Genomic DNA, 143,309 nt, shown 5'->3' on the forward strand with positions numbered 1-143,309 from the left:
GCACGGAGCTTAGACCACGATGAGCCTCTCGCGTACGGGCTTGTCATCAACCTGCCGCACAAGCAGCCTGGGAAACGCCCAAACACTTCCCCAGCTCCAGGGAGGAAGGCAACAACCATTTTGTTACTATTTTTTTAAAGCGTAGGCAAAGCACGCCTAAGCAAGAAAGCAGCCGATGCCTGTGTGCGCATCCTTCCGCCGGGCCACGACGCGTCTGTCACCGGGTGAGAAACCCCGCTCTGCCCCCGCTGGCCCGCGCGCGGGGGGCCTCTCCGAAGCCACGTTACACACACAGACTTCCCCATCTAACATTCATAGAATCACAGAATATCTCAAGTTGGAAGGGACCCACGAAGATCATCGAGTCCAACTCCCTGCTCCTCGCAGGACTACCTGAAACTAAACCGTATGACTAGGAGCGTCGTCCAGACGCTGAAGAAGTTGCTGAACTTCTTTGAATTCTCTTTCAACCTTTTTCCTCCCCAAAATAAATCTTCAGCCACTAAGAAAATGTTCTGTTTTGCTGTTATTTTCAGCATTTTATAGATGGACTATTTAAAACAGACTACTCAAGGACCACTACATTTCATAGGAAACAACCTTTTTTTTTCTCTTTTTGTTGTTGTTCTCTTTGTGTGTGTTCCTCTGTTCACTGACAATTATCAGTTAGTGATTTTTGAGTTTTACAAACAGCCAAGCACTAAAACATTTAGAAGCGATCTTCTCTTTATCTGATTTCTGTCACTGCAGATGGCTCAAATCTGTATTTCCCAGTGTCTCTCTGAGGATACCTGTAAGCAATGGATTTCCCTGAACCCGTGTTTATCCACAGATCATAACAATTTGATTTCAAAACTTCTTGGGAATTACCTTTACCAAGGTTATTCACTGCCACAGGAGATCCAATTCCCTTGGAGACCAAATAAAATTAGAGAGGCTGAGGAGAAAAGACCACTTTCCGAGACCGTTGCCTTTCCTCCGCGCAGTTTTCGGGCGGCCCTGCTCTGCCTGCGTAGAGCTGCGCGACCCCGCTGCAGCCCGTTTGCCACCGCGCCCTGGGACTGCGGCGATTCACAAACCCGGGACCGCTGCAGCCCTCGCCGTGCCGCGACGGCGGAGAGCCGGAGCAGCGCCGGTGCCTTGGCAGGGAAACGTGCGCAATGATTTCAAACCGTAAAGTTGAAGCGTTCAGATGTTCCGTGAACTCAGGCTCAGCCCATTTTACTGTTATTCATGCCTTTAATTTTTTGCTGGAGAGGCTGGAAGCTGTGATGCCGTCAGCAGCTAGCAGAGGCTTGCTCAGCTCTGCTCTCCTCGGAGCCGGGGAAAGCGGGGAGGAGAAGGCAGGAGAAACAAGCCCACATGTTGCAAGCAAACGGGTTGCTCACCCCGGGGACTGCCTGAACTGGGCCAGAGAAGGGAGCTGCTCTCAGGCGTTTGCAGAGGTCGGTGCCTGCTTTTCCTCAAATCGTGACAGGCAGTATGACGACGCACTCCTAACTGCTAGCGGTCACCTGCAACCAAGTGTCAAAGGCTTCGTGTTTAATTGAGGAGCTACCAATGGCTTCTTGCGCGGCCGGGCAGGAGCTCAGGGCGCGCCTGGCCGGTGTGCGGCGGCCGTGGGGGAGTCGGGGCAGTGGGACCCTTCCCCGCCTCCTCAGCGGCAGCGCCCACAGAGGTCAGTGCCGCGCTGGGCACCCGCTTCCCACAACGCCTTTCTCCGGCAGCAGCAGCAACGGTAGCGGGCTCGTTTCCCTCGGTGTGCGAGCAACTGCGCGTTACCAGGGTTTTACTTCTGTTGAAGACAGAAGAAGGGCCTCACTGGAGATGGGCGTCCGTGGGACATTTGGGCCAGCTGCTGTGGGATTCCCCAGAGAAGGCCTCTCTGTCCTGTGCCAACGTGCAGCCTGGGGAAGCTGGGAGGCTGGGGAAGCTGGGATGCTGGGGAAGGTGGGATGCTGGGGAAGGTGGGATGCTGGGGAAGGCTGGAGGTTGGGGAAGGCGGGATGCTGGGGAAGGCCAGAGGTTGGGGAAGGCGGGATGCCGGGGACGGCGGGAGGCCGGGGATGGCGGGAGGCTGGGGAAGGTGGGATGCCGGGGAAGGCCAGAGGTTGGGGAAGGTGAGATGCTGGGGAAGGTGGGAGGTTGGGGAAGGCAGGAGGCCAGGGAAGGCCAGAGGTTGGGGAAGGTGGGATGCTGGGGAAGGCGGGATGCCGGGGAAGGTGGGATGCCGGGGACGGCGGGAGGCCGGGGACGGCGGGAGGCTGGGGAAGGTGGGATGCCGGGGAAGGCCAGAGGTTGGGGAAGGTGAGATGCTGGGGAAGGTGGGAGGTTGGGGAAGGCAGGAGGCCAGGGAAGGCCAGAGGTTGGGGAAGGTGGGATGCTGGGGATGGCGGGAGGCCGGGGATGGCGGGAGGCCGGGGAAGGTGGGATGCCGGGGATGGCGGGATGCCGGGGACGGCGGGAGGCCGGGGATGGCGGGAGGCCGGGGATGGCGGGAGGCCGGGGACGGCGGGAGGCCGGCCGAGGCGCCGTGCCCAGCCCGGGGGTCGCTCCGCCGTGCCGCCCGCCTCGCCCCTCGACGCCCGGTCCTCCGGCGCCTCTCCCCAGCCCCGGGACCCGGCGGGCAGCCGCCCTTCGGCCAAAGGCGGGGAGACGCCTCCCCGCGGCAGAGGAAGCCCCGCGACGCCGCTGAACAACCCCAGCACCGCGCGGTGCCGGCGCGCCGCTTCCCCCGAGCACACGGCAAGCGCCCCCCCACCGCGGGCGCTGCCCCGGCGGCTGCGCGGCCCCGCTTACCGCCGGCCCCCCGGGGCGGCCCCGGCGCGGCCCCCGCCCCGTCCCCGCTGCCCCCGCCCCCGGCCGGGCGGAGCCTGCCGGCGGCGCCCCGCCGCGAACTGGAGTTTCACTCGGCGGCGGCGCCGGTGCGGAGCGGAGCGAGGGGCGGCCGGGCGGGCTCCGCCGCGCCCCGGGCCATGCAGGATGCTGCCGCCTCCCGCAGCCAAGCGGCCGCCGCCCCTGCTCTGGGCCTCCCCCGCCGCCGAGCCCCCGGCGCCCCCCTGGGCCTGGGTGGTCCCGGCGGCCGCGGGGCTCCTCAGGGTCGGCGGAGCCGCCGCCGGGGCTCCCCCGCCGCCGCCGCCGCTGCTGCTGCCGGCGCCGCCGCCGCCCGCGCCCCCCGCCGCCGCCCTGCTGCGGGCCGCCCCGGGCTGGCGCCTCCCCTGCGAGCCGCTCCTGCCGCTGCTCGCCGCCGCCGACCCCCCCGCCGCCGCGCTGCTCCGCGGGCAGGTGAGCGCGGCTGCGGCCCGGGGGGGCGGGGGGGGGGGCAGAAGTTTCCCGTCGCCGCTGTCCGGAGCCCGTCGCCAGCCCCGGGGACGGAGCCTCGGGCCGCCGCCCGCCGGCGGAGGGAGGGGGCGGCGGAGGGGCGGGCGCCGCCGGGGCGGGCGAGGGCCGGCGGGGCTCGGCCGGGCTCCCGGCCCCGCTCCCGGCCCCGCTCGTCTCCGTCGGCCGGCAGACGGCGGCTGCGGGATGCGGTTTCTGCAGGCGGGGACCGGGAGGGAAGGGGCGCGCCGGCAGCGCTCGCACAGCCCTCTGTGGGGTCAGGGGTGGGGGTTTCTTGAATATTGGTAACGGCTAAAGTTTGAGTCGTGTCGGTTGAACCAGTCTGCTCGGTGCTTTCCCTGCTCAGTATTCCAGTTCTTTATTGCTGTCGAAAGGCTGCCCGAAACCGTAACGCGTTTCGGCCGGAGCGTTTGTCCTGTCACAGAGGAGATGTCGGAAGCTGTGCTCGTAGTTTTGCCTTCTCTTTGTATTTTTTTTACAAGGAAGAAGTAAAAATGAAGCAGAGATGTGAGCGCTGTAGTATCCGCTCGATTTCACGTGAAGGTTTCCAGCCTTTTCGAGCACGAGCGTCTCTTGTGGTTTGGGAGCGGAGTGAGTGGGAGGGAGAAAATAGGTAGCGCTGGGTCTAATGAAACAGTAACATCAATTATTCCCCAGCGTGAGACCACTTAAATAAACTGCAGAGGTGGTTTTACTGTGGCAACCCATTTGCCAAACGAATTTAAGTTAAGAGAAAATGCGTTTCCGACATTTCCTTTGGTTCTCGTTCGCCTCAAGACGAATTTTAAAAACACTTTCTAGCGATGTTTTTGTTTTGTGTGTGAGCTGCTGTTTAAGCAGAGAAAAACCAAGCTTCCCTGGCGAGTGGCAGCCGTTAGCCAGGTACTGCTTTACTGCCGGGCTACTGATTTATGGCTTTCTAAAGCAGTTTATAATGCCAGTGCCATGTGTCACTCGCCACGTAATGCCTAAACCACCACACATGGCTGTTGGACCGAAGAGAAATTTTCTGTACTCATCTTTTATATAATTAGGAAATCAGGAAAAGCATCGGTTTGCTCAGGGTAAAATCCCTTTTGTTAACTTTTCTTCCTGTTTTGTTTTTCCCCCCCCCCAAGTGGATCTTTGGAGCTCATTCTCCAGTCATAGGATTTTCACCTTCTTCGAGCGTGGAATTTGTTCCTGTTTTTCCACCTGTGTACGCATCTACGGTTCCGCCTCATGCTGGGAAAAACTGGATTGATAAAAGGCTACCGAACTGCAAAGTAAGTCTGAGCTTGGTATGTTGAAGTATTTTTAAGGCTAAAATATGTAAAGTATATGAGCTGAACAACGTTCCGGGTTTTGTGAATTGCGAAGGCGTGCGGAAGGTCAGCAATGTGTCAGGCAACACCCCGCGGAGGAGGAAAGTTGTAAGGGATGGGTAGTGGAGGAGGCTACGTCAGCGGTTGTACGTCTTCACTTCTCTGAAGTTATAGAAGACTAAAATATCTTTAATATTGATCTTTATTACATTGAGTGTTGAACAGGAGAATGTTCTAGTTTTACTATAGGATGTGATTACGAGAGTTTTCCATTTTCCCTTTCTTCTTGGCGCTTCCACCGTTTCTCCCCCAAAGGGCTGCCGCGGTGCAGCGCTGGCGTCGCCGCGAGCGCCGCTACGTCCCAGCGCCAGGGCGTCACTCGCGGTCCTGCGCCCTCGTCCCACCCCCGGTTACCTGCACCTGTACTTGTGACTTTATTATCAGAATTGTGACTTGATCCTGTTTCCCTCCCTCGCCCCCATCTCTCCTACCTAGAAGGCGGCTGAAGCCTCCGAGTTGCAGATGGGCTTGCTGCGGAGTAACTGTGTCTGGGGCACAGTTGCCTTCCGCTATTCTTTTCTTTTTGTGGTGCTGCATCAGCTGATTAGTCGTGTTAAAGGCCAGTTAATTTTTCGATGGTCAGCGAAACTCGGCCTGCAATGTTTATGGAGCAGAAATCAATCTATTTTTGCAAGGTTGTCCCTGACCTGAGATACTATCTGTATTGCAATATTGAGTTAAAGATACTTTATTCTTGCTTTTATTGCTGAGTTTTGCGTCTGAAACCTTGACATTCTTTTTTTTATTTATGTCGGACAGATATACTTGAATAATGCGTTTGCTCTGGATTCAGCGTGGATACATCCTGAGGAATCAAGACTCTTCCAGGGAAATGAGAAACCTCTGTTAATGACCAATCAAGTAGCTATGGCTATAGCCAGGCCAGCTGCCGCCTCCAGGCCTCTTCCCACAGTGGTGTTGGCCCCCCAGCTGATACCAGGTCAGTAGGACATAAATAATTAAGCACTTAAATTTTTTTTTTTTAAATGCACTTCCCAGAGATGCATGAGCCATTCTCTAAAGTAAGGGTTTCATTCTCTTCAGCTGCAAATCTCTTGCTTGATCTGAACCTTGATGGCAAAGTGTCTTTCATCCTCTAAATTACTTTTAAAGAAAGAGAAGGCCATGTGTAATTACAGAAGATGGTAGCAGATTATTGCATAACTGGTTGTCGACTTCTGGAAAGAAGGGGCCAGCCACTCCCAACATACGTGGTTTATTTTCAAAGCAATTGCCAACCCAGTTCATGTATAATTCTCCTGCTGGCTGCTAACTTTAGGAATTTGGTGTGGTCTGTGTGGACAGCTATCAGTAGAGAAGAGCAATTGATCCGTCATCTCATTCAGGCTCGGTTATGCACAGTGATAGTTGTGAAGTCAATTCCATTAATTTGCATAACTCAGGTGTGTCACAGCTGTGAACGGGAGAGCTGAGCTTTATACTTGGAAAAGAGCAGAAAATACATTGCAGTAAAGCTGAATCTCTCTGTTTTGGTGCTACAGTAGTAACTTAAAATAGCGGTTGTTTCATAGAAAAGGTTAAGAAGTAAATTGCTACTGATGTTTAAACCCCTAACATATATTCTTAAATTCAGAATTAGGATATTCTTCATGGCTTGCTGTCAGTTGTTTTTCTTTCTTAGATCGAAGGTAATGTCCGTTCGGTTGACAGCAGAGCCCCTCTCACCTTGGTCCTTGCCCTACAGAGGGCTTCTTGTTTTGCAGCCGTACAGCACGCAGGAAGTTTTCTTCTATTTTGCCAGTAACGCAGAGCTTCAGCGAGAGCGTGCTGGAAGGGATCCTTACTGTTTGGGTTCATTTGCCAGACTGATTAATTAGCAGGGAATATTGTTCTGTATTGAAACATGTTGAACCACTCAAATCGGCTCCGTGTTTTGATGTTTTAGCAATCCGTTGCAGTAAGCTGCCTTCTCCTCCTGCCAGAGACGCGCGATGCTCAACTGGAGCGCGGCTCGGCAGCGCTGGGAGGTGCGACCGCCGCGGGCGGAGCCCCGGTACATCGCTGCGCTCCCGCCGGGATGCCGTGGGGAGCAGTCCAGCTGTGCTCCCAGACCGGAGGCACTGCTCGAAGCGGGTTTTTAGGACAGGCGTGATGGTAAGGGAGGTGTTCTGTGCAGGGCAGCGACAGCCCTTTGTTTGTTTCTGCATCTTTAAAATATTTCTGTATTTTATACAAACATATTTTATCACATACAACATTTCAGACATAACGAAAGAGCATACCTGGCAGCGGGTTAGGGGTGCGTGCCTGGCAGAACAGGAGCGTTCCCAGCCTGATGCCACATGGTCTGTGAGTAGCACAGAGGACAGAAGATTTTCCTCCCCCTGGACAACATATGCCCACTCAAGCCCGTTTGCCCAGGAGACCTTCAGGTGGATCCAGCTCTTCCTCTGGCAGCGCGCTGAGCTTGGCTGCCGCCTCTTCAGAAACCTCCTGAGCTCCCGTTCGGGTGGGAGAGGTGCAGGGAGGAGCACCAAGGCCCCCAAGCATCTTTCTAAATCTTCCCATCCCTCTTTAAAATCTCATTTCTGATTGATGCAGTCAGTGCTAGTCCAATAACATCCCCGGCCATGTGTGAACTCCAGAGGTTGTGCAGAGAAGCGTGCGCGGCGATGTCATCGCTGCAGGATGGCACTGTCCGTGCCCTACAGCCGCAATCGGAAGCTGCTGCTAGGAAGTGTTATGGTAGTACTTGAAGTATTTCCTATGTAATCTTTACACTTAATATGAAGAGTAATAAAAATACTGAGAGCAAATTGCTTAGTTAAGTGGTTTTAAACTGAGAAGCTAATAAGCTTTTTGCAGGCTATGCAGCTGTATTCATTTTGAAAGCCTGTCTTATGGCAGGTTTGCCTTCCACAGTTATCGGTAATGATATAATTGTTTTCTCAATGTATCAGCAATGTCACAAAGATAAAGGAATGAGGTATTGGAGTTTGGCGAATGGTAATGCACATAATTTAACAGCTGCGAGCTCCAGCTACTAGAAGGTGTTGTTTTCTGTAAGAAAAGGAAGCCGCTATTATTCTCGCGCATATTGTGAAACATGAATTTATGTACTTACCATTTTGTATGTCTAAAGAGAATAGTGACGTTTTATTTTCCCACCTAGGAATGATAGCTTGTTTTATGTCTGCTGGATACTGCATTTTTTGTGAGGCAGGTACCATCTAGATATTCTTGCAGAGAAAGGATTAGTATTTTTGCCTCCTGCGTTGTGCTCCCTGCCGCGTGGATGAAGCCGTGGCGGGTTTGGTCCCGAGCCAGGTGTGCCCGTGGGGCATCTCTGCGTTCTGCACATCCCCCTGCAGCCGGTGGCCGCTGGAGTGGGGTGAGGGAGCGCCGGCAGGACCCCGTGGTGGCACCCGTTAGGGGAAAGCTGTAGCCCTTCGGCACGTGATGTTCAGTGCTTTTACTACTACCCATGCTGTTAAAGCGGTTTTAAATGTTTCAAGGTACGTTCTTGCAGTCTGGCATTCCTGGCTCTCAAGAGCATCGCCGACAGCGGTTCCTTACAAAGGGTGTGTTCTTATTGGCGTGTTCAAGAAGGTTCTCCCAGGAAACCCTGGAGATCAAGCCCTTCATCCAGCCTCCTGCGAGGGAGGGATCAGGAGATGGAGGCGTGTTGTCATCTCTTCAAGAAGAGAAGTTCCCCAGAAGTGCTTCACGGGCCGCCGGTGGGAGAGCGCCGAGCAGAGCCCATGGCCATGGCTGGGCGGCGGGGGGAGCGCGGGAAGCATCCCGACCGAGGTGATGAGAAATGCAGTGATTTCATTATGCTGAGATGCTGGCTTTCAGCTTATAGCCCTTGAAATCCCTCTTTGCCGTCTGCTTGCTGAAGGGTGAGTTTGAAATGCAAGGTTAGCGAGTCGATGTCTCCTGTAATTGCGTGCACAGTCCCGTATCGCACAGGCTCCGGTGTTTGCAGGGACTGAAAGCTTGCTGGCTCTCCAGGAGACGCCAGTGCGATGCTAAACCCAACAGTGTGGGGGGGTTTAGACCCAGTAATAGAATGGTTGTTAACTGGGCTCCTTAATGAAGACCGTCATGTTCTGCAGCTCATTTCAGGGTATCGTGCCTTGAGCAGATCCATCTACATACAGACTCGGGAATTCTGTAGGGAGACCCTCAGCCTGCGATAAGGACTTCCCATCCGCGCCTGAACCAAGTCCTGGCCCCAACCAGTGCTGCAAGCGCATAGAAACGAAGGTTGCTTCGGTAAAGCTTGCCAACGGCAACTGAATAAATGCCCTCAAGAGTTTCTCGGGCTTGAGGCCGTGGGCAGTTGCTCAGGAGGAATTTGGAGGCTTGCATAACCTTGAAAATGGAGTGTCTGTAGGTACAGGAGCTTCGGCTGGGTTGTTGGGTGAATGGAGCCTGGACGCTGCCTTCTGCGCTTCTACTCAGAGCAAAGGAAAATGTAACGTTTGAACGTCTGTTTCCATTTTAAAGCACTTGACAGACCTCAAATGGATTTTTTTTTTTTTTTTTTTTTTTTTAAAATGCACACTTCAATAGAAATTGCATTTTCTTACTGATCTGGAGTGTGGTACTGGCCCTGGTACTATGGGTGTCTTCAGTAATGGCTGTGAAGGTGGATGCAGAAGAATGCATTCTGGCGGACACGTTGCGTTCTCGGAGGTCTCCTTCGGGGAGCCTTGTCAGAGCCACGAGTGCTGGGAGGAGACGCTGAAGAGGTGAAAGGCTTTTAATGGTTTTCATCCTTAACAAAATGCTCAGGGTATGTTTTTCATTTGTAATAGAGGCAGTCTAACCTGGAATGAAGACTTTCAGTGTTTTTCAGTGTTGGTCTCCTTGAAGGAAAATAGTTGTCTTAAACCAGATATTTTCTTTTTTTTTTTTTTTTGTGGAATGATTTTTTCAATAGAAAATACTTTCTGCTAAGTCAAAGCTTCATTGCTGCCTCTACATTCCCACAGTGTCCCTTTGCTCAATAGCAATCTTGTTCATTCATCTATTGGTGTTGAAATCAGAAATGCCCGAATGGAGAGTTCCTGTATGTTCTTTCACCACATGGCTTTAGCATTACTGATCCCCTGTAGATTAAAATTTTGATCCTTCCTGTTAGTGTCCTTTTTTCTTTCTTTTCATCCCGCTGACTTTTACAGAACTGAGCCGGTATTTTTCATAGCAAGTATCAGCACTAGAATTTCTGTGCATATACACATATACGTACAGATATGGTTTTCTAGGTAATTTCAGTTAAGTTCCAGATGTTACAAATCTATGAAGAAATGTGCTTGGGTTGTATTAAATTTGGGTTCCATTTTCTCATGTTTTTTAACAGTTTTGAAATACATGACAAAGGACCTCCAACCTCCTGTATTTCCTAACACAAGCTTTATATTTGAAGCACATATGTATATATAAGTAGTCAGGTTTTGGGCCTCTCAAATTGGATTCTCTTCTGTTTAATGTGCGTGCGCTAGTGCTCCCTGTTTGTAAAACAAGAATAGCACTGCAGGAACCTGAATATCCCTGAAATGCCATGAAAACCCTCTTTATTTGTGGAGCATTCAGGCACTGCAGAGACGAACACTTCATTAAGTCTCTGGGAATGCTTGACTTTAATCACAGCCTTTACAAAGGTTTTGTTTTGCTTATTAACTGTGTGCTTTTTGGGTGCTTTTTCTGTTATCTATGCAAATCAAGTGCAAACTTCAGCACAGTTAAGATTTTTTTTTTTTTTCCCCCACTTAAATTATAGGAATGAAACTACATGTGTTTATGGGAAAGGCTTGTCGTTCTGACCCTTCCATAATATTGTCCTACCTGGCCCCAAGACCTCATTATAAAGAAACGCAGATCTTTCAGTGGCTTGCAGAGGCTGTTCTTGTTTGTGAGGAGCCAGGTATTTTTATTTATTGCATGTGAGCAAAAAAGGGAGCTGTTAGTGGTGCTGTTACTGGCAGACTCGTGCAATAGCTGGAGTTTACAAATGGAAAAGACAGTAAGCTTTTTTCCCTCCCTTTGGGCTACAGAAGATAGGGATATCAATATGTTTTCCTTTGCATTGGGATAAATATGCTATTTAAGTCAATCCATTGCTTCACTGTATTGATTGATAAATGCTGCTTCAGTCGCTCGGCAGCGGACATTTCAGACCACGTGCGATTTAGGGAGCGGGGCCAGCAGGTTCTCGGTCATCTGCCTTCTGCGAGCATCAATACCGGTGCTATAAATTTATGTGCTATAGGTCTTCCAAGTATTTGTGCTTGATAAAAAGGCAAAGTTCCTTGCAAGAGGCATGGGAAGCTCCCGTTAAAATCATCACTGATACCCTGCGTTAGATACTCAAACAGCGTGGTGTTGTGTAGGGGTGGGCTCAGTTTAAATAACGCTTCCCATTTCCTCCTCCTTTTAGAAATGCTTTTATTTTATGGAAAGTACCCGACTGGAATGACTCTGTCTGCTGAAGCGTATTGGTCCCGTTGACTTTGTAGTACCAGGAAATATCTTTTAAATGGTAGAGAGCAGAGGAGCAAGGAGAACAGCTGGTGCTTGATCCGAAGGGCTGGTAGTAAACAGCCTTCAATCCTATTGAGGAATAAAACAATAATAAAAGTAACTTATCTTCCCAGTTGCTATCCATTTATGGGAAATTATCTAAAAAAAAATTAAATAAATCCAAATATTCACAAAACGGCTACAGGTATCAAGTTTACCTCTGACTCGCTAAAATTGGACCTCCTCCTTTTTTGTGTTTTGAGGTTTTATTTTTTGTTGTGTGTGTGTTTTTTTTTTTTTTTTTTTTTAAAACCTCTTTTCACTTGGCATCTCGCATCTGATCTTCCACCAGTGTGAGTGACAATTTACTGAGAAAGTTGAGAATTCAAGCTTTAAGTTCAAGGAGCGTGTGCCCCACTCGTCTGCTCGGAGGGAGCCAAACCAAACCAGCATCCCCATGAATGTACTGAAGCCAGTATATTTATGTGTATCTATATGTAGTATAAATATTTATATTATTAAAAAAATCCGTGTCTTCAAACTTAACACTTTTATAATCAGTAGCCTTGTAATCCTAGCTATCAATCATTTTTTACAAGTAATAATTTTTATCAGCTCTGCAAATGGCCCAACATGTAGGGTTTTCAGAAATACCAGTTTGTAACTGATGGCTGAAATACTTTTGAGAAAATGTTTTTCTCTCTGCGTCCTGCTGTTCCCGGGCCCAGGGCAGCCGGTTGCAGGGGTTTCCCTTGCCGAGGCCAGGGCAGGCGGCAGGGAAACCCAAAGGGGACAGGGATACAGGCAGTCAGGGTGTTAGGGGTCAGTTTGTTTAGAAATAAAAATAAGGAGCTTGCGTATTGCTTTAAAAAGAAGGGAGAATGGTGTACATCCTTCTGTGGGTGAGGTTTAGGACCTCAGCATTACTAACTTCTATTAACTCTGGGGTCGAAGTATTTAACTTCTATTGAATTGAATTGGTGTTTAATTTTATATGACTTCCATGTTTAAATCGAAACCCTTCAAAATATTTTTTTTTATTTTAAATATACATGGAAAACATTTCAGATCCCTTAAGGAAACTACTCAATACTTGGAGTGTTTTTTTTTTTTTTCCTGGTAGCTTTGAGTCCTGGCGTCCTTTTCCCATGCTAAACCACCACAGCTAGCATGGGAAGGAGCATGGAAACAGGAGGTTTGGTGGTTGGAAAGCTTTGACGGAAACCGAGCGCTGTGTGGTTGCACATGCTTGGTGTGCGCTTACCTGGATGGAGACAGATCAGCACACTGCAGTGGAAATCCGTTTGTGTTATAATTGTGTCTCTGGGCTATTGCGGGCCAAAAAGAGGCGGCAGCCGGGTCAGTGTCTGCGTTGGGGTCCTTCGGTCCTCACCCGATGGAGGGCCTCCTAATGCAGAAGAGCTCTTACAGGGCCTTCGGGCACTTGCAGTAGCTCATGGGCTGAAAGGATAAGCAAAACCCAGCGATTCATTGGATCATTAAAAAAGTTACAAGGAACATTATACTCCTGTGTATTAATACTTTCTTCTCCAAGACGAAAAGTTCAAAAGGTCTTTAACCTGCTTTAAATTTTTTTCTCTCTTATTTTTTTAATGCGGATCTTTTGGGAACAATATTCATAACCCTTTGGTAAAGGTGTTTTCCTGTAGGCAAAACTGAAGACAAAGACTGAAAGACTGTAATAATCAAGTGCAATTTAAAACTCGTTACATTGTTTGTACAGTAAGTTTTCATAATACCGATAACTTCTTTACCCAAAAGGGAAGGTCTTGAATTACCCTTTTTGGGTAAGAGTGGATCTTCATGTTGCACAACTGTTAGTACTTACTTTTGTCTTGTTAAATAAATTTCTGTTCTTTTGTGTGTTTTTGCTTCAAGGAGGAAAATCTCATGGTTTCAATTTGTAATGTGTTAGCCAATGTCGGTAGCCAAAAGGCAGTTTGGTGGGCTCTGGTTGGGAGTGCAGGGCGGGCACTGGTGCAGAGCAGGGGAGCGGAGGAGTTTGGTGGGTCTTGGCCAGGACGTTGGGCGCGCTCCGTGCTGGACACGATGCGGCTGGTGGGTCCCCGCGGCGTCGGCCGTTATAGCGCTGGGGGTCTCCTTCCTCCGGGGCAGGCGTTGGAGGCTACTTGAGGGCAGCGTGTCGTGCTGTGTGATTTAGCGTGTGCAACAGGACCACGACGTCTGTCTGTCCGTTGGCTTTGCGTACCTGTGTGGGGAGGCTCACAGCCTGCTCTCGGTGTCCTGAAAAGCCTGGGAGGGAAACGCTGGCTTTGGGCAGTGGAGGCCGTGCTGTGGTGTCGAGCCGTGTGCTGGCCAGCGACGGCAGCGTGGCCCAGGCTGGTTTGTCCCACGCCAGGAGTGGCACCTGGAAGTTCAGTGATGTAGCCAGCAGGAACAGGTCTGAAATGAAATGAAAATGGCTCTTCTAGATCAGGAAATTGGGTACCATTCACAAACTCAGGTAGGTGATGCTGTGCTAGAAGAGAAGGCACAACAGAAACAGCTCCTCTTCTGCACCTGTATCTGTAGACCCTTCTCCACACGGACGTTAGCGGGTAGATACTTGGCGATCACGTGTCATCTGTTGCGATGGCTTTGCCGCCTGGTTCCAGTGCCTTCACCGCATGTCACCACCATCGGTTAATTATCTCTGAATAATCTCTTCATTGCTGCTTCAACTGCTCTCTGCTCTTCAGTTGCTTCACATCAAAATGTGCCCCCGTCTCGGGTGTCTCCCCCTAACCTGTTTGCTTGAGAAGAGCCGAGCTGGAGGGCTGGGGAAGGACATTGAAATGGGGTTTGGATCTCAGCAGACAAGTATTGCCTTACTACCCAGGATGTAGCATGACTTGGCAAAAACGGATTTGAGGGAACCACCGTTGCTTGGAAAAGATTTGCCGTTTTTTTCCCCTCAAGGGTATATCGATGATAGTATTTTACTACTATTTTCAAGGCATTTGACTCTTGAAATTCATGTAAATGTAGGGTGAATAATGATGATTCTAAAAAAACCCTTTCAAGAAGTTTTTGGAAATACAGCAAATTCTGGTTTGTCTCTACTCTGCAGCTACGCTGAGTGCAGATGAAAGTCCCTAGCTCTCAACAAGTCAGGTCCTGGGCCAGCTTCCAGTTGCTTTGGCAAATCATATGTTATGTTAGAGTTTGGTAGATTGCTGAGATGATGGTTCAGTTGAGTGCGAAGCAAGAGAGTGGGCTTGATGCCCCCCAGACACCCTGTCTGTGCTCTCCTCTCAAGTATTAACAATTATAGGGGTAGTCCTTTCTTCGCGGAATTATTTAGCAGGAGAGAGGGAGAGAGAACTTCATCAAAGGCGGGGAAAGCACCAAAACTTCTCTTTCAGCTGACTGATGAAACTTTAATAAGGGAATTGATGAAACTTTAATAAGGAAACCCTGCTTCAAGAGCGTTACTCATCTGTGCTGGCGGAAGACTGGCTATCCAAGCAACGAAGGCTTACATTGTGTTGCTGCTTTCCTGGGCTTTTTGGGGAAGCTGCATCTTCTTCTCCAAAATAAAAGAATTAAATGGGAAGTGAACAACCTTTCTGCTCTTGTGCCCTGTAAGAAACCAGTAGAAAAGTAATTTTTCTAGACAATGTTAGTTTTCATAAGAGTTACAGAAGATGTTTTGTGGGTTTTTCCCAACTACCAACAGCTGGAATTAGGAATGAGTGCAGGCTCTTGGAGGCCAGGTGTTTAACCTGGTGCTCTGTTCTAGTCCTCAGGTGAATAAACAATAAACTTATATTAATCACTTGGATTAGTTGACTACTGATTTTTTTTTTTTAAATTTCCATTGTGACTCTGGCAGAATAATCTGTTTTTCATCTATCTGTGGTTGAATGATCAAAACTTTATTATTTGTGGGGTTTTTTTTGCCTGTGTGCCTGTTAATTAGTGCATATGCAGGTGTTGCAAGTGAATTCTTGGCATTGACAAATACAGTAGAAATAATAGAAGGGTTTTTTGTGATGCTTACTGAAAATATTTGACTTCTGTTTTGCTAATGCAGAGCTTATTTTGTTGGCAAATAATTGTTTATAAAGAGTTAGGAGCAAAGCTGCCAGAAGTTAGTATAATAGATAGCCTCAGGAGCCCCAATTAGCTGCAACCAAAGCAGGTTCCTTTCCAGAAACCACTGACCCACTCTTTCCCCAGCGCCAGCTGCGAGCAAAACAGCATTTGGCGTCTGAAAGTCAAAACTCTTTAGGTGTCTGAAGCCAGAGCAGGGTGGAAAAGCCTGGATGAGGCGCCTGGGCCACGTAGCTATGCAGGAACGCCGTCTTAACCGGGCTCCCTGGGCTGCCCTTGGCTCACCCAGAGCGGCGGTGGGGCAGAGGGGCTGCAGCGGCCGCGCTGCCCGTGGTCGTGGCCGATTCCCCGCTTTCCTTGCGGAGGTGCACGTACAAAAAGAAATCCTACAAACTCCTGGAACGACTGAAGTGAGGAGTCTGATCCAATAGTGATTTTTTTGCAGAGATACAGTTGGCTCTTGCTGCCTGAAGGATTTCTGCATGAACTGAAAACATTTGCTAAATGACATAATAAGCTAATGATTGCTTAATTTTTGAATACATAGCTTAGTGTAGAGAGAGTAACAGCTGGTGTTTGTCAAATTAGGTTTTCTCCTTAAGATTTTTACTACTCATTTTCTTGTTTATTTAACATATTTAGCCAAGATTGAGCTCTGAAGGTCTTCCCCCCGAGCTTATTAGACTTCAAGGTAAATGTTGCATCTTCTAAAGTGCGTTTGAGCCTAGATTTGGTGGGCTGCTTCTGAGCTCCCGTGTGAAACCATTGGAAGTTTTCAGGACGAAGGATACTAGTGCGGAAAACTTGTAAACCTCAGGTATCGGCATGCGTGCTACAGGAGAGCAGACGGGCAGACAACTAACGTTGGGTAGTCAATAGAGCAAGTAACACACACATTCAGATTTGAAATTGGACAGCTTCTGTTTAGGAGAAGTCAGAATAAGGGTGGTTGTGCATCGTTATGAAGCTGTAGGAGCTGAAGAAAATGCCGACCAATGCGTTCAAATATTTGACTTTTTTAGTGAGGTTTTTTCATTTGAATTTAACGGTTTATATATGACTCACTACTGTCTTGTCCCTCTAGGTTATAATGGTATGTTCACATATATGGGGTTTTTAATACCTAAAAATGCACCAACCACAAGCTAGGACTTAATAACAATTAGGAAAGGGCCTTTGAGAGTCCTTAGAAAATATATAATATATTCAAAATGTAGTGTCTCACTAAGGGGGACATGCAAACAGCAGAGGCCAGATGGGAAATGTTGCAGACTTTTGTTCCATCTCGTGTTGAAATTCAGAGTGCTGAAAACATATAATCTTAGGTAAATCCACTGGTTTCCAGTTACAGATAAAATCTGTTGCATCTCGCTCTTCTACAGGGGGTTGCCAGAATAGCCTTAAACCGGTCGGCGGCAATCAGACCCTGGCGCTGGCCGCCGCGGCCACCACCGCGATGGTGTCGGTGGAGCCTGAAGCCCCCCAGGGACCTTCGGTGCCAAGCATCCAGCCCTGCCACGTGCTGACCTTCTCCCCTATCAAAATCCCAGTCTTGGCTTCGCCTTTTCCAGGTAAGGTTGCTCCCGGTGGCACTAACGCGCAGCTTTTTGTTTGCTTTGCAACAGAGGGGGGCTTCTGAGCATGAGTTTTGCTGTTGGTATGCCTTGGTAAATTAAATACTCAGGGGATCTAGGTGGTGTTACTGTAATCCAGAAATAAAGTTATTTTTTCTGGTGCTGCTTCGAAGCGTTCTCTGAAATGGTGTGTTAAAAGTGAGTTCAAAACTCCATCTACATTTGCAACGTTTGTGTACGCTGTGACGTTTGCAGGCAGTAAACGACGTGAGCTGCATCCTCGGTCATCTCGGTGCCTTCTGCGAGAAAACGTGCTCGTAGTGCACCGAGGCTTTGCAGCAGGTCCTCAGGTTGCAGTGTTGGCAGTTGAAAGGTATCTGCTGGCATATGGTAATGTTTGATGAAGACTTAAGTAGATTGTTTGGGTGTTTATAATTATGAAATATGCCGGCAGAATCTAGCCATGGGTTTGTGTTTTTTTTCTGATGGGTTTCGATGTGGTTGCTTGCTGGAAAACGGGCTCTTTTCTTAGCACGGCTGTGCATAACAGCTTTCTGAACACGGCAGCTGGGGACGCGCCGTGGCAGCCCTGGCACACCGTGGAAGTCTGACTGAGTTAAAGTCTTTGGGATAATTTTTGAAACTGTTCTTTGAATGCTTAAGGCTATATTTTAGAAATGTTATGTACCAATCAAGTTAAAAATTTAAATTAGGGTGCATTTTCCATCTTTTTGGTACTTGAAGTGTAACACAGCAAGACACAGTGAGATTGAATTTCACAGAAGGTATGCGGTTATGATTTTTGGTGTTCAGATGAAATCTTTTTATGAGAAATGTATCTCAGTAATTAGTGTTCCTGTTGAGCAGTCATTAGAATCACCCGGATAAATGCCTGCCAGGCGTACGGCAGTGTTTTTGTGTTTAGGGAGTCTGAAGAGCAAAGTGACCCACAGGAATAAAGGTACGAGTCTTTCGGGCTTCGTCGAGAAAGGACGGTGCTGAAATGGGAACAGAAAGCAGGGTTAATCGCTGCTACAGGGCGGGGGGTGGTGCTTCCCACGGAGCATCGTCTGACCCACGGAAACCCTTTTACCGGTTTGTAAGTGAGCATCTTAGAGGAGAATCCAAAGGGGAAAAAAAATCATTCTGTATCTGTGCTGCAAGCCAGAATTATGTGCCAGATGTGTTCTTCCCTGAATTGAGGTGCTCGGGCGATCTGGGAAGGAGCCGGCGCAGGACTTTTGATTTACAGCTGCGGAGGCGAGCTCTGCGTGAAGTGTGTTAGGCACGATCGAATATTATAATGCCGGGAAGCGCTGCCACTTCAATAACTGGCACAGCTCTGCGATGATAAACATGTCAGGCCATGATAATCGTTGCTTTCCTCTCGAATGCGTGTATGATAGGCTATCGAATATCACGCTTTGAGTGCCCGAGCAATCATCCTGTTATCAGTCATTCACAGTAAACCACACACTTCTGGGTGTTCTCTCCTACAGAATATATAGTAGCTGTTTAGAAAAGAAAGCTTGGAAATGCCCCGTCCATGTACAATAAACTTGAGATTCAGCTAACCGTTTTTCTCTATTAATCACCATCTCTGGGGGGAAGGCTAGTGCCTTTGCAAAGGCTTACATAAAACATTTTTATGAAATTCCTTTTTATTGTGCTGGCGGAGGAGAGGACTCGGGGGTGCTGGGTTTAGATTGTCTTTGTCACCACCGGGTCGATGAACGGCCTCCCCGGCTGGCGCGGGGCTGGCTGCGGTGGGACGGAGCCCTGGTCCGCCCCGGGGCCGGGACCGCTCTGCCGCTGGGCTGGCGTCCTGGGCTGGCCTCCGCTGGCCACGGCCGTAGCCACCTGGTAACGCAGGGCTGCGGGTTTCTGTAAGAGCTAAGGAAGGAGCCAGGCGTTGGGTAGGCGCGAGTGAAACGGGGGAAGAAGCACCTGCAGAAGCTTCAAACCCAGCCCTGAAACCCAGGCTGCCCCTGCTCCGCGCTGCCGAAACGCGGCGGGCGAGGTGCTGCGGCTGGGCTCAGCCCGGCTCGTGGGAAGCCCGGTCAGCTGGCCAAAGGCAGCTCTCCGCTGTCGCAAGCAAAGGTCTCTGTTGCCGTGTAAGTTAATGGCCAGGAAAGCATCAAGAAAGTGTAATCTAATGTACAGATAATCCCGAGCGCGGAGCATGCTTTATAACCCTGTCGGCCTCTTGGTTAAAAACATCCGTGCGTTGGCGTTTATTAAAGATGACTTACTGTTTTCAAAGAGAAATACGTCCTGGAGATAGCATTATCTGTGGAGCCTGGGGGCAGCTGTGTTTTTCTTGATCCATGTGTGATTTATAAAGTATCATGGTAATTAATGAACTTCCCATGTTCTCCTTGTCTAAAGTTTATGCAGGCAATGTTCACATAATAGGAATGAAGTTAGGGAACAAAAGATTAAATTATTTCTTAAATCTCCAGGTATATTGGTGCCTATAAGACTGAATGTCGTATGCTTAGTTCTACACTGTTAATTGGTTATACTGGAGATCGGTGTTATAATACCACCTTGTGCAGTACTAATTTCTAATCACAGCAGTTTGTTCAATCAATAATCTTGTAATTGAATATTTACTTTTAAGGAGGCCTTTTAATATGATTAGTTTTGCAGCCTTACAGTTTGGCTGTGTTACTTTCTGCCAGCCTAATTAGTAAACTTGGTGAGTTAGTAAGAAATAGCACGTTAGTGAACCGAGGTGGGCTGTTGGGGAGGTATGGGGAGGTATGGTAGCCGGCCGGGTGAGGGTCCAGGCGTTTTTCCAGCCGTGCAGAGGGAATTTCTTGGAGCTTCCTTGAAGCAAATTGCCACATCCCATGGATTAAGGAGAACTCAAAGTCTGCAGAACGCGGTGGTAATTTTTACAAGTTCATTTTAATACAATTTATTTTACATTTTGTAAAAGAAAATCAGAGGTAGAGCTATAATAGAGTACAGGATATTTGGGGAATATCAGCCCTGCCCTGTGCGGGGTGCTGTGAAGGATCCTGCTGGGTCTTTGGCCCTGGGGATGAGCAGACGAGGGTGGGATGCGCTGGTCTCTTGGCTCTGCGATGGGAGAAGCTTCTGTCATCATTTTTGCTGTTGGGTATCAGTTTGGCACCGTGCTGATCTTAGAAACTTTTAACAATGAAATAAATTTGTGGAAAAGAAGAAACATAAAATACCTTATATTTAAGGTTGAGGAAATTATTTGTCTCTACATGAAGTAGTCTGTGATCTTCTCAGGAGCTACGGTTGCGTGTTACAGCGTCATGCAAAACAAATGCAGCCAAGGCTCTGACCACCAGTGAACAATCAAAAAAAAAAAAACCAACCAAAAAACCTCAAAACCCCAGAGAGAGACAACTTTCTCACCCCCAGAAGTTCATACTCAGGTGTTTGTGTATCCCCCTGGCTTTAGGTTGAGGGCTCAGCGCCTCTGTACTGAGGCTGGATGCCAGCTCCGAGCACAGCATCCCCGGCCGGACCAGATGTTGTCAACATCAGCTGTCCTGGGGTCAGCGGGCTGGGAACGTTTCTGCTCTCTAGCCGTAAGAGGTCTCCTTTGGCCCGAGAGCCCACCGTAGCCACGGTCCCTCCTAGTATAGGACGTGAGTTTTCTGCTCTTAATGCTTCTGGACTTGACATTTAAACTGTTAATATCCATTAGAATCAGAAACCCAATTGAATTTCACTATGATGGGCTCATTTGAATAAATTGATATTAAAAACTCTTGTCTTGGTGCTGCGGGGGTTGAAATGCAATACCAGTGTCGTTCTCGGTTTGGGTTTGTTTACTGCTCACACCGTTGACAGCAGTCGTTTCTGGTCTATAAAAGATGGTTTCTGCCGTTGCCCTGATTCGGAGCTGTGTAAACGCGTCGTGCAGTTTGTGTCAGAGTAGGTAGCCTTCTGGAAGTGAGGAGTCGGAGTGGTGGTGTAAGCAGAAAAGGAGGGAGCAGAGTGTTGCGTCTCTCCTTCCCCAGTCCTACCGGCGCTCTGAAAAAGCTTGACTTTGGTGAAAGTGCATGGAGAAGGTGTGTATTGGAGTTTGTTGTTGGGTGTGGGTTTGTTTTCTTTTTGATTTGGTAATATTAGATAGAGCAAATGTGTTTTTCTTGGCCACCTGAAAGGCACGTTATCCCTCGCTGCCCTTCAAAAACCACATCGCTGGTCAGGTTCCTCATGGACTGGGGTGTGAGAAGGCCAGCAAGTGCCTGGTGTCCTGACTCCAGCTCAGGGAAATCTGCTTTGCTGCGGACTTGAATGGCCATAGGGTCACATCCACAAATAGGGAGTGGGTGTTTGGTAAGACTGAAAAATCTTGAAATCCTTGTACGTGGTGTTACAGAAGGATAAAGCTAAATGCAGACCGAATGTCCTGTGGAAGGCTAACGGTGCCTGGAAACAGTGAGGCTCCGGGATATTACAGAAAAAAAGTCGAAATAAAAAATGAAATAAAAATTAAAATAGAATGTAAAGTCAAAAGTCTATGCCTACCTATGGCAGCCGATGGTGCTGGCTCCTCTAGCTGTGTCCCAAGACGATGTAATGGGAGGTCTCGGGGGTCTGGGCTTGTGTTTCCAACAACTGGAAGAAAGTGATCTCCTTCTGCTCTCTGCTTTCTAGACTGGTTTGGTTTGGTTAGCCATTTCTCATTTGGCTTAAAAAAAAAGAGTGGCTTGATTAGTTTCTGAAGGAATGTCATACTTGAAATTTTTGCAGATGAAAACTGATGCCCCTTGGAGTTGATTTCCAGATTTTCTCCTCTTCAGCTATTCCTGTCTCAAAACTGCTGATCTCAAACCATTCAAGACCAGTCCTGTGGTGAGCAGTTTTGTAATACAGTGGTGGGGTATTTGTACAATTGTCAGATACATTATTGTTTTCTGTCTGCCAGAATGTAGGATTCCGTCTTAATTCATTGTAGCATTTTCCCTCAAACTCTGAGCGTGCTGCGTTGATGCCATTCTTGTTTACAAAAGTCCCTTTTTTCCCCTGATATTTTTTAAACAACACTAAACGTTTCAATTTTCCTTTGTTGACAGGGTCTTTGATGTGCTTGTTTTCTGTTATTGAGGTTTCATTGGGTTGAACACGGTGCCTGGTATCATTCCCGTGCGGTGAGCTCTGCTTCTAGCACGCTGAAACGCCGAGCGGTGGTGGCAGCCCCTCGGAGAACTTGGCCAGAGCAGTTTTCTTAGTTTTAAGCTGCTAAGAAAGAAGATCTATGCGGTGTCTTCCATACAGTATGTAGAGCAATGCCAGATAAAATGCTGATTTAGCCATCTCCTAATGACGAATATCATGAACATGATGACTAGACTCCCTTCTGAAAGTGGTTATTATTAGGGGCTCCTGCAATGATAAAATCAATTCTTTGGCACCACTTTCCCTTTCCTTTAAACACTGTTGAGCCTCCAGCGGTGGGTTTTGAGGGTGGGCTGTGCTGTGGTCAGCCAGCGCTGGCCCTTGGAGAGAGGGGTGTTCAGGACGGTGGCGTGTAACCTCCAATGCTTCACGCTGCAATGATCATCCAGCAGCTTCTGGAGGATAAGATGTAGTTATTTTACCTTATGTTTTATCTCTGATGACTTGAGACGAGCCTCAACCAAGCTGGAGATACAATATCAATCCTGTTAGCTAAACAAACGTGAAAATGTTGGCAGCTGAGTCATTCCTAAGCTGTTCTGAAACATCCTTGTATATCTAATGTCGCCATGCGAATGCTCTCTTTAACGGGCTTCAATCCTTAGTGTCTGGTGGAAAAAAACCCCGAATTTTCAATACTAGCAAATACCCTTATCCCGGGGGGGGGGGGGGGGGGGGGGGCGGGGGAAATCACCCTTAAGCAGAGGGGAGCCAGCTGGGTGAATCTGAGATTGGTACATGGCAGCCTTGGTACCTGACACCGTGACCTTCGGGGTGCAACTTTTGCTTTCTGAAAGTTTTAACTGAAATCATTATTTGCTAGTATTGAACAATTCAACTGAAATAATTTAAAAACTTAAAGTTTTGCATCCCAAAAGGTGTTGGACCTTTTCTAGCTCTTTTGTTAAATGATCCTTTTGCTCATCCTTTACCTAGAGAACCTTGTGATTTCAGTTAAACTGTTTGCAAGCAACACTTTGAAAAAATCCACGTTTTTTTAATACCTCTAGTCTCCATCAGTTGGGATTGAGAGAGGATGTAAAAGCTCATAAGCAACAGCAGTAGGAAGAGATGGAAAGGGGAGTGGAGCCTGGAGGTCATTGGTGATGCAGGGGTGGGCCTGGAGCACGGGCACGGTCACGCGCGGAGCATCGCCCCGTGCCTCCCCCAGCCTGGGGAAGCACCACTTGCGGTTCCGTTCTCCCTCGAAATGGGTTTTGTTCCCAGGGTCCGTGCTGGGGGCAGCCTTGGCCTGGGGACCGTGCGTGGGAACATTCACTGGAATAAAACTCAAGTGCCTGGGGATGGAGCTGTTCAGAAGGTGAAACGGGTCTCAGCACGATATTTCTTCAACTGGTTTCACATCAGTGAGTTAAAATGGAGAAGGTTCCAGCAATGCTGTTGGAGCTCCATGTTGGATTATTCACTCCTTTTTTTTCTTCTTTTTTTCATCTACTGGTGGTTCTGCTCATACGTGTACCAGGCAAAGTGTTCCTTTAAATATTTAATGTCAGCCTTGCTGTTAACTTAGTTTTTGTGCAGATTTAACATAGAGACTAAATAGGAACTTGTGGAGATGCAGCTAGTCGGTGATCTGGGCTGCATCTTCATGCTTATTTGCTCTGCTGGTGAAGAGAAAACTTAATTTTCCAGCACTATCAAGCCAAGTCTTTGAAGAGGACTCTGTCTAAATAAAAAACAAAATGCAATAAACTTTGGGAACGTAAACAGTTATGTGGAGTAATTGAGGTATGGGATATCTGGTAGTCTCTAATACCACTTTTATGGCTACTGTATTAAGAATTGGGATATTTATTTTCTTACCCTCACATACGATTTCTTAATTATTCGAGTGAAAAAGGTAAGATATGAGTCTGTGGTTATGGACTCTGTAAATTAGCAGTGAGTACAAATATTAAAAAAGGCACCATCTGCCATATAAGCCATTTGCCACCTGTTCCCTTGCTTTCAGAATTATTTAATTGTTTAAATTTAATGTTTTAGCCTGCCACAGAACAGCTGGGAAGTGACTAAGTATTTTTCCTATCAGTACCTTAACGGCCGAGCAACATTATATGTTAAAAACAGCTCTTAGTGCCAGCGTTTTTCTACATGCTCTTTCATGTGTCTCTCAGCTTGCTTCATTAGCAAATTCTGCTGATACAAAACACATTTTCATAACAACAATTACTCAATTATTTTTATGGTGGTTTTTGCTGTGGAAGTGAAGCTGTTTCTTCCGAACAGAAGTGATGGCTGTTTCGGAGGGGTCGCAGCGCTTAGTGAGGGTCTGCGCCCGTCGGGGGAAAGGCAGCATGACAGCGGGCTTACTCCTCCAAAACCCTTAAGCTCAGCCTAACATTTACTATAGTTATATTATATATATACATGTGTGTATATATATATAAAAAAATATAAAATATACTTCCTTCCCTCCCCAGTTTCTTAGTGCCGTCGTAGGTGAGATTGAATGATAAGGCAAGATACATTTGTCTGTAAGAAATATTTTTTCTGGGAAAATGAATTGAAGATATTAAGGAGTCAGGTTAGACATCTCTAGCACCTTCCAGTTGCCCGGAGGTTTGTTCTGCTCATCTCCTCCCGGCGCCCAGCCGCTGGGGTTGGGGTGCTCCAGCAAGCTGCGGGGCTGAGGAAATTGGTCCAACCTCTGCGGAAACTACAAAGGCTTTTCTTTCTTTTCTTAACAAAATGAATTAAAAAATGTAATCCAGTGAGGAAACGCTTGGAAAGCTTGTGCAGTTCCGGGCGTTCGGATTGTTTCTCCCTGCTCTGCAGGCCCGGGTGCGCTCCGCAGGGCTCTGTTTCCCCGGGTACTCATTCCCATCCTTAAGATGATTTACTCAGTGGTAATTTTCCTTGAGCATTTGTTATTGAAGATAGCCTAGCCATTGTGCATACCGGAATTCCTAGATCTTAGGTGAGCAAGAAATAATGATTTTGCAAAATCAAATGAGCAATTCCAAATATTCCAACCAGAAATGTGATGTTCTTCTACTCGGGAAGCTCTTTCTTTCCCCTTCCCGGGTGTCCTACGTGTCTCGCAGTAAAACAGGTTTGATTTGAATACTGAGTAGTTCTAACAAGCTTGTTGTAAATGATCTGCCCAGCTTTAATGCTGTGTAACGAAGCAAGCAAATGAATGTTTATAGTTATTAAAGTGATAACTTCCTACTCCAGTTAATATTCAGCATAAAATTACTTTTCTGTTTCATATCTGTGTTGGCACATGCAGGGGAAGGCATGCACGTACAGAGGGCTTCTGAGCTAAAATAATGCCAGCGATCACATTTAAATGAGTATCAATTTTCTCCTCGCGTTGGACAGTAAATCTCTGCTGGAGACTGTAAGTGCTCAGCTGCCCAATTAAGACTCTCTAAGAAACGGGGTGATGGTTCCTAAGATGGTTCTTATTGCTCATGTGAAAAATCGGCCGTTTCTTTGGGTTACCAAGGCAAACGTTGCATGAGAAGGAGAGGCAGAGTGGTATCAGGCAGAACTTTTTGATATTGCAAATTTTTTACACCATCCCCATTGAAAAATAAAGTAAATCATGGAGCATTTATTGATGCAGATGTGTGGATGGACTAAACTGGCTTTATGGGTCATGATGCAGTTAGTCTCTACAAATAGATGGTGATTTCCAAGGCATTAAGATGATGTCTGTCTGAGCCTGTCTTATGTATCTGTCGGAAAAGACATCGCTAATCCTCCTTTTCCTGGAATATCATTGATGTGACTGACTAGAAGTAGAAGGGAAGATCTTCTGGCGGGATAAAAATACGCTTGCAGAGAGAATGTACTGCTGCGGTACTTCATCTTACCTCTTGCAAGAATCCTGCAGCCGAGCTGGTACCAGTTACAAATGAGTCCCGCTTCATTTATGCCATGTTCTTGGGTAAACAGCTATTTTTCTCTAGCGTGAACCAGAAGAAACTGGCTCAGTGTCTCGAATGTAATATCAAGATATTGACAATAGCAAAAACTTAATTAAATATTTCGCATAGTAGTTAGAAAAGACAAACAACCCAAATCCTTTCATTCATGCCCAGCTGTTTGCTTGGTAAATGTCACAAAAGTCAGACTTCATTTACTATATGTTGAACTGCTTGTTAAAACAAGTAGTAGGTTGGTTTCTTCAAAAAATGCTGGTGTACTACTGTAGAGAGAGTTTAAATCAGATTCCACATGTTAGTAATAGCATTTACACTGTTAAAATACCTGCGGGGCAGTTTTTCCCCATTCAAGAGACAAGCAAGTGGTGCAGACCTCGGCAGTTATTGCTGCTGATACTTGGAAGATTAATACTAATACAGCAGTTCACGATTTTCCCTGCGGAAAGCAAAGGCGCTTTGAGGAACTTGGTTTGAATTGGTCACGTTTTGCTCCTTCCCCAGCAGGACGGGCCTCCTGCGCCGCGGTGGGACACAGGGCCGCCAGCCCCCCGTGCCACGGCAGGCGGGGAGTCCGCTAAAAGCAGGCTATGTATCGCTTTTCTTCCTCTTTTATGCTTTGCGATTATTTGGCCAGCCTGATAATATTTTAATCTGTCTCAGGAGTTCTGAAGTCCTGCCTTGGCGGGATGTGGATGCCCTAGCTCTCTCCTGATCTCACGCCTAAGATGAGGGGCTGTGATGGGGGCAGGACTGGTGGGATCTCTGCAGGTCTTACTCGCGGCTTTGCAGGCTGCATTCTTGCCACCTGTGGCAAACGGGACCCCTGGGGATCCATAGGGGAAAGGTCTCCTTTTCCTTATGGCTCCCGAGATGCTGACCTGCCCACCAGTGTTCCTGACGCGTGGTCCCTAGGCTGGGGGCAAGTTCGCGTGTTGGTGCATGTGTTTCACACCCTTGCTCAAGCATTTCATTTCAAATCAGTTCAGCTCCTCCTCGTTAGCTACAAGAGACATCATTTCCCCCCGGAAGACTTTGCAACAAGGGATTCTCCTGCTTCGTGTCTTTTCTGTTGCTGGCTCAAATTTAGTTCAGATTTCTGTAGCTTAAAACAGAGTCTTAGCTAAACTTGATATATTGTAAGTGGAGCAGAAGTCTTAGAAGAAAAAACCAAATTGACTGAAAGGAAGAAATAAGCCTTGCAAGGATAACGTAATAGTTTCAAGAAGAGCGTCATTAGATTGCCCCCCTGCAGAAGATGAACGGACGAGAATTACTGTTTGCGATCGCGAGGTTTAAATCAGAGCTGAAGGAACACATTGTGTTGGTGGCTGCTGTTGTTGTTTCCTTAAATTTATTTATGCAATTAAACCATTAAGAACTTTGCATGCATTGCCAAGGCTTAATACAGTTACGATGTAATGTTGCTGCAATGCAAAATAATTCAAGGTACGATGATGCAAAACCATCTTTTCTCAACTGCTTATTGGTACCCACCAGAAATATTGCGGAGATTTTGAGAGCAGTACAAAGGAGCAAATTTTGCTAAGGTCCATGTAAAAGATGGAAAGATGCAACAGGAGTGACGCTACTTTGTGTCTTGCACTAGAGAAAATTTTAAGTATGCTATCAGTGAGAAGACAAACGCGTTCTTTTTTTAAAATTATTTTTCATAATATGTTCAGCCAACTTTATTCTATTTTTCAGATTTTTCTTTTGGGGGGGCTTATTTTGATATTGTAAAATGAAGCTGTAGCGTGGGTTTCAACCAACACGTTCTCAATGTTTGACGGACTTGGCGGTACCGAGTCAGCTCGGTATGTCCTGTCAGCTTAGTGCAACACCAAGGTCCGATGGAGGAAGAAATCCTGTGCTCTCAGTGGTTTGATCTCTTGTAGAATTTGCATCCCCAGAATCTTGTACCTTCTGGTAGAAAATGGTCAGGATGGTGTGTTAGATAGGAAATAATGTCACGGCATTCCTTGGAATAAAATGGATTCTCGAAAGGCTAACAGTTTGTTAATTTTCTCCTAAACAGTTTGCCTGATGCAATTGTGAACTGAGTAAACTCCGTGCCACGAAAGCGTCCCTCAGATAATTTAAGAACGCTGTTACATTTGATCTTGGAAATCAGAAATAATACAGAAAAACCTGTTTGGAAGCTTTATTCTAAAGAAACCTAATGTAAATATAAGTTTCAGGGAACCACAGCAGTTACGTGCTGTTGCCCGTGAGCAGCTCCAAGCAGACGGGGGGGGTCTGTGAGGCTGGGGGCTCGGGGTGGTTCCCTGGGAAGGACCTGCCGGCCTTCTGCTGGTGGCTTTGGTCCTCCAGCCCCAGGGACACGCGGGCGGCTGGCATGCCCCGAGGGAGGACACAGGGGATGGGAGCGTTTGTAGTAGTGGTGGTGGTGTCTTCATTTATCCAGTAAAACAGCTATGCCTGTTCAACCTCTTAGATGGTGGGAAACAAATTTATAGCAATTTTCATGGTATTTTTAACCAGTTATGGTTAGGAGTCAGTGGATGTTTTCTGGTTGACTTCATGTGTTTCTCAATCAGGCCCCACTATATAAGTGTAAATAAATTTAACGAAGTAAAATGAATCTTAGTTCGTTGGCCAGAATATAAATAAGGAAAATTAATTAAATTCTACAATTTTAAGTGTGCCATAGTTGCTTCCCTAGAGTAGCTAAATAGAATTTCATTGATTTTATTGCAAATTTAGCTCTGTTTACTGCATGCAAAGCGCGATGATGATGTTTCTGCAAACGAGGCAGGAGGGCTGGCCGCCCCCAGGGGCGGGCGGGCGCCGGGCTGACCCTCGCCTTGTGCGGGGGGCGAACGCGGGGGCTCTGGATGAAGGGCGTTCTCCGAGCCGCAAGCCCCGGCACCAGCGTGGAGGAGGCTCTGCCTGGTGCCGTGCCTGAAGCTCCTCCGGACACCGGCCCTGCGGCAGTGATGTGCGGTCCTGTGCAAGGTCCTGCACATGGGTTGGGGCAATCCCAAGCACAAACACAGGCTGGGCGGAGAATGGATTGAGAGCAGCCCTGAGGAGAAGGACTTGGGGGTGCTGGTTGAGGAGAAGCTCAACGTGACCTGGCAATGTGCGTTTGCAGCCCGGAAAGCCAGCCGTACCCTGGGCTGCATCCAAAGCAGCCTGGCCAGCGGGGCGAGGGAGGGGATTCTGCCCCTCTGCTCCGCTCTCGTGGGGCCCCACCTGGAGCCCTGTGTCCAGCTCTGGGGCCCCCAACATAGGAAGGACATGGACCTGTTGGAATGAGTCCAGAGGAGGGCCACGAAGATGATCAGTGGGCTGGAGCACCTCTCCCGTGCAAACAGGCTGAGAGAGTTGGGGTTGTTCAGCCTGGAGAAGAGAAGGCTCCGGGGAGACCCTAGAGCAGCCTTCAGTACCTGAAGGGGCCTACAAGAAAGCTGGAGAGGGACTTTACAAGGGCACATGGTGATAGGACAAGGGGTAATGGCTTTAAACTGAAAGAGGGGAGATGTAGATTGGATATAAGGGAGAAATTCTTCCCTATGAGGGCGGTGAGGCACTGGCACAGGCTGCCCAGAGAAGCTGTGGCTGCCCCATCCCTGGCAGTGCTCAAGGCCAGGTTGGATGGGGCTTTGAGCACCCTGGTCTGGTGGTGGGTGTCCCTGCCCATGGCAGGGGGCTGGAACCAGGTGATCTTTAGGGTCCTTCCAACCCCAACGTCTGTTTCTGTGTGAGGTGAAGGCAGATGATGTCGTATCACAAAAATCTAGAGTAGGGTACAGTGGTGAGAACTGTTTAGCTAAAGGTTTACCGAAGCAGCCGTGCTGTTTGGCTTGAGGAGCTGGCAGCCAATAGCCCAAAGCAGAGAGCCCGTCTGTCTTGGGTTTGTTTTGGAGAATGGATAAAGCTGCAGAGAAAAGTCTGACCGGACTCCCACGGTTCCAGGAGAGAAAAACCCTCCTGCCAGCCCTGTGTTGTGTCGGCTTCCCACCGTGATTTCAAGAACCAGTTATTTTTTTAAATCTCGGCCCAGATACCATCATAAAAATTGTGCAAGAATTGAAAAAAAGAGAGAATCTCATTGCTGGTTACTACTTTACTGGTTTCAAAATTCCAAACCTAATTTATAACACAAATCCTCCTAGAAATAAGCATTTGAAGATTTTACTCCAAAGTACAAAGGATTAGTTCATGCAGAAATAATTGCTCTGATAGGACGGAGAGAAAGTGGAAGTTGCGAAGGTTTGATACTGCATAATTTAGTGTATTCTCTCAGAATTACATCCTATTAAACGAAGAGATTGAAATTTTATGCTGGAGTTAGTTTTCATAAGGCTGGAAATAAATCATAAAAGTTTTGCAAATGGGGCCATATTAAGGAGCAGCGAGAAGCGTTGCGGGAGATGAAAGGTGTGGGGTGATCATCGTCGTCCCCTTCCCAACCCCGGCGTGGGCAAGTGTTTCCCAGCCCCTGGCTCCCGCGGGCACGGGACGGGCACGCCGCAGCCCTCCTCCCTGTTTGCTGGTGCCTCCCCGTGCACCCTCCGCTTGGGAAACCACCGCCTTGGAGACTCGGTTACCTGTGAAATGTGCCGAGCTGCACTTGGGTTTGGGGGCTTACGTCCTTATTTGCCAATTTTATATGATGGATTGCGTGAATTCAAAATAATTCAAATAATAATAATTCAAAAAGAACCTCGCATCTGATACTGGCCGTCACGTTCCTGGGTTCGGGAGGTCCCCCTGCGCCGGGAGGTCACCCCGGTTAGGTGCTACTGCCCTGAGAAACTTGCTGAAAATGTAATATTAACTTTTCTTGCCGTTTGAGGGGACTGCGTTACGCTCTGTAACGCAACAGGAGCCAGCGGTGCCTAAAGTGATCTCGGTGGAGTTTTAGACGTGCGTCTCTAGAAACACATACGAGCCACTGCTCGAAAAACACAGCGGCGCAAATGCCGCTCCTCTGAGCCATCAGTTACGTCTCATTTGTGTTGTGCTGAAGAGTAAAATAGTCATGCCGCACTGTGCCCTTTGTAAAAGGGAATGAAGAAGTAGTAATCTTTAAAATGAGAATCCAGAAAAATTTCAATTATTGGTTCTTTAATACCAATTTTAATAATTACGTTATTTTAAATATAAATCAATAATTCCAATGTTGCGAACGTGCTGGTTTAGTTCTGGATCTGTAAGATGCGATGGCAGAATAAAGAAGAGGTTTTAGTGTTCTGCCTGCTTACAGGTGGCCCTTGTGTGGGGGCCCGGTAGAGAGGACTAGCGATGAAAATGAAGCACAGGAGAGAAATATATATTTTATTTTAAAATAAAAGGGTAAACAATTTTTTTTTAAGTGAGCAGAAGAGCTTGGTTTCACTTCACACATTGCTTATTTTGATGGTAAATCTAGAGGATGATTTAATTCCATGGGCTTTGTAAATCACACAGACTAAGCATCCGGATTTCATTCGCTTCTAACAAACGAGCGGTCTGACCTTCTGCGCAGTATTGCACAAATCCAGCTCCCGCTTTTGTTGTGCCGGGCAGGTGCACTCTGTTTACTGTAGGCAAAGATGATTTTGCTGGGGGAACGGTAGTGTTTGAAATTTTTTTTCTGAATTAGCATCTTGTTTGCTTTCCAGAGGATCATATTCGCTGGGCTGCTTGGCTTAGAAGGCTGTAGTTGCTTTGGAAAGGATAAAGATAGCTGTCCTTTCCCTGTTTGCTGCAGGAGGACTCGGTACCGTTGTGTACGTCTCCTCTGTCAGCATATGCTACTGGCCGTGTGCCACCAAGGTGGGTTACAGGAATTAATTTAATTATTAAGTGGTGGTGAGCTCATACTGCTTGTGGAAATGTGAATGAACATCGGTCCCACCACCCGGTGAAGCGGTGAAGTCTGTTTAATCCTGCTTGGTCCCCACCTGCAGGTCGCAGGTGCTGAGATGTCCAGGCTCTTCCTCCTGGTTTCTGGTGGCACGCGGTGGGCTCTGTCCTGCGGGGCAGGTTTTGTCCCTGGTGGGTAGAGCATTTCCCTTTTTATTTTCCCCCTTCCCTTCTGTCTTTTCTTGCGCCTTTTCCCTCTCCTGCCTCGCAGCCCCGGTCAGCTAGAAAGCTTTCAGTGCTTTTTGTTTTCATACTGAATCCCACTGTCTCAAACATCGCCATCATCATCATCTGATAATGGGATCCAGCTCTTAGGTGCCTCATTTTTTGGGACGCTTCTGGCAAGATTTCTTTTTAGTTTGTAATACCACCTTGATACTTTTTTCTCAGTGTAGTATTTTGAAAATCAGGGGAATATTCAACCAGAAACGTATTAATGTAAGAAGAACAGCAGATGTGAGATACAGTCTCTGGGACGGTAAATGGCACGAGTTTATCCCGGGAACTGCATGACACGGTGCGTTCCAGCTCTGCTGCTGAAGTAGTGCCATCTCCCACGATGCCAAAATAATTCAGTAACTCACAGCAACTTGTCATCATTCAGAATAATCTGGAGAAGTGTTCCTTACAGAATTGTTTGTTTGTGGTTTCCAGTATATTTTTTGGTGTCTGTTGCTATCCTGTCCCCCTTCCCACAAAACAGGCTAGAGGAGAAGCAGTCCCCGAAGGCACTCTGGCTTTCCCTGGGTACCCAGTGTAGGGAAGGGTCTCACGGGTCAGCTTAAACAGTGTCGGTGCAGGGAAAAAAAGGAGAAAAAGTGAGTAAAGGTAACTTTTTCTGTACTGTGCGTCACTGTATTGCCCGTGTGTGTGTATGCATACCTATATAAATGCACACAGCTGGGCCGGGCGATGGAGGTGCTGCTGGGGATGGTGCGAGGGATGGTGCCTGGCAGCTCGCTCTGGCACCGGCACCTTCCCTGGCTCTTCCCGGCCACCGTTGCCGGCCGGGAGCAGGAATCGCACGGTGCAAGGCAGGGAGCAAAAACTTGAGCCTGATTTTCTTTGTTGACTAGAATTGAGACAAATATTTGTTTTTCTTTTTAACAGTTAATCTATGAGCAGTGGTGTTTTCACATTAATTTTCATGAACAGGCTCATGGGAGGAATTTCGCTGGGCTCCCTCCTCCTGACCATCAGTATTGCAGAGGCTCAATCCAGCCTGAACACGGTGGTGCTGAAATTCAGTGGCTTGAGTGGTGCTTTTGGAGAAGCCCGCTCAGGTTGCTGGTGTAAAATACATGAGATTCCTCTCATCTGATACTTCGGCTTTTTTTTTTTTTTTTCCTTTTTTCTTTTCTATGGAATTGCCTCCCTCTCTTATCAAAGTAGGCGGAATTAGGTGGAAAAGTATACTCGCTTCTAATGCTACTGCTTTTGAAAGAAGGACTACACCTTTGGTTTAACACGGCAAAATGACCAAGTCGGAGCCAGGGCGGTGGGGGGGTTTGCCAGGGGTTGCCGGTGGGGACAGCCCCCTCCCGGGAAGGGGGAGAGCCGGAGCTCCCGCCCCGGGTGTCTGCAGTCCGGGATGACTGAGGTGGGCTCCGGGAGTTAATTAATGAGAGCAAACGCAGGGAATCTAATTTCACACTTGATGTATGCAGCTGTTAGGAAGCTCACTGTAAGCAGTGCCGAAGATCTCTGTTACTAAATATATCAAGATCTTTCCTGGCGTTGAAATCTCAGGGGCGTCTCTTGGTTCCCTCCTGTGGCTGCCCGACCCGTAAAACTGCAGGAAAACATGAAAGATTAGAGACGGGGAGTTCCACCTTTATGACTTCAGGTAGGGAACCAGTGTTTGATGGCTCAGAAGCTGGGTATCTTCTGGGTTGTACTAGTCATCTTTAAAAATAAAAAGGGTGAGAAAAAACTTCTGGACGGGATTTGTATATTCAGTCTTCTAAAGTTATGGAATCTGAGCCCAAGCAAAGTGTTTCAAGCATTGGGTTAGCAGAAGTCCAGGCAGCTGAGCGGTTACACGGGGACACTGGCTGGGACGCTGGGGATTTGCATCATTTGCTTTTCTGACTATGCAGCTTACAGTGGTGTTTAATAGTCTTGTTATTTCTGTTATTAAATATGTCGCTTTTAATACCGTTATTATGGTTCTTGCTTTTACGGCTATTGTGATGAGAAATCTCATTAAAAGTTGTGAAACGGTTTGTGTTAACTTCTGGTCACAGAGCTCTCGTTTAAATTGGGACTTCTTTTCCAATTAAACGCCGGCGTCAGGAGGCAGCTGACGTCCCGCCCCGAGGGGATTCATTGCTGCTGCGGTACCGAGGGCGAAGGCAGCGCCAGGGCAGGGCTGGGGCGCCGTCGGGGCCGGGCGAGGGTGGCTGGACCTGAGGAACCGCTTCTCCCCAAAGAGGCTGCGGGAGCATCCTCGCTCCCCGGCGGAGGCGGAGTGGGCGGCCGGTTCTTCTGTCATCGCTTTCCCCCGCCCTCAGGTCCGGGAGGGTTTCTTTGCTTGTTTTATAACCGGTGGTATTGACAAGCATCAATAATATGGTATACGTGGCTAGCCATGGCACTTCAGCTGTTAGCTTTTAAGCGGTTTTGACTAGTTTTGACTTCAAAATGGCTTCAAAACCAAAGTGACTTTCCTTGTTTCTCTGCTCATCTGTTGGAAATTGCAAAAAACCCAGGGTGTTGAAGGAAGAGAAAGTAGAAAACTCTTACCCCAGCTCGGCTCAGTGGCAGAAGGTGCTCATTGACACTTAGTACTTGTTCTGCAGATTTACAGAGATACTTGCTGACTTTCTATCTGCACATCTTCAGTTCCCACTCCAGTGAGCAATTTACTTCATCATTTACTTGTCCCTAAAGTGGTTATGTCAATGCATACTGAAATGAAAGCTTAAAATTATACTGCAGAAACAAAAGTGCAGCTCCTGCTTGCGCTGCGGAGGGTGCAGGACTCGGTGCGCTCGGCTCCGTGCCGGCAGGGATTTTGCATTTGCTGTTGGAGAAAGAAAATTTTGAGAAAGCCCGTAGGACTTTCTCTATAGAGCATTGGATGTAACGAGGGAGGAGGACGGCTGTCAGTGGCTCACCTGCAGGGCGACGTGCACAGAGGCAGGGGCTGGTGGGACAGGACCAGATTGCAGCAGGCGGTGGTGGAGGATGGAAGGAAACCATTTCACGTGAGGAAAACGTTTGAGGAGCAAGGTCATGGGGAGCTGTGAGGGAAAGGGCTGAAACCCACCTTTCTTCCAGCCTACAAACAAGAATGAGCTGTAGGTTCCTCTCTTGACCCAAAGATGTCCAAATTTACTTTGAGTTTTGCAGAAGTGTTTGGGGCTCTGTTTAATTATTTTAATGTTCTGGGCAGGGCCAGCTGCCCGTGGCACTCCCAGATGTCCCTGATGCCTTCTGTCGATGGTTTGCCATCTTCACTTCTAGACGGTTTTCTCCAGCTATCTAGTTAGCGCATGCGCTGGCATTTTCCCAAGGGCATGGCATAGCCAGCTTTTGATTTTCAGCAGTCCTGCGTCTCATGAAGTTATATCCTCACCTCGTTTTCTAGAGCAGCTTTTCTGCCAGGCTGCTGTGCTGCCATCTCTGTCCGTCTGGTCGCTTCTGCCACCCAGACCTGTCCTACAGAGGAGAATTTGATGTCGTTCATCAGATCATGGCTTCTGTTTGACAAAATAATTCTGAGAAGAAGAAACAAAATATGTCTCAGCTTTCTCTTTGGTATTGGTCTTTACCCAGCTTCTGTTTCCTACTAGCGGCAAAGTAATGGAAATTCAAACCTGGCCGGGGGTGAGGGTGCCCTGGGCATCCAGCTCTGCTGCTTGGTGGGCTGCTTAGGTGGCTGTGGAATTTTTGAACCTTTTATACCGCCAGGCTTTCTGGAAAATTCATTTTAGTTGCATAAATTGACTTAAAGGGGTAGTTGGAAAGTTCAGAAAACTTCCTGATGCAGCTTTCCTGAAAAGCCAGATTCTGCCTTGAGATGTCCAGTTCCTGCTCTGGGATTTCTGTGGGAGTTTTGGCATTCGACTGAATGAGCATCGCTTGGGTTTGTGGTTGCTGCTGCGGCATTAGGTGTGACGGACAAGGGTGAAGATGCAGCGATGAGCCCCGGTCAGGAGTTTGGAGTTGGCTGTGAGCGTGTGGATCACGCCTGGGTCACGGACCGATGCACCTACTCGAGCACGTGTAGTCCCTGCTCTTTTTCAGCGTTTTTAAAGTCAACATCAGGTGTATTTGCACTGCTAATTGTTCCCTGCGCTGGCCTCATTGGAGCTGGAGATGTTTTTACTGCTCTAAGTACAGTTCAGTGCAGTTTGTGGCGATGCTGAGAGCGCTTGGCATCTGTTGAGGAAAAGCCAAGGAGTTGTCCATGGAGCCGGTGCGGCGTCGAGCGGCCGCGAGTGGAGCCCAGGGAAACGCTGGTTTCAGAGCTGTGGCCTGACCGGTGTCGGAGGGGTCCAGCAAAACCCTTCTGGCGTGCAGCCCCTGTGCTGGGAGGAGCTGGGGGGCTGCCCGGCCGCGGTGCTCCCTGCATGGAGGGGAGGGGGCTCAGCCGGCACCCCGGGCTGGGCACCCCGGGCTGGGCACCCCGGGCTGGGCACCCCGGGCTGGGCAGCGTCTGCCCGCACCACCCTCCCTCTTGTTTTGCTGTCGTGCACCTGTGTGCGCGGTTTCTTTTTATTAAAAGTGACCAATTTTATCTCTGGTTAAGCAGCTGTTTATGTCCCACGTAGTTTGGGGTTGCATTTCCTGGAGACTCTATCAGTAATGTTTTTGTAGGGTTTATGTTGAAAGAATTATTTTTCCTTTTTTTTTCTTTTTTTTTTTTTTTAAGGAAAGTCATGGCAGCAGATTACGGAATTGCCTGTGTATGCATCAGTGAGTGCCCAGTTACCTTAAATGCTGTCACCGTCTGTCTGTCCGCACGTTGTATGGTTATCCTGTCAGGCTCGGGGGTGACAGGGAATCCAAGCCGGAGAACACCAACAATTTGCTAAATATGTCTCATCACAAAAGTAAAGTGGCTGATCTTGCTCTCCTTCCCTCAAATTATTATTTTTGTGTGTGAGTCTGCAATATATACTTGATATCAATACAGATCATTTTGAAGGAAAAAATTTCTGGTGTAAGCTTTAGTAGAAGCGAAGTAATTTAAAACCATGCCAGTCTAGCACAGATTGTAATCTAATATTTGTAGCCATGTTGTCGTTGTGATTTGTATCTTGTAAATATCTGCCTGCATGAAACGAGATGAAATCATATTTTCTCTTCGTTCTTAAAAATCAATTGTCCTGTTAAAATCATACTGAATGAAAATTACACGTTGCAGAGCAGTATCATAACTTGCAATCATGTAGGGCTGTCTGACCGTTTTTCTGGTGTGTGTATGGATGTGAAGACAGTCATCTCCGTCCTTCCTTTATAAAGGACAAGGGATGTGGGTTAAGGACGCGTGGGCACGGCGCGGTGCCGCGGTGGGTCTGGGGGACGGCATGGCACGTCTCCAGCCGCCCGCGCCGGGTGAGCAGGGACCCAGCACACACCAGAGCCAAGATACATCTTCAGAGACAGGCCTTGAGCTTTCTGCTACTCAAAACGCGGTTCCAGCGGCTGCTTGTGGAATAACAGTTTGTACAGAGCTGGCAGTGGAGAACCTGCTGTTGGAGTACAGGAAGAAATGCAATGCAAGGACGTTGGAAATGGGAACCCAAACTGAGACTCTCTAACTTCTCCTAGTGTCCTGAACCCCAACGTGTCTACTGCAGAACTAGCAAACGTTTTAAAAAGAGGAGGTGTAGGAGGAATAAATGGTACCAAACCCGTCTGTGCATCAGTGCGTGGGGCTTAAGAGCATCCCGAGGTGGAAGACTTTGTCCGGGAGCCTCCTGCATGGGAAGGGCCATTGGTCTGTCCACCTGGGCTGGGTCGGTCCATGCTGGCGTCTTGCCCTCAAGCGAGTCATCCAGAAATGCTGTGCAAATCCTGGCTTCGGAAGGATGACACCGAGCTTGCCGTTCCGAAGCGGCGATGTGAAGGCAGCAGTTTTGTTTTTCCAAAAGCTCTTTAGCTAAATTTAAGACCCAAGTTTAAAACAAGACAGTAATGAAGATGCAGGAGGAGAGTGCTATATGATCTTGCCTGGGCTCTATAGAAGTAATTGCCATATTATCGGGATTTGGCTCTGCTCCAAAAGATATCTCACTTAATTATCTGAAACTAATAGTGACACACAGCTTGCCAATTATTTGACATGATAATTTATTTTTGATTTTATCTTTAAGGGAATGAGGGATCATCTCACATAAAAATACAAAACCCATAAACTCGGAAATGTTGGGGTTTTTTTTAAGTATTACCAGTTTCTCTCAGCAAGTCGTCATACTCTTTTTCTATTAAATTTAGTGTATTTCTTGAAGAAAACAAACCCTGATTCAGCTTAGATATAACCCTGTGCTTCCTGGACAGTGAAAATACGGCTAGAAAATATCAAAATGCTCCGAGGATTTTCCTTCCAACAACTACGACAGGAGAAGCACTGAGTTGCTTCCTAAGTTGCTAGCGAGCATTTAACGCTGACGTGGTTTAGCTGCTGCAGATGGGCGGCCCCCGTTGCAGCAAGGTCCGATCCTGCAGCCTGGCTCGGGGCGGGTCTGATTCCCCACGACCCCAGTGCCTGGGCCAGGCTCCCGATAGGAAGGAACAGTTTCCTTTCTTCAGCTTCACGTGAAGGTGGAGAAAAAGGTTGAATTTGGGGTGGGATGTACGAGCCGTAGAGAGGCTGGAGGAGCGGAGGGGGTAGGCGATGGCGGTGGCGGCAGCGGTGAGCTGCTGCGGCGTGGCTGGCGCGGCCAGAGAAGGCAGAGCAGCCCTGGTGCGTGCCTGCGCTTTCTGGCTGCCGGAGACTTAAATAACAGGCTGTCTCGTGATTTAGCCGCAATAGCACGCACTGTTACTCAGCCTTCACTGTTTGTGTTTGCGGGCCGTGTCAATTGTACAAGCACAATGTGCAATTCTGCACCCAAAAAATTGAATTTCAATTCTGAATTTCAATTCTGAATTTCTGAATTTCAATTCTCTTCATTTCTGATGCATGGAGCACTGCTAAATGTACAGTCCTGCCTTTGCCATGAAGTGCCGGGTCCTGCACTTTGGTCACAACAACCCCAGGCACCGCTGCAGGCGTGGGGAGGAGCGGCTGGGAGCTGCCCGGGGGAAAGGGCCTGGGGGTGCTGGTCGACAGCCGCTGGACACGAGCCAGCAGGGTGCCCAGGTGGCCAAGAGGGCCCATGGCATCCTGGCTTGTGTCAGGAACAGTGTGGCCAGCAGGAGCAGGGCAGGGATGGTGCCCCTGCGCTGGGCACTGGTGAGGCCGCCCCTCGAATGCTGTGCTCAGCGCTGGGCCCCGCACCCCAAGGCGGCCATGGAGGGGCTGGAGCGTGGCCAGAGCAGGGCAGCGAGGCTGGGGCAGGGGCTGGAGCACAAGGCTGGGGAGGAGCGGCTGGGGGAGCTGGGGGGGCTCAGCCTGGAGAAGAGGAGGCTGAGGGGAGCCCTCATCGCTCTCTGCAACGGCCTGAAAGGAGGCTGGAGCCGGGGGGGTCGGTCTCTGCTCCCCAGGAACAAGCGATGGGACGAGAGGGAACGGCCTCAAGCTGCGCCAGGGCAGGGTTGGGTTGGGTATGGGGAAAAACTTCTTCCCCCAAAGGGCTGTCAGGGCCTGGCCCAGGCTGCCCAGGGCAGGGGCTGAGTCCCCATCCCTGGGGGAATTTAAAGAACGGATAGATGTGATACTCGAGGACATGGTATAGATGGACTTGGCAGTGTTAGGTTAACGATTGGACTTGATGATCTTAAGGGTCTTTTCCAACCTTGACGATTCTATGGTTCTATGATGTGTGTGTGTTTCATTTCTCCCTTTGGTTTTGGGAAACAAACAAACAAACAGAAAAAAACCAAAACCAACCAAACAAACCCAACAACAGCAACTTCTGTGAGGTTGTAACTAGCTCGTGTTCTGATTTCTGTGCTTAGCCAGACCTGAGAATCACTGACAACAAAGGAAGCTAGTGAGGAAAAAAGGGTGGCAAAGAAATTTGTTTTCTTAGGATCCCTAATGTCTCTTTAATGAACTGTAATATCATGCATCATTTTAAGCACACATTTTGCATATTTTTAAAGTGCATTTTTGCAGAAGAAAACTGCAGCTGTTGCCCATACCTCCCAGCTGATCCGGATCTGGTGCAATGTTCTGGTTCCTTTAAAATTTCACGATAAAAAAAATGTTTCTAGGCCAGAACAGCTATTGTTTGTGTAGCTGGCAGAAAATCAGAAGCATAACACTCCAGTAAGTTTGCATTACTATGGATTGGTTTGGCTCAAGAAGGATCCCTTTTTTCTAGTTCTTTTTGGCACCTTGGAAGGTGCCCTGTTGCATTTGTTTTCTGTTGCTGATTCGTTTCTCCAAACAGCTGTTTAAGGAGCAAGGACTTTGGTCTGAGGAGAGCGGCTGCGGCGCAGTAGCGAGGAAGCCAGCACATTTCCTAGGCATTGCCTGTTCTGGGGGTCTCTGTCTCTTAGGTTTTATTTTGCATCTAAGTGTTGATTCCATTAAGGTTTGTGAGAAATTCATACAGGAGGGGTCAAGACTGGAAATAAGCCCCTTGGCTTTATGCAGCGATCATGAGCAGGTGCTAGAGGAGAGCATCTCTCACTGACGGAGCTGTAGGTGTTGTCCTCCACCGCTGGAAAAACCTTATCACTAGGCACCCAGCACTCTGAGCTCGCTGTCTTGCATCAGAAGAGGTGTTCCAAGCTAAAATTGTAGGAAAAGAAAAGTTTTTCAACTTTACTGGAATATTAGGCACTTCACAAATAGCAGAAGCTATTTGCTTGTAGTGGGTGAATAAACATATAAAACAGATTCGTTTTGTTTGCCCCAGCCCCGTACACCTCAGACACCAGCAGCCGCTCCAGATGAGTTCTGGGCAGCGGTTTGAGAGCTGCCCAAGAGCAGCGCCTCTGTGCTTCAGCGTCCGCACCGCTGGTGCTGCTGGAGGCGGTGGCTGCAGGACCGTCCAGCCCCGGCGGTGACTGCGCGCGGCGCTGCTCCCGCACGGCGCTGCTCCTGCACGGCGCTGCTCGCACAGCCCGGCGCGGGCGGCTGGGCTCCAGCCCTACTCCCTAGTACCAAAATCACCATCTCTAGCACAGAAACGTGTGTCAAGCCATATTATGAGCCAATGTTTTCTTTTTTTTTTTTTAAGCATCCCTTTCCCAGAAGAAAGAGCTGGAGGAAAGGGGAGGTTGAAGTCTTTGCTTGTTTGCTAGGTGTGTCCGAAAATGCTTCAGCACCCTAAAGCTTAATGCCGTGTAGTAGATTTATGTCTAAGGGAGATTGTCGCATGAGAAGCTTCTTCACAAGCGAGATGAAATGTGAAACAGCAGTCCTGTCACAAAATCCCATGAGGAATGAGGTTTTTCAAGGAAACCCGAATTAGCGTGCGGGAGGATGTAAGAGCTGGAGAGTCGATGTTAATTTTAACCACAGTGATGGCACGGGCCTGTCAGCTCTGTTTGCCAAGGTAAGACAAAGGTGGGCTGCTTTTTTATGGTGCTGAAGTACTTCATCTCTATAGAAATAGAGAGTCAATAACTGGTATGAGATTATTTTCTGATCTTAGGAAGGCTGAAGACTTACTCAGAGACCCTGAAAGGTCACCGTCCTGTCAATGGATCTACTGTGCAGATGGCCGGGTCTCCACTGGGTGACTTCTGGGACCTGCCAGTCGCAGACCCCCAAACCAAAACAAAATCCAAATATGAAAAATATTACTGAACTTTCTTGTGGGATGTGGGGAGGAATCATAGCGTGTGTCAGAGCTGCTGCCTGGTCATTGGAAAGCGGCGGAGGACTTGGGCAGATTCCTGAGTTGAAATGCTGCCACAGTAGAGGATTGAGTTGCAAGAACTAAACAAAAAGAAATAGTTTGTTTTGTGAGCCACCATAGTAAATACACACATTTGTACTCAGCCTAAGTGAGGATGTTTATTTCAAAACAAACAGATATTTATTTTCACTACTTTAACTGTACTTTGAGAGCTGCATCTATCTTCTCAAGCACCTTTTTCAGGCATCACAGCCCTTTCCTATGTGGATTATCAGGAAAATTCCCCCTGCGAGCGTTGAGCAGAAGGAGCGGGACCGCGCTGCCCGTGCTGCTGTCTCCCCTCCCTCTGCGCACGCCTCTCCCGCTGCTCGGGGCACAGCTGCTGTGTACGTGATCCCTGAAACCGCCTCATTCCATGCAGGACTACTAATAACGTAGAGGAAAATATTTTCTAATAATCTGTTTTTTATGCAGAATGCACTTGCCAGCCTGGCATTCACAAACATAACAGAGGATCATTGTAATGAAATGTAAATATTTTCCAAACACAGGGCCTTTTCTGCCGGGAGCCTGCTGCTGTCGGTGAGGCACACCCCGGCACGCCGCTCAAACAGCCGGGTCGGTCGCTCGGGGCTGCTCTTCGAGTGCCGGGGCTCTGTGCCTGCTGGCCGGTGGCACAGCCGGCGGCACGGCTGGTGGCACGGCCGGCGGCACGGCCGGCGGCACGGCTGGCAGCGGGCACCGGCGGGGAGCTCGGCCGGGATGTGTCGGGAGCATCGCTCGCTGCAGCGAATCCCCGGGAATGAAATCCGGGCAGAGTCCTCGCAGCTAAGCCCAAACAGCCCTTGATTCCTCGGTGATAAAGGACGATAAACCAAGGCTTTCCAAAAGCAAGGTAATTCATTGGCAGTTGGAGGAGATCACTTGCGCTTGATTGCTGAGACAGCTGTGTCCATAGGCCAGCAGGCATGCACGGAGATGGGCAATTACCTCCTTAAGTAATTCTCTGACCTAATGAGGGCTAGCTTCCTATGGATTTATGCCTTCTGGTATTTAAATAAGTGCAAACTTCAATTGGAGCTTTTTTGACATTCAGAGCGCTTTCCTTTCTGGTGGATGCTGGGGCACTTGAGAAATGGCAGGTTTTGCCTGTCGCCTTCTTTTAGTCCGAGCACTCGCAGCATCTCTCTCCTCCTCCCTGCCTTGCCGGTCACGAATACGGAGGTGTTCCTTCAGTCTTTGAGATGTTAACCTTTCTTTTCGGGTTTGTACAAGAGCTACTAGGCGTTTCGAAGGTATGTGTGGAGGAACGCAGGTATGTTTGGGCAAATATCCCCTAAAAAAGAAGGTATGATGAAAAAACTTTGCTTCTGTAGGAGCCAGGTTAAGGAGCCTGGAGCCGTGCAGGGGCAGCTGCAGGGGGATGAGAGCTCATCACTGAGCAGCTCATTACTGCCCTTCCCAAAGTTTAGTGGCGAGCGAGGGGTGAAGGGCTTTGGGCTGATGCTGTTGGCATATTTCTGTGCCTGCTTTTTAAAAGGTATCTTCAGTCTGCGTTTCTGTTCAAAGCTCTATATACTTGTCTATAGAATAGCCACGTACGCCGTAAGTCGGGCTGTAAAGGGCACGGGAGCGGGACAGCCGGCCGAGGCACCCTCCGTCGCGCTGCGCCGTCGGCGTCGCCTCCCGCCCGCTCCGGGGCAGGGATGCGAGGGATGCGGAGCGCTTCGGGGGTGCTGCTGGGGAGCAGCTGCCTGCCGCGCTTACCTTCTGAAGCCCTTCCGAGTCAAACAATTGTAATGAAGCAGTTTGAATTTCTTTATTTCATATTAATGAAATTATTATACTTGATACCATATTCACTGAATTCTGGTGTAAAGGTGCAAAAATGGGTGTCTGCTTTAGAAAAGACTGGTGATAGTTCTCCATGTTGTCTTTCTGCCGTAGACTTACATATGCGTGCATGCGTGTGTGTGTGTATCTATCTGTAGTTATGTGTGTCATGCTACTCTTTTTCATTTTACTGAAGAGTGAAAGTCCTATACTAATTTTCTGATCTCCTTATAGGGCAACTTATTAATCTGATGGAATAGCAATGAGGTGGCTAAGCTTCTACACTATCCATTTTTAACAAAAAAAAAAAAAAAATTCTGTGTCAAAATCCATAAGCCAGCCAATACCTTCTCTAGTTTGCTGTGATGCCCTCGAGTCCCCGTGTCTGTGCCAGGTGGTACCGTAACCTGCTGAGAGCTCTTCCTTTCTGGAATCATACATTCATTTTGGTATCACCCTTCAATCTCATTGCCGTTCCTCTATTTTCCATCCCAGGTCATTGAATATATTATTTTTGCTACTTTCCAGTACAGTAGCAAAATAGATCTTCAATAGCAATTCCTTTTTTTTTTTTTTTTAAATTTAAAAATAGGAAAACTCAAACAAAAATAAAACCACAGGAAACTTGGACAAAGAACTGCAAAGCAATCAGGGTAATTCTGCCAACAGCAATCATGCTGCCAAAATTTAAAGTATTGTTTCTATTTGGATAGGAAACGATCAAAGTCCTGGTTGATGAATTCCTTCTCCTTTTCTCTCGCCGCCTCCCCGGCGGTCCGCGGGCCGTGCAGCTCGCCGGCCTCGGCCGGGGCACGGCTGGCGTGGGAGTCGGGCGCCCTGGGGATGTGCTGCTTCGCCCCTGCCCTGCGGGTGGAACAGCCTGTCGCTCGTAAGGCCTGCTGATGCTTCAGGGGGTTATTTTACGTAAAGACTTGCCTAGACATCCGTATAAAGGATCTTAAGAACGGCTGGTTTTATCCTGATCCCCTTGAAGAAGGTGCAGTGCTGTCTGCTGGGACTGGAGCGGCTCTCCCACGGGGTGCCTTCTGCACGTACTCGCGGTATGGCTTGTCTCTAAAGACTGTCATGGAAACTGTCCCTTTTAATGACAGATCTGTATACATTTGCTGCTGAAAAACAGGCTGTATGAGGCAGTTTTATGATCCGTGCCCAGAAAGGTCCTTGTGCTAACTGGCTTTGCAGGTGTTGCTCCTCACCAGCAGCCCTCCCTTTCTGGGTTAGTTGTGAACCAGTAGATGTTGGGCTCGGCTTTGGCTTCGCGTTCAGTTCCATTCACTGGAACAAGCAAAAGCTGCTCGCAGGGCGGCCCCGTTAACGCGGCCCCGTTAACGCTCGTATTGCATGAGGGGGAAGGGAGCACCGAGGGCGAATCCTGCACCATTGCACCCCGCCAGTCTGGCTGTGGCTCACCTGGGGTCTGTGGAAAATGGGCTTTTAAACTCCTGGTGTAAGTGCTGTTCATACACGGCCTGTCCTTCTCAGCAAACAAGCAAACAAATCCCGTTTGCATCTCATGGTTAAATTCGCTTCAGTTCCTCTCTGGTTTCCAGCTGAGAAGCCAAGGGGCCATCAGCACGTTCCAGGTGAGGGAGCGCTCGGCGTGGTGCGCGGGGATGCACCATCAATTGTCGTCGCCCTGTCTAACTACTTTCATGGAAGATGCCAGGGAAAATGATAAACAGGGATTGCCGTTTCCCCCCTACCCAGCTTCTGTTTTTTTTGAGGTGGCTGTGGTCACTGCGCCTTCCTATGCAGCATTACGATGTGTTGCCACGTGCTGGAGACTTTCTCCAGTAACCCAGCCCCGGAGGGGAGGAAGGGAGGGAGGCAGGCTAGGTTTGCTCGGCTGGCCTCGGACTTTTTGCTGGTTCGGTCTGGGGTGGCGGGAGGACAGGGCAGGCTTTGCTGCGCCCTTTAGCAGCTGGACAGGGGCTGTGCCAGCCGTGCTGAGGGCGGCTCTTGCAAGGATTCCCCCAGCAGCACCTTTGCAGGCCGGTGAGGGCAGCCTCTGCTCAAAATATGCAACGTCTGAAGCAGAAGGAAGAAGATAATCAGATTCGGAAAGTGCTGAATATTTTTAATAAACGTATCTGGGCCTTTCAAAGAAACAGAGGAAGGAAAAGAGAATTCAGCAAAGGTGGCTTCTAGGCAGCCTCAGCTTTAGCCTTAAGGAAAAACGTGGTGTGACCTTGAGGAGAAGGCAGAAGCAGAGCTGAGGGGCTGAACGTAGCTGGAGGAGTCTGCATGGTTTGCAAAAATTGATATTTTTTTTTTTTGCTGCTGTACAGTTCCTCCTCTGTTCGAGCAAAGAGACTTCTCTTGTCCTTTGCAAGTAAGCAGTATTGCCCCAAATTACCTACTCATGACAGTTGTTGCTTCTAAAGGAAGCAAGTCCCTGGGCCTTGATCTTCACCAACTTCTGGGGTCATAAAATGAGAACAGCAGTAATAAAAGTAAATTGGTGTGTTTCTGTGTCTGACTCTGTTACTGGCTATTAGACACAGTGACTGAAATTATTAATTTCATTGCTCTCCTCTTTTCAATAGTAAACTGCGTGTTTATGTTTCAGGAATTTGTACAAACTCATCCTCGCTGCCGCTGCGAGCAGCTCGGCCGGGCCAAGAGGAGCAAAGCGGGGTCCTCACGGGGAACGCGGGATGACAAGGGCCCGCATCACCGCGTGCTGGCGATGTCATTCGCCTGGGCGAGCGCCCTTGGGGCTGGGAACAGGCAAATTCCTCCAAAGTAATATTTCAGTAATGAAGGAATTGGACCAGATACGGATTTATTCTGTTTCCTTATTACCGAACCATCCTGCAATGGGCTCTTCTGCCTGTGACCTTCCTCGCCAGCAGAAAGACCGCGTTTCTCTGCTGGGTTTGGTGTATGTCGGGTAGCGGGTTCCTTCTGATGCTTCTTGCTCAACCTGCGCCGTCCTAGTTACGCAGTTCTTTAGGTTATTATCTTCTTTTTCAAGATTTTTGAACTTTACCCCTGTCTCTTTCTCTCAATTCAAGTCCAAATCCCGCAGGAGACATTAGAGAAACAACAGAAATGAGCTAAATGTGAAAAGTTGTCAATGATTTTTATAAGCAAGCTGTGGTTTCCCTGCAGCGTTGCGCATTGGATTTTCATTCCCAGTACTTAGCCCCAAAGTACCGAGCTCCCCGCGGCAGCAGCTGGGTATTACATGCATTTCTCAAAGCCGACAAGGGCTGTGCGGAGTGCCCAGTATCAAATCCCTCCCAGACTTAATGGCTCGAGCTCAGCGCCTCAGACAGCGGGGAGTGTTTGGTAAAACTGGTCAGCCACCGTAGCGGCGAGGTGATGTAGGCGCTGCGCTGGGCGCGGACGCCTTTCCCTCCGTCTCGGTGTCCGTGCCGCGGTGGCCGTGTCTGCACGGGAGGGCGGCATCGTCCGGCTGCGGGGTGAGGCTGGCACGTGCCTGCCCGGCAGCGCGGACCTGCTCCTGGGCTGCTGCCGAGGGACTGACGGCTGCGTGGCCTCACTCACCTGCTCTTCAATTTTCTGCTCCTTTCAGCAGTTTCCAGGAATTTGGGTAAGATGCCTTCACAGTTTAATGCTTTTCTTTAAGCCAGTTTTGTAATTTGTCACTGTTGCAATAGTTTGATTATTTTTGAATGAGCCATACATATATATCTCTCTCTACCTACGTACAACCTTGATTCCTGTTTGTTGATGACCCTTTGGCTGCACAGTGCTCAGGGCAGTGCCAGAAGGACGCTTAGGCAACCTCGTGCCCTTCAGCTGGAGCAGGACGAAGGGCAGGGTGGGAGAGGAGGTGACGGAGGTCTGTAAGGTCACGGGAGAAGCGGGGAGCGTGAGCCAGGGTCAGCCTCTCACAGAGACACAGAGGTGTCAGATGTTAAACAAACAAGACATAGATATTTGGAACTCCTTCCTAAAGAGTTTGGTCAATGCAAAAGCCTCTGGTTTTATCTTGATGGGTGCAAAAGAGACATTTGTGGACAAAAAAAGCCCATTAAGGTTTATTCAATTCTTTGAGCCATGGGTATTTGAAGCGTTGGAAGAGTATCCTATTGAAATACTATGTTATCTCTGCTTTTTTCTTACACATTTTCCCTGTCTATCGCTACCTCCTTGCTCCATTCCTACACTCTTCCCGCAGCATTTGCAGTTAGCTGTGCCTGGGAGCAGGGTGCTGGTCGGGACGGACCTTTGCTCCGGTGCAGCGCGTCCCTCTTACGCTTAACGTTCTTATGGATACAGCACTGCAACACGTTTTCGTGTCTGTGGCTTAAGGCCGCCTTTCAAACCCGGGGTCTGCATGCAGTCGACAGGAGCTAGCCGTCTGAGCACGCCCAGTGCGCTCCTGGCTATTTTTCAGGTATGCTCCAGGGTTGTTTCTTTGGTTTGTTATATTTTCTCTTAATCTGATGTTATGTCCCATTCGATTCTTAATAGCAGCTCCATCCTTTGTTGTGCGTAGGTTTTAGTCAGAGAAATCCACAGCACCCAGGAAGATTTTGAATAAAATTCTGACCCTTGGAAAACAAGGGAGGGTTTGATGTGCTCAGTGCCAGACTTTCTCCTCTCGTCTCTGATACGGGTTTGACAGCACTGTGTTCATCTGTTCATCTGGGTTGGTACGCAGTCAGGATTATTATCAATAACAAATAAGGAACTGATGGCAAGCTTCTGAGCAATGTGCTCGGCTGCCAGAACTGCTGCTTTCTGTAGGTACTCACCGCAAAAGGAACAGCAGCTATAGCTGCCGCTGTGAGGAAAGCTCTTCTGAGTGTTTAGATTCAATATTAGCATTTTATTTCATATTTATAGGTTGTCTCCTGCTTTAGGCTTTGCTGGGGTTGGTTGGATTTTGTTCGATTTTCCCATGCAGAATTGAAATTCTTCTAAATAGTATCAAAAGGGCTAAGCCCAAAGCCTGCCTTACACCAGCATTGCTCTGCGGGTCCCTCTGGAAGTGTTAAGGTAAAGCCTTTCCCGAGCAGAGCCAGGCCACTGAATATTTAATACTCTTTGTTAATACATTCTCATTACATTTCAATTTGGATGTAAAAGAGAATCATTGCAGCTCACATTTGACTTAGAAATAAGCATATCTTGGAGTACCTGCTGGGCTTCTTATTGAGTGTGGGATTTTCAGTGTTGCATCAGTGACTTGGAAGTCAACAAAATTATACTGTAATGGGTTTTCTACTCTTTGGTCATGGGCACACTTTTGAAAATTACATTCTTGGGCTTTATACCACTGAAAATTTTTCCTGTCTTTAGAAACCAGAGGTTTCTAAAGGTCTGTCTGTACACAGCAGAATGTAATGAATATACATGCAAACAAGCAAGAATAAAACTTCTGACAAAGCAGAAGAATTAAAACACCGGTGTTCCGGGAACAAAACAAGGTGCTAGAATAGATTAAAGTATGAAAGGAAAGGATGCAAAATTCCCATCTTCCCATGCCTGAGACCGGCCGCCCCGGCTGGAAGCTGCCGTCGCCGAGGCGGCTGGTATTCGTACGGCTTCCAGCCTCTGCGGTGCCGCCAGCGCTGCAGACTGAAGGGGGTAACTCCAGGCTGCTGTCGGCTCGGGAGAGGGCTCCCTGGTGCTCGTGCCGTGCCCGCCCGTGCCCTGTAACCGCCGTGCGAGCGCCTGGGCTGGCGGCGTAGAGCGCGCCCGCAGGAACACGACCGATAGGTGCTGCCGTGCGGTAGAGTGTATGCACTCATGAGCGATGTGCAAGAGGGCTAAAATGTATTTTCCATTTGTTGTCTTGTTTCTGAGCTATTTAAGGTGTGAATGAGCATTAAATATTTCTGTCCTCTTCCCAAGGCTCTTGCTGTCTTTCCCTTGACGCCAGTGGGCTCTGACGAGAGCTTTTCAGTAACAAGAAACACCTCTGTGTAATCTCCATCTCTCGGCAGCAAAAAGGCACAGTGATTTTTCTTGTTTTATCTTTAAGTCAGTGAACTTTATGATGGGTGCCATTTGGACAGTAGTCTCCAGCAGAAAAATAAGTTATCTGATTTAAAGATGGTTTTTAAATGACAAATACATTAATGGTGCATCTTGATTTTATTAAAATATCATAGAATTAATTTGAAATGCACCCAGGCAATGACACTTTTGTGTTTAAAAGCCGGTTTGTGATAAGACTGAGGGGCGTTGCACATCCCTGCTTTGCTGTGGCTTCCTGCTGCGAGATCTCCCGGGGCAGGACTGCTTGCTCGCCTTCTGCTCCAGCCCGGTGCTGCTCGCTAGCAAATACTGTGCCCGGGAGTTTCCTCATTCCTGAAGTTCAGCCGCTGGGTTGGTAACGGGGCTGGGGAGCAGTACCGACGGCCGGGGAGGTTCCCGGAGCTGCCGCGGCATCCCCGTCCCTCCCAGACCACCTCCTCCTGCGGCCGCAGGGACCGGTGGGTGCAGGGCGGGCTGGGCGCGTTCAGGTGCATCAGCGACACTGGGGCCAGTGCCGAGTCCCTGTGGCACCTCCTTATCCGAGCCCATTTGGGTTTGTAGCTGAAGGTCTCGCAGAGGTTTCCATTTCAAGTACAAAATGGCTCTTGCAAGACCTCCGTTTGGCTTTGGCGCGATTTAAGATTGCCCACGGAAAGCGGCTGTGTTTGAGCAGGCTGGGTTTGCCCAGCTGCCAAGGCTGGCAGGGTGAGGACGAGCGCGGGCAGCAGAGGCAAAGCTGCTGTGCCCGCCCGGGTGGGAGCAGAGCAGGGCTGGGCTCCCGTGGTCAAGAAGAGAGACTAATTCACCTAGCATGGGCATCGCGTGCCTTTAAAAATGGGGGAGATGAGCTGAAATGAGCAGAACACAGGAGGATAAGAGACCTCGCTGTAAAGCCTTTGTTACAGACTAAGTGCACTGAAAGTGTTGTTTTGAAGAAAGATGCTTCACTGGTTCAGAAAGTTCCGATCATGGTTACCGAGTCATTGGAAGAGCAGCTCTGGCAGGTTGATGGGCTGCTGGCTCAGTGGCACTGGCTTCGTTTCCCGAGCCTGGGTACGGGCGCGCTGCGCTGACGGCCAAGACGTCGGGTACCTGCGAGGCGCCGCGTCTCCAGCCCCGGGGGCTCCCGGCTGCCCCCGCAGAGGCCAAGGCCACAAACCTGCCGAGAACCAGCAAAACCCTTCAGATGCTTGGCCCGCTCCCTGCTCCCACACAGGTTGCAGGACAGCCGTCGGAGCCCGGCCCTGCGGGCGGGGAGCGGGTGCCCGCAGCCGCGCCCTCCCGAGGCGAGGGCATCCTCTGTCAGCAGCGTCTCGCCACCTTCTCCCCGTTTTTCTTCCCACGCAGCAGGCAGGCAGTGGGGTACCACGCTGGAGAGGCGTCGCCTCTCCCCGTTGTGGTGATGCTCCAGAAGGTGCCATTTTGGTGCAGTGGTTTCTCTCTGGAGTTACCACCTGCGCTTGGAGTAGGTGGGATCGGTGGGAATGGATCCCTGCAGCAGCGCCTTCCCTCCGGAGCGCTTCAGTTCTGCCTGGGAGGGGGCTGCAGCACCAGATGTACCCAGCTCCTCCTTCTCCCAGGCAACTCCTTCCCGCTTTGAATAATTAGTTTGTATTTCTCTTATTCGGTGTAATTGAGTGAGGACGTTTGTTGTCGTTTCATCCTCATCAAAATAAATATCCTTTATTTTCTCTTTTCTCTTAATGGTAGGTCAGAATTTGACAAGCAAATACAGGGAGGTAATTATTAGCGAAAAGTAGCAGGAAGAACAATTCTTTTTTTGGTAGTTTTTTGCTGAGAAACTATCTCCTAGAGGTATGCCAGCTAAGGGAAACAGGCCCGATAGAGATTGTGGGGGATTTGGTGTGCCTGAACAGCACCCAGGGCGGTGGGTCCTGGTCCGTGGGAACCTGCCGGGGTTGCTCTGCTGCAGGGGAGGTGACTTGGTATTGCAGTCACTTAGATGACTTGTAACTCCTAATGCTCAGTAGTATCTTGATCAATTATGACCCCAACCGTTGTTGTATATAGTGTTAAGGAAAGTACCCCCCTGTCTTTGCACGTGTTAGCGTGTGGTGATGGTGGCCTGGCTTGCTGTCCTGCGTGCCCTTTGCTGGGGCTGAGCCGCTGGATGCTCTGACCAAGGACGTGCGAGAGAGCGTGCTTATGAAGAAGGGTGGTGGCTCACTTTTATACACTTTTTCTTGTAACTGATAAGTTGTGCAAACCGGTAGGTGGATAGGCAAAGTTTGAGTTTGTGAGTTTTTTTAAAGACTGTTCCTGGCTGGATTATTTCAGGCAAAAGAGGATTAATATTCTCAAAAATGCCTCCAGTTTGTATTCCTCCTTACCCACCTAATCCCAATGGTACAGAAAGAGTGCTTCCGTTAAATGTGTTTTTCATATTTTTGAAACAAATATGTAACTACAGGCAAATATGAAGTACGTCATAAAAGGTGGGGAAAGATAAAAACCATGAATGGAGCAGGGATGTTTTTAGGTGTATGAAAAACACTGTTTGAAACGAGAACCTCGGCCTTTTTTTGCCGCTGAGCGGGATGGCGGCGCAGGCTGGGCCGTCGCTGGCCGCGGGAGCGTCCTGTTCTGCGCCAGGCGCGGTGGCTGGCGGCGTGGGGAGCGCAGGCGGCCGTGGCTGCCGTTTGGTTCACCTGGCTGGGAGCAACCAGCGGTTGTACTTTGCTGGGCAGGTGAACAAACGTGGTTGTTTCCATGCGGGGAGTCTGCCGCCCTCGTCCAACCCTTGCATCCAGTATTTCCATGCTCATTTGTTCTGAAGGTGGAGCCTTGCCATGGCCGTACGTAACGGCAGGTCGGGGAGCTCTGCAGCCGAGGTGCCGCTTTGCTGTGGCCACGCAGTTTCCACATCGGTGAGCTCAGGGGTAACGCTTTGGTGCGTCTTTGGTGCACGGCATTGCAGCCAGCAGAGCATCACCTGCCCTGTGGCTCGGTCCGTAAAGCTCGGCATTAGGGGAGCTGGAGACATTCGCGAGCATCCCGGGCACACGGAGAGCGGTACTGGGTGGGCAGTGCCGCCCCGCAGCGCCCTGCCCTCAGTGTGGCGATGCCCCTCCATCCCTCCATCCCTCCATCCCTCCATCCCTCCATCCCTCCATCCCTCCATCCCTCCATCCCTCCATCCCTCCATCCCTCCATCCCTCCATCCCTCCTCTGCAGGAGCACAATTTCCTATTTCATTGTCGGTTTCTCACTAAACAAGTATTTTGATCGTGTAGTTGAATTTTAGAAATTCTTAGAAACGTCATCCTGATTGATTCCCACGTAGGCTGAGCGCCTTGCTGAGCTGGCTCTGCGTGCGATGTGCCCGGTGCCGCTGCTGTCACGTTGTGCTCTTACAACAGTCTTACAAAGCCATTAATAAAAACAAGTTCTGAGATATATTTAGCTAAAATAAATATGAATGACAAACTATGGTGTTCAATAATGCATTAAGATCTTTTGTCCTGTGCCACAAAGAGTAGCTTTGCAAGAGGCAAATGTGTTGCAGGAAGAAAAGCTTTGGTTTCGGGAGCGTGATTCAGTGCCCATAAAGCTCAACAGAGAGACTTGTGCTGACTTCACCGGGGCTAAGATTAGGCCCACACTACGGATATTTTCAATATGAATAGGTTAAAATAAATTATGTGGCTCCTGTTCTTCTGGGTGCAGTACTGTGAAAGGCTTCTTGAATCACAGTGAGGAAAATTAGGCTTAGACCCTTCCCGAACTGCTAACTTAGCTTTAAGATAATGTTGGAAGTGCCATGGTTTAATTGGAAAAGGTAAGAATTACAACTTAACAGCAGGAGCAGGAAGCCCCGGCTGCTGTAGCCAGCTGCGGAGCGGTCCAGGACCAGTCACGCTGTTTTGCCATGGGCAGCACGGCTCCCGTCAACGTGGGTCATTAACATCCATGCGCTGTGTAATGGAGTGATGAGAGCCGATGGGTCTGCTGAGGCACAGAGTAAACATTTATAAAGAACGGTTTTGCCCTGAAAATCTGTCCTATCCCTTTCAACCGGGTCACGAGCATCAGTAATGTATCTGCTCCCTCTCCTGAGGTCTGTTTTGGCCATGAGCAAGTAGAGGAGAGAGCTAGCAACAGCGATCTGTCTCTGTGGTACGGGGTAAAAAAAGAAATAGCCTTTAAATGCTATTTGCTAGAAATAACAAAGGTGGAAAAGTTAGTTGTCTGTTCTGGGAAAAATCTGCTATCTAATTTAATTTGACTCCGGGTGCATGCCTGGGGATGGTGGTTTCTGCTGGAGGTGAGGCAGTGTCGGTCAGTTCTGTGATGGGGAATTTCCCATTCTCTTCTTAGGTGCTTAAGCACCAGCATAAAAATGCCAGCTCAGACATGCCGGGTGGCGGGGCCGTCCATTATACCCATTCCCGGTTCGGCCAGAGCGGCTGTGGGACTTGGCCTCCCTGAGCTGCCCTTGCCCGGGAGCAGAGGAGAGAAAATGTTCCTGGGGGCTGAAGCTGATCTTGCCCCGAAGCTGGGGCAGGCGGGGAGCTGAGCCCTGGAGCTCTGGCTCCGGGCTGTTCGCCGGCTGTGCCCTCCGCTCGTGCTGGGAAGGTTTTTGCTGCCGGGAGGGTTTGCTGAGCAAGGGAGCAACTCCAGCGCAGGAGCTGTGCCCGGCGCGGTCCTTCTGCTCCGGTCCCAGTGCGACGCAGCCGCTCCCGAGGTGGGGCTGGGCAGTGGGGCTGGGGGCACCAGCGAGGTGGAGGCGGGTGCGTGGAGCCCCCAGACCCCCACGCCCAGGGCAGGGGAGCCCCAGCCCCGGCAGCGGAGCCTCAGGCGCCCCAGCTCTCCGCTCTGGGTTCCATCATCAGGGATGCAAATCAGCATCTGCTCATCAGGGATGCTAATCAGGGCGGTGTGTCGCTTGCAGAGGATCTTCAGATTTCTGAACCTTCCACTCATCCGCTGTTGTCCTCCTTTGTCCTTGTAATGTCCTTGTTGCAGTTGAATGGAGATGTAGGTTGCTTGTGTTTGTAAGCGACAGTAAAATGCATCTGCACTGAAATAATCTTAAAAATGGACAGATGTTCTCAAAACGCACGGCTTGCTAGTCAGGGCTCCTTGGCTCTAACAATAATCAGAAACTTCATAGGAAAGATCCCTTTTGTCCTCCCCCTCCTCAGTACTGTTTTGTAGTAAAAACTGCCTAAACTTAATCATGAAATGCACAGTGCGCGTGGGCGGGTGTTAGGTTCTTTACAGTTCATGTTTAGGTCTTAGTCCAGCCCAGGCTGTGTTCAGTTCATACTGAAAGCTTATATTGCATCATGACATTAAACTAAATCCACAGAGTTTATTTGTATTCCAAATCCATCTATTGCCAAGACTGCTTTTTATGAGCACAAAGAACTAGAAAGCATAAATATTTATTCCTTAAAGGTTATGATTGCCTTAAATCATTCAAGCTTATTTGGTGAGCATCAGATATAATTAAACCAAGCAGTTGAACTCAGTCTGCATGTATGGAATAATGTATATATGTGTACACATATGCTTGACTCCAGTATGGATGGAAGCTGCAAGCTAATTGCTTCCATTACATCAAAAGATGCACTGATAATTTTATTGTTCCTGGATGTGATAATAAATCAACATAAAGAAGCAGTTGAAATTATATAAATTATATAATGGAAAAAGTCAAGTTTCAACACGCAGCATACGCTGCGGTAACAAAATGAGCAGAGCTCATCTCAAGCGGTAGATGTCTAACTATGGGGAGATAATTAAGCACGTGATGAAAATTATTCCAGTTTTGGGTGTAGAGAATTGCTTGTGTACTGAAATTCTTGTGCGTACCTTAATGGATGCTTACGTCTGCCTGGTGTCCCTTTGCATCTCGGGACCTGGGGGTGGACCTGCAGGTCCCTGCACGCGTAGCCCCTGCGTGCTTCATAGGCCGTGCGGCCGGAGTCCCGGCGCGGCAGGCTCCCGCGCCGTGGGAAGCGGCGCTGGGATGGGACCGGTGGCATTTTTGGAGCCGAGTGGGATTTTCTCCACTGCACGGTAACGCAGCCCCCGGTGAATGGCGGCGGTGTGAGCCGTGGTGCCCGGCCGCGCTCGGGGCCAGGTTTTGGATCAGCTCAGCGTTTCTCCAGGAGCTTGTCCAGAAGGCGTGGGGCTGCCTGGGACAAGCCTGTCCCCCCCGGGAGATCTCCAGCGGCAGGAGGGGGCCTGGGCTGAGCCCCTTTGGTGGCACAGGTTCACATCTGTGGGCGTGAACATTTCCCCCTCTGCAAATTTAAAGGTAGAAAAGGACAAGCCAGAGATTCCTGGGCGTGCTCATCTCCAGTATTTTTTGATTTGTTGTTACCTTTGAAGATGGTCATTTTGGATAAATTCAGAATAGCTGCATAGCCTTTTCCAAGTATGTTGTTGTAGACAGCAAGGCGTTGGCGTGCACGTACCTCACCAGAATCAGAAGAGACCAGATGATGAAACACCGTTTTAATCTGTCTCTGATGGCCCTGGAAGCGATAGAATGGCAGTACCTTTTTGTTGTTGTTAAAATTGATTTGAAAAGCCAAAGAAAACCAAACAACTCTTGCTCTATAAAATATTACTCATGGAATTAATTGTGTAGTAATGTACATCTAAGTTACAGATGGAAATCCTAGCTTAAGAAATGGTCTCTAAGGCTATGGAAACCAGGATTTCGGTCCATTCATACGTGTGTCCTGCATCTCTGTAAAACTGGAGGGGCTGTTGTGCGTCTGCTGTTGCATGGATTGCTCCGTGTAATTGGAGGCACCTTAGACTTCAGTGTTGGAATTGATGGTTCCTCAGCGTTTCTTTATATCCAGAGAGTTCATCAAAGTTAATAGTTTTGCCAGGGGCTTTGACAGAAGCAGGAAAAAGAAACTGTTGTTGCCTCAGGTCCAAACATCTTCTTGAGCTGGAAAATGGTTCACTGTCTTGTTAGAGATAGCCAAGTTACAAGTGTCTCCAGTGACGTTATTGTGCTGTGGGTAGCACGACAAACATCACACTGACCTCTTCCTCTTCTGTAAATGCTTTATTTATCATTCTTTCTTCAAAGCAAATATGGATTAAATTTATCACAGTCCCTTGCAGGGTAATTTCTTTATCACGCTACTGATTGTGTCTTGCAGGAATTTCTCTTACCCTGACTTAATGGCAAAAAAACCAAACCAAACCAAAAACAAAAAACAAAAAAACCCAAACCAAACAAACCAAAACAACAAAAAAAAGAGAGAAATAATAAAAAGTTTCCTTTTTTGGTGTTCTTCCTGCAGCCGCTTGCAGTTAATCTTCCCCGTGCCCCCAGGTAGCCCGTGCTGCTGTCCCGGGGAGGAGACCGCCGGGAGCCCGGCACGGAGCTGCTTTGCGGGGACGGCGAGTGGATCGCAGAGGTCTCGTTGCTGCCTCCCCTCTCCCCCCGCCCCGTTGATGTTACCGATCTAGGAGCACCTCTCGGTACCCGTTTTGCTTTGTTCTAGACCGCCGCAAGCCCGTGGAGGGCTGTCACCGGTTCAGACGGGGCACCACGCGTGTACGTGTACACCTGAGTTATTGCTTAAGGAAATCCGTGCTTTGTGTATATATTTTTACATGTGCCTCAAGACATGTGGTCTTCTCCATTGCCTACCCTGTACGAACCTCCGCTGGGAGGTTAAAACAGTGTTGGCACTGTCCTCTCATTCCCTCTTTTCTTCCCCTTCCCCTAGCTGGCTGGCGCGCCGGTGGCTTGCTAATGAAGCCCTGTCCTAGGAGGGCTGCACTGCAGGTGAAGGCTGAAGTGTGGGAGGAAGCCCGTAAAAATATTAAATGTGCTTCTTAACATTCTTCTGATTTTCAAGCCTCTTAGGAGGAGGGCACCAAAATGAAAACATAGGGATGTGATATACTGATGTGCAAGAGCGGCGGGGCCGGTGGCTCTTGCTGTGCGTACGGGTATGTATGCACCTGAAAATGTTCCTGGGTGTGTGGTGCAAATGGTGTTTGTTTGCAAAATACTCATCTAAGGTGACTTTTTGGTTGTCGCCGGGCCTGATCCTGCGTCCGCGCAGCCCAGCGTTCAGGGGTTGCTCTGTATAGCGCTGCCAGCTCCTGAAGAGAGGCGATGCTGTCTTCATCCGCTGCTGGCAGCGGCGAGGGCTTGGAGGTCCTGTGAGGGAGGAGGCGGAGAGGGGGTTACGGGGGATCCCCAGCTGGCGGGGACTAACCATCCTCTTCCACTCCTTCGTACGGGAAGATGGCCGTTGTCCTCCCGGTGGTTCCGTTCAGCACATTTGGAAACTTGTTTTTCCCTGCTGGGTGGGGGTCATGGTTTTCTGAGGTGTTTCATTTGCATTTAAAATTAATTAATCATCCTTTAGCAAGTAACGTCTGTAAGATACCCTGGCTGATAGCAAGTTGGTATCGTGCAAATGCATTGTTGAACATTCAGTGAACTTGGCGTTCTGGCCCCAACTCCTAAAGCTTCCTGAACCTCCTACTTTTTCCTAAGATTATTTTTTGGCAAAGCTTTACTTTTCCCCAAGTGGTTCTTTAGCCGTGTCAACCCTTTATAGGAATATGACTTTCTAGTTTTATAAAATGTTATTTCATTCATATGATTTATTATTTTATATCCGTTTCTGTTGTTGGAAAAGATTATTAAAAAAATGGAATTTGATTAAAAGTATGCAATCTGTTTTAAATTCTTTTTCACCCGTTAGGAGGGCAAACCCCACAAAGTCCAGTGATAGCCTGCTTTCCAGTCTGCCCTCGGGAGCACGCCAGTGATAATACACGAACGTGCATTAAAATGGCAGCTTGGCAAACACGCTGGCTAGGAGAGAAAACCGCCCCGCAGCTGCCGGAATGATATTTCCATAGAGAACGTCAGCAGGTCATGGTAGAAGACATGGGCTTTCCCTGTTGCAGTAGTAATTGTGGGCTTTGTACTTCCAGCTGGGCAAAAGCAGATGTTTAACGTTGCTTGGACCTACAGGAAAGCCTTTAAAATAGCACTGTTATCTTCAGTTTTCAAGAGAGACCTTTTTACATTACAGAAAGCTTTGGGCTTTGGGATTCAGGGTGAGGTCAGAAATAGATGGCAGGTCCGTGGGCATGCTGCTGGGCAGCCTCTGAGTGGTGTAAATGGGGTTTTCTTCAGGCTTTCTGTAGTCCCAGTTTCTACTTTCTTCTTCATTTGAACAATCTACTACAAAATACTCAGATTTGTCTTTTCTTGGAGAGTTCCTGGCTTCCCCTGCTGTCTCCTGGTCGTTGGGGTGGGAGACGAGGGGGTGGAGGAGAGAAGAGGAAAAATCACCATGACTTTCATGGTGCGTATTTTATTTTACTCGTACAGGTAATTCAGATTATATTCAACAGAATATATGTCTGCCTAACAGCAAAATGCACAGTTCATTAGCATAATTAGCATTATCGTTATTATTGTTGCTAACACACCCTCCTTTTGAACGTGTCGTGCCTTTTCAAGCGCCTGTACCCGGGCTGCGTCGCCCGGCTCCGGCCGCAGCAGGGGAAGGTACCTCTGCCCCGGCGGGGAGGGCTGTGCGGGTCCGCAGCTCCGAGCAGCGAGGAGGTACCCTCTCGTGTCGTCGCTAGCCCAGACGATACCCAAGACTATTTTTGAGGAAGAAAAAGTGACCTTTATAATGATAAAATGTTGTTATAGCTGCATTCAAAAAAGACGACCAGTGTCTCCGTGTTGGTGAGAGTTACGTTTAATAATCTGCTTTGGCACCTGGAGTCTGAGAAAGAAAAATCAATGAAGTTTATAGCATGCGAGTGTGTTTTCCTAACAGAGTGAAATTTCCAGAAATGGCTTCTAAACAGGGTGTGGGGACGGCTGATGGGACACCTGAATTTACGTCTGAAATGAGATGATGTGGTATGGGTCTTTCGGTTTCTGACACAAGGTTTCGTGCACAGTTAATGGGAAACTAATGTTCAGAGTTTGACCTCAAATTCGGCAATAGCCACGAATTCTCAAGGCTTGAGTAGCCTGGTTTAATTAGCATAGTTTTAGCAGCAGACCTGGATTACTACTTTATCATGAATAATGTATATGAGCAATTTAGTGATTTTTTCCATTTTGTGAATTGTCTGAGCAGACCGTGATTCCCTTGGATAAAGCTGCTGTTTTAAATTGTCAGCAAAATAATTTCCCACGGATGCGGTGGGACACAAAGAGTTTGTGATGAGTAACAGTAGAAACTGGAGGTGTGTTATTCAGTCTTAAATAAGAAAACTGATCTTGCTGTAATCTGTTCTGAAAACATTAATATATCTTTGCAAATTCTTATTTTGAGGGCCGCATTTTTATTAATTTAAAATTTCCACCGATCCTTCTTTGCTGAGAATCAATGGACGTCATGGCCAGACTAGACCAGTAAGTCAACTAAAGACAAAACTGTGCAAACGGGTCTAGAGAGCAATGTTTAGCAGGAGGTTAAAAGAGCGTTCTGTGAAATAAGGCTGAAAAAAGTGAGGGTTTTTAAGGCATTTTGGTTTACTGGGGGGAAAATATAATGTTTCCTTGTGGTTTGAATGCAGGTTCTGCCTCCAGAATGGATGCTCATGGGGGCCCTTTGATGCCGACGCAAGTCACCCGGGTAACTGCTGTGTCTGCACCGGCGGTGACGTTCATGGCAACCAATTTGGTGGATCAGACGTTAACAGGTCTGTTTATGTTTCTATATACTGATTGTATTACTGAAGCATATGTTGTATATTTGCCTGCTTCCAACCAAGCCATGCTTTCCATACTGCATAGAAATGGGGGACCCTTATAAAATCGGCTCAAATTTTATGACATTTGCTTGAGCTAATTATGAGCGTATTCCAGACTGTTTCAGATGCTGTTTACTCGGTCTGGCAATTGGCAGTAGCTTTGCATTTGATGATACAAAAGGCAAGTTTCTGAAACGTCCTTGGGCTTTTCATTTCCCATGCCAGTGGTATTCACAAGCATTACAGTGATAATGTGGTTATCTTTTGGATAGTTGCTCCATGAAGCCTTGTTGGCTAAACCTCTGAGGATGCTTTACGCTGTACTGTGTGATAAAACTGGTTTATTCACTGTCATGGAAATGTCTGTGTGTTGTCGTGAGAGGAGGGGCAATGCTGTTCCCGAAGCCTGGAGGAAGTCTTGTGGCTTTATTTAGATTTACACATATGCGTTGCAAATCACGACCAAAAAGCAATCGGATTCGATAGCAGATTGTGAACATCTTTCCTAATAACGTGAACTTCCTCGTACAGCGCTGTCGTCATGAAGCCAGGAGCTCTGTCAGTGGAGGCGAGATGCTGCGATGGGGCTGGACGGGTTGCTCCGCTGCCCGAGCCGGGCGCGCACCGCCGTGGGGAGGGGGTGCCAGCCAGCCCTCGCCGGCTCTGCCGCACCGCGGCCTCCCGAACGCACCTTCCCAGCCCTGTGTCATGGAAAAAACTGGTGTTTATCAGGAATTACTAGATATCCGTTCAGGTGTGATTTATCTGATCCTTCACACCCAGGGATTAGTACGGTTGTGGAGGTGTTGAAGGGTTGCGTACTGGAAATGAATGTTCTTGTACTGTGTTTGGTCACGTACGGGTTTTTGGTGTAGAAGCTCTCGCTTGTCCAGCCAAGCCGTTTCCTTCGTGGGTACCGCAGGCTCACCGGCTCCATCCGTGGCTAAGATAAGAGTTTCCCAAAATCCTTCATGGCCAGCTGTGCTAGGCAAACCTCTAAGTGGGGCCGGAGGCTCCCTTTGAAGCAGGTCTGCCTGCTGCTCCGCCTGTCTTGAATGAGATCCTCTGCTGAATTTATGCTGCCAAGTATTCCAGCTCAGTCTGGAAACTGCTGAAAATTTTATGACACAGACACCTTAAAAATGAAAGAAAGTTCATAGACTTCTCTTTTGACATGCTTCAGTTTTCAAACCAGACAAGTTTATTCTCTGGTTTGATTTGCTTTTGGTAAACACCTACTGCTTTTGTCCTCTATACAGTTAGTGTGCTTGGAGACCTGCATGCTCTTCCTTAAAGTCCCCGAGAATTGTATTGCTTTGCTTTCTTGTCAGAAGCAAGTGAGACGGAGGAAATATTAAAGCTGTTCAAAGACAGGGACAGAAGGATGAAGATTTGCGCAAGGGTCATGCTGATCTGCAGCTTGTTGCTTGCTGAAAACTGAAATTGTGGTTTCTAATATATTTCATATCAAATATATTTCCGTCGTGGTTTAACCCCAGCCGGCAGCTCAGCCCCAGCCAGCTGCTCGCTCACTCCTCCCCGGTGGGATGGGGGAGACGATCGGAAGGGTAAAAGCGAGGAAACTCGTGGGTTGGGATAAAGATGGTTCGATAGGTAAAGCAAAAGCCGCGCACGCAAGGAATTCATTCCCTGCTTCCCATCGGCAGGCGGGTGCTCAGCCATCCCCAGGAAAGCAGGGCTCCATCGCGCGTAATGGGGACTTGGGAAGACAAACGCCATCACGCCGAACGTCTCCCCTTTCCTTCTTCTTCCCCCAGTTTCTATGCTGAGCGTGGCATCCTATGGTGTGGGATGTCCCTGTGGTCACTGGGGGCAGCTGTCCCGGCCGTGTCCCCTCCCAGCCCCCTGTGCCCCCAGGCTGCTCGCTGCTGGGGCGGGGGGAGGCAGAAAAGGCCTTGACTCTGTGCAAGCACTGCTCAGCAGGAGCTGACACATCCCTGTGGTATCAACACTGCTTCCAGCACAAATCCAAAACAGCCCCATAACCAGCTACTGTGAAAAAAATTAACTCTACCCCAGTCAAAACCAGCAAATCATTACAAATCTCCAGAGAAATAAAGGGGTGAGGGGAAGAGATTGCTGCAGAAGGAAAGAAGCGCTGCTCAAGGAGACTTGTTCTAAGAGGGGAGCCGGGGCGTTTGGCAGGGCACAGCGAAACTGGTCGGAGCAGAAAATAGACACTAATTAAAGGGTGAGATACAGCGTGCAGGCAGGAGCAGGCTCTGTTTCCCTGGCGCAGCGGTGATGGGCTGAAGGTGGGATCCCCGCCTGCGGGAGCGGGGCATGGACCCGGCTGACGCAGCCGGCGCTGAAATCCCACACTTGGCTCGAGCAAGAATCAACAGGGGAGAAATTGTGAATCAGTCAGATACGGTTTTTAGGCTAATCTCAAAACCGAAAAGCAATAAGGTTGTGGGGAGAGACAGAACTGCCCTGCAGAGATGCTGGTGGGATAACAGAACACTGAGTGTTTAGATGTGTGCACTTGAAGTAAATCCAATTCTTGGAAACATTTAGAATCAAAATTTTAAACTTCTTTTGAGATTAACAGAGGTTTTGCCTCTAAATAACTTTGAAAAGCAAATTTTTATTATGTCTTGTCCATAGATTCTTGTGGCATGAATCAATCTTCCCTCTTCCTCTCCTTCTCTAATTCTGCTTTTAAGAAGATGTTTATGATCATACTCCTACATCCTCTGTGATATACTCAAGATAGTTTTGCTATTTCACCTTTACTTTTCATATTCTGAATTATTCATGTCTCTCTACCTGCCGTGGAGCCTCAGAGAAGTCTCTTTAATCAGATATCTTTATCCTCCCGTCTCCAGCGCATCCTTCGGCAGCGGTACAGCAAGCGCGGGAACACGTTAGTAATTACACTGCTAAGTTTAGGGGCAAAAATAGGCGCGTGATTATGTTGGAAATATGTCGTGGTAGCTTAATTGTCAGGCTGCCGTTTATTTTATGTACTTAAGTTAAAGAGGCGGGGAGAAAAAGGTTAATTAATGAGAAAGGAATAAACCTGAGCAAAGACATGCGCCAGTTGCCAGCGGAGGGTAAACGTGCGTCTTGCTGGCTATCCTTCCCAGCCTGTGCAGAGAAGAAATCTTTAGCGATCTGAGAAGCCCTAGCCGTGGTCTGCTCGGCACCCAGGGGCGAGCCGAGCCCGGGAGGGCGGCTGGGCACTCCTCGCTCCAGGCGGGACACACAAGCTTGAACTGCTTCTCTCTTGACATTGTACTTGGGGAAAACAATCACGATGTTCACCTCTAGATGCAAAAATAAACAGCTCCTGACATGCACAGTGACTTTCAGGACTTTCTTTTGTTATTTTAATTTTTTTATTTCCATCTTATTTTATATGTGCTGACTGTCCAAAATTTTGTGGAAGTCTGTTTGACGTGTGAGTGCCTAATGAGCTGCGTGCTGCAGAAGTTCCCCTCCGTGCGCCGCGCCGGCGGTGCTCTGTTTCTTCAAGCAAAAGCTGCAGCCCCCGAGCCCCTCCCTGGGGCTTCAGCTTTCCTTTCGGATGCTGCGAGGAAGCTTTTCAAAGGAGGAAAAAAAGAGCGGTTGCCTCGGGCGCTGGCAGCGCAGAGCGTCTCCACGCCGAAGACGTGTAAGGTTCAAAGAGGAGGGAGAACGGCTGCCCAGGCACGAGAGCCTCCGGCTCGGTCCGCACCGGCACGTCCGTGCTCTGTACTTCAAGCCAGTCTTCAGTTATTAAAGAGCAGGGTAGGAGCAGCTGTGACAAAAGCAATTACGGCGTATGTTGTACCTTCCTTTGCATCACACCGGAGCTGCGCGAGTGTGGTTTAGGCTCTGTCTCCTATTGCATTTCTTCAGCATCAGCTGTGGAAAACTCCTCTGCTGAATTTCACTGGTGCAACAGTTTGTTTAAATCTGCCAATTGACATTTATGTATTTGTATTAATGCTTGTAACGAGTAATTAAAAGTTGACACCAGCTAGGTAAATGTTTTCTTGTTCCTCATGCATGTGTGCATATGCATATACATGAATGAAAGATCTTGGCTACTTCTTAAACCAATGTGATAACGAAGACTATAAAGAATCAAAATTCTAATAATAATAAAAAAAAGTTTTTTTCTAGGATCAGAGAAACAGTTAAAAAGAGAAAGAAGCAGAGCTGGAAGAGGGGTTGATGTGATTTCCCTATTAAAAGGAAAAACAAATCCCAGGTTCGTTGAGCATTGTTTCCCAAGTGTGTTGCTCCATGTCCAGCTGCTCCATATTCCAGTGACAGAATCCAAACAGCAATTTGTTTGTGGCTGTTTGATCAGCAGGTAATTGGCCTCCCAGAGTTGCTGCTTCAGGGACTATTTCATGGCAAGAGCAGAAGAGCCGGGAGCTGGAAATGCCGAGAGGTACCGCGCCGCTCTGCGGCGCTGCCCCCAAAGGCTCCCGGCGCACGGTGGGCCCTGGTGCCCTCAGCCCAGCGCCAGCTCTGTGTTTCTGCAAGCCGTGGCCAGCGCCAGCTGTGCGCCTGCAAAAGCCGTCCCAAACCTGGGTCGTTCCGTCTGCCTTTATATTGCTGCAAAATCAATGCCTTGCCAAGGAATGTTTGCTGCATAGAGGGATGTCTCAAGGTTCCTTTCATCCTCTACAAAGATGTTTGCAGGAGGCACGCTAATATTTTGCTTTAAAACCCTCGTCAGAAAGGAGGGAGGCTGTACGGGACACTTTGCGCCTGCCGTGCCACGCAGGGCAGCACCGAGGGCTGGCACGTTGCGTGCCGTGCGAGCGGAGAACGAGCCACCAAGGATATCCCAGGGGAGCAGCAGTGGGAGGGTCGGAGTGATGGGAAGACGCAGGGCAAGATAATGAAATACCTCCGTGAAACAGTTAAGAACCTGCACGTTGTCTTTCTTCTGCCATGTTTTAGAGCTGAATATATTAGCAGAGGTAAATTTAAGCAAGGTGCTCTAATTGTGCCTCCATATCCGAGAGCAGTGACTGCCAGAAGCATCCCCGGTCCTCGGGTGTGCTTTCGCTGTGTCTGCTCTCCTCACACGGGCTTTATCGCGGCTGGTGCCGCCGTTTGCCAGCACCAGCAGCCGCCTCCTGCCTTTCCAGGCGCTCGCGTGTGGCGATATGTTATATATCTCGTGATATATTCCGTGGTGAAGCAGAGTGAAATGGCTGAGACTCCAGCCTTTTCCTCGGTGTGGTTCCTGTCACATGTATGCCTGTTCAGCTTCCTTGGCCAATTTACCTTCAGGCACGTATGTGCGGGAATGCTTGATTATGATTGCATATCGCTCATGGAGATTTTATCGTGAGTGAGTTGAAACATCATAATTTTTTTTGTTTAACTCTGCCTAAAATTTTGCGGGCTTTAAGGTAGAAATCCGGGTGCTGTGGCACGGGGCCACGATCGGGGTTTGTAGGCTGTGATTCCAGGAGGAGCACGCCAGGTCGCGTAGCCCGGGCGGCTGCGTGCCGCCGGCTGCACGCGCTCCCCGCCGGGGCCGTCGCCGTCCCTGCTCTGCGCCCCTCGGCAGCGGCGACGGCTGCAGCTGGGGAGCATGGGGCGGGGGGCTGCGCCCGCTTTCCCTGGGACTGCTGAACTCGCAAAGGCTACATAAACCTTGTCCTCCCTGCCGCCGGCGGGATGGGCCGGGTGACTGGAGAGCGTCTCTGCTTGGACCCCCAGATATGTGTTTTAAGAGTAGTGGAAGTGCAAGATGATGAAAAAAAAAAAAAAAGAAAAAAAAATGTCTTTTTTAATATTTCTTACTGTGAAAACTACTTTTTCCTCATTGTCAGGCCTGTGTCTCATACCTGCTGCTGTTTTTGCCTTTCCTCACTGTCCCTCATGGCCTCCCTGTGCCGAGAGGTAGGCGTTTTGTAGCCAGTAGAAACACTTTCTGGTGTTTAGCGCTCCAGGATGGAAGCAGCTGTTGGTAAAGGAGAAGAACGTGTTGGTAAAGGAGAGAGCACTTACAGCTGCTTTCAGTGGCAAGGCCATCGAAGGCTCCTCGGCGGTTCCTGCGGCGCTTGAGCCGGGGCACGGCAGCATCTCCTGGCCGGGAGGAGAGGGGCTGGCCGGCCCCGGCCCCGCGGGGGAGGCTGCTGCGCCGGGGTGGCCGTGGAAAAAAGTGTGGGGTTCAGGGAAAGCAGGACAAAAAGCTCAGTGCTGTAACAGCCTCACTCTAAAGTATATCAATGTGTCCCATTAAAATCCAGCATGATATTTAGAAAGGTGATACGGTCCTCGTCACACACACGTGTGTGTAAGTAAAGGACTGAGTGAGGAGGAGGAGGAGGTGAGGAGAGGAGACTCGGAGGCACAGGGAGCGGTTTGGTTTTTCGTTGCCAGTTTTGGCTTGTTGTGAATGTATTTATTGCATGTTAAAAAGAAATCCTTTCCCCTCACAGATAACGGCAAAGAATCGAGCAGATCCTCCTGCCCACCGACCTTGATTTTACATACGGAGAGGAAGAGTACCCCTGTGGAGAGCGATGGCGATAAGGTCTGCGATGGAGTTTCTTCTTTTAAAAACCTCTTTAAACTATTGAACTGCCCGAATCAGGCTCAGTATAAAGGGCTGTCCTGTGGCTGGAGCTGTGCTGCTGATACGGGATTGTTTCCTACGGTGAATTTTGCAGAGCTATCTGCTTAATTTCTCTGGGTGTTTTACAGGAGCTCTGCCACTGTGGTGTCAGGGTGGCAGAGGAGGGATGCTGGCGGCTGGTTTTCTCCCCGTGCCGGAGGAGAAGCGAGTCGATGGGGGGTGCGAGCGCAAATGTGGAGGTGTGACACAGCCCAGGACAAAATTCGCGTCCTGAGAAGCTGAAGTCCAGGAGCGGGGTGTCTGTGACTGTCTCCGGCTCGCCGCGGTGGCAGGGACCTGTGGGGCCGGGTCAGCCCCTGCTCAGAGCAGGATCCCCTCGCGGGACGTCGTGCTGCTTATTGCAGCATCAGCCCCAGCTGCAAGGAAGAATTTCTTCATGGCTTCCACCTTCTTGGTGTTCCTGGTTTAACTGTGCTGTGCACTTCTGTAGCCTTCCTTTGCAGATAATTGCAACGTCCTTAAATAAAACTGACAGGTGAACGTAAATGGATAGCAAATAATATGTGCAACTTATGGGTGGGTACTACTATATGTGTGTAACTTCGTTAGCTTTTTATAAAAAAGCCTGGATTATTTTATGAAGGAACCAGCCCTGAATCACACTCTCAGCTTCTATGAAATAAATGGAAACATTTGCTTTTTGCGCAGCTCGTGCAGACTTCATGTAAATGGCTAAAGCTAAAAGAGGGAAACCTTTATCCGAGCGTGGGGGTGTGGAAGAGCATCTCGGGCTCAGAAAGCAGCAGTGCGGCAGATGCTCGAAGCCGCCTTGGAGCAGGCGTGCTCTGTTCCCCCGCATTTCTGCTCCGCACGCACATGCTTTTTGCAGCAGGAGCTCTGTCCTGCAGGAGGAGGACCTGTGGGCTGAGCTACTGCTCAGTTTATTTTCCTTTGGCACATTCCTATCACGCTGCCGTCTTTAGGCTCTGTGCGAGCAAACCTTCCCTGCCGACCGGGCGCTGCAGGTGTGCCCCACGTGTGCAGCTGTGCCGCTACTTGGGCGCATTCCTGAGCGCTTCTAGTTGTAAAATACTTTCAAGATGAGGAGCTCTGGACATATGCTTTATTATTTTTTAATTAAGTACGTGCTTCTCGTGTTTTGATACCGCGCTGAGCTAGATCACTGCCTTCCTCCCACACCTCCCGCTCGCACTTCATTCCCGTAAGCTACTACAATAAATAGCTGCTCTTCAGCCGGTGAAACACTGCGCTTGTCGGCTGTACCATACAGCCCTGCCGCGTTGTTGCTTGCCCCGTCCCTAGGGCCAGCCCTACGCAGAGTGGCCCAGCCCTGTCGCAGGGGGGTCCGGGGGGGGGACGGGCGCGCAGCTGGGTCCCTGCCCCTCGTTAGGACGGACATCGGTCCCCGCGCTTCGTTTCTGACGAGGCGGCTCTCCTCGTTACTGCAATACACAGAGTTATACCTGCTATCCCAAGTGAGCTATTGGCCTGGACAGAAGCATATCTGCTGGTTTTTCATTTGTATTGCTGCAAGTGGGGCAACATTTTTATTATTTCCCGTTTATCTGGGCTATTCTCAAGGTAGCTGGTTGTTCATAAAGCTACTCCTGGAATAATGGCAATAAGGGTGATCCACTTCAAGTTAAAGGCAGTGATTTGTATAACAGTAACAGTCTTCTGCATTGGCTTCATCTGTTGACTAATCTCTGTCTGTCTTTCAAGGCTCATTCTTTTAAACTAGTAAATGAGGATGACAGCACATCAAACGGCAACAAGCCCGTGGCATCCACGCCAGTGCCAGGATCACCATGGTAAGCAAATGCAATCAGACCGGCTAGAAGCCATTCATCAGTGCTGTTTCCCTTGCCAAGCGTGCATTAGCGGTCTGGTACGTGGGGCAAATACGCTGCCCCGGGTGTTAGGTAGCAGTGCTGGGTTGCCGTTCCAGCTTCTGCTGGAGCTTTCCCTCATTAACCACGTACGGAAGGACAGTGCGGGGAGGCAGCCGCAAACGGGGCGCGAGCCGGCTCCCTGGGATGGGCGAGGGGGGGCCCTGTGCTGCGCGGCCCCGGCTCGGCCAGGACCGGCTCTGGCAGAAGGCAACCGACGGCTTCTCTGTCAGCTTTTGTGGGCGTGCACGGCCCTTGCCTGCTGTGAGCAGGGCCGTGCCCGGCTGCGCTCTGCCTCACCGCGTCTCACGCGTGTCGAGGGTCCAGCTTGGGTGGATCAAAGGGGAAATACAAGATCCATCAGAAACGTTCTTGCTTTTTGGGGCCAGATCCTCTTTCTCTCCCAGTTATTTCATTGGCAGTGGATGACTCTGACTGTCTTGCAAGATTAGTGTTGATTTCGGGTTGTATCAGTGCCAATAGGTTATGTCTCAGGACCCCGGTTTCCTGACCACCTTCCCATTCAGGTACGTGTTGGGTAACTAAAGCTCTCGTGTCATTTTTAAACAGATAAAAAATTCCTTCACTTTCTGTCGTGAATGGTTGACTAGAGGGATTATTTACCTCCTTTACCCATACGCATTCTTATGCTGGATGAAATAATCAGGTTATACTCAGTGGCTGACATCTATGGGATCTTGGGCTAAGGCACTCCACGTAGGTATCAGCCATTATTTGTTGCTATTATGTTGTGCTATTTTGCAAACCAGTAAGCACAGTGTGATGTCCCACTTAACATCATAAATATGTGATGTACATTAATCCTTTCTTTTCCTGACGGTTGGTACTTTATGGTGTAGTGCAGAGGAACCGTTTGAGCCCAGCAGTGTCATAGGCAGGTTATGGTTTCATCCATTCTTACAGTGGTACCCGGGAGGGATCTCGCAGCACCCCCTCTTCTCCAGCAGCGTCTGCTGAGCAGTGGATGGGCAGCTGGTACCTCCACCGAAGCGCACCACTCTGGTCCAAACTTGTGATATTTTTTATCTCTAAGGAGAAACCTTACATTTCTGGGTTTCCAGAGGACTGTTTAGTGACCCAGGGAGTACTCCGGGTGCGAGAAAAGGCATCCAGATCTGGTCCTCGGGACCAGAGGGATGGGGCATAGTCCTCATGCTGACGCTTGTCCCATGTTCTGGGGTGACAGCGTCTCGTCTGCCCCATGGCTCCTGATGGAGCATGGAGCGTGCCTGTAGGGTGCCTCAGTCACAATTTACAAGTTTTTCTGATAGGTTGAAACTAGGTTCGCAACACACATCCACCAAATCCTGAATGTGCTTCGGGCGCTCCCCACCCGTAGGTTGGCTCCCTGCTTCTGCAGGGCCCGTGGTTGATGTGACATCGCCAAGCACCTGCTAGAAGTAGCTAGACCATAATTTTTAATGGCAGAAAAATTTTCAGGAATGTTAGCAAACCTTACTTACCTTATGAAATAAGATAAAGTACTAATATCATCATCTTGTGCCCTTACTCGTACTTAAATTACAATTTTCTAAAGGGAAGCATGAACATAACAATATCTGCACTTCCAGTTTATGCTCTGTGACTGAAACAAAATACCATGAGTCCCCTGTGGATAATTGAAATCGTTATTGTACCAAAGAGGAACAGGTAACACGTTACATGGGGAAAGGGACATTAATTTTAAATTAAATGTCAAATTATATTAGTCATGGAAAAGTGAAGAGGTGTCACAGGGGACCCCCGAGTTTCTAACCTGGGGTGATGGCACGCCAGACCTGGTGCTGCTCGGTGATTAATGAGCACCAGCAACATCTGCGTGCGTGGCCAGGGGAGCGCTGAGCACAGCAACCTACCAGCACGGACAAAACACACGTTTCCAGACCCACTGGTTATGATCTCTCTCAGGTAATGGCTTCAACAGTCCCGTGTGCATGTGGTAGCATTGCAGATCCCAAACTAGATACGGGTTTCAGGTGTACCATCATTTGCAACTAATTCCCCAAACAGTTCAAGTCCTGCAGTGCGCTTACTTGCCAAAGAAGGGAATTACAGCAAGGGGCATTTCAAAGCAGGCATTTACTCCTGGGCAGGATTGGGCCTGTGTCCTGACCATAATTCGAATATTTAATAAAAGGATAACAATAACCCATTTATATTAATCAGCTAAGTGTTCTCTTCACCTAAATGCCAGGCTTTTTTTCCCTTCCTTCTGGGACGGCTGTGGTGTTTATGGGAGTCTTAGTCTGGAAGTGTTGCTGCAGAAGTCCCTCTGGGTGTGCTCTGCAGGAGAGGCTCGGGGCTGGTGGGTCGGTGTTCCTGGGAGAACAGAGGTTCCCGTAGCTCCAAGGTACAAAGTAAGAAGTCATAACTATACCTAATCATTGAACATCTGTCTTGTGAGGATGTTTGGTGATCCAGAACGTTTGTGCATTAAAATAAACAGAAAATTATTAAAATATTTGTCATGTCCGTGTCACTGAATTCAGGATGCCAGGACTTCCATGGGGTGTGAGTGTGGCTGAAGGCAACGGCTGGGTTTGTTCAACCGATTTTGTGCTCCTGTTCATCGGGAGAACAATTAGCTCTGCTGAACATAATTACTGTGATGTTCGGGCTCAGTAACGCGCTCGCACCGACCTGCTCCCAGCACCCTGCAGCTCCCTCCACGGCTGCTTACAGAGATTATGTATTTTTCATTACGTGTTTGGGCAGGACCAATGGTGGTATCTTACCAGTGGTACCCAGAGTATATTGGATTATCTTATTGCAGTACTCGGCAGTGATGGAGCGTTTTTCATATTTGCAGTCTCTTACTCAGACCAGACTTTTTTTTTTTTTAAACCAGTTTTGTTCTCTGCTTTTAATAACACTTAAGCAGCAGAGCTTCTAATGAGAAGGTTTGTTTTTTCCAGGATTTATGCTTCAGAGGGACCAACATGTTCCCGTTATAAGTGTTGGCGTGTATGGGTGCGTGTGAGCAAGTCTGTAGATGACGTTTGGTAGTTTTCATTACGATTCAGAAAGTGTGGGGTTGAGCTTGATATTGTGTTTGTTTATTTACATGTAGATCTAGTGAAGTACAAGTTGTGGTTTTCGAACGTCTATTAAGGATGGTGTGATACTTATTTTCATATTACTTTAGCTGATTTAAAGTGAATGTTAGGACAAAAAGTTGAACTGCTGTCATGCACAGTTTGACTGACCGAGTCAAGAAACCGTGGTTTGTACAGCAGCGGCTCGCTCACGTTTTTCAGATTTGAAACGGAGCCCATAAAAATCAACCTCAGCCTTCGTGGCAGCCTTCTGCGGCGGCTGGTTGTACCTGTCGAGCGCAGAGCGCGGTGGGCGCCGGCGGGGTGCCGCGGGCGTTACACCTCCTGCCGCCGGCGCAGCCCGGTGAGGCTCCCGCGGCCGCCGGCCAGCAGCAGGCCCAGCCCCGGCCCGCGGGCATCGCGGCCACGGCCACCCCGCTGCCGAGGCTTCTGCCGCTTGCTGCTCTCGGCCACGGCTTTACAACACGAAACGTATTTTCCTATGGCTTCTCTTGCTGCGAGCACCGCGGCGTTCCTCCTCGCCTGGTTCTTTTCCCCTTCTGTGATGGAATGTTTCACCTGCTGCTTTTTGGGGGCGTTCAGACCATTTCTATGGCGTTTTATTGATATGGAGAGAGTTTCTCTCCCGAGGTGACTGGCGTGGGCTGGCAGGGCCTGGGGCAGGCTGTCGGTCGGAGCGGGGTCTCACCCAGGCGCTGGAAACGGAGATGCAATAAGGCAGCTGCGGGTTAATGTCTTGTTTGTGGGTGCATTTGACGTTATCTAAGCATAGTTTATCACTTGGAATAGGTGTGTAGTCTGGACTGGAGATGACCGGGTCTTCTTCTTCAACCCTACAATGCAGCTGTCAGTCTGGGAGAAGCCGGTGGACCTGAAGCACCGCGGCGACATAAACCGGATCATCGAGGATCCTCCTCACAAGCGCAAGCTGGAAGCTGCAGCAAGTAACTAAAGCCCTGTGATTATTTGCCTCTATTTAAACTCAAATGTCGAATGAAACTTGGTCACTAAATATGTTCAGTGAAAGTTTGATAACCGTAATTAGAAGGGTTTTCCTTTTGAGATTTCATAGAAAGTATCGTGTTAAAATTGATGTTTATTGCAAAGTCCTTATTTTCACTGAAATGCTGAATTGGGGAATAGAGCGTTCTCATTATTGGCAATGACGAAACAGGTGGCTTCTTATACTGGATGAATCTTTGATGTATAAAATACATCTCGGAAGAGGCTGTCTTCATGTTTTATTGCACTTATTTCCAAGATGTACATTAGGCATGCATTACCAATGCATTATTCAGCTGTTACACAAAAGCAGACACTCCATAGCTAATGATTATCCAACCAAGTTGTGGAGGGGAGAAAAAAATCCCGGTAGTAAATCTCTAACGAGTGCTGAAAGGTTTGGTGGAAATGTGGGTGCTTCCATCTAAACCTGGCTCTGCCAGTCACCCTCTAAATGCTGTGGATTCCTGAAGGGGACGGTTGTGGGTAAAGCATAGCTGCTGATCTGCAGTAATACACGTTAAGTGGTTGAAAATACAGTGGAAAAGACACCCCTTGGCTTGTCAGTGATCCAGGGTGTTTGCTGTCTGGTCCTCCCCGAGGCGGGCAGTTGGCAGAGGCAGTTTTCCCAGCCTGACTGTCCCATCCCACGCTCCTCGCCACGCCATCGGTTTGGTCTGCTATCCATAGCTTTGCTGTCCAGTCCAGGTTCTGTCCATGCTGGTGGCCAGTCCAGGAGCAGCCCAGCGTGCCAGCCTGTGCTTCCCGGTGCAGTAGTGGCTCCGTAGTCGGTCCCACCACATTTCTCTCCAGAGATTTGGTTTCCCCAGTTGATGCTGCCTCCCTCTGCTCTGTTACTGGGAGCTGCTCCTTGCCGTGTCAGTGCTCCTTTTATCTCCTGATGCTTTACGTCACCTTTCGCGTGGGAGCTGTGTCCGTAAGGCCTGCCGTTACTGGGAGGACATCCAGGTGCATGGCAGGCATTTGAAATGCTGCTTGTCTTGATTAGCTGCTTGGAAGTCTTGAATATTCTGCTTTATAGCAGCTTCACGGAAGAGCCTCCCTCAGCTGATGCCCGTTCTTTAGTGGTGAGGTCTAGAAAAACGAAGGGGAAAAAAATGAGACTTTTGTCATTCTTTTAAAGTGTCCTTATAGAGTATGTTATAACTGAAAATAAGGCGGCAGTGCCGGTCCCGTGAAGCGACCTGCCTTTGGCACTCAGGCCGTCGGGGCCGTGGCGTGCGCTTCGCTCCCCGGGCAGGGCTCCCAGTCACCTCCAGCTCCCAGTTAGCTACCGCGGCGCAGGGGGTGCCACTGTGCCTCCTGGACTCGATGCGCTGTCTGCCCGTAGAGAAAAGCGAGTGAGCATCAGGGTTTATGTTATCAGTACTAGCAGAAGGTTACTGAAGAAAAGTTACAGAGAGTGGTTTTCTTAGTGTAGTCCTTATCAACATATAATATCATCGCATTTTTCAATATGAATTTCAATCGTCAGATGCTTGTATATGTATCATTTTTGTATATGGCTTGAATAACTTTAGCTGTATATCTAATAATTCCAAAGTGGATCTGCCGAAGTTCCTTCTTCAGGAGAAAAATATAGCATACGTTTTTTATTACAGGATATATTGAAAGATCAATTAATTACTGACAAGGGGGAATACTGGCCAAAGACAAAACTGAGGGTCATTATTCATGGTCTATAATTAATTAATGAGAAGAGCCTAAAGTCATTGTTGATGTGTGCCACTTCAAAATTCTCGTTTTTGCTGTGTGTTCCATCCTTTTTATTTATTACCTATAAGTACCACCAAGATTTGATTCATGCACCAGTTTATGACCATGGTTTTCATTGTTGCAAATAGTCTTCATCTTCCTTGATATAATAGGGACTTGCGATTGCTCAGTATTTGAGAGAGTCAGGTTGTAATTAGTCTATATTAGCTGCCGAGGTGAAAGGTATTATTTGTTACCATTTCTCTTAGCTTGTAATCTCGAGTAAATAAATGACACGAATGAGCTGTGCGTTTGCAACAATGGTTGCCAAATTTATTTAGCTTAGTTGCTGCCGCTGAGTTTTAATTAGAATTTTTAAATCAAAGGCACAAAAACGGTTGCCGAGCATAGTTATTCCTAGGGTGCTATAGGTTATCTGCACATCGTTCCGCTGAAAGATCAAGTGCATTTATAATTTGGGCATAAATGAAAAATTACTCATTTATCAATTACTCCGCCTCCAGGGAGTATTAGTTCCTAGGGAGATGTATGGAGGTGTCACGGCTCTTCGCCAGCGGCTTCCCGTCAGCCCGTCCCGTGGAATCGGGGAGGAGGCGCAGCTCCTCCCGTGCCCCCGCGCAGCCGCTCTCGGCCAGCAGCACCCCGGCCCCTCTGACGGGGACGCGCCGGGGCGGAGGGCCCCACCGCCGACCGGAGCCAGGGCCGGGACAGAGACGGCGTTTCCAGGGCTTTGGCACCTTGATCTTCCATGTTCCCAAGTGCAACATCTTCTGGCGCCAACTCGCTCTTCTTGTCCCTGGCTGTCATTACTCCTCCGTCTCAGTACGGTCACAGGCTGACCATAATATCCCTACTTTCCCTCAAAGATTCCTTAAAATGTTTCTGTCTTATTGCAATGGAGAAAAACATTTTTATCTATTCCTAGTCCTTCACCTGCTCAAGTGGTTTGTCTGGATGTTTGGGCTGAGGATGTTGTTTTTAGAATCACAGAATCATAGAATCATCAAGGTTGGAAAAGACCCTTAAGATCATCGAGTCCAACCGTTAACCTATCACTTGCAAGTCCATCTATACCATGTCTTTTTTGCAGCTAATTAAAAGAAAACTGGCATTCCAACTACAGAAAATGGCACGTCCATTCATAGTTGTTATGATCCCTATTCAAAGTCAGTTATGATTTAGTTTACTCTGTTGCCACAAATATTTTGGTCCCTTTAGCGTTCAGACAAAAATATGAAGCACAGTCCTTAGAAACAGCGTAGGTAAGCTCCTAGGCTGAGGTGCGATACATGGGTGCCAGGTCTCTTTATAAAATTGCAAATCAGATTTTTGTGTGTGGCCAATGGATTGACAACGCTTTCACTCACCTGGTAAATGCTGGTGTTTCCTCTTTGTTCTGGAAAATGAACCGGAATTCATGATGTGGCTGGGATGATTTAATTAATCAACACTAAGCTTGATAGACCATCGGATTGGGGCGGTGCTCTGCTTCGTGATCGCATGGAAAGATTACTGTCAAGTAATACGCTTCCTCAAAGCTTTAAATCAATTATTAGATTTTGTGCTCGGCTGCCTCTCTTCCCTTTCACAGTCAGTTTATAATCTTACCAGAGGTCCAGCGGTGCGGTGTGATCCAGTACGTTCCTGAGTGAGAGTGTAGATACCATTTCCCATGTTTCCCTGGGTTTTCCATTGCACTGAGATTTTAAGTGATGATGCTGACTCTGATCCTGCCGCATTTACCCAAGGCAGCATACCCACAGCAGTCGCAGCGAGGATTTGGTGTCCCTCCCTCGGGGACGCCGTCCTTGCTCTCCGGGGGAACCCGAGGTGTGTCAGGAACCCGCGGATGGAAGTACACACTGAAATCAGGCCCTACCGTATCACCTCTCTTGTCTCTGAAAGCTGTATAGAAACTCAGATTCAGTTTTATAAATGCCCAGTTCATGTATTTTTCACGACAAAATTTAAAAATTATATATCCTTTTCAGAAATCTATGAAAGATCTTGTAATAAGGTAATTTCACATTTGAGCTCAGCTTCAAGTAGAGAACTTCGCATCATCCTTCATCACCACCAGTGAGTTTTCTCTTGTCCTGCGGACACGTCGAACAGGGAGGGCTCACCGCGTGAGCCAAATTCTCACCGCTTGCTTGCTTTACTTAAAGAACGTCCCGCCAGGATTCGTCACATCTGAGCGTGCCACGACGGCCATCCTTTAGCCGGCTCTGGGCGGGCTGGCTGTGGCGCGCGACGAGCGCAGGAGCGCCCCGCGGGCATGGCTGTTTCTTTTCTTGAATTGTGGTGAAATTTGGTAGGAACAGGACGGTGCTTGCCCGGTCAGCACTGAACCTCGAGGCATCTTCAACTTCTCTCTCTGAAAACGCCATCAAGTACTCTGTCGTTTCATACTATTACCTTCAGAATTCATTAAAGTTAAGACCACCGCTGCCTCCACGGGTTGTTCAACTCCTGATTAATAGCTTTGTAATATCTCTGTTGAATTACATTCCACCTTCTGAGTTTACAGGTTGTTTTTCTTATTACTTTGTATTTTTAATTGAGTATCCCAAAGAAGAATTTAGCAAGAAGAGGTAGTAGTTCCAGTGAATTTACGTATATTTAAAGCATTATTAAATTAATTTCTGTATCCATAATGCTCGTATATTGTCAGGAATGTTGAGCTCAAACTCTCCTTGTTTTGGAACGCCATTCATTTTTTTTCTCTTTAGCATCATTTTAAGTTGTAGTAGCAAAACGTCCATTTGCATCTGCTGTGTATTCCCTCCTCACGTGGTCTCTGCTCCTGGCCTTCCCACGCCGCAACGTCACGGCTGCTGTTTGGTATCATAGAATCAGAGAATCGTCAAGGTTGGAAAAGACCCTTAAGATCAGTTTCTATCATTCCTTTTGCAGTGATTTGGTGTATGCTGTGTTCATGCACTTAAAATAAACAAAAGGTAATATTTACTGAAAGCATACTAACAAACACTTAATTTCCCTAAAATAGGGAAACAAAATGAGCTAAGAACAACATTCTTAAATTGAAACTTGAAATAAATGACCAAATTTCTATTACCTTCAATGATACAAAGGTTGGACCTGGACGAGTAACGGGCATTTGAAATTAGTTCATAAATTTCAAAATACCCACTGATCTCTATTTGTGTTCAGTCATTTTCTAGCAGATCTCTTGGAGCTTCGTCTGATTTCAGTGAGATCAGACCTCACCATATCAAGTTATTAAAAACTTTCACCTCCATAACCTAAGTTCAATTTTATATTTATTTTCAATTTACATTTTCATAGTTTCCCAAATAGCAAGACATGTCTTCATTACCCATCTCATACAAAAAGGGTGAGGTTTGGTGTTTCTGATATTCCCAAGCTAACCCCATACAGTTTGCTTTTTATATTTCTTAACTTATTCATGGTCAGCTACTGAAGAGTCCCCGACACAAACCGAGCACTGGATGGACATGACTTCTGGTGGTCTGTCCATTTGAGTGTTGATGAAAACTGCAGTTCGTATACATGAAAAAAAAAAAGTAGATTCCAGAAATAAATATCTGTTCCATATGCTTCACGTTCGTTACGACCAACAGTGCAACCTCGGAGTCTTCAAGTACGAGTGTCCAGGCCGAACCAGGAGCGTAACGTTGCTTTGGGGTTACTCTGCAACAGCGGGAGTGTGGAGGTGGTTGGTATCTCCATGGCCTTGCTATGCCGGTGGTTGAATTTCTGGAAAAGCAGCATTATATTTGCTCATATAAGAAAGAGAAATGGGCTAAGGAGGGCAGTTGTGGTGCGAGTTAACACTATTGAATGCTTCAGGCTGCCAGGACTGAAATAATTTTGCAGAAATGTCTTTGTAGTTGTGTTTTTAAGGGAAGGGAGGAGGGAGTATCAGGTGAGACAATAACAAGATTTAAATAAAGTCATGTCACCAATGAACAATGAGCAGATTTTCAGAACGAAAATGGTCGGGTTTATTGCTAATTCTTTTATTTGGATGAAGGTGTCTGAGGACCTAATGAAATATGTGTTATTTTTAAAACACTCTGTGGAGAGTGAAAAATAGTAAATACCTGAGCAGCGGCCAAAGACAAGAAATGTAAGGTTAATCTGAGGAATTTGTATTCCCGTTTATCTAGTTCAAATCTAATAACTATTTATTTCTTTTTAGCAGATAAATGTGTTAGTTCTTGTCCAGGGGATGAAAATGATGATCTTAGCATCAAAACTAAGAGAAATAAGTAAGTTCTAAAGTTTACTTACCTATATGTAATGTTGGGAAGCTAACGTCTGGTACAAATAAGTGCAAAGAGAAATACAATTATTTTTTTCTGTATGGATAACTACACCGATAAATGATGAGAGTCATTCCTAAGGTATCCAATCTTCATCAAACTCCGTGATTCTCTAAAGTATCTGTTTCCCATGAACAGCATCCATTTTTGTCTGAGTAACTCTTATGTACTCTGAAATGGTTAAAAGAAGACCGTATGGATAAGGAGTTATTTCAAAGACATTGGATAAAAGCTTTGTCTTCATTGATGTGAAGCAGATGGTTTTTTCACTGGTGTGGGGGTTTCCAGGCTCCGGGCTCAGAAATATCCGGAGGTATTTCTGTTATTGTGCTTTTATTTGACCTTTATTACCGTGTGTGTTTCAAATTCTCAGGAAGTAACAGGCAAAAAACCCATGTGCCAAATAAGCAACTCCCTCACCCTTTGCCAAAGCAGCAAGAAGATGAAGTAAACGCTTCTGTTTTAGAAAGTGCCTTAAAGCCGTTTCATTCTATTTAACCTTTGGCCAGTAACTGCATATAGCATTAGCTGTTCATGCGGCTGGCTATGATTAAGATACTGGTTTGGACCATTAAAAAAATAAATCTGTAAAATCTGCATAGATAGTGTGTTAGATTTTTGAGGGCATTGTGACAAGTAAGCACAACAAATTTCTGTATTTTCCAAGTGAATGTATTGCAGATAATTCTGTTCTCTCTTGTATTGCCATTCTCCTCCTCCTGCACTGGGTGGTTCTTCTGACCTCGGTAAGACTTTCTGGGGATTTGTATTGCTATGAAGGAAGAAGCAGATACTCTGAATTCAGTACTCAGACTATTTAAGCATTTAATGCTTGGTATAAAAGGGTATGTTTATACTTTATATATGCTAAATACGTACTTTTACTTTTTACATAGTATCTAGTGTTTATAAACAGTATAACAGTTTATATTTAGTATAAAAGTATTTAAGAACACTTTTATTGACACCAGCGGGTCAGACAATAACGGGCCAGGATTACGACCTGTGCTAGTAAGGCGATTCCTTTCACTGATGGGCTGAGAAAATGTGAAAACGTCTTTCCCATTAACATAGATAAATAGAATTTTAAAACTCTTGTTCATGGAACTCCAGAAAAATGCACTTATTCAAAGATGACTGTATCAGAGTAGCCCTGGGCGTACTGTGCCGTGTGTCGGACGGTCGGGCAGGGCCCCGCTCACTGTCTCCTCGCGAATAAGGAATATTGTCTCACCTTCATGGGGTTCCCAGGACTTACTCACTTGAAAGACTAACTTTGGGTTTTTTAGTCTTTTATTTCCTTTACACTCAAAAGGACATTGTCAAAATCATGAGAGCCAAATATGGACCATCTTTTTATGTATTTGCAGAATATATCTTTTCTTATTTTTATTTACTTGCGGAAATACATTTTCACATATATATTTTTTCCCCAAAGCAAAGAGGTAAATACAGTTCAAGCTGGGCAAACTCAGCCCATCAGAGTTGCTGCATGACTCTCCTGCCTTAATGCATTGTAGCATCTTTCTTGTGGTATGTATTTATAGGTATATAGATACATATATATTTGTATATAAGCATAAATCATGCAGCCCTCCAGCTAAAGGTGCGATCGTGTCAGAAACCCCGCAGCATGGTGGCAAGCACCTCCGGCACGGGCAGCAAACCAGCGCTGCGGCGTCCGCCGGCGCTGCGAAGGCATCTCGCCCGGCGAAGGGCGTTGGTGGGACGGGGGGGCAGCCTCTGGCTCTGGAAAAGGTCGTTTGAGTCGTAGGCAACACAAAGGACTCTCAGCTGTGATGCATGCCACAAAAGGTAAACAGCACGTGATAATGAGTCTGTCACCTGCTGTTTATGTCATCTTTTGTCCTTATATTATGCTGTATTTATGTGTGGTATAATATAACTTTTATCATACGTGAGATTTGTGGCAAGATATTCATTGAGAGGGTATTTAAAGCTCTGAGAACCCTAATGTAAGTTCTATCTTTAAAAAGAAATCTTCAGATTAGTAGAAGCTAAATCTTATTTGCTGATGGGCAATTAGTCCTATGAAAGTCAAGGGCAACATTCACATAATAAACAAGTAAGGTTCGGCTTGACAACACAGCGTTTTCTCAGACTTCGTTGTGATGATCCCAATTCCCCCGAAGTTGGACCTGTCACCAAAAAGCCGTAAAGTGTTTATTTTTCTGTCAGCAGAACATACGTCCCCAAACTACTACATGATTTCTACAGCTGTTTTGAATTTTAAATTCTCTTTTATAACACGTGAAGATTTCCTGATGTTTCGCTTTGTACCCTGAAACAATGGCAGAATGTACAGGTTCATGGATGGACCTTTAAAATACTGACCTTTTACTAAAGAAATGCAGTCTAAGTGCTTGTTTAAATGTATTAATATTAGACTATAGCTAACAGCTCATGACATAACAAAGTAAAATATTGTAGGATTTTCATTTCAGACTAGAATTTAGTGATCCTCAGGGTGAAAATCACGTAGAAACTCTTTTGCCATACTCAGGTTATTTTCGTTAATGTGATGGAGGCACCCCTGCCGCAGCAGGCAGCCCCCGTCTCGGCAGCGGAGGCCTAGGAGGGGTTCTTGGTGCAGCGGTTAACACCGCTGCTGCCATCAGTTTGGAACTGATATTATTGTTTCTAAGTGCTGTGGGTCTCAGTTGCCCGCGCCTGCGTGTGTCTGAATTAGCCAGCCAAAAGCAGAACTGGTGTAAAAACTGTGGCCCGTAATTCCTGGTAAGAAAGCAGCCGAGTTACTCCGTGCCATGAACAGCAAAAGGGGAATTCTCAAGACGTAGAGTCTTACTAAGGTGCTGGTTAAGCTCCGAGTTTTGGGTAGGAGGATACACATCACCAGCTTTTCATCTTCCAAGCTGCACATACAAGGTCCGAATCTGACTTTCTGTTTCTCTGCTTTGTTTTGCTTGGGAATGGACAAAGTGCTGCTCACTCCGGACTGAATCCAGAGGTGACAAAAGATTTGTCTTTACAGAAAACTAAGCAAATTTTTGTTTTGGTGCTGGATGGACAGAAAAACTACTTATATTGCTGTCATATCCCCATTAATAATTGCCTGTGAAGGCAGTGAGTGTTCTCCTGCACTGAACACCGAATGCTGTTGGGAGAGAGGGAGCACTGCGGTCCCGCCGCACCGCGATGCTCCGGGCGCCCGTGCCCTGCCGGGCCGGGGCTGCTGGGCAGCGCTGGCTCGCACGCCGCGCTCCTGCCCGGGCCGTGCTCAGCGTGCGCGGAGAGCGCTGCGGGCGCAGGGCAGGACGTGCACAGCCCTGCACCTGACAGCTGCAGCAGAACGCGAAACTGAACCCCATTTTTAGCCCCCCCAGCCATTATCCACTTATTTTTGCATTATCAACATTTTTTCTTGGTTAAGTATAACTAAAAAAGGAGGTGTTACATGCTTTCAGGGTTTGTTTTTAAATATGCTGTATTCCCTATTCTATTTTATTTAAGTAAAGTTACTGAGTAAACCATATTGTTCCTTTGACATACAGTAAACCATCCGCTATACGAAAGCGCTGTGCTAATGGTAAGATCTAATTGCATCAAAGTTCCAGCACAATTCTTTATAATTCAGCTAGAGGGTCATCACCCAGAGGCTCGCGTTGGGTCACCAGTTCACAGTGCTAAGGATAGATCTGCTCTTTCCCTTCTCCTGCCGTTCGCTTTGGTGCCAGGGCTAGCAGCGGACCTGACCCAAGGCCGGCCGCGGAAGGTAGCGGGACTCCCTGCCTTCTCTTGTGGGCGTTTGCCCAGTGCTTCCAGCCAGGACCTGCACCTGCGGCTTTAGGGGCTCTGGGCTCCGCAAGCTGCTGTTGCACTTTTAGTTCCATTTCGTTGGGGTATAATGAAACGGCTTAAAAATACTGGAGTCAAATTCTTACTCAGGCAATGCTCTGATGGTGCTCTCTACAAAAGAAAAACAATTTTCAGAGAAACGTTGGTTTTCTGGGTTTTCTTCACAGAATGGCAGAAGGGCTCGGGCGGCCCTGTCCCACCCGGCTCCCAGCAGGCGTGCGGGGACCTGTCCAGGAGGGTTGAGCATCCCCGAGGAGGGAGCCCCACCGCCTCCCCGGGCAGCCCGCCCCGGTGCCCACCATCCTCACGGCAAAAAAGCTTTTTCTTACGCTTGGGTGGATTTCCCTGTGTCTCAGTTTGTGCCCGTTGCCTCTTCTCCTTTCAGTGGGTACCACAGTTACACAAAAACCTCTCACCGCCCTGTCCATTTTGAGATTTCCAAGGTCCTGTAGCAGGCTGCCCATATGTGTCCATCTGAGTAGGGAGTCACGTAGTTTGTTGTGCAGATTATTGTATGACTCGCTAAAGAAAATTGTATTCCTTATTGTCATTTTTGGCATGAGAAAACAGTCTGTGTGATTTGCAGCATCATTCTCGATTGTGTAAGGAGGACTGAAGGAGAGAGGGGCTCCTCTGGTGCTTGGCCGGTGGAGTAGCGTACTGCATTTCTCTCAGTTTCGGCTTGAAAAAGCTCTTTGTGTGTACTAGAAATTGGATTGGGCCTTTCATGGATCATGGTACAGAATAAAATTTGCTGGTATGATATAAAAGCCACTGTCATTCTGTGAAGAACACCAATTTGATATCTCTCAAATCATAGTAATACAGCATCATTTTAGGATAAATGTAAGTATAATGTAATTATTTGTAGAAGGAAGATAATACGCTAGAGCTCACGTTACATACTGATCTAATTCATTTGCTTGGAAATAAAAAAGTGTTTTCCTGTTGAAATTTCAAACTAAGTATTATTCTGTAGCGGTGAAAATTGCATCAGTAGCAGATGCAGTCATGCCTAGCAGGAGGCTGAAAATCAAATCGCCTTACTTTCATTATCCTCACTTGACCTTGCCATCATGTTAAGACTCCTGATCTTTCCAGAAAGAGCCTTAATTTGTACTGAACTCATTCATTGCTCAAAGCATTAAGAAACAGCAGGATGGACCCAGAGCAGAAGTCTGATTTCAAGGCCTGAGTTGGCCAACTTCTCTGAAGCCAGGAGTTCGGTATCCCCACCTCAAATCCCGTCGCCCTCCTGGAGCAGCCTCCTTCCCACCCGTGCCGTTCCCATGGAATTAACCTCTCCCTGCAGCTGCCGAGGGCCCACGGCGGCAAATCTTCAGCCCTCCGAACAGCGGGGAAATAGGTGTTCGCTTCCAGCACTGCGAGAGCGCGGTGTTAATGGTCTCTAACTGCTAAAATGACGGAGATGTTTACCTGGTGTGGAAGAGTTCTGGTCCAGTGGCGACACCGGTGATGCAGGATGGCACCCGAGGAGAGCATCGCTCTTACGCTGCCGCCACTTCAGGGTTGCAACTTGCAGTAAACTGTCCTTCTGTCCTGACGTGAGCACGGCGGTGCTACGTACCCGCCTTTGTCCAGGGGGTCTTTAGGCAAAGGGACTCAGGCAATACGTAGTATGTATTTTCTCAGAAGCACCTATTTATTCTAATCAGATGCAAGCTTGGAAAAAGGCTGTCAGGATAAATCCGGGCCTTCTGGCACTGACGAAGGGCAGGTTCTTCGCTGATGCTTTGTTGCAGGTTTGTGCGTGCGATGCATTGCCAGGTTCTTCCCTCAGGAGTGAGCTTCTGGGGTGCATGGGAACATAAAATAAAGATTAGTGTTGACTTTCAAGTCTGGGGGCACAAAAACAGGAAAGAAGAGTAAAACAAGATGAGCCTCTTCAGTCACTCCTTTAAAGTCTCCACTTCTTGACAAATTTTATATAAAGCTGTCACTTTTCTGTAGCTTGAAGTATAGCATAGCATTTCGCTGCTGAGCTCCTCCTTGATCACACCGCCGGACCATCCTTCCCCCTAACGAGCTGTCGGAGGGCCCTGGCAGGGCCCCCCAGCCCCGCGGTTTAATCACGGGCTGCAGGGTTGGGTCACTTCTCGGCTGTCGGCGTCCGCTCCCTGCCTGCTCCGTGCACGCAGAGGAGTCCTGCCGTCCTGGAGGGTTTTCTAGGGATGGTCAAAAATCCCCTCCTGAGTTGACAATTACTGAACTATTTTCTATTTTACCTTGTTAAAGAACAGAAGATTCCCAAGCGGCTGACCAGGGGAAGGCTGAAACGGAGGAGAAAAATGAGGAAACATCAGCACCGCAGATCACGCCTCCCCTCGAAGAGCGCATCACTCATTTCCGAGACATGCTTCTGGAGAGGGGGGTAAGAAACGCGCTTGCTTGCTTTGACATATCTCATTTATGAAAACAGGGCATCATCTAGGACCGCTACAGGAATCACTTCGTAACTATGACTTAGAAGCTAAAGGAAGAATTATTGAGAGGGGTTTTTCTATCTATTAACCGTGTAGGCATTGTACTTTACTGTGACTTTTCTTCTGGCCGTGCAGAGCTGACAGCGCTTTGCAGGTGCCGTTCCAAATAAATTCCTATAGACAGACCCAAAGATAACCAGAGGCGGGAGCTCCTCCAGCGCTGACCAGTGGCTCAGCAGGGGCTGGGGACCACAGCCACACGCCGTCCCGTGGGTCCCGCACGGACCCCAGAAGTGTTCCTTACGGGATGAGCAGAGGACGAAAGATGCGTTGTGTGTATCACCCGAAAGACAGCAGCAGGCCCAGAACCGTTCCTAGCAAGCTCTTTGCTTTTTTTTGGCGTGGGAGAGGTTTCATTGCCGCGAACTCCAATGATCCCAGCTGTGGGAAGCCAAATTCACTTACTGGCCATCCAAAATCTGCCCAGTCTGTTAGGAAAGGACGTACTGGAGTCTCAGGAGGGATAAGAAAACCTGTCCTTTTCCCTGGACCTCCCTGAGTGCCCTCGGCCTTCCCTGAGAAGAGCCGGTGGTCCAGCGGAGGCTGAGGTGCAGGAGCGTGGGATGCGCAGGGCTTTGGGCTGGATGGGGACCAGAAGAGGCGGCCCCTCGGCGGCCAGCCAGGCGAGAGCGCCTGGAGCATCGCTCCCCCCGCACCCAGGCCGGCGCAGACCTGGCCGCCGCGGAGCCGGTACAGGTTACGGGAGGGCTCGGAGTTATTGCAGGCATTTTACCGCGACCTAATCAAGATTATGAGTCGGTAGATGGAGCATAAATTCAATTTGCAGACAGAGCCCATCAGCGCTCTGAGCCTCATGACCAATGGTGAAATTTGCATTACAGATCGCGTAATAACATCCAGTGACTGATTTTATAAAGAGCTTCAGCCTGATTTTTGTTTTCTGTGGTAGCACTTACAAACCTGTGTTGAACTGGCTGCATAAAGATTACCATCAATATGAGGAATTTTGGATACGGTTATTTATAAATATAAAGTCCCCTCCACAAAAGTTCATCTCGCAGTGTCCCTTCTTCTAGAGAACTGATGATTTTGAGCGTGACTAGAATTAATAAGCATACCAGGTTTAGGTCCTAATCCTGCAAATGGAAATGGGTGTATAATGGAGCAGTGTATGCAGATTTTATACCTCCTTCCTACACTCTGCAAATATGTATTCTATAGAAGTTCATGTAATTGCTGTAACGAAAAAAAATCCAAGGTGTCTGTTGTTAGGCAGTAAAGCCTATAAAATTTATCACTAGTAATCAGCAGACTTTAGATAATTAGACCTTCAGAAGCTCAACAGTAAATTATCTCCACGGCAGACCTGCTTTATTAATATGCTTAAAAAATGCAGAAATGCCATAAACGAGGACTGGTTGAAGACTTCTGCTGGCATATTTAAAGTCAGGGGACAATAAGTCAAAATCTGAAAGTAAGAGGGATGTTCTATAATAGGATTCCTCAAGTGTTTCCAGTGTAAGAGTCAGACTTGCTCATAAAAATATGAAATTCAGGAAATTTACTGTTTGGTTTTGCTATTATTTAAAAATGTATAGATAATAGGTTACTTTGCTTTGCTCTGAGCATTTTTTTAAATGTCCAGACAAGCCGCTGGTTAGCACCAGCCGGCTGGCGTTGCTTGGAGTGCCGTGAGGCCATTAGTGTTATTTTAAACTGATTATTTAATGACTGTCTCCTGCCATTTTCTCGTAATGTTATTTCTCAAGAAGTTACCTGATGGCGTTACAAAGGGCTTGAGGTAAATGGAGTTCTTCGGCGTAACTCTGAATCTTCCTACATAAATTATATCAACGGAAGAATATTTATTGTAACATTTCAAAAATACATGTGATTTTTGGTGTAGCTTCAAGACAATGGCACAATTCTTAAATCTGTAGCAAGTTTTGCTGTGTAAAAATGTAATCTCTGATATCCTCCTGGAAGTTTAAAAGTTTGCACAAAATCCTGAGGGGAAGGGGAAAATTCAGGGCTCTTCCTGGCTCCCTCACAGCCACGGCGTCAAAATGTCCACGTTCCACAGTCTGCATTTCTAGGAAGGACTCTTTGCTGGGATGCTGTCGCTGAAACAAGACTTTTTTAAGGATTCCAAACGGTATTTTTTCTCAAGATTTTACCTTCTTAATATTGGGGAGAAAAACGGCGGTTCGGGGGGTCCTAACCCCCACCTTCCTGTCTCAAAACAATTCTTGCAGCCCCAGCGTTATCCTAAAGAATAAATTTTAAAAACCCAAATAAACAGGGGGGTTTCTGTTTTGTTTTTTTTCCCCTCAGCCTGTTTTTCAGCCAGACCCAAGGAGCTCCTTTCTAGAAGGACAAGCCACTGACTCCCACTTTTTAATGCCTTTTCGCGGGGGTGGTTGGTCGGCGTGGGGCGCGGGGCGCGCGTCGGGCCAGCCGCAGGGTGCTCCTCGCCGCTGCCGACCCGGCTGCCTCCTCCCAGCCCTTCGCCTCTCCATCCTTCTTGCTGGTTTTTGTGTATTTTGGTAGCTTGCGACCAGGGTGGGCATCGCTCCCTGCCCCAACAGCGTCTCCTGAAAGCTGGGAATCCTTTGCTGATGAAGATAAATGCATCTGCTGAAAATATCAGGCGCTTCACCTTTCTGCTCTTATAAATCTTTTAGTCAAAGCCAAAATCTCAACCTACCGTCGTTGCTGGGCTTCCAGAGTGAATTAAAAATAAAATGGGCTATTCAGATAGATGCCCTTTCACTTCTAAACATATTGCTCAAATGCAGTATGTTGAATTTTTGTGAGTTTTTTTCCCTGTACTTTGCGGTCTGGTTAAGAGCAGGAGTTGAGAACTGGAAACCCACGACAAGCTCAGATCTCTCTTTTCCTTTCCGTCTGTGGTGATACTAGGCCACAGGAGTCATTATTTATTCTGGGAAGAGATGCCACTCCCGCCATCCCCAGCGCACGTGTTCCCTGGCTGAATGTCCCGTAGTAGGGAAGAAGACCACAATACAATACGCATTGGGAGATTAGTCAGAATATTAATATTTTATATGCATTTGCAGAGCTCCAAAATGAGTATCCTGAACAGTGTATGACATGTAGCTAGAATTAAATTATAAATATCAGTAGCCAACATTTATTTTAGGTGTGTGTCTGCAGTATGTGAAATGTAATAATTACTAAAGAAAAAATCATAAACAGGAATGATTACATGATAAATTAGCCCGAGCTTCACTAGCTTTGAGTTCAAACTGGCCTGTGTACTGGGAACAAAGCTGATGTCCGAGAGAGAGCGTAGAAGACATCCTGAAAAAAAGGATTCCTGCTGCTGATCCTTCTGACGGGGGAGAACCCCGGGCCCCAGGGCTTGGCACCTGCGTGGGCACGGGGCGCGAAGCTGCGAGATGACGACGTTCGGAGGAGGCAGCCCTGAATCCCTGGATATTTTTCTGGATATGGACGGTCAGCCTCAACCGAACCATTTCCGAGCTTCCAGCGCTAGCCACTCTACAAGGAAACACAGTCCATTTAAACCCACTTTGCTTCGTCAGAGCTTTCCTGTTTGAGTGTTAATTACTCTGTCTTAATTATACTTCACATACTTAATTTTTTTACTGAATTTACTCTTCTTTGTAATTAGATGGGGTGATTAGAATATTTTATGTTACTCCAGAGTTTTCTGTAACAAACTAATTAACAGTGATGCTGTACAAGGTACCGAAATCAGGCCGGGGATTTCAGTCCTACGCTCCCGGACTGCCATTTCGTGGAAGCCCCGGGCAAGGGGGACTGGGCAAGTGAGGGACCTGCTCAGATTCCTGGCGGTCCTTACAGCCCACTTGCCATAAAGAGGTTTTGGAGAAGGAGTAACCTCTGTAGGAGCATGATACCCTCATTTCACATGGCTGCGGGGATGTGAGTGATGCTCGGGGCCTGGGGGAAGCCGGGGTCCCGCTCCGGAGAGCTGGATTCAGCGGAAAAGGGGAGAGGTCTCGAAGTGGAGGAGATGTGACAGCCGTCCTGTTGGAGGGAAGCGGCACGTTTATTACAAAGACATGGTGCTTCGAAGATGTTCACTATTAGTTTTTCAGTGTGTGCATGCATTGACAGCCTCATTTGGGTTATAATTTAAGTTTTGGAGAGGAGGGGAGTTAAAGCTGAGATAATCACTTAAATGGAAATTGATGCTTCTGTTGTACAAGGGGGATAATCAAATGGCATTTTCCTTTCTGCTACAGATTCTTCCCATCAAAAATGTGGAATGAGCGTCTCCCAGATACTCAGTGAGATGTCCTAGAGCAAATCAATACTAATGGTGTGGGGGCGACCAGAGCATTGCCAGAAACAGATTAAAATTCAACTTCCAGCTGCTCTGAGGCATCCTTTAGAGGGTTCATTAGCTTTCTGAACTACTCTTTTGCTTCACCTTGGAACATTTTCTTCTTTCACATCCTTATTAAAATTCCTTAATGCAACTGTGTTTGTGTACTTCACAGGTTTCGGCATTTTCTACATGGGAAAAAGAGTTACACAAAATAGTATTTGATCCACGCTACCTTCTGCTAAATTCAGAAGAACGTAAACAGGTGAGCATTACCTCCAGCGTAGCTTCTGATTGGCAGCAGACGTCTCCAAAATTAACCATAATAACAGAGTAATTATCTTGGTAGGATAAAAAGAATTGCATAAAATTAAATTTTCTTTTTTGAGTTTTTCAGTGAGACTTGTAATTTAGGCTCTGCTCATAAGAAAGTGCTGTCTGGTTTGAAGAGCAAGTGGTAGCGGTGAGTTTGTGCGTAGAGACGAGCTACGGTCTCTTGGGTTGTAGGAGGAATTCCTACTGAGGCCAGGAAAGTGGGCTGTAGAAAGGGAAATGGCCATAACGTAATGTTTCCACTCTGAATTATTTAAATATTGTAGAGAGACTACTTCATTTTCATTACTTAGAATATTTTCTAGGAGTTTGGCAGTATTTACTGCTCTATGTTGCAATAGCTAAGCTTGCTAGACATACATGGATGGAGCACGGTGGCTGTGCTGGTATCCGCTTGAATGGGTTTGGTTTTTCTGGCAAGCCGCAAAGGGCAGTGGATGGTTTTGCTGCCGTGTTTATTTGGGCATTAATTATCACTAGGGATCTCAAAGAACCCGAGGGCTGCAGGTTAGTCCAAAAGATTTAGGAGAGATGCAAGGATGTCGCAGAGAAGGTGTGGTTATTTCTCTTCCTTACCAGTCTTTTGTCATCCTGGGGAAGGAAGATCTTTGAATATAGAATTGTACATTTTTTTAAATAAACACTATGAAAAATGTACTTATTCCTATTCCATTGCACTGGGGCCCATATTGTCCCGTGATTCTCCGGAGAGCTTCCTGTAGGTATTTGCTGAGGAACTGGGCACATACATCTTCATTTACTCCCTTTCCAATATTTTCTTTTCTAAGAAAAAAAGGGAAATAAAATAATACGGAAATATGGGAATGAAAATGGAAGAGAAACTGCTGGAATGGAAAACGCTGCTAGACAAGAGACTAAGCAGGGAGTTTTGTATTTATTTCAGGGAATCGGCAAGGGCAAAACCTGGACCTCGATGAGTCAATCAAGATACACTACTTCTTTCATTTTATCAGCCTTGGAGATGATATAATAGAAATAGATCATGAATACACATAATATAATGTGCTTGAAGCACTGCTGAGGGGGACCTCGTTTGTGGGGAGTATTTAATACTCAAGGAAAGGGTTATGACAAGCAAGCAGCTGGCAGTCCTGCAGGTAGAAACCTGTACTCGGGTGGAGGTTGGCTGCGAGAGCGGCAGTGCTCCAGGCTCAGAGCTAAGGTGGGAGAGGGCGGTCGTCGGGTGCTCTTCTGCCCAATGGGCTTAGTAAACCAGTAAGCTCGGGAGCACATGCCAGGTGTGTAATGTATTTTAGCTACTAAGCTTGAACTTAAGTTTTCTAGACATTCGTTATGAGTAGTGCCATTTAATTAGACCCTAAGAAGTAGTTTAAGCTAGAAGTAGAAGTAGTTTTAAGTTAGACTCGGACAAGAGTAGATGCCTGATTTAATGAAAGTACTTCTTGAAGTGCAGCTCAAATTAGCAGAAGACATTATTTAGGTTTATGGAAACGTTTACCTTCACGGATGCTGACTGTGTGACCTGAATAGCGAATGTCTGAGTACTTTTTAAGTTATGCAAATGAATTCATGCTGGAGGGGCTTAGAGGTGAAAAGTGGCTCACAATGAAAGTAAGGACTGATGAATGAAGGAGGGAAGGAAGGAAGGAAGGAGTGCCGGAGCGTGGCTGGCTGTACTGCGGTTTTCTTCTCTCCGGGGTCAGGCAGACAGGTTGGAAGGGGCAGGGACAGCGTTTGACTGGGACGTGCAGGCGCCTGAGGGGACTTCCCCTTGACTTGAACTTGGGGTGAGGTGGGTTTGACTTCCAGCAGTGCTGTTGGTGGGTGTCCTTACGCCGCCCGAGGAACGTAACGATCTGTATTGAACAGCGTGGTTTGCTCCGCTTCCTTACCAATAGTTTCCAAGGGGTTGTTAACAGTTGAAAGATGCTCCTATGTTTAAGCAAGGAACAGTGAAGGGTAAAGGAGCAACTGTATTAATATAATGAGCTAGCTCTTAATTTTGATTTATTACCTTCATAATAGCTTCACTGATACCAGAAAGGCAAGCAATAACAGTGTCACCTATTTTATTTGTTCCGTTTTTTCTGTCTCCTCTTGGACTCAACTTATCCAATTGTATACAGTATAATGTGTACAGATTTCCTAGATTTTTCATAGTACTTCTTTCATGGCCATTTTTTGATGTTTACTTTTCCAGTGCTCTTTCTTCCCTTTTCCACAAAGCATACTAAATACGAGTTGTAATTTGGTTGCTTTAGCTTTCATGACATGTAGATTTGCACCTGTGCATCCTCATGGCTGATGAGAAAGCAACCGTGGTAGTAACCATAGTAATCATATTTAATGTGTGTAATTTGTGGTGGAAAGGATGGTGACTATGGAAAGCTAGCAGCATTCTGAGGAGCAGCTCCTTTTACTCAACAACTTAGTGTGCCACTCTTTAGAGCGTGAAACCAGGAGGGCCAGATTTTTGCTATTAAAAACATGATTAAAGCAGTTGGCAGAATTTGGTGACACAGTGAACTCCTTAATTCCCTTTCAAGACACCAAAAATCTGCATGCTGAGCGCCTTGCTGCATATTTAGCTGCCAAACACTGTTAGAGGAAGGTTGTTGACCCTTCCAAACACATTAAAGCTTTCGGGTGTATGTGTACAGAGGATCATGTGTACGCTCATGCTTTTTGACAACTGATTTGAAAGCTCTTCAGGCTTTTTTGGGGGTAACCTACAGAATATTGCTCTTTGGCATTATAGACATTTTCAGGAATTCCAGCAAGTTGGGAAAGATGCGAGATCCAAACTAAATAAATGTAGTCAGTTGTACCGATGTACAAAAGTACTGCTTTAGGCATGAAAATGCGAGCAAGACACCGAAGTCAGGAAATTTTGATTTATGTTGCACTTGATATTTGAATGAAGATGTTATCTGTCCAAATTATACTTTTTTCCAGCTACTTATTTTGTGAGAACATGATCAGTGAAGCAGATTCAGCCGCATACGAGGCAGCCTATACTGGGGGCATGATAAGAACTGCAGGTCGTGAGATTGACAGCCCTTTGATCAAGCATAAATACCATAAAGGCTTTGTTAATAAACGCTGTATCTTGTTTCCCTTTCTTGGAAAGATATTTGAACAGTTTGTCAAGACCAGGATCAGAGAAGAGTACAAAGAAAAGAAAAATAAGTTGTTGTTAGCCAAAGAAGAATTTAAAAAGCTCCTTGAAGAATCCAAGTTATCGCCAAGGTATGGCATTGCCTCGTGAAGATTTGTTAAGATAAGCTTTCTCATTTAGCCTGTGCTTATCAGCCCCGGAACGCTGAACGTGCTCTTTATAGCAAGCTTGGGCATCCATTGTTACTGTGCTCGGTTGACATTTCTTCCCTGATATTCTACAATATTTTGTTATATTACTGAGAAAGGGAACGAACCGTTTCTCTCTCTGTTCCTTTCTCTCTCTCTCTGCCGTTAAGAATGCGTAATATTTTGCATAACACATTTATTTTATATGCATATATATGGTATAATTATAGAACACACGCACATATGTGTATTAACTATATGAAATCAGTACCTGAATGCTAAATCACATTTATATTAGGCATACAGGTATAACTAGTGAAAAACTGTATTTTGGTTTGTTTTTTGATGGAAGAGAAACATAATTTAACCAAGTTAGTATTAGTGCCACCTGACTAAATTGAAATAAAGCATGCAATGCAACGATGTATTTTTCTACATTGATTTTTAAGTAATGGATCCAAAACTGCGCAATGGCGAACGCAGTGCTTAGGATGGCACTTGCTCACTTGTGCATTATATGAAAATGAAGAGATTTATGTATTGTAAGCCTGGTTAAATTGTTGGAACTAAGAAATTATAGTTTTCTCTGCTAAAATATGCGGGTAATTGTACAGCACTCCCTGCCTGGACACATAGATTCAAACAACGCATCAGGCTCTACGGAAGTAATAATTACAAGAAGTTTTTTACAACAAAACTGAGAATATTCTGGGCTAATGTAGCAGCTAAACGCTGGTTCCAGCAATGATGTTTTCAACCAGCCAGGGCAAAATCGTGCTGGCCTACAGGACAGAGAGCATTTTACCGGTTGATGGTTTTGGTGAGCTGACTGAGACCACGGCATCAAAGAAACTCGTCTACCGGCAGCGGTCCCCGGCTTGCTTTGGGTGTGCAGTCACACGCCCTGCGTGCATGGGAAGATGCCGGACCTGATGGTGAAATCCTGAGGCAAAGCCACCGGCGGATTTCAGTCGCATTGTGCCCATCGCTCGAAGTTACAATTAGTTTTTTGCTGTTTTTAGAAAAGATCAAACTAGCGTGGTATTTCCTCAGGTGCCCTGTACTGCTGGCAGCCAAAGTGCGCTCGTTTGCAGTTAGACGCGGGTGTGGTTTTCTGCCCTGTTACAGGCTAATTATCGAAATACTGGCCGTAAGCACCGGCAGGCAGAGATGAAAGCCGCAGTAACCTGGGCTGCAGCAAATGATGTGTTAATGATTCAGAATTGTCCTGTCGGCCATCACCCAGATTTTTCTAAATCAGAAAATGGAAGTTACCTATCGCAGCCTGATCCGGGCAGTTCTGGCATGGCCTCGCCTCCCTCGTCCCGGGGTTGCCGTCACGTTCCTGTCAAACGTTCCCCAGAACGCCCGTTTTTAGTGTCTGTCTGAAAAGTGAAGTGAGATCCAGGTGAAAGAGTCCGGGTGTGGACTGACAAAGTGGCGGCTTTAAAATGTCTCTTTTTTCTGCAGAACCACGTTTAAAGAATTTGCAGAGAAATATGGAAGGGACCAGCGGTTTCGCCTTGTTCAGAAGAAGAAGGACCAAGAGCATTTTTTCAATCAGTTCATACTTATTCTTAAAAAGAGGGACAAAGAAAACAGGATAAGGCTACGGAAAATGAGATAAAAACTCCTGAAACTGGCAATAAATACGCAAGTTGATGCTGTGACTGCAGTAAGAAATTCAAATGAAGGCTAACGCGTTCGGGGTTAAACATGCAACAGCTTGACGAGGAAGCGGGCATCCCTGAGAAAAACTTTTGCTAAATGGAGTTTATTGAACAGATATTGAATTTGTGAGGGCTGTTCTGCAGGAATCTGAAGGATATTTTGTTCTCAAAAAATTAATGTTTCATATTGAAGCTCTCTTTTGTACAACATCCAGAGTTCGATGCATTTCTAATTGCCATGATATGTCAATCCCTTAATTGTTTTAATTATGCAAATTACTTGTAATATACACAAATTATGAATCCAATGCAGATTTGTAATTAAGCAGAAGCAGATGCCATCCATAACAATCTCAAGATATTTTCATCATTTAGGGGAATTATCTGAAGCAATCTTTTGGCAACTTTATGCATTAACATAAAGTGTTTAGAGGTGCGGTGATGTGCAGGAATTCATTACCCGGTGTTCATACGTCTCTGTCCAGTTCTCTGAGTAGTAGTAATACGATATTAATTGTTAATCTTAGTGAAGAGTGTGAAAATCTTGGCGTATGTTCCATAGGAAAACTCTAAGTTTCAGAATTTGCTTTCTGCTTACCGTGACGGGTGCTTTCAGGCACGCAGGCGATAGCAACACTTCTCCGTCAGAGTTCCTAGAAAGAAGTTCTTTCGTAAAACCATCACAGTGTGATTTCAGTTATGTTACTGTATGTGAAAAGTCTGCATGAGATTTTTCTCATCATATTTGTATAAATAAATATTTAACTTTTTTAATTAATAAACATTTTAAGCCAATTTTCAGGGGGTTTTAAGTTTCTAAACTTTTTCAAATATTGGGTAAAATAGTGCAGGGCTCATGGTTTTCACTTGGGAGGTGGAAAACCAGAGAGAGCTCCGAGCGCTCGTGATTTGTAGGGAAATTCCAGTAGCGGCCGTTGGAGTTCTGAGCACCTGGAGAGCAAAGCAGTCGCCCTGACGGCGCAGGTGGGATGTCGCGGCCCGAGGAGTCTGCACAGCGCCGCTGAGCATCAGTGGGTCCCTTCCTTTGTGCTGAAGGAAAGACGCACTCTCCTCTGTCATCACCATAATTTTCTCAGTTGGCCTCATTTTTAAGTTATTACTCATTAGATTTATAGATTTCTATTTGGTAGGAGTGATTTTGATATTTTCCCCAGCTGATGGTAATTTTTCTTTAGATGTGTGCTGGATATTTTTTATAATCAAGGAAATAAAGGGTATTTTGTAATGCTTTGGAAGAATGAACTCAGAGTAATTAAAAGAAGAGTATTTAAGATGCGTTTTAGAAAGTATGTGGAGTTACAAACTTCCACACGAAAAAAGTTGTCACGTATTTCTATGCGAGGAAGACGAAAGCTGCTGTCGGTGCGAGCGAGGAGACGTGTCGCTGTGCCGGAGTTACCGGTTACACAGATGCTCACCTCTGCACCGAGGGTTGTACTGCAGGACCGGGCGAGCTGCAGCGCCAGCCGATAGATGCAATTTGATTTTACATGGCTTGTGGGACTTGTGATAGCCACTCACCTCCAACTCTATTTAACAATTATTTTTCCATCGCTGGAAGAGCCTGGTTTGCTCCCCCCGTGTGACTCGGCAGGCCCCCAGGAGTTGTGCGGAGACGGATGCTGCTCGCTGGTACGCGTGGCAGGACGAGGCAGCGGCGACCCAGAAAAAAGCCGTAGGTCTGTCGGTAGATCTGAAGACAGACTTCACAGGGGTTTTCATAAGGTTTTGCAAATTTTCCGGTTAAAAAAAAAGTAAGGTGCAGAAAAACAATGAGATCTTGCTTTTATGACTGAAAGCTCTTCTGTGTCAGTGGCTTGTACCCCTTGTGTTGTTTTAAATGTATGTGCATATCTAGACCCTATACTGCCATCCCCTATTTCAAACATGAATAAAATGGGGTATTATTATATTGGAGATTCTCCTTGATTTTAGCAATGTCGGAAATCCTCGTCATGTGTGATAGTGAATGGTTATTTGCTTGATTTTCTTGTGAAATTCTGTGAAACACCAGAAGTGATCAGTGCCGGTGGTGATCCGTATCTGTTAGAAAGCCTCCAAGTTCAGGTCTGTTTTCTTATATTTAAAATGGAGGAATATGAAAATAAACGCAGCTAGCCCCATGATACAACAGAATGAACTGTGTATATTAAGGCACATTATGGTGCAAAATACCGATAGTCATCCAAGTAAAATACGTTAAGAGAAGTGCTTCAAGTTTGTGGAAGCGTGTGATCTCATCCCAAATAATATTTTTATGGTCTATTCATTTCTCAATGCCCTTCACAAATCCTCCTCTCACTGCAGGTGCCTCAAATTAAAACAGTCTCCTCTCTTGTTATTAATACGTAAGAAAAATGACTTTGTTGGGAGTGACTGCTTTTCAGTGTTCATCAGAAGTCTCCTCAGACGATGGCAGAGCCCGTCCACGTTACCTTCTCCTATTCTTACATAGAAATAGTTTTGCTGAGCTGAAAAAGAAACCTGGGTAACAATAAGAAACGACAAAAGCGTTTTAGATTTTAACTTAAATCACAGAGCACCTTGTTAGGGATGCCGTATGTATTGCCTTTGGCTATGGGTGGTAGTGGAGATGCTGCTCCCCGTCCGGGTTTGGTTCCTTGCCCGCCTCGCGAGCGCGGCCGCGGCCGGTGCCGGGGTGGGTGCGAGCCAGACGGCCCCGTGCCGACGGCTTTCTGCCGAAAGCAGGAGCGCCTGTTCTCGGAGCCAGGGCTCAGAAAATGCAACGGCTTCTGTGTATCCTGTATGTAATGCCACTTCCACCAGGTATAAGAATTGTCAAAATACACGCATTAGCGGTGTGAATATAAATGAATTAGCATTCATGTCTAATATCTGAAAGAAAAACCTTCTATCACAACTTTTTAGTCCAGTCTGAGTTGAATATAGCTGCTTTTTGCTTTACCAAGTTATCCTTTGGATTGGTATAGTATATAGCACATAATAGCCATTAATATTCTAATTATTATTGTTTATAATCATATTACTTTAATAAAATATAACTACTTTAAAGTGAGGAAGGCCTTGAAGGTTGCAAGTGCCTTTGATGGAGCCAAAAGCTCGGCAGGCGGATTGGCTCCAGCTCCATCCATTTGGCCTGCAGATGGTCGGGCGAGGCTGGTTTTGTCGAGGGTGGAGGTGACGTTGGTCTGGCCTCCAGGCACGGAAGAATGAGGCTATCCCTGATGTCAAATCCAGCAGCTCCTGGAGAAAAGGGAGGCCCGGTGCTTGGCTGGGTTGTGCTTCCCCCGGGAACGCCTGCGTGGTGCCGCCGGGGAGGCGCGGGAGCCCTCCGCACCGCTTCAGCCTGGCGCTGGGGATAGCTTCGCGGCCGGTGTGGGAATCGCACAAGAACGATGGCCACAGATGTGCCACCGTCGTACATTAATGGCCTGTAGTGGGTGCCGGGACGTTATGGCTGTATGACTCCGGGGGAGATCACCTATGGAGCCACACGTAACACCCCAGCAGCACTGCGGCCTGTAGGCTGGGTGCAGCCGTGGAGGCAGCGCTGCTCCGCACAGCTCGCGTACGGAGCCCACGCACAGCCCGGAGCGTCTTCAGGAAACTTTGAAAAGCGCTAGGCTCCATTAAATGGTCAGAGCTGGTTATTTTTCTCAGGAAATATACTTTTTCCAGGATTAGTTATTTCTTTTCTGCAATATAGCTAAATTTTCGTATGCTGGGATGCACACTTCCAAGTGTCTTAGCTAAGATACGGTAAGGACAGACAAACGGGCCTGCCTACCATTGCACCGTTGGCAGGACCTCAGCAAAAATAGTTTTGAGTGGAGCTCCCCGTGCGAGGTGACGCGGCGGCAGCCGGCGCCGGGAGCGCAGCCCCCATCACCAGGGGACACCAAGGAGAAGAGGAGGGGCTCATGTAAGAGAAGACAAAAAAACCCCCCAAACTAAAAGCCCCAGGCTTGCTTTGGCCAGCGCAGCTAAGGCTAGAAAGGGAGATGGTTACTCTGCGCAGTCGCGTTAGGAGCGGGGTAGCGCAGCGGGAGAGGATGTTTACCAAACCTGAACAACTCCACAAGAACAAATCAGAGTAAACTGACTTTCATGAGTTAGGAGGTAATTTTCAGGACTCCCTTTTTACCTTCTAAAAGGAGGGCACTCTTCCTTTTATCTGGGTAACCAAGGGGAAAATCTAATTATTCCTGACTTGAGTAACCCATTGAATTCTTTTCTAGGGCGGTTCCAAGGGCGTAGCGCTCTGGGTGGATAGTGACTGCATCGTTCAAATTTTGTTACAAATTTTGTTCAGCTCCAGCTCTCCAGGAATCCCATGTTTCCTAATACCTGTCACATTAAAACAAGTGAAATCCATCTTTTAAGTCCTGGGCTCGCCAGGATCACCTGAGGGGGATTCGTGACCCCCGGTCCCTGCCCCGATGCAGGGGTGGGGGGCTGCCGGGGCCATGCTCCCTCCCATCTTCCCCTGACCCAACGCAGTTTTTCTAACCCCGGTCTATTTACAAGGACCCGATCACCTCCGAGCCCCTGTACCACGGCTTCTCCAGCTCACACGTGGGGGATTTTTGAGAAGAAGCACTCAAAATGAACACCCAGCCTCCCACAGCTACGTGCATCTGTTAAACCGGAGGTAAGTGCTGAGCCTGATCCCATGAAGGCTCGGACTTGCCTGCAGCCATTTCTCAGCTTCTGGGCTCAGCTGGGTCAGTCCTGCCCTGCTCACAGCCCCGGCTCGGACTCACCTGGGCCAGGGCTGGGCAAGAGGAGCCGACCTGGGGTTGCTGGTGTGGGTGCGCTGGGCCCGTTTCTCCTGAGCCTGTGATGAGCACTGGTGGTCTGGCTGTTGAAAGCAGGAAAAGGTCAAATTATACTGAATGTCTGAAAATGAAAAAGAAAAAAAAACGAGGGGGGGGGTGTTTGAGAGGCTTTCCTTTTTTTTTTTTTCTGGTAAAGTTAGAAAACAAAAATTCTAGAATGACCCTAAGTGGTCCTAAAGGAGCCTATAAAACTGCATACCAGCCTTGAATTTGCTATTTCTACAGGGGGGAAAAAGGGAAAAATGACTAAAACAGAATCTTCAAGATGATTTTTAATAAATGTAGTCTTTCTTTGTCATAAGAGGAAGGAAACCTGTGCTACGTTTGAAAGTACCAACAAAATAAAATGCGATCAGCAGCAGAGTCCAAGCCCGCCATAGCAGCAAGGGACAGATCTAAAAATGACTTTGGGAATGAGGGCGGCAAGAATGAGCTAAAACACCTTCAGAAAGAAGCTGCTAGCGTTGGTGAAACTTCCAGCACATTGAATTTCTTAGGACCAGAAAATCTTTTATCAAAATGAAAAGATTTGGATCCTATAGCATTTGTTCAACAGCACTGTATTTCAGTAAACCAGATGCTGGTCTGCTTTGTTGAAAGAGTTATGGGAATTAAACTCGAAATATTTGAGGGTTAAAAACCCCCGACAGCCTGTTCCTGTAACCCGTTCTCTGTCTCCAGGAGCCCCAGCTGTGTGTGATCCCTCCTGACCGGCGTTGGCCTGTTCGGGGTCTCTCAGCCTGCAGAAGCAGAGATTTCGGCGGTCGCCGGGTGATTTGCTCCCCAGTCTCACTGCTCTGGGCAGGAAGGGTTATCCCCTTCCAGCGCAAACTTCTCTTGCTGCAATTTAAATCCATTATGTCTTGACCGGCACGGGCATGGAAAGCAACGTATATGCTTTTTATTTTGCCTAGAAACTTGATAAATTTGAAACACCTGACTCTCCTATCTGAGCAACACCCAGTCGTGGCATGGGACGAGGGAACGGGCTGGGTCACGCCGGGGAGCTCCTCTTGCTCCTGCCCCGCCGGCTGCTCGCGTGGCGATGGTTGTCTGGGAGCCGGGTTTGTTGCTTCTCGTTGGAGTCTCCAGTTGCTCTGTGTCTTCCTTTGGTTGCTCCGTGATTTCCTATCTGTGATGGACTTGGTGTTCTTTTGCTCAGGTAAGTGCCTCGGGTGTTTGGATGTCTGCTCTTTCTTAATTTTCAAGCTGGAAAAAAAACATTACGAAGTGTGTAATGGTTTTCAGTTCAACCGACAGCGTAGAGAGAACAGCCCTGAAACCTCAAAAAATTCCCAGGCGATACAGCAGATATATTTACAAGTTGGCTGGGTCATTGGGAAACCGCTTGAGAAAGAATGAATTTGAGCTGACCACAGGGTACGTGTCGAGACGGAGCTCTGGTTTTGCCTCCCCTATGAACAAAATGCTAAAAATTAAGGAAGCTGTGATTTAAAGCTAAGTTGAGGTGGAGTGGACTGCCAAAGGCTCGAGCTTGCGGCCTATTAGCTTCACATGCCAATAAAATACTCACAATCACTTAGCCTGAAAGTGCTGTTTCAAGAGTAATTTGTTTGTTTGCATCCTTAGCAGGTTTATATTTGGCTAAAACTGAGATATATAGGAGGAAAAAACAAAGGTGATAATCTTATGGGGTTTTTTCTTTAGGAAAAATGAAAAATACTTAGTGAATAAATTCTGAACAATATGGGCAACGTGAAAATATACAAAAGACTGTTGATGGCAGGTTTTTATGGGTTTTGGCTCAGGGTTTTTCCTCTGCTTTTTGGCCTCCTAACAAGGCTACAGATTTGTGGGTAGACATTTGGTGGTTCAGCAACAGTTAAAGTAATTTTGTTTCCCTTTCCTAAGTAGTTTGCGGCTCTTTTTTTTTTTTTTAAACTTAGTTCTTCCTATTTTGATTTCTTCACTTGGGTTTACTTTGGTAAATATTACTTTCATCCCATTCCTCTGGGAACACGTTTTTATATTGCTGTGATCATTGTTGGGAGAGCTAATCTCTAGCATAAATGAAGAGAAGTCAAAGAAATGAAAACAAATGATGGCAATGTTCCCAAGAGACTACAAATTTACTTTTCTAGATTCACAGCAAGATGCTTTGGGTTTGCTTCTGTGAGCAATTTAACTTGATTTATCCTTCCAACCGCCAATGAAATATCTATATATTGTATTTCTTCAGCAGTGGCTGTGACATCCGGAATTGTTGCCTCTCCACATGCTTTTCATAATGAATACACTTCTGGCAAGTTTGCTTGTATATCGGAGCTGTTTTGTATCCAGACAGTTTTTCATGGTTTTCTTCCATTTACTTGTCTTGAGGTTGTTATATTTAATAATATCTTCACATTGGGAAGGAAAACAGGGCAGCAACTGGAAACGCAGAAAAAACGCTTCCCCTCAGAACGGGGACTGAGTTTCGCACCTTTCTGCAGGGAAAGATCTGAAGCTGATTTAGAGTATTGAGCTTCAGAAGAGTTTGTGAAAAGAAGTTACCTTGAGCTAGGAAACTGGATCCTCGCGCTACCCCGACTGAATGCTTATAGTTTGTCAAAACTGCCATAAATTGGACTTTCTTTCCTCAAGCATCCTGCGCCGGGCGGGGGGGGGAGGGATATTAATGCAAAACCCTGCAGATGTCTATCCATAGTTTTGGTGGACGTTAACCTGTTTTTTCAAGATACAAGGTAAAATACGTAGCTGTGTAAATGAAGTAGGTGGATGTATGAAAATGTGTCGGGAACCCAACTTCTGAGTGTCAGCGCTTGGGCCGCTGCAGTCGCTGGCTTGGCTGAATGCACATGGCATTGAGAACAGTAGGTTTGAATTTTTCTAAGCATCCAAATCTCCTAATAACTGATAACCTTAACTTAATGCCTAGATAAAGGGTTTTGTTGTTCCTGCTGACAGCAGCAGAGTCAGGCTTCACCTCTTGGGTCATAAATGCTTAAACTTGGAAATTTGGAAAATAGCAAAGCAAGCAGGGACTTTGGTCTTCACTTCTCAGCTCTTTCCTGTTCTACATCCCTGCAGAGATGCCTGACTCCTTCCCAGACCTTAGTCCTTTCATTCTGACTATTATTTTTTACCCAATTTCCAGTCCGAATGCAACCATAGAAAACACATAACAACTCCTCTTTCCCTCCTTTAGTGGCTGTTTGCCCGGTGTGTTGGTAGGAAGCGCCCCGGCCCTGCCATCGCTCACCCCGAGTAAGGCAGGTTTCTTCCAGCCTCTCAGCTTAGACGCTCATTTTTGCAATTGCCTCCTAGCTTTTCTTTGTACCTACCACAGTTCCTACCTATGAAGGTTTTTTCAGTGATCACAGCAAAATATGATAATTAGATGCAGTTACCGTACAGGTATAAGGTAAATTTAAGTCTTTCATGTTTCTGCTTGATGATCGCCTTTGTTTTAGCATAAGTTAATCCCCAGCTGCCTGATGGCACGTTCCTTACTGTTAAACATGTCCCATTGCTATTCATCCTACCTGCCAGGTTATCGGTTTCTGCCATTTAAGCCTCCTGAGCCCGAGTCGGGTTCCTTAGCACATCGGTGTCAGCAGGTGGTGGAGGTCATGCAAAGCCTTGAAGACGATGCCGGGTGGCCCCAGAGTTTCTCCTGCAGCCCATCCCGGTGTTTCTCTCCCGCGATGCTTCCTCCTGGTCCTTCCCACCGCTCGTGCACTAGCCCCCAGCACCTCCCAGCAGCTGCCGGCGCTGCACCCTTCTCAAAAGCTCTTCTGAAGCCCAGGTGCCTCACGTGGGCCGTGTTCGCCGACAAATTGCCTAAAACATCAGCGCTCTGCCCCGCTTCCGTCGCAGAGCTGCGAGCTGTTCCGCTCCTTTGGTTCTCCGCCCTTCTTGTGCCCGTTGGGTTTCCTGCTGCTTCGCCCCGTTAAAGATGGTTGGACCGTGATCATATCAAGTGTTTGGGTTTGCTTACGACTCATTTCTGGTCTGTTGTATTTCCATGCTCAGGTGCTCAGCAGGATTTGTCTTTGGGGAGAAAAATGAAGGATTTTTTTTTTTTTAACCTACAGTTAGACAGCTGTTCCTGTCCTCTCATCTTCACTGAAGATCGCAACACATCCCCCTTTTCTTCTCTCTCTGTTTATAAAACTGAATAATTTGTCAGTATTTAACTCTGAAAACGATTTTCTAGATATTTTTCACAATGTCTTCTGTAGTGGATTTTTTTTTTTTTTGAGTTAGCCTCTGATTAAAAAAAAAATGGTATGGCTTTCTTTGCTGATTTAGCCTTTTCTTTTTTTATTTGCAGGCTTTGAACACTCCCCCATCTCTGTGAGCTTGTTATTTATCTAGAGAGAAAAAAAGCCCATCTTTGTGTGTTCTTCTGGCTTGAGATGCAAATTTCAGACATTTTTTCAATTGAACTTGAAGAGTCTCCAGTTCTACTTTGCATATGAGTTGCTGTGCTGTAAGGACAAGTCTACATATTTCTAAATTAATTTTTCCACATTTGCCTGTTGGAATCTATTTTTCTTTAGCCATCATTGACTTTGAACCAAACCACTTTGGGATTAACCAATCAAAATTATTTGGGTTTTTTTCCTTATATATAACTAGTCCTTTTATGCAATTCCCAGCGTTTATCAAACCTATTTTTAACGTAACATCATCTTTTGTTAGTAACTTTTATATTATCTACTCAGCTAGAGCAGCTCTCCTGTTAAATCCTCTCTGTTGTTGCTTTCGTGGTGGAACGCAATTGTGGTGAGACTGAAATTCCAATATTGTCCTTCCAGATAGGAGACCCTCCACTGACTCTTCCTCAGACTTCTTCTGCAGTGTCTCCTCCTCAAATACATAAACCAAAACAGCTTCAAGGGGCGCTTGTTAGAGGCGATGTTCTTCACCACCTTCCCCCGACTTTGTGAGCAGTGCAAATTGTTTGTGATACTAAACCAGGCCTTAACGGCCCAAAAAGGAGCTGACGGAGTTGACGAGGGAGGGAGGAGAGGTGAGCGTTGGACACCCCGGGCGGCCCCGCACCGCGCCGGGGTGCCGCGGTCCGGCGGGCCACCTGCGAGCGATCCGTTGCCGTGTTCTTAGATCAGGCCTTACCTGATGAAGCAAAGTAGCTTTTATATATTTCTCCTTTTCCTACCTTGAAGAGAAAAGCTTTTCCCTGGCATCAGAGGAGAGCAGTGTTTCTGCTTGGAACAGGCACTGCACAAAAAACAAGAATATATTTAATTTTAAAGAGCATTTTTAATAACAGCCTTCTGCATCTGAAAAGGCTGTGATTGTAAGCACAGTAGGCTGAGACTTCCAAGGCCTGTGTTTTGTTTGTATTAAAAATAGTTTTCCATAAGACGTGATATTTTTCCTCCTAAAAGAATAAAGCATTGATTTAATAATTCAAACATAGTCAACTGGAGATTGGTATGTCTAACCTGCATAGATCTTCTTACAAATTGCAACAGTATGTTTTTCTTTTTAAACAAAAGCTGCTAATATTTTCTCTCGAATATTCAGAGCAGCCGTAACGCTACAAAGCGGGGGATGCCCTTCCCTGCAGCACCCGGTCGTGCAGAGTGTGCCTGGAGCAGGGCAGCAGGCCAAGGAGGCCGAGGGGGCTGTGCCAAAACTTGTCCGTGGTTAAAGGAAATATGTTTGGATGTTTTGTCCAGGAAGGTCATAAAATAGCAAAAATAGAAACTTTAGAAGAACTCGCGCAATGCCAGTGAGCTGGGTTTGGCGGCACAACGTGCAATGTTTCTTCTTTCCACTCTGTTGCCATTTAATACTTCTAATCCTAAAGGAGATTAAAGGCGTTTAATTCATTCATAAGTTTTTGTAAGTGGCCTAAGGTGAAATTCAGGCCTTAATTACAAATGTATTATTTACAGACCACCGGCGAGCTCTCTCTTCTCTTCCCTTTCCTCCTGTAATACCTTCCCGAGGGAGCATCTGTTGGATTTCCCTCCCGGTCCCGCTCAGCCCGACGCAGCGGCGCGGCACGTGATGCCGACCTGCGCGTCGCAGCCAAAACCAGCGAGGGTGCTGATGGGCGATAACCAGGAGGAAGGCACCTCTCTTCTTGAATTGCGTGTGACTGTTTGCTGGGGGGGGAGCAGCATCAGAACGGTGTTACCGCGTTAGGGGACGGCCGGTCAGTGCTGGCGGCCCTCCAGGCTGTGTCTGCAGCCGAGGAAGCCCCTCCTGCCTCCAGCAAACAGCCTCTCCGGGCAGGGCAGGACGAGCGGCTCTGGGGGGTCCCTCCTGTCCTCCTCGGAGCAGTGACAAGCCAAAAGCTAGGCTGCCTGCCTGACCTGCTTCTGTTGGCTCTTATTCTTCTTTGTGAGTGTATCACTGCATCTTTGAAACCTGGCCGTCCCTTCATCCCCCACTGAGAAGCAGGAGAGGAAGGAAAAAAAATCCTGAAAAAAATATATTCCCTAGGTGGTTTGCTCTGTGTTTAATTAGCTTGAAGTGAGTGGTGGGGGCAGTTATTGCTTGTCATCTGCAGCATCGGTCTCCTGGGGTGGGATCCTGTCTTATGAGAGATCCTTACGGTGTTTTAGTCTTCCAAGTTATAAATTCTTCTCTTTTCTCTCTCAGAAAAGCCAGTTTTCATGAGTATTTGGCCTCCTTACAGGAAAGCATAATTTTCAGCACTAAAACATCCTCATTCTGCAAGACCAAATATATAATCACCTGGTAACTCCAAACATGCACGGCTGAGCACAGCACAGATAAGACAGATGATGCAGTCGGTCCATATTTATCCTTGAGATTTTTTTTCTGGCGAACACACCCCGCAGGCAGTCTGCGTGCTTCATGCTGAGCTGGGGACCGGCCCAGAAGGAGCCTCGCAAGCCTTTGTCTGACATCTGGGCAACACAGCTGCCTGCGGCCACCGTGGGGCTGGCACCTTTGCTTCTTTGGGTCACTGAGGATCTGCGTGGTGCCTGCAGAAATGCTGCAAAGGAAACCCTCACCCTCTGCTGCTTTTCGAGGGGGAGCTTTAGGTTGGATATTAGGAAAAATTTCTTCATTGAAAGGGTTGTCATGCCTTGGAGCAGGCTGCCCAGGGAAGGGGTTGAGTCCCCATCCCTGGAGGTATTTAAAAGCCGGGGAGATACAGTGCTTAGGGACATGTATAAAAGGTCAGAAAGCTCCTTGCTGGGCCATGAAGGAGGCCATGAAGGGGAAAAAGGAGATTTTTGGGAAGGAGAAGGGCTTTCCCTTCTCTGAACTCTTCTGGGACCCGTGTTATCCAGGAGCATGGCCTCGGCTCTTTCCAAAAATACCTGTTGCTCAGACAGCTTTCAGAGCCTGCCCCCAGTACAGAATATTTCCATTAAAATAAGGGGTTGCTCTTTACACCGAGGGTTTGCAGCCTTGGCCGTGCCCTGCTGTGGTCTTCATGGGGGTCGCCTGCACCGCGAGTGTGGAGTCCTGTGTTTGTTGTTCTCCTAAGGGAAGATTGGGAAGAGAAAAGGCAACTTCTTCCTCTCCGCTTTGCTGGTCTCTTTAAGTATTCTGCACTTGTCCTCTGTTAGGAGAAAAGTTTTGCCACAGGAGAGATACTAGGGAAAAATAAAAAAGCCATAAGATTGTTTACTTTATAAGCTGGGAATTATAATACAAATTATGCAGAATGGCACAAATAAGCTGAAAGGCGTTCAGGAGAAGGAACGGTGGGTTTACATCCCAGCGCTGATTTATTCACCCCAGCAGCAGTGGCTGCCGCCACCGCGGTCACCGCAAACCCAGCCGGTTCTGCCGAGGCAGGGTCCCACCGCTCCTCCTGAAGTCTGTTCCTCGGGGCATTGGGCAGGCATCCTCGCTGCATGAAAAACATGTTTCTAGATTTCTAGCCATGTTTCTGGATGTCTTTAATCTTGATTGTTAGGCTTTAACTATGAGAAGAAAGAATTTTATTTCCCTCGGTGGAGTTGTCAGCTATTTCTTGGGCTATATAAGTAGCTTGTGATTATCTTTCCATGATAAAACCTTCATAGTGATAAAACCATTGTGTTTTCCAACTGGCAACTGGTGGTGGACAGAATAAGGAGGAGATGTTTTTTTGGTATTTTCTTTACTATATTTATTTTGAAACAGCAGACAAGATGATAAGTTTTACTTCACCGGTCTGTCCGTAATACTCAGGAAGACAAGACATTGTATTTCGAATCTCACTTATATTCCCACAGTGGCTCTTTGATGTGTGTTTAGCAGACTGTCTCCCAGTGATGGGACTTGTACCTTAAAGAAGAGGCAAAAATCAACATATTCCTTTACTGGGGCATGTTGTGAGATTGGCCCTGGAGCGGGCGGGCAGAGAGCAGGGCACCGAGGTCCCCGCTCCCGTACAAGCATCCCCAAGGGCTACCGGGCGAACCCGCTGCAGGAAGCCCAGAAAAAAGCTGATTTTGGTCCAAGTGAATCAGAAACATTGGTTTTTAGTCCAGCTCGCTCCAATCTGATCCCCAATTAAATGAAAAAGGGCCAAGCAAAGCAAAACAAACTGGAGAACCTATTGTGGCTGATGCCCTTGATAATTTCAGTCACACTGCTGCAAACCCATGGTAAAGCTGACGGTTGGGTGGCTGGTAGTAACTCAGTTCCTTCTGACAGTAATGACAGAAGCAGATGGTTTTGCACATGGGTTTTATTTCTGTTTCTATAAACAAACATTTATTCTGACTGCTATGCTAAATATATATACTTTATTAAATGGTCTTAGCTGCTACTGTGAGTAACGGTAATTACCCAACCCATGTGTTGGGTTTGCAGCTAGAGTCTGACACCTACTTTACAGCAAATGCATATATGATATATATCTCTCTCTCATATATATATATGAACATAGTGACATCACTCCAAAGCTTAAAAAAAAAAAAAAAAATAAATTGAGCCACCTTTAGTTGATGCTCCACAGCCAGAATAATTTCTAAAGCAATCTTCATGGCTGTCTTACATGCTGCTAAGGGTAGTCTAATATGAAATATGCAACAGCTCTAGTTCTTCCTTGTACTTCTGATACGATGCTTTTAATAAGAAAATATACAGCATACCTTCACACCGCATCCCTGCATCTTCCCAGCAATTCAAGGAAATGTTCTCGGGTTTTAATTAAAACAAGATGCTCTTCTCGTCCATCCAGCCACAGAAAATCAGCTAATCGGGGACTGGGACGGAGAGCAAGCGCCTGAACGCGTGTGAAGCCTGCCGGACAGGCAGGTGCACTGCCGGCGGTATAGGCTCCGCAGCACTGCATTAGCAGGGCCTGAAAAACAAGGAAAACCCCGGGTAATGGATGGCTCCCCCCAGCTTATGTTGGGGATTGCGGGTCCCCCGCCGTCAACTCAAGGCTTATGCTGCTTAACCAGAACGAGCGTGCTCGGTCCTGGCTCTGCTGCTCCCCGCAGCAGGGGCAGATGAAAACGTGGAGCAGCCAGCACGCACCTCCTGAGCCTCCCCTTTGCTAAGCAAGTGGCTGGAGGCAGTTATGCATTTCCAAAGTCTTTGAGCAATAACCCATTTCCCCACACGCTTGCTTTTCTCTCTCTGGAGGCCGAGGCTGTGGCTCGGTTTGCGGGAGGGCCGGGGACTGGAGTTGCTGGACACGCTCCCCTTTGAGCCCTCGGATGTAGTGACCCCCTATTTTTCAATGTGGCCATTGGGCTGCGCACCAATGTTTTGCCCAGATGTGCCTGAATTTTCCAAACTTTTCTCTAGGCTGACTTTTTTTGTCTTTAAGCAAATTATTTCCCTACCCAGCATGCCATTTGGTAGCAGTATTAGCAGAGGACACGGTAACACAGCGTGCAGCCCCGGGCGCTGAAGAGGCTGAGCCCTACCCATGGAAATGCACATCCCATATGATCCTGGGGCGCTGGACGGCCTGGCAGGCAGGGCTGCAGCAGGCAGGGCTGCAGCAGGCAGGGCTGTGGCCATGGCCCCTCAGACCCTAAGCTGGCTCATCTCCCCATAACAGATAGTGGCAGAGCTGCGAGCCCTTGCTGTTGGAAAAGCCCCCGGGCGCTTGCTGGCATGGCGGCCGTGATGAAACTCATACAGCCAAATGCCAAAGCTCCCATCCTCCAAAACGGCAAATATAAAAAACGGTTAGCTCGTAGCCTAGTCCCTTGCTGAGCTCAGGCCGGTGTAAAACCATTTTGCAATCCAGCACGAGCCCCGCCTGCAATGCATCAGCTTGTGGGTACAGCCCTGTCAAAGCAATACACTTGAAGACGAATGCTAACAAACTGGAAATCATACTGCTTTATGGAGGCTAGCAGAAAAATGGATATTACCTCTGCTTCCTTCTCCGCTCGGGATGCTCCTAGGCGCGCTGCAGCAGCGCATTAAAAACAGCAGAAGCAGCGGAGGGAAGGAAGAGCACGTGCGCTGCCGCTCGGACCCCGCCGCGGGGACGCGGCGGGCACTTACACCTTTCTGGTCGTGTCTTTCAGTCACCATTGCCCGTGCTGCCCTGAAGGCTGCAAAGCCCCAGTAAATGTATAATTCAACTTAAAGACTGGAGCTGAAATTTTTATCGGTATTGGACAAGCTGGAAGCCGGTGGGTACCTGCTGGCGCTCAGGGCAGGATCTCGCTATGCAAAAGCATCTGGTGGGGCCATGGTAATCCATCACGAGTTCCCGTTCTTCCACGGCTCGTCTGAAACCCGTCACCGCACAGGAAAGTGCGACAGCATTTATCAATAAGACAAAATAACAGTAAGAGTCGTAAATAGGCCTGAGCAGAGTGTTTGTAGTCAGGGAACGGCACTTTGCACAAATCCTGCTGGGATCGGATTACCCTTGCCTTGACTTTCCTGATCTTTTGGTATGCTGCTCGATAGACGTCCTTCTAAACTCCATCTCCTATTTTTTCACTTTAATTCCTGAACTTGATTATCCGCTCTCCCCTGTGTTTAAGCCAGTTTTGGTTCACTTACTTCACACTTATCTTTTTCAAAAAGTGTCTCTGTTTACAGTTTAGCTCATTTAACTTTTGTTTTCCTCTCTCTCTCGCCGCAATTATGTGTTATAACTGATAGTTTATGCTCGGGGGACAAAAAAAGGGACACTTTGTTCAAAACTGCCTAGCTACTTAGCAAAGCCAGCTCTCCACCACCAGTAAATCTCATGCAAATCCTGCAGACATCCCTCGGCTGGGTTGATATCTGCAGCCCAGATATGGGGCATCCTTTCTTATAAAAGGAATAATATTTTTTAATTATACCTGGGCTTGATTTAGAAGCCGTACCATGGCGACAGTGGTGCAAAGGGATGCCCAGGCCTGCAGGTCTGTCTCCCTCCTGCGCTCTGCTGACAGCAGCGAATTCCTGTTACTAACCCAAAGCAGCGGCTCTCCCCGCTCGCTTCCCTGGCCCTCCGAGGCCGTCCCGCATCCCAGCTATCGCTCCTTCTTGCAGTATGTCTGGTTAGGTTTTCCTACTTAATAATTCTCAAAAACAGTGAATTGCATTTGCAACCAAAATATTTTTAGCAATAAAAAAGTTCAGTATCTTTAAAAAAGAAATGCAGCACAAGGCCGGAGGGCACGGTTACAGCTCGGGGCACGCAAGAGCCGGGTGCCGGGCTGTGAAGGTGGCTCTGCGGGAGCCAGCGCTGGTCTCGGCTCCGCCAGCCGCCGCACGCCCCGTGCACGCTGCCTCGGGGCCGCAGCGCGCTGCGGCAGCACGGCGCTGGGGCTGCCTTTCCTTGGAGCGAGCCGCGCGTTTCGTTAATTTGTCTTCCATGATGCGCTGGAAAAATATTTTCCTTCGGTAGTTCAAGGCAAGATCTGCTGGAGGGGGCTGGGGCTGGGCAGGGCAGGGTGCTGGTGCGCCGGGGGGTTCGCCCTGCCTCGGTGGGTGCCCATCGTGCCCGCGTTGCCCTCTCTGCGCACGTGCGACTGCGGCTCAGCTCGCAAGCTCATGGGTTGTTTCATGACCCTCCTACAGTTGTCTTCAGCAGCTGTCAGAGCTGCAGTCGTGCAGACTTTGGGTTTGGTTTCCCTCTCTTGGTTATTGTAGGGGGAGCTGAGTACTTGTCACAAGTTACGGAGCTGCTGCTGTTTGGAGAGGAGAGCAGGTTTTAATGGCAGCGCTGGTGTAAATGACCTTAAAATCTCTTTTCTAGCAACTATTACACACACAGAACTTTTGGAGTTAGTTTTTTGCAAACAATTATATAGATGAATTCACACAAATACTCTTGGAGCAAATAAAACAGGGAAAGAACGTGGTCAGAGCACATTACTTCTAAACACCACGGGTGTATTTGCCAAGTGTTTGTGGGTTTTTTCATTCAACCCCCAGTGACATTTGCTACATACAGCTTATTAGAGAGGGAGACGCATCCCCCGGCCTGCCACCTGCGCGGGCGCGCTCGTGCTGGGGTGCAGCTGGTACCCGCCCCGTGTTTGCACAGCGCCGGGCGCCCTCGAGCCACAGCCACCGCGAGCGGCCGACGGCGACGAGCTGGGCGTTTCACGCAGGAGGCCTTTTGCAACGGGAACTGTGAGGAGTCCCCAGCGAACAGGGATAACAAAGCAGCTGATTGGTTTAGGGTAAATATAAGTTTCTCATCTGCCAGATTCATTAAGCAACCCGGTGTACTTATGCATATGTATAATCAAGCATTTCCAAAAACTCCTTATTCCTTTTATCTCCTGATAAAAGGGGAAGTATTTAATTAGCAAACAGAGGCTTTAAAAGGGTAAGCTCTTTAAACAGAGCTCAGGAAATAATAAACCCGTTTAATGAGCAAGGCCTTTCTAGACTGGCCATTTAAGCTACTTTTGTTCTTTGAGAGAGAGAGCTCTTGCCAAAAACCTGCTCACCGCCGTGTTAGCGGGGGAAGTCTGTGTTTCCCATGTGCGCACCAGCCGCCCTCGCAGGGCCCTTCTGAAGCTTTGGCCACCCGCCCCATCCCGTTTTCCCTGGGCGATGTGCCGGTGCCCCGGGAGAGCAGGGCAGCATCCCCGCCGCCGTGATGCTGGGGGTCCCTTACCTCAGTCTGCCACGTAGAGGAGGGATCGCCGTCTCCCATTATTGCCTGAGTGCATCCCTTGTGTCGCTGTCATTAACATATGCTTGGCGAGCCTTGGCAATGGTGTGCTGAGAATGATTAATTACATTTGCAAACATAACCGGCATAGATTTCACATCTCTGGTGAGCAAGGGAGAACTGGTTGTTCAGAAGGCGTGGACTAAACGTGGCATCAGGGCCCCTGCCCATTCTTACGTGGGTGCTCCGAGGAGCTCCACTCACCGACAAAACCCTGCCGCCTCCCCCAGCGGCACGGCTCCGACGCCTCCGGGACGTTTGCAGTCACTGACTCTGGGGGGCTTTTGGGCTGCCTGGCTTGGAAATAGTTAAATGCCAAACCAAAGGATGCTGGGGAGAAGTTTACAGCTGTTTGAGGAGGACATTGGAGGTACAAGGCAAATTAAATTCTGCCTTTAGTCTCCTTTCCCCTAGTGCTTTCTGAGCTACTTTTTTTTTTGGCTGATACTGGGAGGGTGAGCACGCAGCTGCTTCCACATCACTGTCCCAGAAAAGTGACACCTCATTTCTTCCAGACAAGAAATAGCCGCCGTTGCGACCAATTAACCAGGGAGGCAAAGTGAGGAGCGATGGAGACGTGCTGCTTCCCGCAGCTGCTGCCCGTGCTCCTCTCCGCGCTTGCTCAGCGTGGGAAAGTGCCAGTTTCTGGGGAAAAACCTCCCTGATTTTAAGAAGCTACTTCTCATTTCGGCTGGACTGCGGTTTCCAGTTGGAAATTTCAGTTTACTTGTTCCTGACACAGCAAAGGGACGAGCTAAGACCCTGCTCTCTGTGCACGCAGCCGTTGCCTGTTATCATCTCTCATCTGGAATTATTACTTTTTCTTTTTTCTGTCTTAGCATAAATGGAAAGCCTTCTTGGCACACGTTCGTCTCTTGGCCTCGGCCATCTTCCCGTGGAAGTTGGTACCATGAACTCCTATGGCACCAGGCAGGAGAAGCATCCCCATGGGCCAGGCAACACTTCGGTTGTTAAAATTTGCATCGCTCTCCTGCACTGCTCACTTTTATTGACACTGTGTCACTTAGTGAAACAAAAACTCCATTACACCTGCATTGCTCCTGTCAAATGTGCTCCTTCCCAGCTGAGCTGGCTCCCCAGAGTCTTTCAGTCCTGCGATAATTTTGTCAAATTGATGCTTACATCCCTCTGCAATACTTGTAAGTGTATATTAAATGGAGCCGTTTGCCCTGTATGACTCCTCTATAACCTTTTGTCGAAAATCTTGAGATTCCTCCTAATGTGCTTTTAATTTGCCTTTAACGCTGGCGATGTCTCCACCAGAGGCATGCCCTGCGCTGGATGGGGCCAGCAGCACCGCTGCTCCTTCCCGCTCAGCTCTGCGGGTTCGGGCTTCTCTGCCGTGCCCGACCTCCCTCTTTTTTCTTGGTCAGTTTTGTTGCAATAATTTGAAAACATCAAAACCTGATAGCAGACGTGTGAAACCATGCAATTCTAGTTGAAACTGGGGGTTGCAAGAAGGGCGAGGCAAAGTGGTGCTGCAAAACCCGGGGCTGTGGTGCTCTGCTCTCCTCCGACTGAAAATCCCCCTCTAGGCCACCAAATTTCAGGGTAGGCTTTGGAGCCCCGCCAAATCCAAGCCTAAAGTCAGCCGTTTCCAGATGTGGATGAAAGGTACATTCAAAATCTAAATTTTGACCGTCGGGAGCCCCGACCCCCCTCCCCGAGCGCTCCTGCTGCCTTTCTGCATCTCGCTGGCCGCGGCCGTGATGGGGACGAAGCGGGGTGCAGCCACCGCTGCCGGGCCGGCACAGCCTGCTCTCCCGGCGGCCACCGGTGCGGGCAGGCAGGCAGCTTCATCAGATGACACTTTTATAAACGGCATTTTACATTAAAACTGCATTAACAGTGAGTTTGCTGTTTAGGAATAGAAGAAATATTCTTCTATTATTATTCGTTTACATAATATATATACATAACTGTGTATATAGAAATTGTACAATTATCCAGTCCTCAATTTACATGGGTACTAATTCAACAAGTTTGTGCACAGGCATTAATCTTCCTAATAACATTCAGAAGAAATATTTAATCTGATTGTAATGACCTCTCCCGGTTTGTTTTCCCTCCTGCTCCGGTTCTGGCCCTTTCCCTGCGAAAGCCGAAGCGTGAGGGCAGCGGCGGCGGCCGCCCGGGTCGCAGGCAGGGGCCGACGCTCAGGCGCAGGTCTCGGTGAAAGCGGCGGCTTGGAGAACGCTCTTGACACCTCGCACACCCGTGGCTAAAGGTGGACAGCACAACCGGTTTTGAGGTTGCCTGAAAGCATCTCCGGATAGATTTCTTGCATTAGTTCTTTCAGTCAAATCTAAATGGAGTTTGTTTCATGCCAGAAAAAAAAGTTTTTCTCTATTATTCTCTATTTTCTCTATAGTAGCTGGCTAGAAAGTGTAGGGTTTGTGATCTGATGCATGCTCAGCACAGCGCAGCCTAAAGCGGTGCGAGCGGAATGAGGACGTCGGTATCCTGATGCCGGGAGAGGGACTCGCTCCTCCACCCTGCAACAGAAACCAGAAGGCAGGGATGGAGCTAACCCTGGGCTTGGGAGGTTCGCGAAGTGGTTTGCAGCATCCAGCCTGTAGGCGCTGTCCTGCAGAAGCCAGGTCAAAGAAAACTGGATTTTGTTATCGCTAAAAATTCTCACTTTTGCAAAGAAGCGTCACTGTAAAAGTTTTTTTTTCTTAATAGGAGAAAATACTTTTCCCTGATTGACCATGTGGCTAAGCCAAGCCCAGAAAGGACAAAAGATTATGCTTTATGGAAGTAATTTCCTTAATCTTGTGGGCTGCTTGAAGGCTTTAATCTCAGTTGCGAGGATCACAGAAAGATATTTTATTACCGCTGGTATTGCTGATCTGGTTAGGCTTATAGACTTCTTAACGGACATCCTGCATGCCCTTTTCCTGAAGTTCACATCTTCCTTATTAATCTTTTAATGTGGTTCAATGAGAAAAAAGAACAAGACTAGGCTTTTTTTTGTATCGGGATACTGCAGCGTATTTGGGAGTAATTTGGTTGCCCTCTCCATTTATGGCCAGCAAAGTCCTCTAGAGCATCGTCTGAGCGCAGGGAGATGCGTATGAGTTCCTTACGCTGCTGCGTTTCTCCTTACCAGCCCCGAAGCCCCATCAGTTTCCCAGGACACTGAATCATGAAACCCCCCAGTTTCAGCTCCCAGTAGTGCCGGAGGGGTCCCTCCCCGGCCTGGTTTCCAGCTCCCGCAGCAGAAGCAGTGCCTGATGCTACGCAGCGGCGGCACCGGCAGCAGCGGGACCCTGCTAAGAAGCACAGGTTCACCTGGTTGATCGTGGTGTTAGGCATTTTGGTCCAATAAAATTGAACAGTCAAGAAAAAGCCTTCAATCACCTTCCAGTTCCTGTGGGAAATGAAAAATTAAAACACAACCCTTCCCCCCAGACCTAGAGCTCCGCACACAAGTCGAAGTGCACCCGCAATGAAAAGTGGAGAGATGACGGGCTCCCGGGAGGCAGAGCTGTTTCCCCGCGGGGCCAAAGCCAGGTCCATCCCAAAGCAGTGCATTGCGAGGATTCGAAGCTCGCAGATAGCGGCTCATCCCTTGCCTCCAGCAAAACCAGCAGGAAAGGGCCGAATGGAGATGATAAACCGTGTGTCTCTGAAGAGCTGGCAAGCAGTTTGGTAACAAACCAGCGTAGCTTAGAGTAGTAAATGAATGACTGCAAGGTCTTTCTTCTCAATAGTTGAGCAGATTGTTCAATTGATCACACAAGTGATTGATCTCAACGGGCAAGGCAGAATTGTGCCCCTCTTTTCCAGTTCTCCATGGGCAGAGGGTGGTTTCAGGCAGCGCACTCGCACCCTGTGCTGTGCCCCTGCCCCGTCCGGCAGCTCCCGTGGGCCTCGCTCACCCGTGACACCGCGAAGGAGGGGGAAAGCGCCCCAAATTCCTGCCTAGGCTCCCATTTCATGTAGGGAGGCATTAGGGATATCCGCAGTGGAATGAAATGTTTTTTAATGTGATTGGTGAGCTCTGAAATACGCACCACTTGATCCGCTCCTTGGGGAGACGGTTAAATATGCCTTGAAAGGATTAGCTTCTCCATACCAAATCTGCTTACATTTAACCTGAAAAAAGCTCTGTGAAAATATTCTATGTCAGGATTTTATTTCTCCTGTCATGGAAGCTGGCTTATAATAACATCGCCTGCAAATATTGGGGCGGGAGCAGAGAAAGGAAAATGCAAAGAGGCAGATCAGACAAGGGTTGCGATGACTTAAGAATTGGGAAAATTTTAAAAAGAGATTTTTAAATAGCTCTTTTGGATGCACACGCATGGCTGTGCATGCCACTTATATGGCAGAACATGTTTTTAATGTAACAACAAACGTCTTAAGGGGTAAAGTTCTTTCATTGGAGATCAGCCTTGACACAGACGGCACAGCAGAGACCGGCTGAGGCTGCAGAGGCGTTAAGCCTGTCCCTGGCGCCGCGCCGCGCAGAGGATTGCCCCGGCAGAGCGCCGGGCAATAGCAACCAGGCAGCGGGCTAAGCCATGGGGATCTGAAGTACTTACTGCTTGCAGCGCTGCTGTCAGGGGCTGCGGAGGCCATCAGCCGGCTGAAAGTGCTGCTCAGAAGGCGTTTAATAAACTTAGAAATGTCCCCTCAGTTTCATTCTAAATTTGGACAGGGTGCAGTTCAAATGAGATTGTTCCGATGGAGCAGGATTGTACCGAACCGATCAGAGAAGGATTTGCTGTAACCCACGCCTGTAGCAGCGTCCTTGCGTCTATCGGCAGCACTTCACGGTACTTTCTGGCATTTACCCATTAACTGTGCGTCAGTACCAGAAGTTCGTAGGATGCTGCCTGGAAATGTGTGGAAAGCAGTCTGAGCTGTTTAAAAATTTGCAGTTGTTAAATGCAGTGAGATGATTAAGTATGCCTTTATAGACACTCGTAACACGCATTCACTAATAATGCATGCTAATCTCAAATGATTAAACTGATATAAATCTAAATCTAGTTAGTATAGGTCTTCTTACTGACAAACTGAGTGTTTAACCGCTTGTACTGTTTTTATGCGTGGTTCTCCTACAAGCAGCAGCAGCAGCTATTGCAGAGGGTGCTGAGCCCCGCGCCCTTCGGCCGCACTGCCTGCAGCCAGCCCGAGTCCAGCCGGCGCTGAGCGCGGGCGCAGCGAGACGCCTGCTCGCCCGGAGCCCCCGGCAGCGCGGCGATGCCCCACGCTGCTCTCCCATCCCTGCCCCAGTGCAGAGACACTGCAGCTCTGCCACTGCTCTAAAAGAACTCCCCTTTTACAGCAAAAACAATTTAAAAAAAAAAAAGGCTTTCCCTTTTAAAGCAAAAAGAATTAAAAAAAAAAAAAAAGCACAGTGAAACATAGTGAAGCAGCAGAGGCAAATATGGATGACAGAAAAGTTTGTTTGCAATAATTGCACTTGAAAAGGGAATTAAATAATGATCGTGGAGTCTTGCAATGGGCAGCACTGGCCGGCACCTCCCAGCCATCCCAATAGCTGCTACAGGACGAGGGAAATCTGGATCGTCCGGCAGAATGATCTACCAGGGTGAAATGGGCTGAGAAATTCATAGAATCACAGGATGGTTTGGGTTGGAAGGGAGCTTCAAAGGCCATCCAGTCCAACCCCCTGCCATGAGCAGGGACATCTTCACCCAGATCAGGCTGCTCAGAGCCCCGTCCAACCTGGCCTTGAATGTTTCCAGGGATGGGGCATCTCCCACCTCTCTGGGCAACCTGTGCCAGTGTTTAGATTAATATCTAAATTAATCAGATATTAATAATTAGCCCTCGTCTTTGGAAAACATGAGAGGCCTTGACCTCGGCCACATAGATACTATTTTGGAGCACGACTGTGTTTCACCCACATGCAGCACTGAACACTCGGCCACTTGCAGGCACAGCACTTGCAGTGTCCCCGCGCCGCAGTGCTGGTCGGTGCCCTGCGCCGCGCTTGCGGGGACGGCGAGGAAAAAGAGAAGGGAGCACAGGTGGAGCTGCAGCGGGTGAGCTCCCCTGCGGGCGGGCAGCCCGTGCCCGGAGGAGCCCGTGCGCGGCCGTGCTGCTGCGGCTGTCCTCCCGGGGCTGGGGGAGCGGGCTGCTCCCCGCTGGCTGCAGGCGCTGCTGAGCGCCGGCCGTAAATCACCGAGATGCATTGCTGCACGAGAACCAAATCGCAGAAGCTACAGTGGGAATAAATCTTTCAAATCAGTCAATTTATCAGTGGATTCACAGTTCCTAATTCAAAACAAGTGAAGTAATTATTGAAAGAAAGTCATTAATTGAAGTAAAGCTCTTTATTGGATATGCTACTGAGTCATTCTTGCAGATGCTTGGGGGTTTGTTGCGTTGTGTGTGAAATGAAGGAAATCACTGCGTTCACAAAGCAAGGTCACTGGAAAGGGTCAGCCATGGGGACGGTGCAGTCCTCACCCCACGGGGTGCCTGCGCGTGAGGGAGACGGGCCGGTGTGAGTCGGCAGGAGAAGCGGCAGGAGGTGCAGCTTGCTCTTAGTGCTGCTTGATGGGATGCCTGCTCCACTGCTGCGTCCTGCCCTGCCCTCCTCCCGGCACGGGGGTTTTCCAGCAGCTTGCTGCTGCTATGCACAGCTGAAACTGGGATGTATTTCTTATATTTGAGTAGAAAATATTTTATACTTTAGTATTCTGCTGTTAGAGTTCACTGCAAAGCTCACTTGGAGAGACCTTTAAGGTACCCTGCAGCCTCAAAAGGTAGAACAGAGAGGGGAGATGCTGTGTCCAGGAGCGCTCCTCTGAGCTGGGCAGGCTCTCACGGAGGCTGCTGGGCTGAGCTGGCTGCTGAGCCTGCGATAACGCTGGGGGAACTGGAAAGCCTCAGGTGAAGAGCCCTTTGCATAAAAGTGTGGTACATATCTGCCACCATGGTCTTTACTGTATTGATGATTAGCCAAAATCTCTCTGCAGCATGCCCTAAGGGTCACTTAGCTGTGGAAATCCAGCGGGCTGTCGCGTTCGGTGGATGATAAGCTCTCACTTCAGCAGGCAGAGTCCCAGCATTTGCCCTGGCTCAGCCCTTGCAGGTCTGGACGGTGCCCTCGGACCCCGCTCTGGCGGCAGGGGAGCCGAGGCTGCCCCGTGCTCTGGTCACCCAGAGGTGCCGCGGCTCCTCGGCAGATGGGCAACCGCAGTCCCTCCTGCTGCAGCCACCTGTGCCCATGTGGTGGCTTGTGGTGAGAAGGTCTCGACCTGACCCAGTGGTTGCCAGACCTGGGAAGGATGTAATGGGTCTGTTCTCCCCGTGACCCACACCTCTGAAAATAGAGGTATGAGGGAGTGTTTGGAGAGAGTCATTTTCTACTCTGTGAATAAAAGAAATAAGAAGACGAAACAACCTATCCTCTTATTCCAGCTTTATCTGTCCAAGGTTTTCTGCTGCTGTTCTTTGTTACTGAGTCTGAGTTTATACTCTAATTATCAGCTCCGACTGGCTCCTATCCCATTTTGTTTCAGCTGATGGAAAGCATCGAGTCATTCCTCTGTCTATTAGGTCTCTCATTGCTCCAGCCTCAGCAGCTGAAAAGGCCGAGACGCATCTGAAGCCAAGGCGAGCTCTGTGCAAATTGGTGTCTGGCTGCAGCCGGGCTCCCCGTGGCTCCGGGGAAACTTCTTGTGCAGCTCGGGTCTTAAAGGCCGTGTTCGCCCGGGGAGCAGCTGGGTGCCTGCTCAGTGGCAGAAATGGCAAGAGGCGGTCTTTGAGGGCTGGTCAAGAGGAACGGGGAAATCCAGGAGTAACGATGCCTGCTGGGAAGTGCTGCGTTGGTCTTGGTCTTTGTTATTAATCGGTAGCTTTCTGATAAAATTTAACAGTTGTAGGAGTACCTACTCGCTCGTAAATGGCAGACGGGGAGGGTTGCTCCTGGACTTTTCTTGTAAAGTGCAGACTTCTGTGGCATTTTGACAGGGCGTGCGTGATCAAAAGCCCCCAGTTACTCTTTCAAAGAAGGCAGCTTCATATGCTGTGCTGTGAATAGTGCACAAGCATATATTTGTAATTCATCGGTATTACCTTCACTATATAATGTCTCTTTTAGTTTTGCTGAAAAGAAGCCCAGAAAGGAACAGCCATTTCGGCAACAGTGTTGGCTTGTCTGGGCATCTGCACGGCCCCGCACACGCAGAGTACAGCGTAGCTCCGTGTTATAAGACTCGCTCAGGAGGACAATTTGCTCAGGATGGTTTTAAAACACGAAGAAATCAATAGCAAACTAAACAGCCAACCCAAACAAACAGTCCCAGAGCAAAGCAGCAGGAAAAGGCTGGCGTTACGAGCACATCGCCTGAGATCTCTGGCTCTGAGGCCGAGCAGAGCTTTATTTTCAAAGGGTGCTGAATTAGGAGGCACAGAAAAACCACTCAATTCCTCGCTTTGCTGTTTCAAGTAGTACCAGTGCTGTATTTCATTTGCGCTTTCGATAGTGTTTCTTCATGTTGTTTTCAAAGCTCTACCTACCTCTCCTTGGAATCGCTAATATTAATTGATTTCCAAAACTGAAAAGTTACAGAAAATATAAAGCAGACTGGCAATTTATTAGCAAAATACATTTCACCTGCGATCAGAAGATTGATCCAAGGACACTCGTAGCAGGGGAACTGCCTGCCCGCCCCCTGTTATTACAGTAATCTGTTCTAAAAATGTGTAATCAAGAATGACAACAGGAAACAAATGAATAGGGCTGGTAATGGCACGGGCAGCAGTAGACCTGATTAACATATATATTCCATAGCTTCCAAGTGCAATGCTTTATCTGGAATGCAGGCTGGAGAAATTAAATCATTTATTTCTGTGACTGCAATAGATAGAAAAATTATATCATAAGCAAAATGGAATAAACATTACAGCATAATTTAATGATGTTTTAAGTAATTCTAATTCATGTGTTGGCAGTGTGCAGCATGGTCACTAATTTCTAATTCACATTCTTTTGTCTAAAAGAGAATAATGTTCAAAGGAACGGATAGAGAAGCGTGTGGCAGGGTTTTCCCTGGCACCCGCTTCCTGCAGCTATCCCCTACCTGGGCCTTCTCCAGTAAGGCTTCACCTCGTGGTGTATTTGATCTTCAAACTGCCAAGTAAAAGTAAGCGGCCACAGATACCATTGCTGTTTGCCCACCTCCATGGTAAATTGTAGCTATTATTTATGCAAGGCTCTCTTTGCTCTTCCTGTGTGTTGCTCCTTTAGTATACCGGCCACGTCTTCTCTCCTTTTCTTTTTTTATTTAAACTTTCGTGGAGATTTTTCAAAAGCACAAGTAGAATATAAAGAGCCAGGTCTTTTATGGAGCTAAATCTTCCTCTCCCCCTGATGGATGGGGAAGATATGGCAGATGTGTTGCTAACGCGTCCTAGCTGAAAATTGATGAAAGTGGAACATTTTGGTTGTTATTCTTGTCCTCTGATGCTCCTGGGACTTCCCTAAACATTGAGTTTCTAAATCTTCTAGGTTGTACAGCAGCCTAGGCAAGCTCTTTTTGGAAAACACAGTTTTGCTTTCTTATTTGTTCTCCCTTTTGCATTCAAAGACCATGCGAGTGTTCTTGACTGCTGCATAGAATTGCATTGCCTGTTTCAGCTCAGTTCTGGCCCATTTTAAAGCTGCCTTCTGCTCGTTTGTTTATAAGCATGCACAACATACTCATGCTCCAGTCCATTGACCCCAGCCTTGTAAGACGTGTTTCCGACTGGCAGAGAAGTGTCCATATCGTTACCACTTTGTACCGTAGCAAGTTAATCAACATGAAGACGTAGCCATTGCTTGGTCTGCCTGCATGGGCCAAACCCACTCCTGGTTTCCAGCTCCTGCCACCCCGGAGTACAGGCACTGCTTTCCTGGGTAATGGCCCGTATTTGTACGTTATTCTCGCTGTCTCTTCTGATCATCAGCTCAGGTGTTGTGAAGAAAAACCTCTTAGTTAGCATTAGTTCTTACAAACCCAAATAGTTAATCATTGAGTTTTACCATGGTGAATGGGGGTCTCTATTCCTTTTTTGCTTTAACCTAACATAGTGTGTTTGGATATTTTCATTGCTAGGAGGAGTGCTGATTTTTATTTTTTTTTATTATTTTTTTTAATCCTGTGGAGCCCGTGACCTCAGTGGTACCCTGCTCCAAAGCATCTGACCATGGGACCAGGCCACATACATACCTAGGAAACAGGAGTGTGCTGGAGGCAGGAGGCACGAGCCCTGGCACCATCACCCGTGGGCTCCCAGGGGTGACTTCTGCCAGGTCCTTCTCCACGGGTGTCTCAAGTGCTGTCATCGTAGAATGGCATGCTTTATTCCATGGAAGACTTTTCCTTCAACAAAACAAAATAAGTAAAAAGTAAAATTAATTTTGTGTTAGAAATTGTTGGTGTTTTATATATAGCAAGACAGATCAAGTGTCAGGTTTAATGTCTCTTACCCTTCGCTGTGTAATTCCATAAATCTCTACAGGTTACCCTCTTATTTATTTCCTCTTGAATTCAACTATCCCATCTTTTTGATTTTTCATGTGTTAACTGATTATTGACACGGATAACTTTCTATGTCTGCCCAGCTCTTTTGAGGCAGTGAGAAACACTGAGTGCATTTTCCAAGTAAGGCCACTCTACTTTAGAAAAATATAAATTTGGGTTGGGACAAAGATTTTACAACAGGTAGGATACTAAGGTATTCTTCATATGGTTTGATTTCTACTCTGTTTTTATGCTGCCTAGCACTTTACTTGTAATGAGCAATACCACACACTGAGCAAATGAGCTTGCTCTTACAAATAATTCCCAGGTCTAATCCCTACACGACTGCAAGAAATCTTTCAAAATTTATACTAACGTGTCTTTGGCAAGATGCAGATTCCACCACCATCATCCTGCCAATTGACCTGGACTTGTTTGGTACGCACTAAATGTCCTCACGATCTATTTGTTTTTTTGACCTTTGGCTGATTTCAAGTAATTTGTGGCATCAGCAATTATCCCACTGTATTGCTCAGCCTCTTTTCCAGAGCCCAGACAGAAAAAGATGCCAATTTAAACTGTAGAAAGTCTTGGCCATTCATGCTTTGACCTTGATTTTTGTTGGTTTCTGAGTCATGACAAATAAAAAGCCTGAACTTTCTGAGAAAATTCCCAAAAGTTTCTTAAAAGCTCGCTGGGGTCACAGGTCTGAAAGCTGTGGCAGCAGCCCCGGGGGGGTGGCCGTTCCTCCTGTTGTGAAACGGAGCAGAAGGGCCCCGAGCACTACTACTCTTTTCTCTAAACACCCAGAAATGTGGAACTATTTCTTTTAGTGCAACAGCTATGGCTGTGACACCCCTTTGTAGATTCTCCCTGGGGAACTTGGGTGTTTTACACTGTTGGGGACCAGAGATGCCCGAGGAAGCAGCAATCTGTGCCAAGGACAACAGAGTCTACCACCTTGGTTATTTTTAACCACATTTTATTTTGACAAAATTTTGTGATTCAAGCTTGAGGGATCAGTTCAGATTTTTTTTTTTTTTTTTTTTTACAGATAATGCCTATATAGGGTGCAGGCTGCAGAATAATGGCCATGAATATTCATTCACAACCCGTCAGTAGCATTCAATACTCCTTAACGTGATCCGACAGCTTCTTGGCTCGGTGGAGGGGTTGGCAGCCTCTATCCAGCTGCTAACATATAGGTGACAACATGAAAAACAAAATCCCCATCCTCATGCTAATTGATGGCCCACTCAGTGGAGAGACATCTCCCACGCACAGCTGGAGGCTGGGGGTCCCTACCCCGAGGTCCCTTGGGCGCAGGACAGGGGACAGGGCTGCCCTTTGCCCCGTTGTTCCTGTAAACATGACTTTCTACACTGGTCTGTGCCTTTTTACAAGAACAAGAACTTAAAAAATAAAATTATCGGTGAATTTTACCAGGCAGCCACATATCGTCAGTGCTATTGATCCATTTTACTTGACATGGCTCTTTTTAACACGGTACAACCTAGTGATCAGAGCAAGGTGAACCTCCTGAGACCGGAGCAGACAGCGGCTAATTTGTGGTCTGTGCAAGAAAGAGCTGATATAAAATCTTTTACCAGTTTCAGTTAAATTCCGTGCTTATATCAGACACCTAGGCGTGTCTTCATTTCTTTTTTTTTAATTTTAAACTCGTCTCAAATAAAAAGAATTTTCCACGCCTATTGAAATTGAAATTAGGAAAATCCTACTAGATTTCCACAGACAATGAAAGGAGGAATTGTTCGGCCTTTCGTGGGACACCTGTAGGGATTCTTGGGAACCAGGCAGACACAGCCCGAGCTTGCACAGCCTTTGCAGAACAACCCTCCCTGCAGGACACGGCAGCAGCAGGGCTGCGGCTTTCAAAGGGGAGCTGTGTTGAGCGTATTTGGGCACAGCAGGCAAAAAGGGAGCCGCTGCCAGCCCAGTGTTTTCCCCGGGATTTCCAGAGCCTGCAGCAGCTCCCCGGCAGGGCTCAGTTCCCTGGGGCACGTCGGGAGGAGCTGCCAGTGTCAGCCCCGAGGCACCACGTTTCGCGGGAGGGATGAGAAAGAAACTCTTTCAGATTAACCTTGGAGAGCTTCCGAGTGTGATGCTCCATTCCTCTTCTGTGGGATATTCCTCTTTTCCTCCCACCCATTGGCATTAAATTCAAGGATAACACAGAATTAATCACAAAGCCATTTGATAGCTCATCTGAGGATTTATATTCTTTTTCTCAAAGAAAAGAACATAGCCTTGTGCAGCTGAATAGCCATGAATCACATCAGCGTCACTGGTGGGACAGCAGAGAATTAATGTTTATTTTGCTTTTAAAATCTGATATTTAGGAAAGGAAATTCTTCATGCATTTTATAGTGTTATTTTTATTACACTTGTCACTCCAGCATTTCGCCAAAATTAGGTTTCTGAGGAAGAGAAGTTTGGAGATGGAGTCAGACTTTGTGATGCAGGTCTGTTTATACAGGCTGCACAAGGCGCCGATTCCCTCCACGTAGCAAGGCCTAAGTGGTTGGAGTTTCTTTGCTCATAGTTCAAAACCCTTTTCATCCACCACTTGTCTCTATCTTTTTCTGCCTTTTTATTTTCCTGTTCCTCTGCGTAGGTGGTGCTACCAATGCCCCCCTTGCTCGGCCGGCGTCTCCTGCCTGCTGCTCTTTCTGCGCCTCTCGCCGAGCCCACCCTCCGCACACGAGGTGCTTTGCCTGTGTCTCGGGTCGGGGCCGCGATGTGTGCAGATGCTCAGAGTGGGTTGCCGCTGCCGTTTCAGCTCCTGTCTGCCATAGAACAGCCTCGCTGTTGTGCTCAGGTTTTCACTAATGTGTAAGTGAAGGATGGCTCTTACGCTGCCCCGTGTCAAGAGGCCACTTGACTTGCCAGGGGTCTCCCTGGCATTTCCCACGATGGCATTTCAGAGTGGTATTGGGCCCCCAGTTCAATGCAGGCTCTTACTGGCATCACTGAAACCACTCCTGTCATTGAAATGAGGGCTCTGCACTGATCTCCATGGGTTTCAGATTCACGTACCTGACACAGTCATCTCATCGAGTTTAGTCTCATTCAATGAGTTTGCACCCTAGCAGGCTAGAAACCATTTTGGCTTGGATTGCTAAACTCTGCTCTGACTACAGTGCAATTGGTGGAAAGACTGGAGATGTGAAAAGACAGGCTGGAAACCCTGATCTTTTCAAGCAAATACCAAACAAAAGATGAGCAACCTCATGTTTTCGCCTACAAAGAAGTTACCACCAGCATCCTACCGACGGGCTTGTTCCCAGCCTGAGCCCCGCCTGCTCCCCGCGAGCCCTGACCTTGACCTGCCCTCACTGGTGGGAGGTCCCTGCCCGGCACCAGGGAAGGTCTCCCGGGGGGAGCACGCCAACCCACAGCCCCCCAAACCACTGTTTTGAGCAGTTTTGATCGCCAAAGACTAGCTGTTGTAGACCAGTGTATGCACAGCCTTTCATAATATGCAGTACAAAGGCAGCAAAAAGCTCAGGCAATGAGCTCTTGTGCTTTGGTAGGTTCCTATATTCATAAACAAAGGATTCAATAATAAGTTAATTCAGGGAAACTAATTTCCCATGTCATTAAATGGTCTTTAGCAAATTGGTTTAAATTTATTTTTCAAAATTTGAAATTAAAATTGTCATACATCTATATCATGGTCTAGTTTTCCTTCACTATCATAACCAAATTTTAGCTGCACTGCTTAACTTAATCACAGTGGCATGTAATGGTATTTAACATAGCTTACCACGTTAATCTTTATGGACTCGCCAGAGACTTTCAATTTAGCAACCTGAACTGTCTTGGGAGTGATTTTAAGATTGTGTATGGAGCAGATATATTTCAAAGCTATTGCCTTATTCAGTGATCAAATTTCTTGACCAAGTTTTATGATCTATGCTTTTTTATTGTGATCCATATTAGAATAAGTACTTTGTCTTCTGTAGTCATAACTGACGTGGTAAGTGTTATTGATGCTCAGAGTGCTCATCTGTATCTGGCTGGCAGAGATCATTGTGCCTCTGGGTAAACCTTGAACAGAAATTAATCTGCTTTGCAAAAAAATGTATGAGCCTCAACAAAATGTATAAAAGAACATGAATAATGACTTGAACTTTAAAGTTCCTAAGACTAATCCATGTTGCTCATAAGTTTTCAGAATCCCTCCATACCACAGATGAAAGTAATAAATGCTGCATTTTTCCTTTCCGTCCTTTCCATTGCAACAGGTTCTTTTGTTGCAAGAGCAGTCGAAGTTTCACGTGTGCCTTTGGGCACTGAACAGCAGAGTTTATTCCAAATTGGCTGCAGCTTATGGGCTAGCCATTGCTGAACGCAGGGTGGGCAGGACAAGCAGCTGCTCTTTGGATGAAGATGGAGAAGATGTATAATGAGTTGGCCCCTTCTATTGCTTTGGAGAAACAAAGATATGTATTGCTGTCCTTTTTATATACCACTGAAATGGCAGAAATCTGTCACCAGAAAAAGGTTGTTGGCTGATATTTCTTTTTTGCAATGTGTCCAGAATTAATTGGCTCATGTGTTTGCTGGCGAGTTACTCCTGGGTGGATGCTGGAAGATGAGGTTATTGAAAAATAGTTCCCTAAGGTTTTGTGGTGTGGGTTTTTTTTTTGTTGGTTTTTTGTTTTGTTTTGTTTTGTTTTGTTTTTTAATTCAGAAGGCAAATACTTCTGTTTTCTGTGGGTAATGCATGAAATTCCCATCACCTGTCATCATCTCATCTCACATAGTTTGAGGGAAAACTTGAGATCGTTCTCTGCAAATACCCTTGCATAGTCAGGCTGCCTGTGACAGTCATCAGCTGGTTTTCAAATGCTTAATTAAGGGCTCTCAACACATAGCTGGTATATAAACTGTTTCTTTTCCTCTCAAAGCTCTCTGAAGCTGTCTATTTGCTGAGAATTTTGGAGAAATCCTTAAACTAATTGTTGAAATTCTTGTATTTCATATGTTTGGGTACAAACACAGTCTGTCTTTGCAGAAATCCTCCCTTAGACAAAGTCAAGTTGCACAGAGTTTAATCTTACTGCATTGAGCTGAGCAGGTTAATACCATGAAATCATAAATGTAGAAGGGCTTGTTCATCAATGCTGGATCCCTGCTAACCAGCCCATTGATGTCCTGGGCTGAAAAATAAGGTGTAAACAGCCAGAGGTGAATAAACTGCCATCACCATCAATAGATCAGGCATCTGTCCATTGCCTGCCCATTGTAAAAGCCATCTACTGCTGAAAGGTTGGGAACTGGGTGCTCGATATAGATGATAACTGAATATTTTTTGTAATTGAAATAACTGAAGGCTTATGTTCTTAATGATGAGAACAGTTCTGATAATTTAAGAGGTGTAGAGATGATGAGGTGTACGTGTGAGATGCACATTGGTCTCAGGCTAATTTCTAGTAGAGCAATTTATATGCCTTAAAAATAAATAAAGAAAATCCTATAGTAATCTTGCCAACAGCCTCACAAGGAAATGAGCTACACGCTATGGAAAAATACTGCGAAAGAGGAGAGCAGCACACGTTCAAAAAATGTGGAGAATTTGTCCTAATTATGTGTAAGTAGCTGTTATACTTGTATATGGTTTTTAGTTGACAGTGTTGTCAGCCATTTTTCAAGATGTGTGACTAAAGCCAAACATGTTTTTGGAATATGCTGAGGAGTAAATATGGTCATCCACTTCAGTAGTATTTGCAAAACCTTTTGTTCCTTTCCTCATGAATACCCAAATGAGCATATTTCCCTGGCTGAAACGCCTCCTGTCTCCAAGGCTCGCAGTAGCGTAGCTCAGAGGTGAGGTATGCTGTGATGCGCTCATCTGCAAATCCGGGAGCAAGATCTGGATCCAGCAAATCTGTGGAGTTATGAGAGACAAATACCGCCTTACTCAAGGAAAAGGTTATTTTTATTATTTTTTTTTTAAATTGTCTGATGCCCTTCTTTTAAACTAACCGATGAATACTGCCCTCTGAAATACACTTTCAATTTTCATATTTTTCCCTCTCGCGTGTTATCTAGGAAATGACTTTTCCTCAGGTTGACAAAAGTCTAGATAAAATATTTTGATTCTTCACCTGTAAAGTACAGAGAGGCTTTACTGGCTCTGCGTAAGTAATTTTTCTAAAATTTTTCCACTTCTTCTTTTACAACGTCCCAATTATTCCTCCCTTTTTTATGATTTTTATGCAAATGCACATGGTAGTGTGTTTTGAGGTATCTGGTGGGTTGACCCTGGCTGGGCACCAGGTGCCCACCAAAGCCGCTCTGTCACTCCCCTCCTCAGCTGGACAGGGGAGAGAAAATATAACGCAAGGCTCCTGGGGCGAGATAAGGGCAGGGAGAGATCATTCTCCAGTTACTGTCATGGGTAACACAGACTCGACTTGGGGAAATCAGTTTAATGTATTGCCAATAGAATCAGAGTAGGGTAGTAAGAAATCAAACCTAAATCTTAAACCATCTCCCCCCACCCCTCCCTTCTTCTTGGGCTCAACTTCACTCCCCATTTCTCTACCTCCTCCCCGCCAGCGGCGCAGGGGGACGGGGAACGGGGGTTGGGGTCAGTCCATCCCACGCTGTCTCTGCCGCTCCTCCCTCCCCGGGGGGGGCTCCTCACACCCTGCCCCTGCTCCAGCCTGGGTCCCTCCCACGGCAGACAGCCCTCCACCAACTGCTCCAGCGTGGGTCCTTCCCATGGGCTGCAGTTCTTCATGAACTGCTCCGGCACCTGGAGCACCTCCTCCCCTCCATCTGCACTGACCTTGGTGTCTGCAGGGTTGTTCCTCTCACATATTCTCACTCCTCTCTCCAGCTGCAGTTGTGCAGGTTTTTTTTTTCCCCTTCTTAAATATATTCTCTCAGAGGCGCTGCCACCGTCGCTGATGGGCTCAGCCTTGGCCAGCGGCGGGTCCGTCTTGGAGCCGGCTGGCATTGGCTCTGTCGGACATGGGGGCATCTTCCAGCAGCTTCTCACAGAAGCCACCCCTGTAGCCTCTCTGCTACCAAACCTTGCCATGAAACCCCAATATAAGGTATTACAATCATCAGCCATAAAGATATGGTATTTTAAGGAGACTTATCTCTTCTCTCAACATAACATGAGAGCACATTTTGCAGAGGATGCTTACGAGCAGAAGAACATGAAACAGGTGGAAAGGAGACAAGCTCTGTTAAGAAACAAACAGGAAAAAGCAGTATTTTTACCATTTTTGGTATGTCAACATCATATCCCACAAGTTCTCTAACCATTAAGTGACAGAATACATACTGTGTGTTTTCAGCTCGCCGTTAGAACAATGGGTCCCTCCTTTGAATAATGGATTTGACCTTTTCAACCAAATACTAAACGTTACTTGAACCTTTCTCTTTCTTTAGATCTATTATTAACCTGTATCTTCCACTTTATTTTTTTTCAAACCACCAATGAATTAATTAAAACGTGTTAAAAGAAGCACCATCTATAACAGCAAACACAGCAATAAAAAGGGACACGGAAGAAAGGCTTGTGGAAAATTCGTTGGGTAATTCTCAGGGGGTCTATACTTTGGAAAATACTATAGGCAAAATAACTATTGAAATTAATTTTTAAAATCAGACACCTGCAAAGGTCTTCTATGTTAATGTGAGTACTTAAAATATTAACATTTTTCGATCTAAGTATTTCAGTGTCTTGACCTTCTCAAACTGCACTAAAGAGATTTTAAGCTGAGGCCTCAGGCTTGCAAGCGTTTGTGCACATCAGTAGCTCCACCAAAGTCCTTGAATGACTAAAACCTGCTGACAGAAGTCAGAGTTTATACAAGAAGGGTCAAAAGCTGTGCTGAGATGCAGGGCAAAACAAACAGCTGGATGTAGATTTAAGCTGTTGGCTTTCCTTCAGCCTTACAGCATCTCTGCAAACAATCTGAACTATAAATTAAATACCTCACAAACAATTTTCAGTGAGAGAGGAGAGTTGCAGAGCATCAGTGTGAGCACCTCTCATCTGTCCAGGGTCAGACTCACCCCTGGGCAGAGCAGGAGGGACCATGCTCTGCCTCTGCACTGAGATGCTGCAGAAGGAGTAACCGTAGCTCCAGGGTCTCTTGGGGGAACGTCCAAACTTTCATTGAAACAGTAATGAACGCAAAAACTTTTCTGACTTAAACCAGCACAGCTTTCTCTGTCTTATAAAATCTCACGTTGCTCTCTCATTTGGATGCAGTTGTCTTGCCTTTTCAATTGATAGCGTTGGAAGCACAGAGGGTCAGCAGCTCCATGAGAGCTGCACGTGCAGAGGAGGATGTATAACCTGAACCCACCCAAACATGGTAATTGCGGTGAGGAGGGAGTGATAATGGGCACCAATGCTTTGAAGAGTTTTTATTCAGGTTGAATGACTCTGCTAAGTTAAAAAGTCTTATTAAATCTGATAAATGGTGGAAGAGTGAATTGACTTTATTGAAGTCAAGGAAGTAAATTTGTACTTGCCTAACTTAGGGAGGTCAGACCCTGGCTGGATCAGCACTTCAAAGGAGACCTTCAAGAAAAACACATGAAAAGATCTCTTCCTTCTTAACTGATTAGTGAGGCTCTGACTCAATATGTACTGGAGATCGACTCAAGCCTTGTGGGAGTGGTCTCCCTGGGAATGGTCTACGCACACCCAGTGGTGTTCCTGCCCAAGCGCCTGTCACGGGGAGACCAGGACATGGTGACGTCCCTGTAACTTAACTGCCTTCAGACTCGATCCTTTAAAAATCTGCCCTCATGAGGTCTTTGGACTCTTTTTGAATGTCAGAGGAGGAATGGTTGATATTATTCCACTTACACCTATTTCTATCAGGCTACCGCTATACCATATAAATTACTCAAAATAAAAAAATCAATAAAAATCTCAATGCCCTAAAAACTCAGGAAAAAAATTCATCACATTTAGCAGATAGAAATATGGAGAGTTCAATAAAGGTCTATGTAGCAAAACCAGATATATTGGCTTATTCCAATTTTCTTCTTGTTATCGGTGGCTATTTTGACTAGAGAACTCATGACCGTTTCACTAGAAAACTCATATTTTAGCAATTCAGAAATGTAACAGGATTATCTTATCAGCACTTCCTGAGATAGCAGGGTAATGGTAATGCTCATCTCACAGGTGGCAGTGGCAGATACTCTTATCCATGCTAAAGCCAGAAGGAAAAATGCAGGTAGGAACATCCTACAGAGACAATCCTTTCCACAACCCTCCTCTCCTTGGCTTTCTCCTCTCAAGTAGCATCCATCACCCAGTGATTCTTTTAGGACCACCTCCTACCCGAGTGCTGCATCCATTTTGTAATATCCTCTGCTGGAAAAATCTGGATGGAACATTTTTCTCTCATCTCCATTTGTCTCAGAGTGGTTTTCCAGCTCAGAGCGACATTCAGGATGAAGAAAGCTGGTAGCTTTGATTTTTTCCTACATCATAAACAATGGTAGGTTAAACCACTACTGCAAGGCTGTGAAAGCGTTGCAGTCTACGCGTACTGGCTGGCTCTGCACACAGGGAGGCATGCCTGGGCTGGGATCCGGGGTTCAAACCCGTGTGAATACACTCCGTGGTCCCTCCAGGCACCGTAGCCACTGACTCCTGTCCCAGGAGACAGAGTTGAAGTCTTCCTGGAGGTTTTCCTTATTACAATGTATAATTTCATGCGCAGCAATGATCCCTGGCTGTGGCTACCGATATTCCTAAAATTCCCGCAGATCTCTGTCTCCGCTAACCCACAGTTTATCAGAAAGGCGTGCTAGAGGTGGCCATATCGCCTTGTCTCATTGCCTTTTGAAGCTAGAAGGACTGTTTTCCATTTCCTTCCAGCCCCCCAAAATGTCCCATACTTGTTGCTTTCCTGGAACAGAATTAGCACCGAATTATTTCAGAGCTGAAGAAACAGGTATCTCCAAACCAATGATAATAACAGGAAAAATAAACATTAAACCTTTCAGAATTAGCTGAACCCAAAGTTCCCAGCAACATCAAAGTATGCTCTATTAAAAAGAAGAATGTTACATTTTAGTCCGAGAAGATGAGAGGGAATAGGAATGAAATAGGAAACTATCAATCGCCAGACTTTCCTTTAGAGGCCAATAAGGAAATATTCCACCATCATCTTTCCATTAGAGACGGCAAGTCACATGTTTAACCTGGCCAGAACCATGATTTTGTTTGAACTGCACTTTGATTGAAGATTTCTTTTGAAGATCCACTGCTTTATTTGAGAATATCAGATAGAATAAATAAAAAGAGCATCAGTACAGACCAGGAGCTGAAAGATAAATGTCATAGGATGTGTTCAGAGCATAGCATGAAATTCAGATGAGTGAAACTGATTTAAAATAGCAGTATAGAGAATGTAAGTATTTAGAGATGAATGTGAAAATGGACTCTGTACATGGCGGAGGAGGGAGACCAGATTAAAAGTTATTTAGAAAAATTCTTGCCTAGGTCCAGTTTATTAATAATGTTAGAGGTAAGAATGGGTCCTTACAGTTACCCAGGCTAGCATTTTACAGAAAAACAACATCAGAATGTCATGCCATATTCTTGCATTGTGTTCATGATTTCTGGTTAATCCATTTTATATTTATGTTTTTAGTTATCTGTAAGAAAGATATTCACTCTTGATTTAGGGTCTGTTCATGAAAAATACTCTTCTGCATCCTTTGACAATGATCAATGGTTTCTGACCCTCTCCATTAATTTAGCTTCTGCTAGAGGTTAAGTAGTCCCTGGGGTAGAAGTCTGGAGATGTCTGTGGCAACTTGTGGGGAAGGATTTTTCTCCAGCTTCTTCTTCATGCCCACACGCATCATCTGTTCTTTCTGGGCATCTTCTGTGTGTTTGAACAAGCTTCTATGATCAGGATTTCAGTTCAAAATCATGGCCAGCATTCATTAAAGATGTAATTTGAAATAATTCCTGCATTACGTGTGGGTTTTGGCTGGCTATGCTATAACTTGTTGTCATCTTGAAGCTGATTTTAAAGCACAGCCAAAATAAGAACTTTCAGAGTTGTTAATCATAAATATTCATATTGCAGCCGCTGTTCAGCAATACCGATCAGATCTGTGACAATGGGATGAATAATAAGAGCTACTAATCATCGCAAGCCCGTGGCTTTGTCTTCTAACAAAGAGAGCAGCATGTATTAGTCTGCTCATGAACACGATTAATTACATCAGTCGTCATTTCCTTTCCGCACGCCGTCGCTGGTGCTACCTGCGCAGGCAGGGTTTAGCGAGGTGTGTGCGTACACCAACACGGATGATTAATGCCATTGTCAGGGCAGGAGGCAAAGAGTTTCTCTCTTATCTTCTGCTGCAGGACCAGCAAACAGAGCACAAAATAATGTACTTCTGCAACTTTGAAACATGTATTAATAGTGATGCATTTAATTACACAAATTCTAGAGATTTATAAGCAGAAATCCTTCCCCAATGAAGTCCTCCAATCTGTCTTTTAAGGTAGTTCAGTGTTGTGCGGAAAATGTCTGAAAGTTCCTGGTATTGCAGTTTGGTATCAAAGAACTTGTTTTTCCACCGGTCTCCCTGCTGAGGGCTGTCGATAACGGCGCAGTCGGCCCCTGGAGCTGGGAGCTCCTGATGGCTGCGGGTACCACGAGCACATACAAAATATCCTGACAACCAGTTATTCGATTACTAGCTGCCATTCTCCAAGAAAATAAATAGAAATCAAAACCTCTAAATGTTCTATATAAATATGCTGCTCAAGCTCGGATCAGTTGAATTTGATCGAGGCAGCAGGAAAACCTCACAGGGTTAGGTACGGGCTTCTGGCAGCCTGGGAAATACTAATTCTCATCTATTAGGACTCAGTTAAAGCAATGTCTCCTGCTAGCATTGTGCATAGCTACTTTTGGGAGAATTAAGACGAATGGCAAATTTGCCACTATATTGAGCGGGAGCAGGAGAGGATGTAATAAATCACCTAATATCGTCTTAGATATGGCAAGCCTGACCTAAAAAGTTTAGTTCAGAAACGTACACTGATATTTCTTAGTTTTCAGGAAATCAGGACCTGGCAGACGAGTAGAAACACACACCCACAAACCAAAAGGAACAGCCCCAAAACCTCAAAAATGTGTTTGTATATCTTCCTATATCCATAGCTCTAGCTCCCAGGTACTTCAGAGACCTATTTGCAAAGATTTAATTTCTTCCTAATGTAATTGGTTTAATTGTTTCCTCATGTACCTGATAATGGTGGGTTTTTACATAGAGTGGTTGCCTGTAGTATTACAATATTTTATGGAGCAGTATTTCAAGAGAGTGGTCTCATGTCCTGAAGGGGAAGGTAGATGGACCTTGGAGAAGTCAACTTGAGAAGAGTCTGGGGACACCTTCTTTGGAGCATGCACCTGAAATTAACTGTACAGATTCCTCTAGAAAAGAGTACCCTCAAGACCAGAAAGACAGCCAGGAAGTTTAATTTTTATAGATCACCCCCACCACCACCTTAAAATAGGTTAAAAGGCCTAATTGGTTTCCCTTGAAGAGAAATGAGCTCTGGCTGGTTACTAAGCAACTGGCAACAATTTGCCTTTTTCTTTTTATTCAGGAGAACTCGATTCAAACTTTACAAGAGCACTTTCAATTCATGTTTATATTCATCATAAAAAAGCTCTCTGATACTGTTTTGTTAGCCTTAGAAAGCAAAAACCCCCTGCTAAATTGTGCCTTAATAACTGGATATATTACAGATACTTCCCATGGTGCGGTGTGCGTGGAAAGGCGGGTGGGAAGGATATTTGCTACTCATCACATTTGTACCAGTGGAGGAAATAACAGGTCTCCTGCTGGACAGAAATTGTAAATAAGCCCAGTTTTGCTCATTCCTGGCTGAGGCTTTCGGTCGCTCTGAGCAGACGAGTGCTCGGAGATGGACGTAGCAGGAGGTGCTTTCTGGACGCATAGCAAGTTTTATCCTCCTTTCTCTTGTATGCAAGTAGCTTTTCTAGACAGCATGGGAGCACGGTGAAATCAGAGCAATCGCTCCTACGTGACGTCTGTTTTGCCATGTAACTAGTGCCACAATTTCTGGTTAATCTCCCAAATGAAAGAGAGTAATTTCTGATCATTGTATCAGCAAAGAGTGCTGGCGCTGAAATAACCTGGGAGCTCGGGAAATTTTACCGTGCACTATTCAGGGATTTACAGCCATAAGGAGATGCAGTTACAGGATTCACTGACTCATCAGGTTTCCTGGAATAACTAAATAGTCCTGGAGACTGTTTCTACAGAGCACTGCCACTGCAGAAGAGGCCACTCATGGATGCAGTTCCCCAGAAGCCATGTTATCTCAGAATCTGCTGAAAAGACATGGAATAGGCTTTTTTTTTTTTCCTACTGCTTTTGTGTAACACTGTTTTTGTACAACAATTTGCATAGGACAGGCTTTGTTTGTAGTGTTAACATGATGGTGCCACACTCGTGCATTCAGTCAACGTGCAGACAGTGCTACTGCATCCCTTGCAACCTCCAACAGTGAATTGCCCACAGCTCTCATATGCTGGTTTTTGATTACCTTAAGAAACAGAGGCTAGACCAAGGTGTATGTTGTCTGCTGTAAGCCTGAAATAACACCATCTGACTTCCAATTAACATTATTCTTATATCTTTGTGGGAATTACTTCCATTACTCCATTTGTTTCCCACACAAGGAGTATACAGCTCTGCTTTGTTGTCTATCAAGGCTCAGTCCTGATGGCTTTCTAAAGGGCATACAAAACATATTGTTAAAAAAGGATACTGACTTTTTATATGACATTAGACTTAGTACAAACTGCATTTGTAGTAATTCATCAGTTTTACAGTATACTCTGTTAGCAATTTGAGGATCTCCCAATTCTCTTCAAATGCTGTTGATATGTCCTCACAAAAGATGAGCAACCTCGCGGCTTTGCTGACAAGGGAGCCATTGCCCCTGCGGGCTGCTCCCAGCCTGGTCCCTGCCTGCTGCCCCCAGCTGCGGCCCTGCCCCGTCCTGGTCCCTGCCTGCCGCCCCGGGGGTGCTGCCCAGGGGAGCCAGAGCAAGCGGCTGTGAGCCCAAAGTCTGCAGAAAACAAACTGGTAAAGCTTGCAGTTGATGTAAGACGACCAAGACGTTTTGGCAATCTGTTTTACAAGTCTCCATGGGAAAGTAAAAACAGAGGTGTGCTGCAATCAAATTCTGTAAGGGCTATTTCCCATACACGACTGCAGCAAATTCAATATGGTGCATGTTGTGGTACAACAAACCGCAGAATAAGGAACAGCAGGAAAACAACCACAGTCATCTCTAATGGAGATGTCCGTAACACTAAACCTTTCCCAACAGAATTTTATTACCATTTCTAAATTGTCTACTAGTGTTTTGTTTAATATAGGTAAACAATAAAGTGTCTGTGTGCAGAGATAAAAGCTTCCAATGTTCTCTGAAGCTCATTCAAAACATTCAAACATCTTGAATATAGAACTCTTATTAAAAAAAAAAGGAGGAGGGGGGAGAGCACAGAAATGTGTTTGGTGTGAAACATCACCTGGGCACACAAGCAGTGATGTGAGGAGTTCCTTGGAAGGCAGGGCTTGAAGAAGAGAGATGTGCTCCTCTTTTCTTGCTAAGAGTTTGCTTATTTTTGTGTCTTTGTTAGGAAAATAAGCTAGGAACTGCCTGAACCTCGGTCTTTGTAGACTGAGTTCAGCATATTGCAGCTGACTCCATCCCTGCCTCGCAGCCTTCCCGTGCCACCGTGGTGCGTGACCCTGGGGCAGGGCTGCTGCAAACCTGGGGCAAGGGAGGCAGCGGTGAGAGCTGTCAAACTCAGAACTTGGGTCAGCTCTTCAATCCGTCTGCTTGGAGTTTATCCCGTGACCCTCTCTGGGGGAAGGATTTCAGGTGGAGGCATGCTTACCTGTGGCATTCAATGCCTGGGAGATGTCAGGCAGCAGGAGCAGGCAGGGGCTGGCAGCAGAGGAGCAATGTGCTCCTAGCGGCTTGGCCCAAAACATAAGAGCAGATGATGGCACCGTTTTGTTTAGCAGGCTAGAAACTCCATTTAGTTTTGCTTTAGAAGATGAACTCAGAGGAGGAGTGCGCCAGATGCTTAGTTGATAGCAGGACATCTGTGCTGGTGTAAGCAGTGAATCCTGCTCCTGCGCTGCATGGTGAAATAAAGCTGTGTCACTGGAAAGCTAACTTTTATATGTCATTTCCACCGCTATACAGTTCTGGGTGCAATTTGCATTATACCAGACATTATTAGAATAGTGTTATGTTCTTCAGCCGACACAAATTAACAAATTTGTTATGCTCATATTACATTTGTAACCCACTGGTCCTACATTTGACACATCCCCACAGCACAGTAATTCCTTCCCAGATGTTTTTGGAAGAGGAACAGAAACTCTTTGCTACAAAAGAGAAGTGGTGATAGTCATAGTAGAGTAACACCATAATGCGAGTCTTCTTTTTATAAAAAACAGTTACAATTGCATCCAGCAATAGTGACGACAAGCAGTAGAGGTGAAGTACCGGCGAAGGGAATGGAGTACTTAGTACGAGAGTCAAGGCTTTATTTCTCATGGTACTGTTCACTGTGACACTGAAAGATATAATATTTGGTGACTTACGTGAAGAGCCACGATGCTGGGTCTGCAGATGGCTTCACTTAAAGGTAATGCAGGTTTGTTGAAGCAGACTGTGGATGATTCCAGCTCCTCAGAGTATAAGGTGCTCACCGTGCTTGCTGGGAAGTAATAGCTATTTAGGTGAGCTCAGCATCTCAATAACAACCTGTGTCACTTCCAGAAATGCTACTGAACAGATACTCCAGCAGCAACTGTGCACCGGCGTACAGCGAGGGGCCTTGAGGAGCACGATGTGCAGAAATCGTGAGCTCAGAGCTCTACTTGTGTGGGCAGACCCCTGTGCCCACGCCCTTTCCCAAGGGATCAACCACAGGAAAGCCTGCAAGATCAAACCCATGGGAAACATGGCACCTCTGATCATGGGATTGAAGTATAATGAATCAAATTCTCTTCATGTTTTTTTTTTAAACTTAGATGTTTCTATTCTGACTTACCTATTGCAGTTTAGCCTTTTTTCCCCTTCAGCTGGTACTTTGGTGTGATCCCATACAAGTCCTTAGGGAGATTAAGAACTCCTTGGGGTTCTGGAAGCATTTTTTCCCAACCATCTGCTCAGCATTTGGCAGGATTAAAAGCATCCAAAATGTTTGAAATCAACAGGAGTTTTCTATAGGCTTTGGTAGGTTTTAGCGTAAGTCCTTTCTTTGTTATCTGGAGGGAAACCAGAAAGCGGAGGGCCGTTCCCCGTTCCCTTCAGTTCTCTCCTCAAGGGCACGTGCCAGCAGCAGGGCGTGCGGGAGGGCTGTCGCTCCCAGGGCAGCAAAATGACTTTGCTAAGTGCCATATAAAGAGCAGTTGCACCAAACAAGACTGAACATGTGTTACTTATCTTGACTGCAACTTGCAAATTAATTCAATAAAATGTATTTAAAATTATTTCTTTGTTATAATGTAATAATTTTGAATGCAATTTTCCTTTGACTATACTTGATCTGAACTTCATACTGAAATACGTCGTCGGGTGCAGGCTTGCGGCTTTGTACATTAATATTTTTCTAAGAGTATCTCGCACCTGACAGTTGTACTGCCATATACAGGATTTGCATAATAATGAATATATTCCTCAGGAGGGTGCCACAGATCAGAGCAGATGAACGCTAACTGGATCTGGAAATTCAGAAAGATGAACCTTCTCCATGCATAGTCTCATTTTAATCTTCAGAAATAAAAACGCAGTGCAAAACAGACTTGCTTTGGTGTTGGAATACAAAATCAAAAGGTTTTCTTTACTAAAAATGGAGAAATAATGCAGAGATGAGGAAAGCAAGACACCACTTTGCTTGTATATCTCTGGCGGAACAGGGAATACATGCACCGGGAGAGGCGAGAGGTGTATCGCACTGCGGGATTAACCTTTGGCAGAGTTTCCAGCCACGGATGCCCTCACGCTCAGCCCAGTGTTGGCTGCAGAGCAGCCATGGGTTACTGGAAAGACCACCACTTTTCGAGAGCTAGTCTTGCTATTTTTCAAATATTAACTCATTTCCTTATTAGCACTAATTTCATTTAAGCATAAGTCGCGGCTTCAAAATCAGACTGTGAAAGGCAGTTTCCCCTCTAGCTTAGAAACAAATTTTATCACCCTGCAAGAAATAAAGGTACCTTAGATAGAGTCTTAGTATATGAAGAAGAATATGGTTTGTCTGCATATTTATTTAAATTCCTTTATGCAAAAATTGTGAAACTGTAAAGCTATAAGGAGGTCTAAACACAGAAAAGGGAAAAAAAAAGATCCATATTTATCTGATGTGTATTTTGGTAGCTGAAAAAATCAGTTGGCACCACAAGAAATGGACGAAATATTACATGCCTCCGGTCCTGGAATAAAATGTTAATAAACTAATTTCTTTTTGCAGACCTTCCGTTCTTTTTTTCTTGTTACTTGATGACTTTGTTCCTACTCAGCTGTGGTTTTTCATGTCTCATCCCCAGCTCTCTAGGTTTTCTTTTGATGGGGTGCTCCAGAAGCCTTCTATAGATGTCAGGTTCTTGAAAAAGAAAGGAATTTTGCTTTCTGAAAGACATGTTCTGTGTGCAAAAGGCACTGTTGCTGAAGTATTGAAAAACTCAAGCGACTGCTTCATCTCTTGAAGTCTCTAAAAAGTACTATTTATCTATAGATGAAAAAGAACTGCTAGGGCCATTCATCGACTTTGTGTTTGCTCTTTTCCCTACTCATTAAGCCAATCTTCTGTGGTATAGAAACTTCTGGCACATATATTATAATCAGGAAGATATGATACAATATATATAAAGGCAAGCTCTGCCTTTGTACACCTCAAAATTCATCCACTGATGTCTGTGGGAATTTTCCAAGGATTTCAAGAGGCTTTGGATCAGGACATGGGTGATAAGACAAGGCCACCCACCAGGGTGAATCTTGAGAGAATGAAGGCTACAGGGAAAAAAGAAACACTGCAATATAAAATTCATTGTTTGTAAGAAAACCAGTTATTATTCTTCCTTATTATTGGGACTGCTGCATATCTGTTAAATAGACTTGGTGTCTGCGGAGGCGGCATGGCACCATCATGAACCCTTTTTTTGTCTGAGATGACAGCCAATATTTTCAGCAATTCTTTCCCAAGCTTTTCTCCGCACATTCAGTGCTCTTTTCACTACAGACTTTTAAAGACACTTTAACCTCCTACAAAAGGGAGGAAAGGCGGTGTGACTCCGGCACAAAGCACACAAGCTGTGCTTGGGAAACGCTGGAGCGAACCCAGCCCTGGAGGTTTCTGGCAGCAATCTGCAGCCTGCCGTGGTCGCAGAGCAAAAGCCACTGCCTGCTGCATGCGGCTAAGACTTCACCTCTAAGATTTGAGAGATTAGGAAAAGATCTGACAATTTGACAAAACGGATGTAGGGATAAAGCAATAAATATTTTTTGCCTCCCCTCCAAGTCTCTTAATCTGGCGTTAAAAGAGCTCATTCCACCTTGTTTCTGGACGTACCGTTACAGGAAGAAAATATTTAATCTGACACACAAGTGACTGCGAGAAAACAGGTAAATCATTTTCCAAAATAGCATTCCACAGGTTTTGTACATGCATTGTGTAAAATGACAGGTCCAAACACCACAGTTTGCTGTGAAGCTTTTTGAATACCACTGATTTTTTTGAAAAGTTACTTTTTTAATGTTTTCTAACATTTCCTAAAGCATTAACTTCAGTATTAATTAGGTCTATCCCTTAAGCTTCAATTAGCCATATCAAATATGACATCATTTTATCATAGCTTGATTTTTCCCCTAACTTCTAGAAAAATATGCCATCATTATTCTATTTCAGAGTTTCAGAACTAGGTTGTGGAACTGAGGTATGAATGTATATACAGTTATAGCTATTTTGGGAAGGGGGGAACTGTAATGTCATCAGAACTGTCAAGAATGTGTTAGAGCTCTTTGCCAGACATTTATTATTTTGTATGGGAACTTAGATTTTTCCTTCATATCACACTCTGTTGCCATTTTGTGCTGATAAAAAAATCTCGGATTTATTGCTCCATCTCTTATTAAGGCTGTGCTAAAGTTTCTTTATTAAATTGCCTTATTCAAATTGTAACCACAGGCCATTTCCAATCAAGAGTGTCTTAACTTGTGGGAGAATAAGCTTTAGATACCTAGATGTAAGTGGCTGGTGAAATAATTTTTTGGAAACAGCTATGAAGTTGGTACACATAATACCCAAATGTACTTGTTATGGCTCAGACTTTTTTATTAGTCTAATTTTCAGACTTTTTTGTGTCATTTGTCTCAAGACTGTTTTATATAATGTCTTTACTAATTTGTTGCAGTAAGAATTGTTCGTACATCATGAAAGACCATTGCTGAAATGGGATCTCCCTTTCCAGATAATGAACCATGGCTTTAGACTGAATAACTCCACTAAATCATATGTATCTACTAATAGGATAAAGCATTATGATTTTCAGCCATCATGAAAAATATCAGCCATGGATTTCCATCCATGAGGCAGATTAGCTGTTTTGTCCACAAACATACAGGAAAACCTTGCTGTAGGTAACCCAGCCAAAGCTACCCCAGTCAGACCCCTGGAGAAAGAACCAGGAGATGACCAGTTCTTAATGTGGAAAGTCTTTCTCATCCAAAATGTATGAATTCATAATTGGCTGAAGTCTGAGTTTGAATACAGGATGTTTTGCAGATTGTCCCTGTCCTCCAAGTAGTACAAAATAACCATATTATGGGGCTAAGCTAATACTGCACATGAGCTGGCGTGCATCATCTTTCAGGGCATCTTAGGCTCAGTGTTGTATGCTGGCTCACAAGGAGGATAGAGGGAGTTTAGATCTGTCACGGTGTGATATAAACCCACCTCTG

General features: G+C 47.0%; 1 protein-coding gene across 1 annotated transcript; it reads left to right on the top strand.

Moving 5' to 3' along the window:
* Positions 1-2,982: 2,982 nt before the first annotated feature.
* Positions 2,983-94,771, top strand: TCERG1L (transcription elongation regulator 1 like; the record flags this gene model as incomplete). Its single annotated transcript, XM_082309284.1, has 13 exons — positions 2,983-3,285; positions 4,458-4,604; positions 5,463-5,643; positions 16,652-16,840; positions 60,114-60,239; positions 66,710-66,804; positions 68,590-68,678; positions 72,623-72,777; positions 78,759-78,828; positions 84,976-85,111; positions 89,699-89,788; positions 92,969-93,087; positions 94,615-94,771. 13 exons carry the CDS (start codon positions 2,983-2,985, stop codon positions 94,769-94,771), a joined length of 1,857 nt encoding a protein of 618 aa, XP_082165410.1.
* Positions 94,772-143,309: the final 48,538 nt, after the last annotated feature.

The sequence above is a fragment of the Platalea leucorodia genome, assembly GCF_965183815.1.
Source record: "Platalea leucorodia genome assembly, chromosome: 4".
Classification (NCBI taxonomy): Eukaryota; Metazoa; Chordata; class Aves; order Pelecaniformes; family Threskiornithidae; genus Platalea; species Platalea leucorodia.